At 40.6% G+C, this 121,896-nt stretch overlaps 11 protein-coding genes across 18 annotated transcripts in view; 7 read left to right on the forward strand and 4 right to left on the reverse strand.

Annotated features, from left to right (window-relative positions):
- The window catches only part of mon1bb (MON1 secretory trafficking family member Bb), a 6,940-nt gene extending 6,228 nt beyond the window's left edge, over nt 1-712 (reverse strand). For both annotated transcript variants that reach the window (XM_058054753.2, XM_058054752.2), the window contains exons 1-2: nt 596-712; nt 2-96 (exon numbers count right to left, since the gene is read on the reverse strand). In XM_058054753.2, the coding sequence (XP_057910736.2) occupies nt 2-80 (79 nt within the window). In that variant the 5' untranslated portion in view covers nt 81-96; nt 596-712. The remainder of the gene's footprint in view (nt 1; nt 97-595) is intronic.
- Nucleotides 713-958: 246 nt separating this feature from the next.
- On the forward strand, nt 959-1,710 carry tcta (T cell leukemia translocation altered). Its single transcript, XM_058055741.2, has 3 exons — nt 959-1,331; nt 1,420-1,471; nt 1,557-1,710. The coding sequence occupies exons 1-3, from the start codon at nt 1,121-1,123 to the stop codon at nt 1,597-1,599; spliced, it is 306 nt and encodes a 101-aa protein (XP_057911724.2). The 5' UTR covers nt 959-1,120; the 3' UTR covers nt 1,600-1,710.
- Nucleotides 1,693-10,362, reverse strand: glyctk (glycerate kinase). Its single transcript, XM_058055739.2, has 6 exons — nt 10,002-10,362; nt 7,810-7,888; nt 7,084-7,443; nt 5,720-5,871; nt 5,470-5,645; nt 1,693-3,811 (listed from the first exon to the last, which is right to left on the reverse strand). The coding sequence occupies exons 3-6, from the start codon at nt 7,422-7,424 to the stop codon at nt 2,939-2,941; spliced, it is 1,542 nt and encodes a 513-aa protein (XP_057911722.2). The 5' UTR covers nt 7,425-7,443; nt 7,810-7,888; nt 10,002-10,362; the 3' UTR covers nt 1,693-2,938.
- Nucleotides 10,363-10,741: 379 nt separating this feature from the next.
- LOC131105860 (PRELI domain containing protein 3B-like) lies at nt 10,742-15,717 on the reverse strand. Its single transcript, XM_058054281.2, has 6 exons — nt 15,544-15,717; nt 14,528-14,696; nt 12,775-12,864; nt 12,183-12,253; nt 11,970-12,072; nt 10,742-11,812 (listed from the first exon to the last, which is right to left on the reverse strand). The coding sequence occupies exons 1-6, from the start codon at nt 15,573-15,575 to the stop codon at nt 11,690-11,692; spliced, it is 588 nt and encodes a 195-aa protein (XP_057910264.1). The 5' UTR covers nt 15,576-15,717; the 3' UTR covers nt 10,742-11,689.
- Nucleotides 15,718-16,926: 1,209 nt separating this feature from the next.
- tubb1 (tubulin, beta 1 class VI) lies at nt 16,927-21,021 on the reverse strand. Of its 2 annotated transcripts, XM_058054277.2 has the most exons (4): nt 20,887-20,997; nt 20,005-20,113; nt 19,813-19,923; nt 16,927-18,961 (listed from the first exon to the last, which is right to left on the reverse strand). In XM_058054277.2, exons 1-4 carry the CDS (start codon nt 20,941-20,943, stop codon nt 17,820-17,822), a joined length of 1,419 nt encoding a protein of 472 aa, XP_057910260.1. In that variant the 5' UTR covers nt 20,944-20,997; the 3' UTR covers nt 16,927-17,819. The 2 variants fall into 2 exon arrangements, with proteins under 2 accessions (XP_057910260.1, XP_057910259.2); XM_058054276.2 differs by having other exon boundaries at nt 19,813-20,113; nt 20,887-21,021.
- Nucleotides 21,022-36,967: 15,946 nt separating this feature from the next.
- LOC131105858 (guanine nucleotide-binding protein G(s) subunit alpha-like) lies at nt 36,968-67,864 on the forward strand. Its single transcript, XM_058054278.2, has 12 exons — nt 36,968-38,108; nt 41,839-41,911; nt 43,883-43,937; nt 44,026-44,145; nt 50,437-50,534; nt 61,983-62,037; nt 63,111-63,184; nt 63,263-63,321; nt 63,397-63,517; nt 63,634-63,764; nt 64,782-64,849; nt 65,211-67,864. Exons 1-12 carry the CDS (start codon nt 37,970-37,972, stop codon nt 65,355-65,357), a joined length of 1,140 nt encoding a protein of 379 aa, XP_057910261.1. The 5' UTR covers nt 36,968-37,969; the 3' UTR covers nt 65,358-67,864.
- Nucleotides 67,865-68,317: 453 nt separating this feature from the next.
- On the forward strand, nt 68,318-78,816 carry ipo9 (importin 9). 2 transcript variants are annotated; one of them, XM_058054275.2, is made up of 24 exons: nt 68,325-68,642; nt 69,589-69,650; nt 69,722-69,808; nt 69,872-70,073; nt 70,612-70,700; nt 70,784-70,870; nt 71,384-71,503; nt 72,209-72,309; nt 72,459-72,517; nt 72,600-72,751; nt 72,822-72,920; nt 73,011-73,117; nt 73,847-73,986; nt 74,081-74,243; nt 74,327-74,553; nt 74,671-74,819; nt 75,042-75,170; nt 75,275-75,550; nt 75,632-75,798; nt 75,873-76,006; nt 76,654-76,773; nt 76,850-76,960; nt 77,040-77,113; nt 78,005-78,816. In XM_058054275.2, the coding sequence occupies exons 1-24, from the start codon at nt 68,492-68,494 to the stop codon at nt 78,113-78,115; spliced, it is 3,117 nt and encodes a 1,038-aa protein (XP_057910258.2). In that variant the 5' UTR covers nt 68,325-68,491; the 3' UTR covers nt 78,116-78,816. The 2 variants fall into 2 exon arrangements, 1 of the variants encoding a protein (XP_057910258.2); XR_013630299.1 differs by lacking the exons at nt 76,850-76,960; nt 77,040-77,113; nt 78,005-78,816 and having other exon boundaries at nt 68,318-68,642; nt 75,901-76,006.
- Nucleotides 78,817-79,644: 828 nt separating this feature from the next.
- On the forward strand, nt 79,645-85,686 carry shisa4 (shisa family member 4). Its single transcript, XM_058054280.2, has 5 exons — nt 79,645-79,947; nt 80,649-80,826; nt 81,969-82,105; nt 82,184-82,354; nt 83,544-85,686. The coding sequence occupies exons 1-5, from the start codon at nt 79,851-79,853 to the stop codon at nt 83,582-83,584; spliced, it is 624 nt and encodes a 207-aa protein (XP_057910263.2). The 5' UTR covers nt 79,645-79,850; the 3' UTR covers nt 83,585-85,686.
- A 2,063-nt stretch (nt 85,687-87,749) lies between these two features.
- Nucleotides 87,750-93,408, forward strand: lmod1b (leiomodin 1b (smooth muscle)). 2 transcript variants are annotated; one of them, XM_058054976.2, is made up of 4 exons: nt 87,750-87,866; nt 87,956-88,206; nt 91,006-92,601; nt 92,676-93,408. In XM_058054976.2, the coding sequence occupies exons 2-4, from the start codon at nt 87,976-87,978 to the stop codon at nt 92,700-92,702; spliced, it is 1,854 nt and encodes a 617-aa protein (XP_057910959.2). In that variant the 5' UTR covers nt 87,750-87,866; nt 87,956-87,975; the 3' UTR covers nt 92,703-93,408. The 2 variants fall into 2 exon arrangements, with proteins under 2 accessions (XP_057910959.2, XP_078654721.1); XM_078798595.1 differs by having other exon boundaries at nt 87,824-88,206.
- A 1,849-nt stretch (nt 93,409-95,257) lies between these two features.
- Nucleotides 95,258-98,847, forward strand: timm17a (translocase of inner mitochondrial membrane 17 homolog A (yeast)). The gene is made up of 6 exons (XM_058054949.2): nt 95,258-95,321; nt 96,148-96,247; nt 96,333-96,396; nt 96,481-96,609; nt 96,703-96,813; nt 97,320-98,847. The coding sequence occupies exons 1-6, from the start codon at nt 95,296-95,298 to the stop codon at nt 97,394-97,396; spliced, it is 507 nt and encodes a 168-aa protein (XP_057910932.2). The 5' UTR covers nt 95,258-95,295; the 3' UTR covers nt 97,397-98,847.
- A 996-nt stretch (nt 98,848-99,843) lies between these two features.
- On the forward strand, nt 99,844-118,983 carry LOC131106186 (ras-related protein Rap-1A-like). 4 transcript variants are annotated; one of them, XM_058055018.2, is made up of 8 exons: nt 99,844-99,975; nt 107,825-107,913; nt 108,698-108,766; nt 109,052-109,108; nt 109,927-110,067; nt 114,439-114,582; nt 115,352-115,484; nt 117,370-118,982. In XM_058055018.2, exons 2-7 carry the CDS (start codon nt 107,857-107,859, stop codon nt 115,439-115,441), a joined length of 558 nt encoding a protein of 185 aa, XP_057911001.1. In that variant the 5' UTR covers nt 99,844-99,975; nt 107,825-107,856; the 3' UTR covers nt 115,442-115,484; nt 117,370-118,982. The 4 variants fall into 4 exon arrangements, with proteins under 4 accessions (XP_057911001.1, XP_057911003.1, XP_057911004.1 ...); XM_058055020.2 differs by lacking the exon at nt 99,844-99,975 and adding an exon at nt 99,981-100,079 and having other exon boundaries at nt 117,370-118,983; XM_058055021.2 differs by lacking the exon at nt 99,844-99,975 and adding an exon at nt 100,167-100,189 and having other exon boundaries at nt 117,370-118,983.
- Nucleotides 118,984-121,896: the final 2,913 nt, after the last annotated feature.

Genomic DNA, 121,896 nt, shown 5'->3' on the forward strand with positions numbered 1-121,896 from the left:
CCTGGTGTGTCGCCTTCTAAGGGTGGATGACACATTTTAACCCCTTGGTCCTCTCCTTCTTGATGATTGTCATTCTCCATGATACCATAGCAGTCACTATAAAGTATAATAACAACTTAAACTGTAACAAATGTCCCGTGGTTGTAACATTGAAGCAGTTACAAAAGGCATCCCAAGACACAATGAATGAATAGCAGCAATTATACTAACTAGCCCGGTGTCACATGATAACAAGGAAAAGCTGGAGGAGAGGAATTACTACATGGAGCAGACTGGAATTTTTCTCACTCCAGGTATGCACTGTAGATAATAGCGCCACAAACACACACACACGTCATTCAAACAGTTAGCTATGGGGCTAGCGTGTATTTAATAATTAACATTGAAGAAGGTTTGTCTGTTACTCACACGCGTTAAAGTGTTTATTTTTAATTCTTAACATATATATTAATTCACTGGTTGTTGTTAACAGCGGCTAGCATAACCGGCTGCTGCAAGCGGCACACACAGTTGGATTTAATGGCCGCGGATTTAAACCGTGATCACAAATGAGATACTGCGTAATTAGAAAAGCAACATGAAGAGTAGCGCTTACGATTTTGCGTTCGGCTGAAAGGTTGGGGTGCTACATGAACTGTCGCTGGTGCTGGTAAGGGTCTTTTAAGAAAACAAGCATTCGCCCTTAGAGACATCCGCATTCAGTGACGTTGACGGTTGGTTGGCCAATCATGTGGCTTGTTACGATGGGCCCCTCCCCCCTCCCAAACAGTAGCAAAATATATGTGTATATATTTTTTTAAGACGTTTTCATGTTTCACATATTTTCAAAATGATGTCACACTGTTTCACAATAAACAAATTAAACAAACTGCACAAAAATGTTGATTAAATGCTACGTTATATTTGTCCCGTCACTGTAGTGAACCGACCCGTACAAAAATTACGTAAATTGCGTCACACTGTAGCCAACAGAATATGTTACGTAATAAACGTAAGAAGCAGAGAAAAATGGCGACCTAGGATTGGTGGTGCTACCAAGAGAGGGATGTTTTATGATATTTTAAACATACTCGGGTCTTTACCCGGCTATTCAACAAAAGCCTGACATTTACCGTACATTATGGAAGAACCTTGGGATTTTGAGTTTTTGTCCCGTATCGCTGACAGCTGCTTATCGTTTCTGTCGGAATTCGTGGAGGACTGGCTCGCCAACGACATGAGAGTGTCCATATTTAAAATCCTTCTCAGCTGGTTGATTTTTAGTCTTGTAGCAATTCACTTCGCTTGGAAGGTTTATGGGAACACTGTGAATGACATGTATTACAGACAAGGTGAGTATTTCCAGAACATTCAACGTCAAACTAGTTAGCTTGGCTAGCATGTTTCGCTGATTTGAGATGTTGTCATCGACGTTCAAAGGTAGTGGACAAAACGGAGGGACACCTGACACAACACCTGGCCTGGGACGATGGTACGTGTCCGAATACCACCAAAAGCCGCTGTTTTTGAAGAAAACTATACAACAATTATATAATGAACTTATGCCATTGTTGCAGGGGGAGCGCAGCGGGAGAACCATTCAAGACTCACAGAGATTAACAGGACAATTTTATGAACATAAGAAGGCCCAGGGACAGTGAATGCACCTTCAGAATTAAGGGTCATCAAGTCCACAATGACAAGCGCTTGTAAATACACAATTTATTTAAACTGTTGTGTCTCTGATCCTTTTACGGATGTGGCATTTAAGTCTGAACCATTATGTAGAACAGCGTAAACTCACTTTATTCACAATATTGTAATATCAGCATCTCTCGTCCGAAGTCAGCTGGGATAGGCTCCAGCCTATCCCGCGACCCTAGTGAGGATAAGCGGTATAGAAAATTAATCAAATTATATGGCACATTATCATTTTTTGGGAAAATTGAAGGCTTTTAAAGGGGAACTGCATTTTTTTATTCACAATCCTTATGTGAAACACAAACACATATTTCTTTCCCTTTACTGTGCATTATAATGCTATAAAACTGAGTTAATATGAGGTAGCTAGCAATGCACGTCATTGGGACTGCATAGCCGTCTAAAAAAAAAACCTCTTAACAAAATTTTATCATTTTATATACATGCTATGATCAAGCAAGAACACATACATTAATGATAACATGTCATACTTACTGTATCTTGCTATATTTTGATGATTTAAACATTACCGGAACGTCTTTCCAAGGCGCATTGATTTCAGACCCATTGATCGGAACTAGCGCCCCATTCCCACAGGCAGAGAATAATGTTGCTGTGTGCTAGGCAGGTCGGGACCAACAATACACGTGTGAGGCATGATTATAACCTAGCGTTAACGTTTCAAAACACAGTACTAGTACTATAAATTAACATTACTAGGGAGTAGTTTAGGCATTGTGAGTGACACTGAGACATTTAGGAACATTTAGAAATGATTGTTTCTTTAATGAAATGTATGAATGAAAATACCTAAAACACTATCAGCGCTAACCACTCGTTCACCGTGCAGCCTATATCAAAAACATGAAATTCTCAAAGTTTTTAAAATGTTCATTTTCCAAAATAACAGTGCAATTCTTAGTAATCACATAATTACTAATTATTCAGAAACTACTGAAGTAACATATACATTATTTCTATAGTATATATTCCTTCATATAGTCGTCATGTCATTGTCATATTTCAAGTTCAGCATGATAAAGTTGCTTCATAATAGAATGAATTAGTTGTGACTTCACAACAATGAATAAAAATATGAATGCGAAAAAGCAGATCTATCACGGGAGCTTATGGAAAACTTCACTTTCATTTTAAAGTGTCTGGTTTCAATACTGAAGATAAGTTAAACACTTTCATGGATGCAAATAAGGATGATCAAATCAAGTAGTTAATGTTTGTGTTGTGAAATTAATGAACGTCAATGTGTTTTACTTGGTGGAATAATCAGGACGTGCACATCCATGACGTTGGTGCAGGTTAATCCTGGTACAAGTAAGTTGTGCCCTCCAGAGAGGCTTTTAAAAAAAGTGAAGGAATCGTTGTTATGAAGGAAGCTGGAGATGTCCAGGCCTTGTCTTTGGGATTTTTCGTGCAGCCCTCCATCCGTGACAGCCCCCGCCGCCTCCGTGGGTCCATCCTGACCGTCCGTTCCGCCGCTCAGGAAGACAGGACCGTGAGGCGGGAGCTGCAAACCTCTCAGTTCCAGTCCCACTCTCATCACCAGCTCCTGGTTCCGACCTCCACGCCCTTTACCTGTCAGCTCCACGGTGGGCTCCCCTCCCGCCAACACGCATGTGATCCCTCCCTGCGAACGGGCCTGCTCCAAGCTCTGCATGGTGCGATGCAGGTCTGTGCTCTCCACGCCCACCTTGGGCCCGAGCTTCAGCACCTTTGCTGCAATCTCAGACAGAGGTTCCTCATTGGAACAGGCGAAACGTGCCAGGAGGCCGTAAAGATGGGACACCGACCGCACATCGCCACACACTCCTGGTGACAACACAACGGGATTGAAACCCAATTCCTGTGCACGGTGACCCGCACGCTGGAGGGCGATGCTGTTTGAGCCGATCACAGCGTTGAGCACATGCCCCGCCTTGTCTTCTTCAACTTCCTGTCGCGGACGCAGTCTCCCAAGCACATCCTTCACAGAAGCGGGTGCAGAGTCTAGCAGCTTGTAGCGCTCAAGAACAGCCAGCACATCCTCACGCCACACCTGGCCCCCCACTGTGGGGCCGCTCGCTATCAGGTCCAGTGGGTCACCAATCACATCAGACAGTATCAATGCAACCACCTGTGAAGAAGACACCACATATGTAAAGGTGACTTTAGGGGTGTTATTTATTGTCTACGGATCTCTAATCAAGTTAAAACCCATATTTAAAAAGTCATAAAGATGTTTTCTATGCTCTACTTAAATGTTTCAGAGCATCCAACAAATTTACGTATTAGTCAATGTCAACACAACTGAACACAAAATGCAGTTTTTAAATGAAACTTTTTATTTTTAAGGAAGAAAACAAATCCTAATCTACATGGCCCTGTGTGAAAAGGGATTACACCCCTGATTAAAACATAACTCAGATTAATTGAGATCTATCAGTCAGGAAGAGGTTATAAAGCGGTTTCAAGTGTGCTGGAAAATCACCTCAAGAGCACAACAAGGACTCATCCAAGAGGTCACAAAAGACCCCACAACATCGAAAGAACGTCAGGCCTCACTTGAGGTCTGTGTTCATGACTCCACCGTAAGAAAGACACCGATTAACCTAGCATGTTTTTGGAATGGGGCTGCCCGACGGACAAGTGGTTAGCGTGCAGACCTCACAGCTGGGATAGGCTCCAGCAACCCCCGCAACCTTCTTGAGGATAAGCGGTTGAAAATGAATGAATGAATGTTTTTGGAATGTGAGCGGAAACCGGATGCCCAAACGAAGATTCGAACCCTGGTCTTCCTGATCTCCTAACCATGCTAACCACCCATCCAATGATCGTCGTGAGTCAAACAATATCTAAAGACAGGTTATATGTAGTATTCAGGTCGCTAGGCTTCAGTAATGTTGCATTGATGATGTTACATGATGTTATATCACATGACCTTCACATTGCATGTAGGCAGCCATGTCTCTGATATGAGTGAAAAAACTTCTTCAAATCCATGTGGAAGTGGTAAGATTTGGCTTCTTTGTCCTTCTTCCCCACTCTGTTTAAAACAGTTTTTTAAGTGCGAAATTAAGTAAATTGAAGAGGTGAACTAAAACATGCTAGGTTAATTAGCGACTCCAAATTGTCCATTGGTATGAACGTGAGTGTGAATGGTTGTTTGTCTATATGTGCCCTGTGATTGGCTGGCGACCAGTCCAGGGTGTACCCCGCCTCTCGCCCGAAGACAGCTGGGATAGGCTCCAGCACCCCCCGCGACCCTCGTGAGGAAAAGCGGTAGAAAATGAATGAATGAATGAATGAATGAATTAAGTAAATTGAAGAGGTGAACTAAAACATGCTAGGTTAATTAGCAACTACAAATTGTCCATAGGTATGAATGTGAGTGTGAATGGTTGTTTGTCTATATGTGCCCTGTGATTGGCTGACGACCAGTCCAGGGTGTACCCTGCCTCTCGCCCAAAGACAGCTGGGATAGGCTCCAGCACCCGCGCGACCCTCGTGAGGATAAGCGGTAGAAAATGAATGAATGCTTGCTATACTAGAAGCGGCCATCTTGCAGTGATCCCTAGCTTGTGTAATGTGGCATTAACAAAGAATAATAGGAGTGTAAAGGTGACTTTAGGGGTGTTATTTAATGTCTACGGATCTCTAATCAAGTTAAATCCCATATTTAAAAAGTCTAAGATGTTTTGTACGCTCTAACTACAAAAATATTATTTTTATTAATATTGAATCCTACTTACTAATCGAGTAAACAATGAGAATACACAGAAAGGGATGACTTACCTGAGCAGGATGAGCACACTTTGCGAGTCCTCCACCTTTTAACACAGAGAGGCTACGCCGTACCGTGTTTAACTCCTGAATGGTAGCACCCGCCGCCGCCAGTTTCCGAGTGATGTTCAATTTCTCTGGCAGTGTTATTGGAGGGATGGGTGCGGGTAACAATGCAGAACCCCCACCTGGAGGGGTGAGTCCATTTTGAGTAGGGGATCATACATGTGATGTAGCTACAGGAGAAAACTAAGACGTTTACCTGAGATGAGCACAAGCAGCAGGTCTTTGTCTGTGAGGGTACTCGTCAACTGAGCGATGCACTCGGCCGCCTTCATGGAGTCACTGTCAGGCAGGTTGTGTTGAGCGCCCTCCATGACTCTGATGCGGCTTCTTTCTTTTAACAGCAGCTGCCTGCAATGACAGCAAGAGTCTTCATTGCCTCTACATTCACACTATAATAATTAAAGTAATAGTAGTACTAATATGGCCCTTTGTATTGAGTTGTGGACTCCTATAGAGCAGCTACACACAATGACCACCACGGAAAGCTTTCTAGATCTTCCATAATCTGCACCTATTCCAGCTGTATTTCTTTTGATTTTGTGCATTCTGCGAAAACGTTCTGTTTTAATTTATTCTACCCATGCCCCGCCTCCAGGCACGCCCACGTCGCTATGATTGGTCACAGGAGGTGCTCAGGAGGACTTCCAGGTGCTGAATCCAACTTTATAAGAGTTCATAAATGTTACAGGAGTTAATAATAAACATTATTAAAGGGGAACTGCAGTTTTTTGGGAAATTTTGCTCATGATTTATAATCTTTATGTCAAAACGAGTTAATTTCTGTTAAGTTTCCTCGTAATATTCCCAACTTTACTCTTGTAGGAATCCAGATTTCTTTCTTGGAGTATGACTTTATTATCAGGAAATTCTTATGTCTTTGCTGTTGTAAGCTGTTGCTGTTTCTTCTTTCAAAACAACTTCTATAAAAACAATATTGTCAGTTTTACCAGAAAATTGCAAATTATTTCACATAAAATTATGTATTTTGTTATCTTGTCACTTTATTCTTTTACAATTACATTCATTCATTCATTCATTTCTACCGCTTTTTCCTCACGTGGGTCGCGGGGGTGCTGGAGCCTATCCCAGCTGTCTTTGGGCGAGAGGCGGGGTACACCCTGGACTGGTCGCCAGCCAATCACAGGGCACATATAGACAAACAACCATTCACACTCACATTCATACCTATGGACAATTTGGAGTCGCCAATTAACCTAGCATGTTTTTGGAATGTGGGAGGAAACCGGAGTACCCGGAGAAAACCCACAAATGCACAAGGAGAACATGCAAACTCCACACAGAGATGGCCGAGGGTGGAATTGAACCCTGGTCTCCTAGCTGTGAGGTCTGCGCGCTAACCGCCCTGAATTATGAATTAATATAAAATACTATATAAAATCCTTTTTCTTGTAAATGTATGAATTTCCTCTCGTCAAATGATTTTTTTTTCTATTTTAGTAATGTGACAATGGTGTTTTTATAAAATGATGACTAATATTATTTTCTGGTCTGTGGTTATTGCCACTCGTAGTTGTAGTATGTGGTGTTGCTTTGGCTTACTCTTTGCCGTGCTGCCTTAAGGTCTCCTGGATGCCGTGCGGTACGCTGATGACTCCTCCCACCAGGTGATCTCCCACAATCCTCTCTGCCTCAGTAGCCATACCTAGCACGGCTTTGCCAAAGCCCACCACGCGTACGTTGTTTTGGAGTAGAAATTTCCGGCCTCCGATGATGACCGAGTTGTTTTTACGCTGCAAAGCCTGCCGGACCACCACGTCGGGCTGCACGGCCTCAACCGCCGCCATGAACACCTCGCGTGCTACATAGTCCAGTGACATGTTCCTCCTTCCGAGCACAGCCACAAACACTTGAGGCCGGAACAGAGAAAGAAGACGTGCCATCGAGGCTTAATGGAATTGCCTAAGAGGGGAAAAAGTGATAGTCAAGGTTTTAGTTTTCAGTGCAGAGAGGCAACCTGTTCCATCAGGCTAATGATAAAGGACACATAAACACAACCCTGGCAGAAAGTGAACACAGAAAACCTTCCAAAGCCCCAGTAAGAGAACAAATGTCATAGTCAATAAACTTGGTTTAGCTTAGTTTTACATATGTAATCAACCTTGCAACAGTGGAATAATAATACTTCCTGAAGCTACGTACCTGGATTCAACTACAATGGCAGCCTGTCGCGTGTGTACAATATTAGCAGCGTTTCAAAAGTCAGATCCAAGACAAAAAAAAAAAAAAAGTTGTGTACTCTACGTGTAATGATTGACTTGGACTTACCACATTGCTAGCGCCGCAGTGGCACTCCCTTTCTTTTCATTCTTCACACTGCATTGCTGCAAAGTTGTTAGCCTAAGCTCTGTGATGACAGTCAAACAGGATGTGAAAGCCACAACAGAGGGAGGCATGTTGGTAAAACAGAATAATAATCATATTATTATCAATCTGGTATATTTCAAATCCCAAATTTAAGGTGACAAAAGGTTTGAAATTCGATGAATACGTGCATATCTTATTTTATGAGCAGTGCATATTATGTAAAGAAATGAAAAAAAAATGGCTGTGTCTTCCAGCACAAGACGTGTACTCTAGTCCTTAGGTAAAAAATTCTGACGGCAAACAAGCATCTTGTTGAGTCTTTGTAGCAAAATCGAGAGTTCAGTATCCACTCTTCTGTCTGTGAATGATGCTGAGGTGAGCGGTTAGCGTGGAGTCGTGTTAGCTTGCTAATATCAATGCTCCAAAAAAAAATTGGGTAGTGTTTTAAATCATCAAAATAGGGCAAAATCATGCAACTATTACATGTTATCATCAGTGTACGTGTTAATGCATGATCACAGCATGGATATCAAACATGCAACATTGTTAGAGGTTTATTTTTTAGAAGGCTTCATAGTCAAAATAGGTGTAACACAACAACAGCATTGTAAGCTAGCTGAAATTAACTCTCTTTCTCGTGTTATAAAGCACAGAAAAGGAAAAGAAATATGTGCTCATGTTTCACATAAGGATTGTGAATAATGGGCAAAATTCCCCAAAAAGTACAGTTCCCCTTTATATTTATTAGCTATTGGTAAAATTACAGAAAAATTTAAATGACAAAAAAAAAGTGCAATTGTACATAAGGACATAAATACATGTATTATTGGACATTTGTTTCATGAAAAGTGCTGTATTTCTATATTTGAGATTAAGTCATGTGTTTTGGTACCCTGATCAAATTAGAATTCATAAATATTTAGCATAGTATTTGCAAGTAATTGACTTGCAAGCAAGTTCAACATTAATATTTGAACAAGTTAGTTTAAGGAGAATCTCCGCTTGCCATCTCTGTGTGGAGTTTACTGTGTGGAGTGTTCTCCTGGTACTCTGGTTCCCTCCCACATTGATTGTTTGTCTATATGTGCCCTGTGATTGGCTGACGACCAGTGTACCCCGCCTCTCACCGAAAGTCAGCTGGGATAGGCTCCAGCATACCCGCAACCGTAGTGAGGATAAGCAGCATAGAAAAATGATGGAAGTTTTATTTGAATTATTTTTTTAATACAAATTGTATTTTTCCATTTAATTGAGCTTATGTACCACCAATGGTAATTATGTTTTACGTCAGTGATTCTCAACTAATGGGAGCCACCAACAGTGGGGGTCCACGGGGTCTTTGATGTACCTGAACGCACCTGAACCGGCCGACACACAGCTAACTAGCTTACACACCGAGAGTCCGGCATAGCGCGAGAGCTCATGTTGTGATAATGGGAAAATTCCGCCCACAATGTAGACTACCAGGTACAGTATTACGGTAATATTTAATGACCAATTTCTTATCATCTGGCCCATGTGTAAATGCTCTGATTTAACCCCCCAAATATAACACGTACTGAAAAACTTTTCACACATTTGTGGATTAAAAAAAGTATTGCTGCTGTACTGATAATGAAACATGTTACATGTTTGTAATTTTGCACTACCTCAAATTTAGACTGCATTATAACGACTTTTAGAAACTAATTTAAACTCATTCTCATTGAAGGGTGATGATGCGTCATGCTACCAAAGCAGTTGAAAACTAGTTTTAAGGAATCCAAATAAAATTACATGTTTTCCTGGTTGTATCTCGAGTTCGTGAACTTACGTAAAACCAATGCAAACATTATCAATGTGTGTAACGTTCACTTGCACAGCTGTACACAAAGGGCTTTGCAAAATCACGTAATGCATGATGTTAACCTTCCTTCTTTCATTTGTCCGTTATTTGTAAAGTAAACAATGTATAAGCTGTCACAACACAGGTGAGACAAGAAAGATAACATCCAAATTGATAAGATTTTGGCGTGCATTTTTGGATTTGGCTGCTATAATGTGCAGTGTACTGTCACGATGTTTTTGGCTAATTGTGCTAAACGACCCATCATTAACTAAAACGTCACTCATCAGACCTAACGGTTGCATTCTATTTAACATGAGCGTCTTACATGACAAGGACGGCCAAGAGGTTGCACAGAAACGTAAACAACGCCGAGGGAAGGCCGAGATAAGGAGCTTCCAGCTGTAGCCGACGGCTATGTATGTACAGAACACTACGGCTGTTGCCAACTTTTCAGTAAGAAAAGTAGCTATTGGCTGTTCTATAAGTCCCTAGATGACATCATCGTCTACTTTGAATATCTCCCGCATATGCTACTGTAAATGCTGTAGGGAAAAACAAAAAATAAAATAAAATCAAAATAAAATTATTAATCTCAAAGTTCTCTTCGCACCTGTTGACAAATGAGTACAATTGAACATTATTCCGGAACGCTGCATGATTTTCCACTTCATACCCTCACCCTGTCTTCCCGTTCGTCTTGGGTTTGCAAAGCAGCATAATGACTCATTACTGTCATCTACCGGCACTAAGTGGAACTTCAACAAACGTGGGGAAGAGGGTTTGGGGTTTTCCACACAGAACTACATTACGTAGAAAACTCATGAGCCGTACGTTTTTGTCGCGACGAGTCCCTGTAAACTACCTATATATGCCTATACACTAATGCCAAGTTGTGCTACACAAGATGGCGGCGTGTGCACTGAGGTTTAATAAACCAACACTAGCTTGTTGCCTCACCTCTGCAGCAGAGTGGAACAAGGTCCAGGCTCTCAGAGTTTGGTTCCAGAAGGGAGATCCCATGAGGCTTTTTTGGGGCTTTCGCTTCAATGAGAAAAATAAAAGAGCTGACAACGGCATTCTACAAAAGAAGTCATCAAAAAGTTTTATTATATTACCACATTCTAGAGTTAGTTTGACCACTTCCTTTTACAGAGGCACAAGTTACAATTTCCAATATGTATTTTGAATAAATATCCATGTTGACATTCCAAAAAAAAAATACACCAAGAAAAAAAAATCTATCACAGTACGAAAACCTTCAAGTACTTCAAACATTCACTCTCCGACAGCTTCCTCTGAATGTGCACAACTGCGTTTGTTTGGAAGTGCACAGAGAAGAATACAGCAGCAGAGGAGCAGCAAGACTTGTTGAAGTACAATACGTAGCCATGTAACCATTCTACTCTCTAGGTATCAATTTGACACTTCATACACTTCAGCGTCAGCAACATAATGATCCCTTCTTACAAGTTAAAATAAAGCCCTATTTATTAAATAACTACAATAATTACATTTCAAGCTTATATACTGATACCCAGTACAGAATGTTCATAATGAGGTCTCAGAAACGTGTTGAAGAGGAGATTCCAACACCAAAAAAAATTTAAAATAACCCTAATAGTAAAATACATTGTGCTATTAATCGTTTTGTCCTCTGACATACAGAACCATTCCGATATGAAACCACTCCTGTGTCTATTGCTAATCTCCATACATGGAATTATGTCCATATATGGATGTATGACTGTGACTAAGACAATGCATCTCTGGGTGGTCCATCACTCTCCAATGAATTCCTGACAACAGTACTTTTTTGCTGGTTGTGGTGAGACTTTGGCACTGTATTTAGTGCATCCACAGATAGCACATGCTACATGTTCCCAGCATGATGTCCCCTGAGTGTGTGCCCCCCCCCCCCCCTTTTGGAACCCACCACTGACTGCTGCCACAATGGAGCTTTGAAGTAGCACCACATCAGCGCCTTTGGTGGATCAGTAGGAGGGAGCGGAGGTGTCATTGGTCAGAGATGGTGGCGGCGGCCATGGGGGTGCTGCGCATTGTCCCACGCGCTGTCGCTGCCAGCTCCTCGATTTCAGTGTTGAGTCGCCTGATCACCCACTCCATGGCTTCACGGCCCTAAAAGAAAGATTCAGGCTCTATGTTCACATTGCAGGGTATGAAATTACAAAAAAATTAAAAAAAAAAAATGCTACTGGTATTTGTGATGTAGTACAATATTTGATGCTAACACCTGTTAGCATAATAACAGCAATGACTGTCGTTATGTGCTCACCTTTCCTGCATTGGTGGAGATGGTGCTGGCTAAAACTCCCTCCAGGTAGCTGCTGAGACTTACTCCTTTCACAGAGATGATGGCTTCTTGTGTCAGTATTGTTCTGGCAAATTTAGATTCATGAATAAATTAATAAATTGCAATGTGGAGGGGGGGGGGTGACAACAATCAACAGTTCTGTGTGTTTTCATTCATCCACGCATACAAACTTACTTGTCAGCATCCTCTGGGTGAGGTTTATAAGTTAACTTCTCATCTACTGACACCATGTTGGTAAAAGTGATCTGTAGTGGGGAGAATAGAATATCATCAAAAGTTGCAGCAAAACAGCACAATAAGCACGTCCTCATTCCGCAACTAATAAGAATAGGGCCCCCACCCTCTGCAATTCTTTGCCCCCATTTACTCCGTGCTTGCCCTGACCTTCCCACCTTCAAAAAACAACTCAAAACCCACCTGTTTAAATCTGTATTTAATATCTACTGCTATCGACTGCTGTGCCCTGCTTTTAGCCTTGTTTTTAGCTCTGAATGAATGTATGGATGTTATATTTTAATGTTTAACTTTATTTTTCTTCACTGTAAAGCATCTGTGTATTCTGAAAAGCGCTACACAAATGTATTATTATTATTTATTATTAATAAGGAACAGATAAAGAAGGTGTTGGGAAGCCACCACTGAATAGTCATTATAATAGTCATAATAATAATTATTACTAATAATAAATACATTCTCTTAGACAGTGTTGGTGAAAACTGATCATCATCTTTGTTAAAAGCAGAAGTTTTCATACATAAGTACTCACATTTGTGGACTGAAGCTCCAAACTCTTTTGTCGAGGATCAACAACCGAGTGCTCCTCAATGTACGTGCACGTCCGCGTGTTGCCAATGAGCTGTTAAAAAAAATGAATAAATCATGCTTGTTGCATGGCTATTAGTAAAAAAAAAACAAAAATAGAAATACTGGTAAGGTCACAACAGGCTTTGCAGGTTTGAATTACAGTCGTCCATTGTTTATTGCGCTTAATTGGCTCGGCAAATTTCCACAAAGTATTATTCACTATTCATTCATTCATTCATTCATTCTCTACCGCTTATCCTCACAAGGGTCGCAGAGGGTGCTGGAGCCTATCCCAGCTGTCTTCGGGCAAGAGGCGGGGTACACCCTGGACTGGTCGCCAGCCAATCACAGGGCACATATAGACAAACAACCATTCACACTCACATTCATATCTATAGACAATTTGGAGTCGCCAATTAACCTAGCATGTTTTTGGAATGTGGGAGGAAACCAGAGTACCCGGAAAAAACCCACGCATGCACAGGATGATGGCCGAGGGTGGGATTGAACTGAGGTCTCCTCGCTGTGAGGTCTGTGCGCTAACCACTCGACCGCCGTGCAGTATTCAATATTAATAAATTGAACATTTTCTTGGTTAGAGCATAGAAACCTATTTATGACCTTATACAAACATTTTAATATTGTTAGAGTCCCGTAGATATTAAATAACACCCCTATAGTCACCTTGACATTCTCATTACCTAATATGGTGGACAATATGGTGGAAGCAATAATAAGACTCACCGTTAGCACCGTTAGCATTGGGAAAGTTCCTTGTTGTAATATCTCAAACATAATGCGAGTTGATTGTATGGCATTAAAAAAAGATCAATATCAGATTATTGTACATCCTCACTACGTTTATCACTTGGTTGATATACTGGACAGCTATTTTAACATTAATATGCCATACATAGACGTACACGCCGACAATAATGCAAGCTCTGTTTACACCACTCTTCTGCTCTTCTGCCCTCATAAACAGAGAAACAAAGCTTCTACATAAACAACAAACTTTTTTTGTAGACAAATCAATGTTTGACTTCACATCCTTGGACGAGTGAAATTAAAATTCCATATTGAAATATCAAAAAAAAATGGGTAAACTGAAAAATATCCACACCATTGAAAACATTGACTATAAACAAGTCGGATAAAGACATCTAAATGATGCACACACAGTCTCACAGTCTTGATTCCAGACAATCTGATTACATTATCACTGACTGAGGCAGGAATTAAAAAGACGGCTATTCATAGATGTTGTCAGAGACGACCAGCACATGCTAGGACGTTCACGCAGAGGTCAGCGTTTAAGAACAGCGGCTGATTGGATAACGTGCGTTCAGACTGATGCGTGAACAGGAGAAACAGCCTTAGCACGCTTGAACGGGTCATCTTTTCAGAAGTCACAAGGTTTGTGAAACAAGAGATGGGTGTGAACGAATTTGAAGGCCCCTACGTTCTCGTGACCTGTCGGAAAGTTACATCACATGGCGTCATGGGTTATAGTTTAGCGACGACAAAAATGGCACCCGCTACTATGTTACAGTCAGAGAGCAAGGACAGAAATAGCATTGTAAGGTCAGTCACACTGTGAGGACCACAATGGATACTTTTCATAAGCTAACTTTTTCTGTGGTCACAATTTGCTCCTTTTAATAAGCCGACAAAGGTTCATATTAGAGTTAGTAACAGTAGCTTTGAGCACTCACAGATTTAACGATAGACGGAAGACCCCACTCTGTGCTGAGCAGCCTTTTGCTGTGGAGGCGTCCGTGCTGGTCGATGCTGCGGTCCAAAACGTCAACACCGACAACGCTGGGATTCATGGGGTTGGGGTACTTCTGCATAGCAGCCTTGGTCACCGTCTCCCATGGGTGACTATGAAAACAGGACACATTTTGGGGGGATTAAATATAACTACAAACATGTTTCATATATAGCAATATCTCCTAAATTCTGAAGAAAAAAGGTTATAAATACAAATGAATTAAATCACTGTAATTAACAAAATATGATATTTCTTTGACAATTTAATTGTATAACTATAATTTGTGTTATGCTAATATTGTATTACAGACTCCTTCCTGCCAAAAAAAAACAAACAGTAGAAAGACCTGCAGGATATATTTTTATTGATTTCTTAATCACATATAATCCCTTGGATAACTAGTAAGTCACCAACAGAATGGTCAAAAAGAGAGTAAATATGGACAAAAAACGCATGGTATTATTCTTGCAACTAAAGTCTGAATTGATTGAGTGCTGGTTTCCATGGAAGCGCATGAACTTGCGACCATTGCTGGCTGGTGACGTCACAGACGCAGTGACGGGGAAAATGTAGGGGAAAGGTTGAACCGGCTGCTTACGCAATATCGACGCCGAATTCGTTATCATACACGTTTTGGTACGACTATTCGTAACATATTGTTACAAGTGTGAGATTGTAAGCATTTATAGACTGGCGACAAGTATATACTGGCAACACTAGCATGCTAGCAAAGGATGCTAACCGGCTAGCAAGATAGCTAAGGCAAGTAATTCTGTTTTTACGCTACACGGATTAGCATCGTGTATAATGCCATCCACAATATTGACACTTTATTATATTATCATATACTTTTTATTGTTTATTGCCGGAGGTTGGCTAGAATCAATGCACCCCGGCTATATACACATTACATAAGCAGCAATATGTGTTATGCAAGGTATGATAGTAATGGCTCACTTGAATATGTGTTCAGATGTCCAAATCTTCATGGCGCCCCGAGCTGACTGATGATATCTGAAGATAGATGGAGTGATTCGCCGGCGTGATCAGTCGCACTGAAGCCTTCGTGATGCCGGGTTCCAGTCAAGACAGAGGTAGGTAGTCTCCTCCCTCTCTTTTCCTGTATGTAGTTGTCACATGTCCAGTGTCATGACGTACTTCCGGTTTTTTACACCGCTTAAACATGGCGCATGACAACTGATACAGTAATGAAAATACACTTGCATAACAGCACAGGAAGGCGTATTTTTAGCTGAAGTGTTCATTTGTCAAATAATAGCAGTTTAGTTTAGGGTTGCTTTTTTTACTTTAAACGTTAAGCATAAACGTGGTAACCTTGAGTGTTACACAATTTTGCAAGTTGAAAGTTGACAGTTCTCTGCAACCTTGGAAGGACAGGAGTGGTTACTCATGACACAAAAATGAATGAAGATATATTTATTAATCCAGGGAGGGAAATTACGGTGCACTGTAGAGTTACGCAACACACGAGTATGAAATATAGTATAGAATACATAAGCAAAAAGAAAAGCAAGAATAAAAAAAAATCACAAGCAGCATTTAGGAAGTATTTTTAATATGTAAGACTTACAAAGTTAAATATTTGTATATAAATAGTATGGGCTCAAGTTTACACAATCAGTGCATATGATAGGTGTATTATTTCTAAAAGTACAATAAATAGTGATGTTTTCTTGCATTGAATTACATATTCAAGGCAATTACAAAATATATAAATATTTTGTAAATATTTAATATTTCCAGCTTTTCAATGTGACCAAATTTTAACTGATTATTCCGATGCTGGAATTATGTGTGGATTTCTATTGAGTGGGCCATTGTCCTTGTCACCAAGGACTTTGTGTCCTTGTTGTCCTCAGTAGAAAGTGGCAATCCTTATCATTAAGAGTCCTAATTCCAATGCAAAACCTTATTTTTCAGCTAAGCCTGCACTTTTTTCTTTTTTTTCTTTGTATTCACAATTTGTGTAGTCTTTTTGGATATAATTAACCACAACACAATAAAAAATATATAAGAATCTAGCCAACTTTATTGCAGAAACATTTGCACCAACTATTCAAACTATTCAAGCTTATCAACATGGCACAGACACTGAAGGCAATATGATGTTTAATCTCAAAGTCCCAGACCACTTCTCTCAGTGGGAGGAAACGGAGTGACATGACAGACAGCCAGAACACACTATCAGCTCCAATACAGTCCATCACTCTCGTTAGTCCTAGAGTCCTGTTACACTAAAAATATCTTTTAGTCATTGTAATTGAATTCTGTTGGGGATTCACTGGAAAAACAATACTGGAAGAATAAAAAATACAACACAGAATATCTTATATATTGTAGAATATAGAAAAATATTTTACAACTTTTTTTAAAGCAAAAATGCAACTTCATTGTAGTAACATTAAGACTTTTTCATTATATGATTATATATGTACTTACATAATGGACGCAGAGGTCTTCAGAAACATTTTAAACACAATCAAATTAAATGCAGATTAATTAAAACAAAGACAGTAATGCATATATATATATATATATATATATATATATATATATATATATATACAGCCAAAAATACCCCTCCATTGATTTGAATCCTATATGGCTATGAAGGTATCTTACAAGCATACAATCCATGCAACCAAAGTACAATTATATTCATATTCCACAGCACCATGTAGTAGCATTTTTTGATAGACATATATAATATATATTCCATCTATCTATTTTGTATGCCGCTTATGCTCATTAGGGTCACGGGTATGCTGGAGCCTATCCCAGCTGTCTTTTGCAAAGAGGCAGGGTACACCCTGGACTAATCGTATAATATATATTAGTTATTTTTCTAAAGCGGCATACATATATTATTTTATAATATAGGCAATTTTGGTCCTGATTCCTTTCCTACAAATCATCCAATGAAGAGAAGAGACCACAATGGAGTTGCCAGGTAAGCTTACAGCTAGCCTAATCGCTTCTTCAGTTTTAGTCTCTAGCAGTCTGGGTTCACTGAGGCACATTGCTGCCTCTCACAGGCCAGTGCTGGTACTACATCAGGTCACATTGGTTGGTATTGGGGACTAGCCTCTTAATAGTTGGTGGACAGATGGTTAAGTGTGTGGTGTTCTGTGTCAAAGTACATCACACAGTATAAGTACATTGTTAGAAAAAGATCTTTATACTTAACCAGACAACGTACCCACAGTCTTTCCTTAATCGTCAGTTTCTCTACTTGTTTCTGTCACTGTTTCCATTTGAACTTCCATCCGAGACTGAACCACTGTGGCCACGGCCTTCAAGGGCGCTTCTTCCTCTTCGTCTTCCAATTCTGACTCCAAATCAGCTGTGGCGTCTTGGTACTGCTGGTATTCTGACACCAGGTCGTTAAGGTTGCTCTCGGCCTCGGTGAACTCCAACTCGTCCATTCCCTCGCCAATGTACCAGTGGAGGAAGGCCTTGCGTTTGAACATCAGGGAGAACTGATCACCTATTCGACTGAATATCTCCTGGATGGCTGTGTTGTTGCCGATGAAAGTGGAGGCCAGTTTCAGGCCTCGGGGCGGCACGTCACATACGGCGACCTTGACGTTGTGAGGGATCCAGTCTACAAAGTAATTGCTGTTTTTCTGCTGGATGGACAGCATTTGTTCATCCACCTCCTTGGTGGACATCCGCCCACGAAAGACACCGGCAACAGTGAGATAGCGGCCTCTTCTGGGGTCGCAGGCCGTCATCATGTTGCGGGCGTCGAACATCTGCTGAGTGAGCTCAGGCACTGTGAGGGCTCGGTATTGCTGACTTCCGCGGGCCGTCAGCGGAGCAAAGCCCGGCATGAAGAAGTGAAGACGGGGGAACGGTACCATGTTGACCGCCAGCTTTCTCAGGTCTGCGTTGAGCTGCCCAGGGAACCTCAGTGAGGTGGTAACCCCGCTCATGGTCAAGGACACCAAGTGGTTGAGGTCCCCGTATGTGGGCGTGGTCAGTTTAAGCGTACGGAAGCATATATCGTACAATGCCTCATTGTCAATGCAGAAGGTCTCGTCTGTGCTCTCCAGGAGCTGATGGACCGACAGGGTGGCGTTGTAGGGCTCCACCACCGTGTCTGAGACCTTAGGGGAGGGCATGACACTGAAGCTGGCCATGATCCGGTCAGGGTACTCCTCTCGGATCTTGTTGATCATGAGGGTTCCCATACCGGAGCCGGTGCCGCCACCGAGGGAGTGGACCAGCTGGAAGCCTTGCAGGCAGTCACAGCTCTCGCTTTCGTTCCTCACTCGATCAATCACCTGTTCTATCAGCTCGGCTCCTTCTGTGTAGTGGCCCTTCGCCCAGTTATTGCCAGCACCGGAGTTGCCTGGATGGACAAAATAAACATGTTTCATTCACTTTATACAAGTTTAAGGTTACTGTAAAGACTCAAATGCTCCTCTGTGCACTCTAAAAAGTAATTCAGAGTATCACCACTTGATTTTATACATGAATGCAATGTAAAAAATGTAATTAATTGATTTAGGTAAACTTTCTAAGTTGCTAACTTTATTTTTTAAGTTATGTTCAAATAATAATGTTGGCTTACATGAACTTAATTTAGAATGTCATATACTCTCAAATTTTATTGTTGGTAAGCTTAAAAGCTCAAAATTCAGGTTGCCATGACTTAATAAAATTAGCTTGGTAACATAATATATACACACACACACATATATATAGTATATATATATTAAGTTACTGCTACTTAAAAAGTTGTGTGCATTGTTATTATAATTAAGTAGACAACAAATTAAACTACTTTGAATAAAATGATTAAGTCAGTTGACTTAAGATATTTCTTTGAGTTACGAACTTAAAAACTTGTCCCTATGACAACAATTATTCAGTAAGCATTACTTAAAATGGGCTTTGAGTGAAGAGGAAAAGCTAATTTGTGCAATGCAATATTGTTTGTTGGTTCAAAGCAATTTCAAATTAAGTTGTCATAACTAAGAAAGACTAATGGAAACTGTTGCGTTGATTTTTTTTTTGTTGAGGCTAAACATTTATTTTTTGAATGTGGTTGTAGGTAACCTCCTGATGTAGTTTAATTATCTTCACAAGATGGCAGTCGCTGCCTTTAAAATGTAATGAGTGCTCAGCATCCAGCAGCCTTGTGTTTAAAATGGCGGTTCATCAAAATCACCAAAATCCCTCCAATCAATTGCAGCTCACCATGGATGAAGTTGTCTGGCCTAAAAAGCGCACCGATGCGGCTTCCCCTGATGCTGTCCATGGTGCCAGGCTCTAGGTCCACCAGCAGTGACCTGGGTACATATTTACCACCTGGACACAAAATGGACATTTCTTTAGCATTTCTTAATATTGTTAATAACTTGGACTCTACTATAAACAAAAGTGGCTGACCATGTGCTTCATTGAAGTAGACATTGACCCTCTCCAGTTGGATGTTGTTATCTCCATCGTAGATGCCGGTTGGGCTGATGCCATGCTCGTCTGTGATCACTTCCCAGAACTATGAAGAACAACATTAAAGTAAGACTTTTAGAGTGATACGTATTTGTACATATGCATATATATGTATGTGACACACACACACACACACGCAGCATCTTGTGTACTATTCATACAAAACGATACCAACTGTGTCAAAACAAGCGGACATGTCAAATGTGTCGCTTTAGTCGTATTATCTTGTTTTTCCTCTTTCTTGTTTTACGCTGCCAATGATAAAAATGTCACACCCTCACCAGTGTCGCTCTTATCTTTGCCCAGAAAACAACGTCACTCACTGTTATTGGCACCACGATACCGCATTTTGTGTCAATTTGTGTCAATGTGCGTTAATACTACGCAATATTTTATATAAATCATAATATCATCATTATTATTATTATAGTTAATGTTATTCTTATTATGTTATGAATTTGTTATGTTAATTATGTTAATTCTTTTTATTACTTCTTAGTAATTCTTTATTCTGTCAACCATTTTTATACATATCAGGGTAATGTCATTATTATTATTAGGTATTTTGAATTATTATTATTTTTTAATACAAATTACTGTACAATTTGAAAATGAAGATAGGTTTTGCTAATGCACACACAGAATAAAAAATAAAATATTCAACACACATTTTTTCAAAACAATTATATTACTAAAAAAATAAATTCATAATGATATATAATGATCCGTGTGGTATTTCACTGTTATTTTCTGCATTGTACACAAATTTCCAATTTAAATTATATTATAACAATAATAATTTTGCATGAGGTTAATTACCTTTGAGCCGATTTGGTTGCCACATTGTCCAATTTGCAGATGTACAATTTCACGCATGATGACGAGATGCGTAAAGTACAATGAGGGAAGCAGGTGGAAGCCTCTGATATCTACGCTGCAAGGCTCCAACTGCTCTTATATTCAGCAGTGATGTCATCACAGATGTCAGCGGGGTGGGGGTCGGGGGGTCACTCCAGTCGCTCCTATGTCAGGGGACTACATTAGAAAGCTTGATATGCTGTAGCGTCATAAAATTATCTGCAGAACTTTTAGGATAAATTACTATATGCATTAACTAATAAGGTAGTAGTAAAGAAAGTTATAAATAATTTAAAAAGTTAATATATTAACTCCAATTTGTACTGTTTTTTAATTACTGTCCGACTATTAATGATGTGAAACATAAAATCTTTAACAAAATGGACTTAGATTGTATGATAAATTGAGTATTCATATAAAATAATAATTGTTTTTATTATCCAAACAAAAAAAGGAAGACAGGGAAGACCTTGAAAACCTTGAAAACCTTAAAAAAGACCTTGAAAACTCCTTACTTACAATCCACTCCTTTTTCCACAACAGAACTTAAAGGAAATGTTTATTGGAGAATGTATTATACTTTTTCCTCCCATTTCTTGCACTTTTTTGGTGCTTTGTTTTCTTTTTTATCATGGTCAAAATGAATAGATTAAAAATGCATGAACATATTTATGAACAAACAACAGAAAAATAAACACAAAAGAAAATGTGTATTACACTGTTATTATCATAACAATAGTAATTAAAGGATATTACTAAAGTTAAAAAAAATAATTCAAGACATTCAATGTGAAATCCAGACATTTGACATACGACATTTATTTGTAATAAGATTCTGCATGAGCTTTGTATAGCACCGAGTGGTTGACATAACCAGGCAAAACAATCGAGCAGCTGTTGGTGTGTTCATGCTTTTTCTGGCAAGCTAACATTATATACATATACATATGTCATGTTTATTGTTGTCATTAGCGAATGGGGCAGATTTGATTGTGCCCCAGCTAACATTATATACATATACATATGTCATGTTTATTGTTGTCATTAGCGAATGGGGCAGATTTGATTGTGCCCCATGAGCTTTGTATAGCACAGAGTGATTGACATAACCAGGCAAAACAATCGAGCAGCTGTTGGTGTGTTCATGCTTTTTCTGGCAAGCTAACATTATAAACATATACATATGTCATGTTTATTGTTGTCATTAGCGAATGGGGCACAATGGCAAAACAATCGCGCAGCTGTTGGTGTGTTCATGCTTTTTCTGGCAAGCAAACTTTATATACATATACATATGTCATGTTTATTGTCATTAGCGAATGGGGCAGATTTGATTGTGCCCCATGAGCATTGTATAGCACCGTTCATGCTTTTTCTGGCAAGCTAACATTATATACATATACATATGCCATGTTTATTGTTGTCATTAGCGAATGGGGCAGATATGATTGTGCCCCATGAGCATCGTATAGCACCATTCATGCTTTTTCTGGCGAGCTAACATTATATACATATGTCATGTTTATTGTTGTCATTAGCGAATGGGGCAGATTTGATTGTGCCCCATGAGCATTGTATAGCACCGTTCATGCTTTTTCTGGCAAGCTAACATTATATACATATACATATGTCATGTTTATTGTTGTCATTAGCGAATGGGGCAGATTTGATTGTGCCCCATGAGCTTTGTATAGCACCGTTCATGCTTTTTCTGGCAAGCTAACATTATATACATATACATATGTCATGTTTATTGTTGTCATTAGCGTCTGGCAAGCTAACATTATATACATATACATATGTCATGTTTATTGTTGTCATTAGCGAATGGGGCAGATTTGATTGTGCCCCATGAGCTTTGTATAGCACCGAGTGGTTGACATAACCAGGCAAAACAATCGAGCAGCTGTTGGTGTGTTCATGCTTTTTCTGGCAAGCTAACATTATATACATATACATACGTCATGTTTATTGTTGTCATTAGCGAATGGGGCAGATTTGATTGTGCCCCATGAGCATTGTATAGCAACGTTCATGCTTTTTCTGGCAAGCTAACATTATATACATATACATATGTCATGTTTATTGTTGTCATTAGCGAATGGGGCAGATTTGATTGTGCCCCATGAGCTTTGTATAGCACCGAGTGGTTGACATAACCAGGCAAAACAATCGAGCAGCTGTTGGTGTGTTCATGCTTTTTCTGGCAAGCTAACATTATATACATATACATACGTCATGTTTATTGTTGTCATTAGCGAATGGGGCAGATTTGATTGTGCCCCATGAGCATTGTATAGCACAGTTCATGCTTTTTCTGGCAAGCTAACATTATATACATATACATATGTCATGTTTATTGTTGTCATTAGCGAATGGGGCAGATTTGATTGTGCCCCATGAGCTTTGTATAGCACAGAGTGATTGACATAACCAGGCAAAACAATCGAGCAGCTGTTGGTGTGTTCATGCTTTTTCTGGCAAGCTAACATTATATACATATACATACGTCATGTTTATTGTTGTCATTAGCGAATGGGGCAGATTTGATTGTGCCCCATGAGCATTGTATAGCACCGTTCATGCTTTTTCTGGCAAGCTAACATTATATACATATACATATGTCATGTTTATTGTTGTCATTAGCGAATGGGGCAGATTTGATTGTGCCCCATGAGCATTGTATAGCACCGTTCATGCTTTTTCTGGCAAGCTAACATTATATACATATACATATGTCATGTTTATTGTTGTCATTAGCGAATGGGGCAGATTTGATTGTGCCCCATGAGCTTTGTATAGCACCGAGTGGTTGACATAACCAGGCAAAACAATCGAGCAGCTGTTGGTGTGTTCATGCTTTTTCTGGCAAGCTAACATTATATACATATACATACGTCATGTTTATTGTTGTCATTAGCGAATGGGGCAGATTTGATTGTGCCCCATGAGCATTGTATAGCACAGTTCATGCTTTTTCTGGCAAGCTAACATTATATACATATACATATGTCATGTTTATTGTTGTCATTAGCTCATGGGGCAGATTTGATTGTGCCCCATGAGCATTGTATAGCACCGTTCATGCTTTTTCTGGCAAGCTAACATTATATACATATACATATGTCATGTTTATTGTTGTCATTAGCGAATGGGGCAGATTTGATTGTGCCCCATGAGCTTTGTATAGCACCGAGTGGTTGACATAACCAGGCAAAACAATCGAGCAGCTGTTGGTGTGTTCATGCTTTTTCTGGCAAGCTAACATTATATACATATACATACGTCATGTTTATTGTTGTCATTAGCTCATGGGGCAGATTTGATTGTGCCCCATGAGCTAATGACAACAATAAACATGACATATGTATATGTATATAATGTTAGCTTGCCAGAAAAAGCATGAACGGTGCTATACAATGCTCATGGGGCACAATCAAATCTGCCCCATTCGCTAATGACAACAATAAACATGACGTATGTATATGTATATAATGTTAGCTTGCCAGAAAAAGCATGAACACACCAACAGCTGCTCGATTGTTTTGCCTGGTTATGTCAACCACTCGGTGCTATACAAAGCTCATGGGGCACAATCAAATCTGCCCCATTCGCTAATGACAACAATAAACATGACATATGTATATGTATATAATGTTAGCTTGCCAGAAAAAGCATGAACGGTGCTATACAATGCTCATGGGGCACAATCAAATCTGCCCCATGAGCTAATGACAACAATAAACATGACATATGTATATGTATATAATGTTAGCTTGCCAGAAAAAGCATGAACTGTGCTATACAATGCTCATGGGGCACAATCAAATCTGCCCCATTCGCTAATGACAACAATAAACATGACGTATGTATATGTATATAATGTTAGCTTGCCAGAAAAAGCATGAACACACCAACAGCTGCTCGATTGTTTTGCCTGGTTATGTCAACCACTCGGTGCTATACAAAGCTCATGGGGCACAATCAAATCTGCCCCATTCGCTAATGACAACAATAAACATGACATATGTATATGTATATAATGTTAGCTTGCCAGAAAAAGCATGAACTGTGCTATACAATGCTCATGGGGCACAATCAAATCTGCCCCATTCGCTAATGACAACAATAAACATGACGTATGTATATGTATATAATGTTAGCTTGCCAGAAAAAGCATGAACACACCAACAGCTGCTCGATTGTTTTGCCTGGTTATGTCAACCACTCGGTGCTATACAAAGCTCATGGGGCACAATCAAATCTGCCCCATTCGCTAATGACAACAATAAACATGACATATGTATATGTATATAATGTTAGCTTGCCAGAAAAAGCATGAACGGTGCTATACAATGCTCATGGGGCACAATCAAATCTGCCCCATTCGCTAATGACAACAATAAACATGACGTATGTATATGTATATAATGTTAGCTTGCCAGAAAAAGCATGAACACACCAACAGCTGCTCGATTGTTTTGCCTGGTTATGTCAACCACTCGGTGCTATACAAAGCTCATGGGGCACAATCAAATCTGCCCCATTCGCTAATGACAACAATAAACATGACATATGTATATGTATATAATGTTAGCTTGCCAGAAAAAGCATGAACGGTGCTATACAATGCTCATGGGGCACAATCAAATCTGCCCCATTCGCTAATGACAACAATAAACATGACGTATGTATATGTATATAATGTTAGCTTGCCAGAAAAAGCATGAACACACCAACAGCTGCTCGATTGTTTTGCCTGGTTATGTCAACCACTCGGTGCTATACAAAGCTCATGGGGCACAATCAAATCTGCCCCATTCGCTAATGACAACAATAAACATGACATATGTATATGTATATAATGTTAGCTTGCCAGAAAAAGCATGAACGGTGCTATACAATGCTCATGGGGCACAATCAAATCTGCCCCATTCGCTAATGACAACAATAAACATGACATATGTATATGTATATAATGTTAGCTTGCCAGAAAAAGCATGAACTGTGCTATACAATGCTCATGGGGCACAATCAAATCTGCCCCATTCGCTAATGACAACAATAAATATGACATATGTATATGTATATGTATATAATGTTAGCTTGCCAGAAAAAGCATGAACGGTGCTATACAATGCTCATGGGGCACAATCAAATCAGCCCCATTCGCTAATGACAACAATAAACATGACATATGTATATGTATATAATGTTAGCTTGCCAGAAAAAGCATGAACACACCAACAGCTGCTCGATTGTTTTGCCTGGTTATGTCAATCACTCTGTGCTATACAATGCTCATGGGGCACAATCAAATCTGCCCCATTCGCTAATGACAACAATAAACATGACATATGTATATGTATATAATGTTAGCTTGCCAGAAAAAGCATGAACGGTGCTATACAATGCTCATGGGGCACAATCAAATCTGCCCCATTCGCTAATGACAACAATAAACATGACATATGTATATGTATATAATGTTAGCTTGCCAGAAAAAGCATGAACGGTGCTATACAATGCTCATGGGGCACAATCAAATCTGCCCCATTCGCTAATGACAACAATAAACATGACGTATGTATATGTATATAATGTTAGCTTGCCAGAAAAAGCATGAACACACCAACAGCTGCTCGATTGTTTTGCCTGGTTATGTCAATCACTCTGTGCTATACAAAGCTCATGGGGCACAATCAAATCTGCCCCATTCGCTAATGACAACAATAAACATGACATATGTATATGTATATAATGTTAGCTTGCCAGAAAAAGCATGAACTGTGCTATACAATGCTCATGGGGCACAATCAAATCTGCCCCATTCGCTAATGATAACAATAAACATGACATATGTATATGTATATGTATATAATGTTAGCTTGCCAGAAAAAGCATGAACGGTGCTATACAATGCTCATGGGGCACAATCAAATCAGCCCCATTCGCTAATGACAACAATAAACATGACATATGTATATGTATATAATGTTAGCTTGCCAGAAAAAGCATGAACACACCAACAGCTGCTCGATTGTTTTGCCTGGTTATGTCAATCACTCTGTGCTATACAAAGCTCATGGGGCACAATCAAATCTGCCCCATTCGCTAATGACAAGAATAAACATGACATATGTATATGTATATAATGTTAGCTTGCCAGAAAAAGCATGAACGGTGCTATACAATGCTCATGGGGCACAATCAAATCTGCCCCATTTGCTAATGACAACAATAAACATGACATATGTATATGTATATAATGTTAGCTTGCCAGAAAAAGCATGAACGGTGCTATACAATGCTCATGGGGCACAATCAAATCTGCCCCATTCGCTAATGACAACAATAAACATGACATATGTATATGTATATAATGTTAGCCTGCCAGAAAAAGCATGAACGGTGCTATACAATGCTCATGGGGCTCAATCAAATCTGCCCCATGAGCTAATGACAACAATAAACATGACGTATGTATATGTATATAATGTTAGCTTGCCAGAAAAAGCATGAACACACCAACAGCTGCTCGATTGTTTTGCCTGGTTATGTCAACCACTCGGTGCTATACAAAGCTCATGGGGCACAATCAAATCTGCCCCATTCGCTAATGACAACAATAAACATGACATATGTATATGTATATAATGTTAGCTTGCCAGAAAAAGCATGAATGGTGCTATACAATGCTCATGGGGCACAATCAAATCTGCCCCATTCGCTAATGACAACAATAAACATGACATATGTATATGTATATAATGTTAGCTTGCCAGAAAAAGCATGAACACACCAACAGCTGCTCGATTGTTTTGCCTGGTTATGTCAACCACTCGGTGCTATACAAAGCTCATGGGGCACAATCAAATCTGCCCCATTCGCTAATGACAACAATAAACATGACATATGTATATGTACATAATGTTAGCTTGCCAGAAAAAGCATGAACGGTGCTATACAATGCTCATGGGGCACAATCAAATCTGCCCCATGAGCTAATGACAACAATAAACATGACATATGTATATGTATATAATGTTAGCTTGCCAGAAAAAGCATGAACGGTGCTATACAATGCTCATGGGGCACAATCAAATCTGCCCCATGAGCTAATGACAACAATAAACATGACATATGTATATGTATATAATGTTAGCTTGCCAGAAACAGCATGAACGGTGCTATACAATGCTCATGGGGCACAATCAAATCTGCCCCATTCGCTAATGACAACAATAAACATGACATATGTATATGTATATAATGTTAGCTTGCCAGAAACAGCATGAACGGTGCTATACAATGCTCATGGGGCACAATCAAATCTGCCCCATGAGCTAATGACAACAATAAACATGACATATGTATATGTATATAATGTAAGCTTGCCAGAAAAAGCATGAACGGTGCTATAAAATGCTCATGGGGCACAATCAAATCTGCCCCATGAGCTAATGACAACAATAAACATGACATATGTATATGTATATAATGTTAGCTTGCCAGAAAAAGCATGAACGGTGCTATACAATGCTCATGGGGCACAATCAAATCTGCCCCATTCGCTAATGACAACAATAAACATGACATATGTATATGTATATAATGTTAGCTTGCCAGAAAAAGCATGAACTGTGCTATACAATGCTCATGGGGCACAATCAAATCTGCCCCATTCGCTAATGACAACAATAAACATGACATATGTATATGTATATGTATATAATGTTAGCTTGCCAGAAAAAGCATGAACGGTGCTATACAATGCTCATGGGGCACAATCAAATCAGCCCCATTCGCTAATGACAACAATAAACATGACATATGTATATGTATATAATGTTAGCTTGCCAGAAAAAGCATGAACTGTGCTATACAATGCTCATGGGGCACAATCAAATCTGCCCCATTCGCTAATGACAACAATAAACATGACGTATGTATATGTATATAATGTTAGCTTGCCAGAAAAAGCATGAACACACCAACAGCTGCTCGATTGTTTTGCCTGGTTATGTCAACCACTCGGTGCTATACAAAGCTCATGGGGCACAATCAAATCTGCCCCATTCGCTAATGACAACAATAAACATGACATATGTATATGTATATAATGTTAGCTTGCCAGAAAAAGCATGAACGGTGCTATACAATGCTCATGGGGCACAATCAAATCTGCCCCATGAGCTAATGACAACAAGAAACATGACATATGTATATATGTATATAATGTTAGCTTGCCAGAAAAAGCATGAACGGTGCTATAAAATGCTCATGGGGCACAATCAAATCTGCCCCATGAGCTAATGACAACAATAAACATGACATATGTATATGTATATAATGTTAGCTTGCCAGAAACAGCATGAACGGTGCTATACAAAGCTCATGGGGCACAATCAAATCTGCCCCATTCGCTAATGACAACAATAAACATGACATATGTATATGTATATAATGTTAGCTTGCCAGAAAAAGCATGAACGGTGCTATAAAATGCTCATGGGGCACAATCAAATCTGCCCCATTCGCTAATGACAACAATAAACATGACATATGTATATGTATATAATGTTAGCTTGCCAGAAAAAGCATGAACTGTGCTATACAATGCTCATGGGGCACAATCAAATCTGCCCCATTCGCTAATGACAACAATAAACATGACATATGTATATGTATATAATGTTAGCTTGCCAGAAAAAGCATGAACTGTGCTATACAATGCTCATGGGGCACAATCAAATCTGCCCCATTCGCTAATGACAACAATAAACATGACGTATGTATATGTATATAATGTTAGCTTGCCAGAAAAAGCATGAACACACCAACAGCTGCTCGATTGTTTTGCCTGGTTATGTCAACCACTCGGTGCTATACAAAGCTCATGGGGCACAATCAAATCTGCCCCATTCGCTAATGACAACAATAAACATGACATATGTATATGTATATAATGTTAGCTTGCCAGAAAAAGCATGAACGGTGCTATAAAATGCTCATGGGGCACAATCAAATCTGCCCCAATCGCTAATGACAACAATAAACATGACATATGTATATGTATATAATTTTAGCTTGCCAGAAAAAGCATGAACGGTGCTATACAATGCTCATGGGGCACAATCAAATCTGCCCCAATCGCTAATGACAACAATAAACATGACATATGTATATGTATATAATGTTAGCTTGCCAGAAACAGCATGAACGGTGCTATACAATGCTCATGGGGCACAATCAAATCTGCCCCATGAGCTAATGACAACAATAAACATGACATATGTATATGTATATAATGTTAGCTTGCCAGAAAAAGCATGAACGGTGCTATACAATGCTCATGGGGCACAATCAAATCTGCCCCATTCGCTAATGACAACAATAAACATGACGTATGTATATGTATATAATGTTAGCTTGCCAGAAAAAGCATGAACACACCAACAGCTGCTCGATTGTTTTGCCTGGTTATGTCAACCACTCGGTGCTATACAAAGCTCATGGGGCACAATCAAATCTGCCCCATTCGCTAATGACAACAATAAACATGACATATGTATATGTATATAATGTTAGCTTGCCAGAAAAAGCATGAACTGTGCTATACAATGCTCATGGGGCACAATCAAATCTGCCCCATTCGCTAATGACAACAATAAACATGACATATGTATATGTATATGTATATAATGTTAGCTTGCCAGAAAAAGCATGAACGGTGCTATACAATGCTCATGGGGCACAATCAAATCAGCCCCATTCGCTAATGACAACAATAAACATGACATATGTATATGTATATAATGTTAGCTTGCCAGAAAAAGCATGAACACACCAACAGCTGCTCGATTGTTTTGCCTGGTTATGTCAATCACTCTGTGCTATACAATGCTCATGGGGCACAATCAAATCTGCCCCATTCGCTAATGACAACAATAAACATGACATATGTATATGTATATAATGTTAGCTTGCCAGAAAAAGCATGAACGGTGCTATACAATGCTCATGGGGCACAATCAAATCTGCCCCATTCGCTAATGACAACAATAAACATGACATATGTATATGTATATAATGTTAGCTTGCCAGAAAAAGCATGAACGGTGCTATACAATGCTCATGGGGCACAATCAAATCTGCCCCATTCGCTAATGACAACAATAAACATGACGTATGTATATGTATATAATGTTAGCTTGCCAGAAAAAGCATGAACACACCAACAGCTGCTCGATTGTTTTGCCTGGTTATGTCAATCACTCTGTGCTATACAAAGCTCATGGGGCACAATCAAATCTGCCCCATTCGCTAATGACAACAACAAACATGACATATGTATATGTATATAATGTTAGCTTGCCAGAAAAAGCATGAACGGTGCTATACAATGCTCATGGGGCACAATCAAATCTGCCCCATTTGCTAATGACAACAATAAACATGACATATGTATATGTATATAATGTTAGCTTGCCAGAAAAAGCATGAACGGTGCTATACAATGCTCATGGGGCACAATCAAATCTGCCCCATTCGCTAATGACAACAATAAACATGACGTATGTATATGTATATGTTAGCTTGCCAGAAAAAGCATGAACACACCAACAGCTGCTCGATTGTTTTGCCTGGTTATGTCAACCACTCGGTGCTATACAAAGCTCATGGGGCAGATTTGATTGTGCCCCATGAGCATTGTATAGCACCGTTCATGCTTTTTCTGGCAAGCTAACATTATATACATATACATATGCCATGTTTATTGTTGTCATTAGCGAATGGGGCAGATTTGATTGTGCCCCATTCGCTAATGACAACAATAAGGGTTTTCAAGGGTTTTCAAGGCCTTGAAAATGGGTTTTCAAGGCTTTGAAAATGGCCTTTTCAAGGCCCTGTCAAGGCCTTGAAAATGGCCTTTCAAGGCTTTGTTTTCAAGGCCTTGAAAAAGCCATTTTGACCCGGCCATTTACAAGGCCTTGACCAGGCCATTTTCAAGACCTTGACCAGGCCTGGGAAAAGCCATTTTCAAGGCCTTGAAAAAGCCATTTTCAAGGCCGTGACCAGGCCTTGAAAAAGCCATTTTCAATGCCTTGAAAAGGCCATTTTCAAGGCCGTGACCAGGCCTTGAAAAAGCCATTTTCAATGCCTTGAAAAGGCCATTTTCAAGGTCTTGACCAGGCCATTTTCAAGGTCTTGACCAGGCCTTGAAAAAGCCATTTTCAAGCCATTTTGAAAATGACCTTTTCAAGGCCCTGTCAAGGCCTTGAAAATGGCCTTTCAAGGCCTGGTTTTCAAGGCTTTGAAAAAGCCATTTTGCCATTTTCAAGGCCTTGACCAGGCCTGGGGAAAGCCATTTTCAAGGCCTTGAAAATGGGTTTTCAAGGGTTTTCAAGGCCTTGAAAATGGGGTTTCGAGGCCTTGAAAATGGGGTTTTAAGGGTTTTCAAGGCCTTGAAAATGGCTTTTCCCAGGCCTGGTCAAGGCCTTGAAAATGGCCGGGTCAAAATGGCTTTTTCAAGGCCTTGAAAACCAGGCCTTGAAAGGCCATTTTCAAGGCCTTGACAGGGCCTTGAAAAGGCCATTTTCAAAATGGCTCTTTCAAGCCTGGTCAAGACCTTGAAAATGGCCTGGTCAAGACCTTGAAAATGGCCATTTTCAAGGCATTGAAAATGGCTTTTTCAAGGCCTGGTCACGGCCTTGAAAATGGCTTTTTCAAGGCATTGAAAATGGCTTTTTCAAGGCCTTGAAAACGGCCTTCTCAGGGACTTGAAAATGGCCTTTTCAAGGCCTGGTCAAGGCCTTGAGGCCTTTATAAATCATTTAATTTATCAAGTCAATTTTTTGTCCAAATGTCTAAGTTTCCTAAATGTGAAATTGCTAACTTTGATGTTTGCTACCACCTAGAGGTGTACTAGAGATACTAGTGCTACCAGAGCAGTTACATAAGGTGTTACATAGTCAAATGAACTCTTTTTGCAACTTGTACTGTACTGTATTTATTTTCTTATTTAAGTACACCCCAGTCCCCTGTCCCAAGGGGGCAGCTTTACCACGCCTTTCAAACCGAGCGTTTTGAGCCATTCCAAACTTTTTTCAGGGCTCACTTCTAAATGCACAAACCTCATTATCTGAAACTTTGGCAATGCAAGAATACAACATTCCAACTATATTTATAGGTCAGAAAAGTGGAAGAAGCATAATAGCTCCCCTTTAAGGTTACTTTTACCTTAATAGAAGATGTGACTGTTCCCAAAGACACAATGTGGCAGCGAGAGCAACTACCACCACCTTCAACGAAAGAAAAAGTAACCTCTTTTCTGTATGTATGTGTTTTGTGTTGATTGAGTTTACATTATTTCTCATTGGAAAATGACGAGGCTGCACGGCGGTCAAGTGGTTATCGCGCAGACCTCACAGCTAGAAGAACCGAGTTCAATCCCACCCTCGGCCATCTCTGTGTGGAGTTTGCATGTTCTCCCCGTGCATGCATGGGTTTTCTCTGGGTACTCGGGTTTCCTCCCACTTTCCAAAAACATGCTAGGTTAATTGGCCACTCCAAATTGTCCATAGGTATGAATGTGAGTGTGAATGGTTGTTTGTCTATATGTGCCCTGTGATTGGCTGGCTGGGATATGCTCCAGCACCCTCGCGACACTCGTGAGGATTAGTGGTAGAAAATGAATGAATGAATGAAAAAGATGATGTGGTTAGTGTCCATTTTGGTTACAGTCGGAGCTTCGGGAACAAATTAATGACGCTAACCAAGGTTCCACTGTATATACAGTATATTTTCTTATATGACCGGTTGATATTATGTCCAAAATAAAGCAAACCCAACAGCATCAACCAATTTAGAATATAGTAACTAACTCTCATTCTTGTTCTTCTGATTAGAAAAAGCACCAAAAAGCCAGTCATAGTGTAGGAAACTGCATATTGTTGATAAAAAAATACCCTTTTTGTATTGGATCCTAATCCAAAAAATCTGTCTCGTGGGACCTCAACAACAAGAAGACGATGAAGGAAATAAATAGTTTCTGGGCCAAAGGCAACAGGTGAAGGTGTGTGTTGTTCCTCCATGCAGGCCTTTAGATAACATTTTGCCACCAACTTGCCTCAGAGCTTTTTACATCACGACTCCTTCCACTGTCTGCAGGGGTTCATTCGGCAGCCGCAGTAGCATTTAGTTTTCTGCGCTGACCTTTATGTGTTTTGCCACGAGCTCCTTCCTCTTGCCTCTTGACGCATTTGTGTGTGTGTGTGTGTGTGTGTGTGTGTCAGTCTGACTGTTTGTGTGTGCAATACTCATGTGTGATGCAAGCATTTTTATTAAGCGTACCCTATTATGAAAAAGTGACTTTTTAATGATGTTCTAACAGCAATAAGTGTTCATGAACACCAAACTAACCCAACAAATAACCTCCTTCCTCAAGGAATGTTATACCGCAGCTGGATGAGCCTGTTCCGTATATTGTACGTAAATAAGCAGGCTTCTCTGCACATATTAAAACAACAAAGGCTAACCAAGCATGATGTTGCTGTTAAAATGTAACAGTAATGGTTTTATTTCATTTGAACATGCATCAGATTACAATTGAATGCATCACATAATCAGTTCACAGTTCCACATGTCCAAAAGGAGTAGGAAGAAGCAAAGCTTATTAAATCCTACCCCTCCATCTGGTACTTTTACAATCAGTAACTGCAGGAATTTGTTCACTTCCTGCTTTCCATAATACAGTTGAAGTTTTTTTTTTTTTTATAATGTACCTCGTACCGAAGTACAAAGTGATATGACCATCCAATGACATAATGGGTACCATAGTAAGTGTCAATATAGTGATATGTATAGCACATCATGACTGGTTCAAGACTCTTCATCCTTGTATTTAGCAAACATCAACTGCTTGTATTGTTTCTTGAATTGGCTCATCGTTGTGCATTGTTTGAGGTCCTTACTCAATCCATTCCATAGTTTGATTCCACATACTGAAATGCTATGGCTTTTTAACGTAGTCCTAGCATATAAGTGTTTCAAATGTAGTTCTTCCCTGAGATCATATTTCTCCTCTCTTGTATTGGATGACATTTTTAGGTAATTGGTTGTTTTTAGCCTTATGCATTATTTTAGCTGTTTGAAGATGAACTATATCAGCAAGTTGAAGTATTTGTGATTTTAGAAATAAGGAGTTAGTATGTTCTCTGTAGGCGGCATTATGAATTATCCTTACTGACCTTTTTTTGCAGTACATTTAGCGAGTGAAGGTTGCTTTTATAGCTATTACCCCATATTTCCACACAATAAGTAAGATATGGTAGAACATAGTCCTAGCATATAAGTGTTTCAAATTTAGTTCTTCCCTGAGATATTTCTCCTCTCGTAAAATGTGAGTGTAATGTTAGCACTTTAGCTCACATTGTTATGCTAATTTAACATTTGTGTCCTGTGCGCACAGTAGTGCTTCTTGGGGACATTTAAAAAGAAACACTAATGCGCATGCTCTGATGCGGGCCAAGCTGCGGACTACAAACGGCCCCTGTACCACATTTTGGACACTACTGCCCTTGAAACCAACAGACAGCCAAAAGGTGTTTCTTATTTTCTGGTTTAGATCACTGAATTGGAAAGAATTCCCACTAAGTAACCCTGACATGAAGTAAACTAAGAGTTTGTCCTTAATTATTTCAGACTTTTTGTTAAGTAAATAATCCCATAAGTGTTCAGTCATATTTTTGATAATCTACAAAGTATTGACTAAGAAGGTGTGTCCAAACTATATATTTATAAAGATGCTTACAATAGAATGATACATATACAGTAGATTATCGAAGTAATGCACATGACTGCATTGTTCAGTCATGTGATGGAATGCACGCCAGCAGTCTACAATTGCTGAATGGACGGTCAATGATAAAGCAGTAGAAGGTTAGTGTTATTGATTGATACATTGTGCAATGGACAGGTTGACAAGGACTGGACTTCAAAGAGGGCGCTTCTTCCCCTTGTGGACCTCCACTCGATGACGCTGCAGGCAATCATGTGATCTCTCTGTCAAGTCAAAGTAAGACGAAAACAGGACATAATGTCACAGTCACTTCAAAGTAAAAACACATTTCTTTAAGGTAATGAAATACATGTATTGTGAGTGGATTTGTACATTTGTGTATTTTTGTTGTGCAGTTCCAACTATTGAAACATGTCTAAATTGTTGTTATAATATAATCTAAAATTGTTCAAATATTACAGAAAATTAAGAAGATATTAGTTGGATTAAAAATATATTTTGTTACATACCCAATTGTTCAGTTCAAAACTTGGGAGTGACAAACATAGCACTCCTACCATAATGATCCTCAAATAATCCTCAAAAACAGCACCACACTCTTACCATATATAGGATCTTTGACCAGCATTTTTGCTGTACATTTTTAAAAACAACAAAGTGTTGCTTCAAATAGAGAGTCTTTAACTAGCATTTATACAGTAGGTAAGTTGGTATGGAAAGTCTGTGTAGCATTTTTGCAATCCAAGTCTTAATAACAAACACAAAGCTCTTGTAATATAGGGCATCTTTCGCTGTTTTTTTGTTTTTTTTTTTGCAGTAGATCTCCAAAAACAGCCGAGCACTCCTGTCTTATAGAGGACCTTTGACCAGCATGTTTACAGTATGTTCTTAAAAACAACAGGGTGCTTTTGTCATACAGAGAGGATCTTGACTAGGGATTTTTTTCTAATAAAACAGTTCTATTATAGAGAATATGTTTTACTTTTTGCAGCTAAAGAGCAGAGTGCTCCTGTACTCCCTGTGTTGACTCGTCCTGTTAGAGAATATGCATTTGTACACGTCCAAGATCTTACCTTTAGATGAATTTTCGACACACATATTGAAATCCATTGCTGCGAATAATAAATATTAGATTAAGAAACATTTATGGACGAGTTTGATACGTTATTTACGCTACTCGTTTTATTTAGAAAGGTCATACCGGAAATCCGGCTCCACAATCCGGAAAACTTGACCGACTGTCCGTCGTTCCCAGGGTTCCGTGAGAGCCGTTTGCCCCACCCCACCTCTTCTTCAACGCTATCTATCTCAATGTGCAATTCTCTGAAAAAAAAGTATCATTCACAGCCTCCACACCGCCAAGGAAACATTGCGTGTCTACACTTCCCGGCAACAGGCGCGACCCTTCGGCTTGTTCAAAAAAATACAACTTCTGTGTCTACGCTGGATGAGGGCTTGAAAACACGGCGGTAGGTTCCATGTCTGCTGCCTCACATGTAAGCACCATCTATTAAGGACTACAAGGGGGATCATACAACAAGACGGCCTGGAGGATCTCCATCCACAAACACCTGGACGTCGAGCTGCGTTCAAGGACACCCAGCTGCCCGAAGAACTGACAAAAAAAAACACCACCGAGGATCTTTTCACATAAATGACGAGAGGAAAAAGCACTGGGGAGAAGGGGCCTTTTTAAGGGGGTGGGGGGGGGGTCTTGATCTTTCATTTTGTCAGCATAAGGGAAGAAAAGAAGGCACTACATCGACGATTTTCCAAGTGGAGCCGTCATTTTTGAGAGGAAATATACGTTTTTTTTATTCACCTACAAGCTTGAAATGGATCTAGCCAAGATGGGCTCCGGTGGATATTAAGGATAAGAGAAGGTTTTTTTTCCAGAGGAAGAGTGGCGTGTTCATCCATGTCCATTTCACATCCCCTGGTAGTAGATGACTTCATTGCGGATTTACAGCCTGTGCTTCTCTCCTGACTTTCTTGTTGCCAGTAAATAGCCACATCCATCCATCAGTCATCCAGCCATCCATACTGGGCCAGGAGCCTTCCACACCTCCGCCTCATGTGCATCCCTCACATTCTGAGCCGGGTCTTCCACTCTTGGGCCCGTCTAGGAATTTAGATCCACCCCCCCCCCTTCCCTCAATCCCCTTCTTCCCCTTTACCAAACCCAAGTCATTGCTCTTGAACCTACCATCTTGGGATTTTGTTTGTTTTTGGGGGAGGAAGATGGGCTGTCTCGGCAACGGTAAAACGGAAGATCAACGAAATGAGGAGAAGGCCCAGAGGGAAGCCAACAAGAAGATCGAGAAGCAGCTCCAAAAAGACAAACAGATATACCGGGCCACGCACCGGCTACTACTACTAGGTGAGTATAGTGTCATCACTGCGGTGGACACCTTCCTCGGTGTGCCAAGGCATCCGGCTTCATGATGGAAGCCCCATGATTACTGCTACAGGGTCCAGGATGCCGTCCCGCTAATCCACCGGGAGTACAAATGCAAATTACAGGGGTTACTTTGGGGATTAGTGGCCTAATAACTGTCCCGTTCAGACTTAATCTGAAACTGATCCCAGATTTGGACACCTAGCTAACTAACCTAAACAGCAGGACTTTTGGACGGTAGTTCCTTAAACGCATCAGAGTGTTCTTGTCTTATCAAGTATCTGTGGGCAACATTTTTGCAGCAGGTTCCTAAAAACAGCAGAGCGTTCCTGTCTTATAGAGGATCTTTGACTGATGTTTTTGCAGTAGATCCATAACAGCAGATCATTGCTGTTTATAAAGGCTCTTTAACATTTCTATAGTAAAGCAGAGCACTCCTGCTTACAAAAGATCTTTATAATAAAGTATCTGTCATATACAGGATCTTTGACTATCGTTTTTGCAGCTTGTCCTCAAAAACAGCAGAGCACTCGTGCCTTATAGAGGATCTTTGACTAGTGTTTATGCCGCCAGTTGTTAAAAAAACACTTGACTACAGTTTTTGCTGTCAGTACTTAAAAACAGCAGAGTGTTCCTGTCTTATAGAGGCTCTTTGACTGATGTTTTTGCAGTAGATCCGTAAGAACAGCACATAATTGCTACTTATAGAGGATCTTTAACCAACATTTCTATAGTAAAGCAGAGCACTCCTGCTTACAAAAGATCTTTAATAAAGTATCTGTCATATACAGGATCTTTGACTAGCAATTTTGCAGTTTGTTCTTAAAAACAGCAGAGCTCTCATGCCTTTATAGAGGATCTTTGACGAGTGTTTATGCCGCTAGTTGTTAAAAAAAACATTTGACTACAGTTTTTGCTGTCGGTACTTAAAAACAGCAGAGTGTTCCTGTCTTATAGAGGCTCTTTGACTGATGTTTTTGCAGTAGATTCATAAGAACAGCAGATCATTGCTGCTTATAGAGGATCTTTAGCTAACATTTCTATTGTAAAGCAGAGCACTCCTACTTTAAAAAGATGTTTAATAAAGTCTCTTGTCATATACAGGATCTTGGACTAGCATTTTTGCAGCTTGTCCTTAAAAACAGAAGAGCACTCATGCCTTATAGAGAATCTTTGCAGAGTGTTTATGCCGCCAGTTGTTAAAAAAAACACTTGACTACAGTTTTTGCTGTCGGTACTTAAAAACAGCAGAGCGGTCCTGTCTTATAGAGGCTCTTTGATTGATGTTTTTGCAGTAGATCCATCAGAACAGCAGATCATTGCTGCTTATAGAGGATCTTGAACTAACATTTCTATAGTAAAGCAGAGCACTCCTGCTTACAAAAGATCTTTAATAAAGTCTCTTGTCATATACAGGATCTTTGACTAGCGTTTGTGCAGCTTGTCCTTAAAAAGAGCAGAGCACTCATGCCTTATAGAGGATCTTTGACGAGTAGTTATGCCGCTAGTTGTTAAAAAAAACACTTGCCTACAGTTTTTGCTGTTGGTACGTAAAAATAGCAGAGTGCTCCTGTTGTATAAAGGATCTTTGGCTAATGATTTTTGCAGTAGATCCATAAGAACAGCACATCATTGCTGCTTATAGAGGATCTTTGACTAATGATTTTTGTAGTAGACCCTACAAAACAACCGTTCCTATCATGTAGAGAATTTTTGACAGTTTTTCAGATTGTCACATAGAGGATCTTTGACTAGTTTTTCCCCCCAAAACAACAGAGCACCCCTGTCAGATAGAGGATCTTTTTCTTTTGCAGGGATCCCGGGGCTGTAGTTGGCTTCCAAAGTATTTTATTTAAACTTTTAAGATGCGAGCTGCCAACACGACTTGCAAATAGTCAGTCAGTCAGTCAGTCAGTCAGTCAATCGGAGACAACCTTTTCATGGTTTAAGTAGCTTTTCACAAGCAGCCATCCAGACAAGTACCTCACCCATGGTGCCAAACAAACACAAGTCAACAAATTAAGAATACCCACTGCTCTGTCTGGGACATAAGAATGGAGGGACCTTCACATACTCTTTAATAGTCAATGTTTTATCCTTCATTATTTAGTAAAACAAAATCAGTACAATTCAGTTTCATGATTTAATGTTGTGTGATGTTAAAAGAGCTTACGTAAAACGGACACAAGCTCAAATGGCAGATTGTATGACACTTTTACAGATAAAATAAGACAAATAATTCCAGATGGACTAAGGTTAAAGTAGTGTTTATCTCATCTATAGTCTGCCCACCCCTGCCCGTCAAGACGTTGAACATGTGAATCACCTGTTTGCTTTTAAACATGTCCTTGTAGTGTTTACATTGATGCTTCATTAGTCATTTAGTTCAGAAAGGATGCACAGACACTAGCGTCCATTAAAAAAAGTTATAATCTGCAGATATTTGTGCAGTTCTTTTACTAAATGAGAATCATTCTGGAGGTTGGAGAACCCTGGCCTAATTCCTGTTATGTTTTTGTGAGCACCAATATTTGCTCCTATTTCCTCCTCCATGCACAAAGTGTTTGTTTTTATGCCAGTATGAGTACAAATGTAGCTAACCAGTGTGCATGAAATGTGATGAAGTAGACACCCTTAAAGCCTGGAATTTTGCTAAGGAAGCAGGGTTTAAAAGTAATAATAATTTGGTATTTCTTAATTTTTTTAATGCATTGTCATTAGATTATGTGGCAGCCGCATGGTGGTTAGAATGTTGACCTGACCAGGGTTCGAATCTTCACATCTGTGTGTGGCATATTCATGTTTTCCTTGTACATGCATGGGTTTATTTGGGTACTCTGGCTTCATTCTACATTCCAAAATTATTTATGTTAGGTTAATTAGAGAAATTAAATTGTCCTCCCACATTCCAAAAACATGCTAGGTTAATTTGCAACTCCAAATTGTCCATAGGTATGAATGTGAGTGTGAATGGTTGTTTGTCTATATGTGCCCTGTGATTGGCTGGCGACCAGTCCAGGGTGTACCCCGCCTCTTGCCCGAAGACAGCTGGGATAGGCTCCAGCAGCCCGCGACCCTTGTGAATTTTGCTAAGGAAGCAGGGTTTAAAAGTAATAATAATTTGGTATTTCTTAATTTTTTTAATGCATTGTCATTAGAATATGTGGCAGCCGCATGGTGGTTAGAATGTTGACCTGACCAGGGTTCGAATCTCCACATCTGTGTGTGGCGTATTCATGTTTTTGTGAGGAAAAGCGGTAGAAAATGAATGAATGAATGAAATTGTCCATAGGTGTGAATGTGAGGGTGCATGTTTGTTTATATGTGCTTTGTGATTGGCTGGTGACCACACCGTGACCACATACTCTGGCTCTTGCCCAAAGCCAGCTGGGATAGGCTCCAGTTTAACCTTAAGCCTAATGAGGACAATTGCTATAGAAAATGTAGCTCCCTCTTCAGCTGTTAGTTATGATTTATCACTGCCACCTACAGGACTGGAGTAGAACTCCAACTAGTATTAACAACAACTGGGTGCTTTTACTACACATGTTGTACTCTTGTCATATACTGTAAATGAGCAATCACTACAACACAGCATACATTTCTCTTCTGAACTGTATTACATACATAAATATATGTATCTATGTAAGCATCTGAATGACAACTGCATCTTTCTGGTCTCCCATCTTGACTGTCTTTACTCTGTTTTCAGGGGCTGGCGAATCTGGGAAAAGCACGATAGTCAAGCAGATGCGAATATTGCACGTCAATGGCTTTAACTCAGAGTGAGTTGCATTCCTTTTTTTTTTTTTTTGATGTCCTCTACCAGCCCCTACAGCTGATTTTCCCAGAACTGTGCTACAGTGCTTTTAGTACTTAATGCACCGAATACAACAACTCCTAGATTTATCAGCAAAGGGACACTTAACAGCACCTCATGACTGAAGCACTGTGACATTTATAAGCAACCATTTTGAGATACCATTATGACTCTCATTCATTTTTTTTTTTAAATCCGATTCCTCTTTAAATCGTGATTAAAGAGCACAAACTGACGGAATTTGGTGTTAAATGTTGCTAAATTTATTATTAGAAGAGGCAATGCTTCTTAAGATTAAATTTATTCTTAGTTTGTTCCAGGCTTCCACATAATAACATAAAAGTTTTATTAACTGTCGTGTTTTTTAAGATATTATTAACTTCAAAGAAGTTTAAAGACATGTAGGGCTGCAACTAAGGATTATTTTAATTACAGATTAATCGGTTGATAATTTTTTTTTGATTAATCAGATAAAAAACACAGAAACACACATTTATAATTTCTGCCTCTTAGCGGCAATCCCTTTAAGAATGCATGAATGGAATTTTTCCCTCCTCAAAATCATATAAAAAATCATAGCAAAGAGGGCGAGGAAGAGGAAATTCTCCCTCCAAAATTAGAGAAGTAAAAACTGACAAACTACAAGTCGCTGGCACATACTGATGCATGATGACTGTGCATCATCAATAAATAAATAAGAAATAACAAATAAACAATGTTGGGCACATTACTTTAAAAAAAGTAATTAGTTATAGTTACTAGTAACTTCTCAAAAAAAGTAACTGAGTTACTCCACTCCAAAAGTAACTAGTAACTATTGTAGTGTGTGACTAACTTGTTTTACCTGAAACACAAAAATAATAGATCTGCTTTCATGGATGACTAAGGAAATTAAAAAATAGTCACTTTTGAGAGGCAGAAATCAGATACAGTACATTTTTAAATGAAACGATTAATTGATTACCAAAATAGGTGTCATTTAATTGAATAATTGATTAATCACAGATTAATCATTGCAGTTCTAAAGAGAAATTAACCACATTTAATAATACAAACGTTTATTTTGCTCGTATTACACTGACCCTTTTGTACTGTTGTTTTCCCTTCTGTGGTTATCATCACACTTTTCCTCTTTGCCATCACAAAAAAACACTAAAAGCAAAACATTTGTTTTTTGGGAAGCTGAAGTCACATTAGGGTTGACATTTTGCTTGAAAACTGCACAATAAATACCATATAATAATGTTTAATGTCTTGAAAAAGCCAGTACAGTCTTATGTAAGATGCATTCTCATCATGTCAGCATTTAAGTCAAATGTTTTGGAGTAAATACGACAAGATTTTGCGTGACCCAAGAAGAAAGTGTTATTTCTTTCAGCTTTCCCACAAACATGGCTGCAGGTCAAATCACCCCACCCCTCTCTTGTCTTGTGAGTTTCCTAAAACTTGAAACCAAGTAGATGCGAATGAAACAAAAGTCACATTTATCTGTTCTTGAGTTGTCACTTTTCCTTGAAAGGATGAGCCTCATCATGTGTCCGTCCTCACAGTGCCTTCAAGCAATGTGGCCTAGCGACGTATCACGTCCCTACGTGTGTTTGCCGTCTGTAATGCATTGTAATTGCAAGTTGGAAGGAAAGAATGAATGAATGAATGAGAGTCATGGTGCAGTGTTACCCACAGGACAGCAATCTGTCTGTGGCATTGGGTTGTGGTTTATTACTGGTTTCTTGTAATATTTCGACTTTATTCCCATAATATCACTTTTTTTTCCTGTAATCTAATTTTCCAAAAACCACTTTCTTTTGTTGTTTCATGATATTACAAAATAAAATTACAACTCTTTCTCCTTGGAGAAAGAACTTTTTCTCTTAATATTTTATCATGTGTATTGCAACATGTTGACTCTCGTCTGACTTTTGTTTGTTGTTCACAGGGAAAAAAAGCAGAAAATTCACGACATTAAAAACAACATTAAAGAAGCTATAGAGGTAAGAGATCTTACTATTCAATTTTTTCCTTTTATGTCAAAATGTACTACATTTTTATTATGAAACAACCTCTACTCTCTCCATTCAGACCATCGTGTCCGCCATGAGTACGCTCACACCACCGTGCCAGCTAGCCTGCCCTGCTAACCAGCCCCGCATCGACTATGTCCAAAATCAAATCAACCAGAAGGATTTCGAGTTTCCGTCGGTAAGCCATAACAACACCTTGAAACATTTGGCACATTTGCATACAAAACATCACTAAGAGGATAGTAATATGCTGTAATCAATAGCAATGTCTGCAGCTAGGCATTGGTCAGTTACCGGTTTCAAAGTCTACCATTGTATGAGGATTTGATAAAGGCAAACGTGTTGTCATTCATTGTCAATGTTGTTGGTCGGCCCGTTCCTCACATTGTGGGTCGCCAAATGTGGAGATGGGATTCAGAATTCCAGCGGCAGTTGAGGATAACTGGTATAAACCGTCAAACCGTTAACTCTCCGCTGTACAACAAGCAACAACCACTTAGCAACAGTTGCTAACAACAGAAACAACAATCAGAAACGGAAATAAAACTTGATTATGCAAGCAAATGAAATACATAATCCAACCATTGTAAAAAGATTGTGGACAATTTATGACCTGCCCACTCGCCATGCTATGAAATATTTCAAAATACCTTGAAAATGCGATCATACCGTCAGAATCTCATACTGGCCCACCCCTATCTGTAACAAGACTCGAACCTGTGGTCATCCAGTCCGAAGCCAAAAAGACTAACTGCTGTAAGCACTGCTTATTCGTTCAATATGTGGTATAAAGTAGACAAGTTTCTTTCCTACTCATCAACAAGCAGTCATAAGAGGCTTGTGATTGGAGCGCTGCGGCTCCACAAAGCCGATGTGTGTGCACCACTTTGGAAGCTGGCAGCCAGCTTCTTTGTCTGATAGTGCCCCGAAAACAGCATGGACACACCCATTTGTTAACACTGCTTTATCTATGTGAAATATGTAAACCAGGGATGTCTAAAATGCAGCTCGCCATTTGTGGGCCACATTTTTTATGGGCTAGTGAACGACACATTGTAGAAACAAAATATAAAATAAAACGAAGAAGCATACATTAGCAAGAAAAGATAGGAATTGTAGACGCATAGGAGTCTGAAAAAAATTGACATTTTGCCCAAATCTGTTACCAGCAAGTATTCCAGGCTATGTATGATTCATCCATGCCATACATAGTCATACATAGTCCTAGGGAGATGTAGACCTTATGATGGCCCTGTGTTTACATGTCCTGGAGGTACCAGGCCAGGTGTGCTGCTGCTGCTACTACAGGTGAGTCTCTCTGTCAAGTGAGGCTCTAATTAGCAGCCCGTTTCAGGAGCCTGTCGATTGAATGAGCTTCTCACCTGAGAGGTCCTCGCCCGCCTATTAGCGTGGATTGTCTGTAATGACCCCCTAAATGGGTCTCATGGGACACATCCTTTTGCTTGCTTGCCACCTCTGAGGGATTCCCCATCACTTCAGTGATGATGTTATACTTATTTCCTGCCGTCATGTGGATGTAAAGAGATGTTCCACATGAGTTTATCAGTGAGTCTCTAAATTCTGCTTGGTTGTGATGTTAATCCACTGCTCCCACTCTATATTACTAAGTAGATAAAGATGTAAAAGAATGGGAAACTACATTTGAATGAGCACAAACAAGCAACAACAGGCGGTCTGGAAACGATGTCGACTGCTAAAGCCAATATTCAAATGTTAAGCAGCATAATAAAATGTCAGCAGAGCGCACTGTGAAGATGACATAGTGTTGCCTTTATGCGGTGTCATGGCAAAACAACGCGTAAACCATGGGCATCCAAAGTACGACCTGGAGGACATTTTCAACCATACTGTAAAAATAAAATTTAAGTAATCCACGACATTATTATTTATTATTTATTATTTATTATTTATTATTTATTATTTATTATTTATTATTTATTATTTATTATTTACTATTTACTATTTACTATTTACTATTTACTATTTACTATTTACTATTTACTATTTATTATTTATTATTTATTTTCTACCGCTTTTTCCTCATTATTATTTATTATTCTAATACATTAATATGTAGATTTTCTTATGGTAGCTTAGCATATATTTACCTACTTTTGAGAGTTTTTAGCATCTTCAAAGTACAAAATGTTTTATTTGAGAATTATATTTATTGTGGAATTACCTACCGGGCCATAGCTTCACGTTTTTTGGACTTTTGCCCATTACCCATAATCCTTGTGTGAATTTTTATTTTGGACTGCTTTTACAAGGTGTTTCAAGTTCAATATTAGTTTACAATGTTGAATTTGTGTTTTTTTTAGAACAAAATACAAATACATCAATCTGCTTCCCTTTTCTGTAAACAACCTTTTTGTTCCATCCAACCATTTTTTACCGCTTATCCTCACTGGGGTTGCGAATATGCTGGAGCCTATCCCAGATGTCTTCGGGCTGGAGGCGGGGTACAACCTAGAATGGTTGTTTATTGTTTTTTTTTTTTTACATAAAAATTGCAAACTGCTTGTAGATTATTCAATTAAATCCAACAAACTACATTTTCATTAAAATATAATTGACAAAAAAATAAATCATATATAATAGGCACAAGGGTTCTTTTTTGAAAGTGCAAATTCCTTTTTGCACCTTTTTAAAAGTTTTTAGCCCGGTTTCTCAAGGACAGCACACTGTTTTCATCTTATCCACTCATCTTTGTCTGCTTACGTATTTCCAACCAGGAAACTTTAACCACAGAAGAGGGTTTTTAAAGCTCTGGTTTCAACTTGTCGCTATCCCTATCCATGACTCCGCAACCCTAAGGATGGGCTGTATTGTATGTGTTTACCGAGTAGACGCGTGACTATATTGTGGGGTACTTATACTTCCTGTTCCTCACTAAATGTTTACCTTACAGAAAAATGTGACACCAAAAACACTCTTATTCAAAGCACTTATAAGTTGTTGAATTTGAATTTGTGTGTCATAAGAAACAAGGGACAATATATCTTTCAACCGTATTAAGTTATCGACTTACGGGTGTTGTTTTCATTTCATGCCGCGGTAGATGTGCCTGCACGCACGCTCATACCAGGCAAGAGCCTTGCTATCTTAAAACATTCATGTTGTTTCCTGTGCTCCATGTTAAGTGTGGGCTGATTTTAAAGATAATATACAGCCATTGAAAATCTAATATCTCACTGTGTTGTTGAACAGATGCGGTACAATGAACAACCAAGTCATCTGTGAGTCATAAAGCTTCTGATGGGGGCAAAATGGGTGTGACAGCCCGTGAACATGTTTTTATGTGGACATTTTTGTAGAACTCTTAACACGAGAAAGTTGGGAAAATATACAAAATATCTATGTTCATGTAGATATGGCCTACAGATGAATCAGATTTGTTGTCATTTTTTCCTCTGCAAAGTTTCTGTTTAAGCCATTGCATGTTTTTGTGCAAGCAGAGCAAAGTCTTGTCCTGATACCGTCTCGAGAATGTCATTGCATTGTATTGCATATCACATTGACCGATCTGAGACCTGTCCCTCCTGATGGGTCTCACTGGAGGAGATACTAAACCAGGGGTCAGCAACCTTTAGCATGAAAAGAGCCATTTTGCCTCCTCTTCCGGTAAAGGAAAGGGGGCTGGAGCTGCGGGACACGACACAGCTTAGAAACTTTTAAAAGTTTGTTTGCATTCTTTTGGTTGTGTTCTGGGCTGCACGGCGACCGACTGGTTAGCACGCAGGCCTCACAGCTCGGAGACCCGAGTTCAATTCCACCTTCGGCCATCTCTTTGTGGAGTTTGCATGTTCTCCCCGTGCATGCGTGGGGGTTCTCCGATTTCCTTCCACATTCCAAAAACATGCTAGGTTAATTGGCGACTCCAAATTGTCCATATGTATGAATGTGAGTGTGAATGGTTGTTTGTCTATATGTGCCCTGCGATTGGCTGGCGACCAGTCCAGGGTGTACCCCGCCTCTCGCCCGAAGACAGCTGGGATAGGCTCCAGTACCCTCCGCGACCCTCATGAGGACAAGCAGTAGAAAATGGATGAATGAATGGTCCTGTTCTTCAGTGTCTTTGCAGGGAGGAGCGTTTCTTTCATTTTCTATAATTAATGATAGTAATTTCTTGTTTATTTTTTTTTAATTCGGAGAATGATTTATGAATGATTCTTTAATTTATTCTCCATCATTGAATGGCTTCCTCCTCCTTACAATCTCCAGTGCAATCACAACGATAGCAGCTGGAGTTGAGTTTGGAGCTGTCAGCCACTTCTTGAAAGTATGTTTGATGTGTTCAACATTCTGTATATGTAAGTTTAGTAAGTAAGTAAGTAAGTAAGTTTTATTTATATAGCACCTTTCTCAGACAAAAGTCACAAAGTGCTTCACAAAAGGCAAAACACAGGGTTAAAATACACATAAAAAATACAATAAAACAATAAAACAATGTACAATAAAAATAGACATAAAACAGTACATAAAAACAGTATACAATAAAATAGACTAAATAAATATATGATGGTCATAATACCCTAAATCTACTGAGCTGGGTATGCCTGCAAAAACAAGTGAGTTTTAAGGTTACTCTTAAATGCATCGACAGAGTCAAGCGAACGTAGGGAGGGTGGAAGGTCATTCCAGAGCCTCGGCGCAACAACCTGAAAAGATAGGTCTCCTCGGGTCCTAAAACGACTACGAGGGACCATGAGTAAATTTTGATCTGACGATCTCAGCCTCCGAGAGGGGGTATAGGGACGCAACAAGTCTCGTATGTAGACAGGGGCCTGGCCGTGCAAGGCTCTAAAAGTGAGCACCAGGATTTTAAAATTCACACGGAATGAGACTGGGAGCCAATGGAGAGCTTTCAGAATCGGTCTGATGTGAGCCCTTCTGTTGCATCGGGTCAATAACCGCGCAGCAGTTACTTCCTCAATCGCTCCCTGACGGGAGTTGGATACTTTTCAGATCAAAAGCTGATTACTTGTTTAGGAAATGTCTTTCAGTTTTGCATTTTCTGTTGTTTGCTGATTTCTCGCCGCATATGAAGCACACGGGTAGCTAAGTCAGCGTCATTGGCAGTGAAGGCAAAAGAATATATCCATTCAGAATTAAACTCTTTATTTTTTCCCAGTATTTTTCTTTTTCGGGAAGTTTTCATGGTTATGGATAGCTTACCGCGAAGGTAGCATACTCTCAAGATGTTTTTTTTTTTTTTTGTCCCGACAATGCATCTTAGCCTTTTGGGTCGAGGTGTCACAAGGCAATTAGTCCATGAGACCAGATGATACCCAAGATTGGGTTTACGAGATGAGATTTTATTATCCATCCATCCATTTTCTATACCGCTTAGCCTCACGAGGGTCGCGGGGGTGCTGGAGCCTATCCCAGCTGTCTTCAGGAGAGAGGCTGTGTACACCCTGGACTGGTCGCCAGCCAATCACAGGGCACATATAGACAAACAACCATTCACACTCACATTCATACCTATGGACAATTTGGAGTCGCCAATTAGCCTAGCATGTTTTTGGAATGTGGGAGGAAACCGGAGTACCCGGAGAAAACCCACGCATGCACGGGAGAACATGCAAACTCCACACAGAGATGACCGAGGGTGGAATTGAACTAGCGTCTTCTAGCAGTGTGGCCTGGGCGCTAGCCGCTTGTCCACCGTGCAGCGAGATTTTATTATATTAGTTTATATTTTTAGGAAAAGTACAATGAAAAAGTAGTTCCAGTAATAATATAGTAATTAGGGTACCTTTATTTATTTTATACGTATTGTTTTTTTTCATTGTCCATTACAGTATAGTATGTGACACCTTATTTGTTGCCATTATCATTCCCCAAATGACTTTATTCAGGCTTCTGTTTTTAAAATGACCTTTAGTACGTGTGCACATAGCCTCCAAATACCTGTATTTAAAGTCCTTGATCGTGTCTAACATGAGCCCCATCCAGGACGGTACAGCTGATTTTGAAAGGTTCTTACTCCTGTCTGTGGCAGCCGTCCCGTTTCCACACTTCTGCAACTGCCAGTTAACTATGTTACTGCTGAGACAGTTGGGGAGGGGGCGCACAGTGCAGCCCTTGCCCTGAAAATGGCTTAATTGTGCTCTCACAGCATTGTATGCGAGTATCTAAAGATCATAGCGAGGAGATAGCAGGCCCTCGTGCAGTGACAGCCAAGCTTTGTGTTAGCACAAAGCTCTTCATTTCCTCTAAAGTTATGAACTCTGTGAACTCTTCTATTTCCTGCCTCTGAGTCCTGCTCCTCTTCGTTTTTCTCCCATTTAACATCGTTGCCCCCCCCTGACTCCCATGTCCTAACCCCTCCGGGCCGAGATGAGGTCTTAAAACTTGGGGACGCAGCCCCTACTTCAAAGAACACACATACTATTAGTCATGCTTTCATTTTTCACTTATCTTTTCTTGTGTCTTTCTCCAGGAGTTTTATGACCATGCAAAGACCCTTTGGCAGGACGAGGGTGTGCGGGCCTGCTGGGAAAGATCCAACGAATATCAGCTCATCGACTGTGCACAGTAGTAAGTGGCATCGCTCCGTGTCACCTGGTTTACATGAGCACATGATGTTTCACATGATTAGGCCAGTTTTCCGGTTTTTACATACCGGTGAGGTCTATTGTCTGGAAATTACGGTGATTTTTGTGTGCTTTAATGCAAATGAGCTGCGTGTGTTCACAAGTTTGTGTCTCCAAGAATCGCTGTTGTGTACTTAATCCACTTTTACATATACACCGTAACGGTAATATACACTTCACTTGTCCAGTGTATCCTTTTTCTATACCGCTTATCCTCTCTAGGGTCGTGGGCATGCTGGAGCCTATCCCAGCTGTCTTCGTGCAAGAGGCACGGTACACCCCAGACTGGTCGCCAGCCAATCACAGGGCACATATAGACAAACAACCATTCACACTCACATTCATACCTATGGACAATTTGGAGTCGTCAATTAACCTAACATGCATTGACTCCATCGGAAACCGGACTACCTGAAGAAGGGAGGCTTTACAGCAGGGGTCTCAAACTCAATTTACTTGGGGGCCACTGGAGCTAGGGTCTAGGTGAGACTGGGCCGCATCAGGTTTTCCAAAAAAACAAAAACGCATTTATTAAAAACAGAAAAATATACAAACTTTTTCAGTGCTTTTGTTCCGATTTTCTACAATAAAAGCTCTGATAAAACATTCCACTGTTCTCAAATATCTTACTTTTTAGTTTTCTGCACAAAATAAGATGAAAAATAAATAAACAAATCAAAAAAAAAGAAAATCAATCAATCAGTAATAAATAAATTTAATAATAATTATAATAAAACGGCAAATAATAAAAGCCACATAGTTGGTGGGTAGACAATTTTTTTTTTTTCAGATTAAAATGAACAAAGCATTATTAGAGCCCTGTAGACATGACAAAACACGACTATAGTCGCATTTATACTCTTTTTATTTACAACATATTGCGCAACTGCAGGGTCTTGAAACACATGCTAACTCGCAAACTAGAGAGCTAGCGACCTAAACGGTAGCCTCCAAGTTATTTCCTTTAAACCTAAAAAGCCAAAAACTTACCACTTCCACACGGATAGGGAGGATAACTCTTAACAGTTATTTAACCTTTAACATGAACGTTAATCAAACGTAATATTTTTTTCTGGGTACATGATACCATACAGCATCCATATCAAACTTGCGCGGGCCGCACTAACACTAAACTTTCGTATCAAGGCGGGGGCCTCAAACTAGTGTCCTGCGGGCCACATTTGACCCGCGGGCCGTGTGTTTGAGACAGTGTAAAAACCATAAGATGTGTACCAGGTGAATTGAGGCTCTGCATGTGAGACTCTCATGGAAAAGAACACCTCTAGAAAAAGCAAAAAACAATTATTATTAAAAGGATTCCCATAGCAGCTGCACCAGACGTAAGTCAGGTTAGTAGTGCTTTTGGTGGGGCACTATTTTCAGCTGAGGGTTTTGAGGGAAGTTATTTCCAGCAGCAGAAGCAATGTGTTTGCAGCTTGACTAAGAATCAGCACCAGAGCTGGTGTTAATTTTAATGCGGCTACTTGTCATCAAGACAGACTGCTGGTGGATCTGTTACATCGCCATGGTTACCAGATGATGCATCCTTCTGACTTTGATATCACACAAGTCAGGGTTGGCTCTTGTGTCTTGTATATCTGCACCATTGGGTGAAGTACCAGCTTTCACATCTTTTGAGCTTTGGTGTATTCTGTTGACGAGCTAATGCTAACAACAAGGGGTGCTCTATGCTGCTGATTCCAAAACTTATCATTCACCGGTGATATCCGCCAATACTGATACCGATGCTGCATCTCAAGTTTTTTCTTATGTTGAAAAATGTATCTTATTAATCATGAATAAATTTCATTTTCGAAGCTGGGGACCAATAATGACCCATGGGCCACACCTTGGACACCCCTGCATGTAGCTGAGTTATTCCTATTGATGATAGATTCTATTGACGTTTCTTAACTCAATGTTTCCGTGTCCGTGTCCTCCCCCACACTTGAAGGCATTCGCTGGTCACATGAGGGTATTGAGGGCGGAGGCTTGCTGCTACAGGCGTGTGCAGCATGCATGTGCTGGTGTGCTCATGCACGTGCAAATGGTTGACATTCTTCCCTTCTCTCCTTTGTGTTTTCTGTGTCCTTTTGCCCTCATTGGATGTCACGGTTGTGACTTTTGGTGAGAAGATTGTAACAGTGTCGCCTTTGCAAAATGTGGAATTGAATAAATTACGAACAAATTATGTTTTCATCAAAGTGGGTTAGTGCATGGGAGCACTAGAATAGTATCACAAGACACCCAACTCATGACACGAGATGATGCACAAGATTGGGTCCACAACAACAAGATGAGATTTTAACATTCATTTTAAGAAAAGTACAATAAACTTGGGCGAGTAGTTAGCGCGCAGGCCACACAGCTAGGAGACCCGAGTTCGATTCCACCCTCGGCTATCTCTTTGTGGAGTTTGCATGTTCTCCCCATGCGTGCGTGGGTTTCCTCCCACATTCCAAAAACATGCTAGGTTAATTGGCAACTCCAAATTGTCCATAGGTATGAATGTGAGTGTGAATGGTTGTTTGTCTATATGTGCCCTGTGATTGGCTGGCGACCAGTGCAGGGTGTACCCCACCTCTTGCCCGAATATTGCTGGGATAGGCTCCAGCACCCCAACTAAATGAATGAATGCAACAAACTTTTTTTTTTTTTTACTGAACCGAGTCACCTTTCAAGTATTGCCATAGTTTGATATACCCGTATCACCATTTTGTTAAACTAGCATCCAGCATCTATTACATTGGACAAGTGCACACTTACGGGCGGCACTGTGGTCGAGTGGTTAACGCGCAGACCTCACAGCTAGGAGACCAGGGTTCAATTCCACCCTCGGCCATCTCTGTGTGGAGTTTGCAGACCTCACAGCTAGGAGACCAGGGTTCAATTCCACCCTCGGCCATCTCTGTGTGGAGTTTGCATGTTCTCCCCGTGCATGCGTGGGTTTTCTCCGGGTACTCCGGTTTCCTCCCACATTCCAAAAACATGCTAGGTTAATTGGCGACTCCAAATTGTCCATAGGTATGAATGTGAGTGTGAATGGTTGTTTGTCTATATGTGCCCTGTGATTGGCTGGCAACCAGTCCAGGGTGTACCCCGCCTCTCGCCCCAAGACAGCTGGGATAGGCTCCAGCACCCCCCCACACTCAAACACAGGTCATTAGCATTAAAGCTACAGACACACAAAAAGGTACTATATCCCTGGTAGGGCTTAGTAAAACCACTTAAACCTTCTAAATTCCAGCAACAAGGCTAGATCTTGCACACACTTCCAATACACTATTGTGGGACATCTGACACTCACTTTGATCATTACTGATGCCTTTGTCTTTCGATATTTTTTGACTAATAATACAACATAGTCAACCACGAAACAGCAATCATTTATTCATTATTTTTTTAGGGCTGTCAAAGTTTCCTTTAACGATAAATAACATGCACTCCTCCTCTTTGACCCTGGGCCCACACCGAAATTTGACTGAAGAACGGTAACTCTGTAGCCACAAGCTGGAACAACTTGGGAGTTGCATGACTTTAGGCCCCAAGCAGCCAAATTCTGGATCAGACATTAATTTCCTTTTTAGCTCTTAACTCTTTTTTTTATTATCACCAAGTGTGCCCCTTCACGTCTACTTATGCCTCCGATGTCTTCTCCAACATTGTTTTCTCCATTATGGATCCGATCCTCGGCTGGGTGGCCAGACCGGAAGTCCTCCACTCCCCCTTCCCGCCTCTCCTCTCTCTGTGTACTTATGTAAACGGAGAAGAAGCAGAGAACTAGAGAGAGGGGAGAGTTCTATTTTTAGCTCAGGCGGGTTGCAGAAAGAGAAAGAATGAACGAGTGTGTGTCGAGAGAGAGAGGGACAAACTCGAGAATTATCGATGAAAGTTGTTGCCGTTAAATGAGATTGTTGAACTTTGGTCAACAGCAACACAACCACATATACAGTACACAAGCTTTTTAAAATTACGCTTTAGACATTTTAGACTTCCAAAGGGAAAAGAGGAAGACGTGGAAGTTGCAAGAAGGCTCGTTTCCACGTAAAAGTAGAGTTGGGTACTAATTAACTTAGCGTCTTTGTCGAACTAGGTACCTAAGGGCTGGAGCTAGACCCCTCCTTCATCGGTTAACACAAAGTGCACCTCTAGAAAATTGTTGACGCGGACCACAGAGCTGTGATTGGTCTGCTTTTTTGAAATACATAATTCTTCTTCTTCCCTTCTGCTTAAGCACCACTTTTAATTTGAACGCATATTTCTACAGTATGTAGAAAATTGACTCATGCTTCATGTCAATTAGTTCGCTTCAGTTGCCATCGTTTAATTCTACTACACAGGAAGTAGCTAGTCAACCAAAGTTTTGGTTTGTTCACAGTCAGTAATACACTGCCCCTAGTGTTTTGGCAGAGAATTGCAAGTCACAAGCTCAGACCCTGCAGAAGGGCTGGCGTAGTGACTATATGTGCTCTGCTTTTAACCATGTTTTAGCTGTTTATAAACGAATTAATGTTGTATTTTAATGTATCTTTTACTCTATTTATTTGATTTTATTCAACTCCATTTTTTCTGTAAAGCGTATTTGAGTATTTTGAAAAGTGCTATACAAATAAAATTTATTATTATTATTATACTGTAGCATAATGGTGCCTTAAAAACGGTTAATTAGTAGGGGGTGTAACAGTATGCCATAGGGGTGGAGGAATTATAGGTTATCACATGGTTTGTCTGGTATCAGACCAGGTATCATGCCCCCAAGTGTCAGTCTCGGGCTGATACTGGCATGATACTGGGCCTGATACCAGACAAACCGTGTAATGATCTTATTATCACATACTATTCAATCATGAGCTTATTATCACGTACTATTTAATCAAAAGACCATTTTGTTTCCAGACAATTTTCAGTTTATTACATGTATTATATCTAAACGGTGTAAACACAACAATTGCAAAAATATTTCAACAATAATATTTTATCAACAGTCTTATCTTATCAATGTCTGACAATTAAAGTTCCATTAATCAAGTTTGGGTTTTTTGGTGACTGGAGAAGCACTAGGCACTAAGCACTCGTGTGCTGTTCTCTGATTGGTTGTTTAACGGGCACGATACCAGAGCAGCGCGCTCTGAGTGGACAGCTACGGGGGCTGATACTGGACATGGTTAAACTCTATATTTTATCAGTATCACTGCCCTGGGCTTTGACACAGTATCATTTAGGCCTTTTCCCGTATCATTCATGGGCGGTTTCTAGGGTACAGGACCAATTAATACTGTAGTATGTGAAAATTTCAGTATCAATCTGATACCAAGCCAATACAAGGCCAGTATTGCATGTAACCACATTTGCAGTTACACATAATCACGTCTTGTCAACGCATCTTCCTGCTGGAAAATGTTAAGCGAATTGACTAGTGAGACAGTGACCTCTGCTGGATTCAAAGCTCCAGCACTTGACTGTACCTCGTGAAACATCTGATTAGGAATATATTAGTACTATAGTGATGGAACATGTGACAAGGACACAAAGTGATGAGACTGGACTGTTGCCTTAATTTGTGTCCTCCAAAACTTAAACTAGGACTCCTTCTCAACTCATGAATGTGTGCAGATGGTGGTCAGATCTGTTTGGAAGTGGCCAAAATATTTGCTGGTGTCAGTTGTCCTGTTTTTTTGTTTTTTTTTGTATCCTTGCTGAAATGACAGTCTCCCTTTCATTTTGTCTTTATGGCTGCCTCACTTCTTCCTTCCTTCCTTCTGTCATTCCTTCTCTCCTTCTCTCTGCCTCCATGTCTGTCTCTCCCGTCTCGCTGGCCTTGCTCCCGCCGCACAAGATTTGGAGCCGATTGTCTATTTATAGCACATGTGGTTCTGTCACCATGACAACCAAGCTGGAGGCTAGGGCGCCGGGGAGCTATTTTTGGAGCAGCGCTGTAATGTCAGATACAGCCTCCTCTCTATTTTCTCTCCTGCTCTTTTCTCTCACTGGACGCTTGTGTGTGTTTGATTAAGGATCGGCCGCCGGCGCTTCTGTTGTCTGACAACATGGAAGCGTTAAGATGTATAAACAATTCACAGTGCAATTCATTGTGCGCTCCAAAAATAGCCTCGTGATGCCTTCGGTTTTCTTGTTTTGCCTTCAAGATTTGCTTTGAATTTTGTTGTTTCAGGCCATTTGCCATGCATTCCTTGGATCGGACAAATTTTCCACTTTTCCGTTCACTCATGCACGTTTTGTAGTCGGTATTGGCATTGGAACCTCACTTTTCTTACACCCCGTTTTTTTTTAATTATTGTCAGAAATATGTCTTATATCCATACACTGGACACAAACACACTAGCATCAACAAACTAAACACAAACAAAGTGTGTCCAGGTCACTACAGACAGATTCCAGTCAGGAAAGTCTTAAATCATCTTGTGTGTGGATAGTTTATTTGTTTGTTAAAGGCACACAAAACAATGAACAACACGGTTTCTTTCTTTTTTTCTTCCTCCACAAACGCACAGCATATCTCTGAACGTTAGACGAATCTGGGGCTTTTTTTTTTTTCTATTCAGGACCGCTGGGTAATAAGTCACAAGAATTCAAGAAAGAACTCACAGCAAAGTGAACGACTCTTACAATGTGTGAACCTTTTAACACACGTTGCAGGGGGAATGGTTTAACAGAGACACATTACAGATAGTGAGCTGGGCCAGTGTGTGTAATGGTGATTGTACTGTAGCTGCTGCTGAAGTTCATAAAGTTCAAGTGAGCAAGCATGCATACATGTCGAACCATCAACTCTTGAAAATTAAGTTTGTTAACGGACTAGAGTGAAAGAGCATCCCTGTGGCAGGTCTTCAGTAAAGTTAAAAGTGATGTCATCATTTATTGTGTTTGTAAAAAAAATGATTTTTTTTTTTTTAAATGTGTGTTAATTGTTAATATTATTGGATTTGCATGTCTGATGGGAAAAATTAATTGGGTTTTTTTTACTTTTTGGTTTTCATCTGAATTTCTTTATTGGAATAATGACAAAAAAATGAGGTTCCATTGTGTAAGTTAGTAACTAACAGGTTCTTCACCCCATCTTTTTGGGGGGAATTTGAATATTTTTAAATTCATGTTATGCATTTTATTGTCCATCCGTTTTCTATACAGCTTATTCTCACTAGGGTCGCAGGTATCCCAGCTGTGTTCAGGCGGGGTACACCCTGAACTAGTCGCCAGCCAATCACAGGGCACATATAGATAAAAACAATCAATCACTATGGACAATTTAGAGTTGCCAATTAATGTTAATGTTTTTAGTTATCACTGGGAGAACATGCAAACTCCACACAGAGATGCCCGAGCGGGGAATCGAATCTGGGTCTCCTACTAGCTGTGTGGCCTGCGTGCTAACCACTCTTTCACCGTGCAGCTCATTTCATATTATTATTTTATTTATATAAATCATATTTCTTTACTGTGCATATCATTTTTTTATTAAATAATCAGAACCCACAGATACTAACTGTTTTGTATATATTCAGATATTACAAAAATGAGATTTGTTTTCCCTTTTTTGTGTTGTTTTGAATACATTTTATAGTTTATACATTGGATTGATCTAGTGTGTTTCTGATACATATTTATTGTTTTCTATCCGTAAAAAAAAAATATTTTTTGATTAATTATTTTACAGAAAATTTTAGGAATTAAATGTATTTGTTAATATAATCGATGAACTGTTTTTTGATTATATCAATTAATTATTATTCATGATTATTATTATTGTGATGATGTAAAATTCCAACTATAATGCTGACAGTTTAACTTTGTTTTAATTTTCATAATCTAGATTAAAGTAGGTAAGTAAAGTGTATCTTGGACAGATTTTGTGTGTGTGGTTTAGAGATATGATATATCAATAAGTTGGTGAGGCTTTAGTTTTAAACCAGCTCACTTATTACTCCAAACCTTACTCCAAACTTATTACTCCATACATATAAAATGTATTTGCTTGATTTATAGGTTAGCAGCATAAGCCAATAACCGAGCACCTTAGTTTGCTCTGGTTGTCAGAATGTTCTGTAAAGACTGTCGTAATAGTTTACAAGCCATGACAAAGATAATGTTGAAATATGTAACAGAGAGCTAAAAATACACTCTGCTTTATCTTGTCATGTAAATAATATTTGAGTCTTTTTGAAGTGCTCTCAAGCCAGAATAAAGCTGACGAGTTGCATGTCTGTTACTGTGGCTGCCACCATTAAAGTCCAGGTTATTATTCAACCATGTCTGCTATTAGTAGGTTTATTTATAGTTGACTTTATTTCAAACATGTTAACCAAACTTACACCGAAGTACATCCCTTCCTAGTTCAACATGTCCATAAAAAGGGTAGAAAGAAGCAGCTCTTATTTAGTCAGTTGCTTAACGAATGAATGAATTCAGGATAAATGATATTGACGCAGTGGTATTGATTAAATGATAATAAATGATTAATTCAAGGTAAATGATATCAGACACTGTGTTATTGATAGTGTTGATGTTCTGAGGTTGTTGTGGGTTGGCTGTCGGACTCGGTTTGTTATCCAGCACTTTGCAACTTTTAGTTTTTTCGGACAAATCATTAAGCCGAACCATTAATGTACTCAGACACAAAGTGTCTCTCAAAAAACGAAAAATTAAACATCCGTGATGTTTACAGGTGATTACACAGAAAACATGCCGAGGCGTTCCTTGTAGGATCTGTTACTGGAATGACATCCCAGCTTATGTGTACTATTTCCTAACTTTATTCATGTTGAAGAATTTGGGATGACTTACTCGTATTGAGTTCTTTACACATCCATTTTGTGATTATACTCCACATACTGATATGCATGTAAATCCATTTTTCCTAACATTCATCTACCCGACATAATTTATTATGTTCCTTGGAAGTCTATGTGGTTGAATGGAACCTCTCGGTTGCGGAGGGGCTTCTGATAGTGGCCAGCTCCTTGAAAGTCACTGTGGTGGTCCCCCCCCACCCCCTCAGCCATTTGAATCTAACATGGAAAATCCCATTTAGCACCTCTCATCACATCATTAGTTGTTGCAAGAGTTTGGGGCCCATGCATCTAAAATTCTGGATCCAACATGAACCTTCTTTTTTTAGCTCATAAGACCCTTTATCGGCAAGTGTGCCTTTTCATGCCTACCTCTTTTGCCTTCTATGTCTTCTCCGTTACGGATCCGACGCTGGGCTGGGTGGCCAGACCGGAAGTGTGCCCCCCCCCCCCCCCCCCACACGTCTCTCCTCTCTCTGTGTACTTATGTAAACGGAGAAGAAGCAGAGAACTAGAGAGAGGGGAGAGTTCTATTTTTAGCTCGGGCAGGCTGCAGAAAGAGAAAAAATGAACAAGTGTGTGTTGAGAGAGACAGAGAGAGAGGGACAACTTGGGCATTATCGATGAAGGTTGTTGCCATTAAATGAAATCATCGAGCTTTGGTCAAAACATGTGGAAACATCACAGCAATCCCACCACATACACAGTGGACAACATTTTTAAAATGTCGGAGCATCCCTACTGTAAATCCCTGCTGGGGGTTACCGTCCCAGACCACCCGTCTACTTCCAAAACATTCATTTTCACAACATCACATCTTGTTAAAACATTCTCCTGCTGAAAATGTTGAGGGGATTGACTTGCGATAAAGCGCCCTCTACTGGCTTCTACTGTCATCTTCACAGCATCTTTCCTTGGAAGTTAGCCTGGGGGGGGGGCCAAACCCCCCAAACCCCCTACCCTACCTCCTGCCAATGTGCTACCTGCAGCCTTCTTGTCACATTTCACCGCTGCCTGCCACATTCCTACTTACCTCAGCGGGGGTTGCATACCTGCCCACCCCCCATCTCTTTTTTTTCTGCTTTCTTCCTAATCTTCCACGGTTGTATTGACTGGGCCGCTGCCATCGAAATCCCATCTGGTCTTTTCCTGTCTGCTCACTAATGGCTCTATTATGATAGAGATGAAGATGCCAATACAGTATGAATGCAGTATTGTGTTTGTGAGTAGCAGTCATTTACATGTACTTCCTATATTCATTCATTCATTCATTTTCTACCGCTTATCCTCATGAGGGTCGCGGGGGTGCTGGAGCCTATCCCAGCTGTCTTTGTGCGAGAGGCGGGGTACACACTGGACTGGTCGCTAGCCATTCATTCATTAATTCATTTTTTACCGCTTTTTCCTCACGAGGGTTGCGGGGGGTGCTGGAGCCTATCCCAGGCCAGCCAATCACAGGGCACATATAGACAAACAACCATTCACACTCACATTCATACCTTTTTCATACAATTTGGAGTCACCAATTAACCTAGCATGTTTTTGGAATGTGGGAGGAAACCGGAGTACCCGGAGAAAACCTACGCATGCACGCGGAGAACATGCAAACTCCACACAGTGGAATTGAACTACGGTCTCCTAGCTGTGTGGCCTGTGCGCTAATCGCTTGTCCGCCGTGCAGCGAGATTAGATTATACTGGTTTATATTTTCAAGAAAAGTACAATGAAAAAGTAGTTCCAGTAATAGTATAGTAATTAGGGTACCTAAGGGTGGAATTGAACCCTGGTCTCCTAGCTGTGAGGTCTGCGCGCTAACCACTCGACCGTCGTGCAGCCCCATTTCTATTCATATGTATTTTAAATTAAATTAACATTGTTTTTATTATTTATTTCCACATATTTCCACATATCTGACATTTTCATATTCTGAATTACTATCAGAGGTTTTTGTGCGATTAATGTTAAATGTTTTTTTAAAAATGTATTCATTACTTAATTGGAATTTGCAGTGGGTGGTGCAAATCTGGATAAACGTTTGGAACCAAGATAAGAAGACTACATATCTTTTTTTTTTGTCATAAATACTGCATGATTGGTAATGACAAAATCAGACATACAGTATGCAAGAGTTGAATCCTGATTAATATTGTTGTTGTCATTGTGTGACTCTTTAACCTCCAAAGACATGTGCAGCAAGCGGGTTACAATCATGGTGAAAATGGCGTCTCTACTTTGAAAATTAACAGACATTCGGTGTTGCCTTCCTGTGTAGCCGCCATTCTAAAAGTCATTGGCGGTGTTCATACCTACCACGCACACACACACACACACACACACAGTACTACAGCAGCTCCATTGACTCTCCTCTTTGGTCAGACAGAGACTAATAATGCTGCTGGTGACTCAGAGCCGCTGCATCAGATCTCACTGTAAATTACTGCATACGCCCCCAGGTGGCCATGTCGGGGAACAACTTGCTCTTGATTTTATTTATTTTTTAAAGCACGTACTGTACATTACCACAGCACGGTGTCTATTTATATGATATAATTTTAAAATTCTGTTTTTGCTTCTGTCTTTTGCAGCTTCTTAGACCGGGTGGATGTGGTTCGACAACACGACTATACACCGACTGACCAGGTGACAACACCACTATTCTACTTCATCTTTGACCTCAACAAATGGCTGATACGGTCATGAATGAAGCCTTGAGTTAAAATCGGGGAAATACGTGTAAAAATGCTAGTCAAAGATCCTCTATAAGACAGAAGCGTTCTGCAAAAATTAATTAATTCATTCATTTTCTATCGCTTATCCTCCGATGGTCGCGGGGGTTGCTGGAGCCTATCCCAGCTGTCTTCGGGCGAGAGGCGGGGTACACCCTGGACTGGTCACCAGTCAATCACAGGGCACATATAGACAAACAACCATTCACACTCACATTCATACCTATGGACAATTTGGAGTCACCAATTAACCTAGCATGTTTTTGGAATGTGGGAGGAAACCGGAGTACCCGGAGAAAACCCACGCCTGCACGGGGAGAACATGCAAACAAAAGGGTGGAATCGAATCCTGGACCTTTGCCAAAATTTTCTATAATTTTCCACATTTTCAAAATTTACACCCTAATGCTTTTATACCTACATTTTCTGTTTGTTATTTTTGCACTTAACACTTTAAAATCATTTTTCTTTGCATTCTAAACTTTACATTTTAAAGGTTTTTAATGTTGTCTTTTTTATCCCAATTTTTATTATGATTTTTTTTACATTTTTAAAATAATTTCAAAGGTATTTTATAAATGTTTTTACTTTACTAATTATCACTCTTGATTGATTGATTTTGAATACATTGTGGAATGACAGTAATGTAAAGAGACACAATGGTGGTTTAGTCAATGCCAACATAGCAAACACTTTTATTGGATAAAAGTGGATAAACGGTAGAAAATGAATGAATGAATGAATGAATGCATATCAGGAACTTTCTTCAGTTTTTATGGACCTCCTGGTCAAAGATCCACAGCAAGACAGGAGTGTTCTGCTGTTTTTAAAGACACAACACAAAAAATGAATAAATAACAAACAAACAAACAAAGACCAAGAAAAAGACTTGTGTCAAATACAGATGGTGGTGTATCTTGTTGTAAAGGATGCACCCTGCATGCTTTTGTTACTGTTCCCGTGTCCTTGAACACATGTATGTTGCAGGACCTGCTGAGATGCAGGGTGCTGACATCCGGCATCTTTGAGACAAGATTTCAAATCGACAAAGTCAATTTTCAGTGAGTCATCTTACTTTATTAGCTTGGTTTGCAGTGATTTAAAGGAAGTTACAGAAGTTATTTTTTCTTCCTACACAGCATGTTTGACGTCGGCGGGCAGAGGGATGAACGTCGAAAATGGATCCAGTGTTTTAACGGTAAGATGGCTCGTCACATCACATGATGGCCTGATAGAGAGCCGTTTGACCACTGGTCTTTCTCATGTTTTCCAGACGTTACTGCTATTATTTTTGTGGTGGCGAGTAGCAGCTACAACATGGTGATCAGGGAGGACAATCAGACCAACAGACTACAGGAGGCCCTCAATCTCTTCAAGAACATTTGGAACAACAGGTCAGATGCAGTACTTGGTATTATGGGATAGCACCATCCTGCTGGACCTTTTAGAATTGATGTTTGGTGGCTCCACAAAGAGATCCTGACACTTAACTTCTCATTTGTCTTGGCAGGTGGTTACGTACCATTTCCGTAATCCTCTTCCTTAACAAACAGGATCTCCTTGCTGAGAAGGTTTTGGCAGGGAAGTCCAAAATCGAGGATTATTTTCCTGAGTTTGCACGCTACACAACACCTGATGACGGTAAGTGGGACATTTTTAAGTTATTTTTACCAATAATTCAAAACAGGAATAATCTGTGATTTTTAAAGTAGATGTCCAAGTAGAAGGCTGCATGGCGGATAAGTGGTTAGTGTGCAGGCCACACAGCTAGGAGACACCAGTTCAATTCCACTCTTGGTCATCTCTGTGTGGAGTTTGCATGTTCTCCCCTTGGGTTTTTTCCGGGTACTCCGGTTTCCTCCCACATTCCAAAAACATGCTAGGTCAATTAGCGACTCCAAATTGTCCATAGGTATGAATGTGAGTGTGAATGGTTGTTTGTCTATATGTGCCCTGTGATTGGCTGGCGACCAGTCCAGGGTGTACCATGCCTCTCGCCCGAAGAAAACTGGGATAGGCTCCAGCACCCCCGCGACCCTTGTGAGGATAAGCGGTAGAAAATGAATGAATGAATGAAAGAATGAATGAATGAAATTGTCCATAGGTATGAATGTGAGTGTGAATGGTTGTTTGTCTATATGTGCCCTGTGATTGGCTGGCGACCAGTCCAGGGTGTACCATGCCTCTCGCCCGAAGAAAACTGGGATAGGCTCCAGCACCCCTGCGTGACCCTTGTGAGGATAAGCAGTAGAAAATGAATGAAAGTAGATGTTCCATGGCTCCCACTTCCTGTGGTTTACTTACAATACATAACAAAGTTACCGTTGAAAGTTTGTCTGTGTGCGTGGCTGGTCCCTTAATACTTTACACCACTAAAATTTGGTGACGCGGAGTTGCTATGGAAACATTTGGATGTTCCTTTCCCTGTTAAAAATGAGCGTAGCATCAACATGATTTTGTAATAGCAGGGTCATATTATTATTATATATTGTAGCGTTCATATTATTTAAGCTCCGACAGAAATGAATAGATTGCCAGTCACTGATGAGTATTTATACAGTAGCACCTTAGACACCTAAGGTAATGTGCTCAGTGTACTAGTTTGTGCTTCCAGTGTTTAGTCAACACACAAATGATTGTGCTTTGTTGTCCAAACAGCAATACCAGAACCAGGTGAAGATCCACGTGTCACCAGGGCAAAGTACTTCATACGGGATGAGTTTCTGGTATGTTCACGCTTCAGGTTTTACCAGTTCAGTCGCTCCATTTTGTGCATTTTTTTTTCTCCTACGTGTCATCTGCTAAGTGGTCATAAGTATAACACTACCGTTTTGTTTTGTGTCATCAAGTAGGGATGCACAAAAACGTCATACCGATAAAAATTATAACTGATAATTAAAAAAAAAACTATGCCGTCCTGTGGTGTGTGTTACTGGGCTAAGGTCAACTCACTTGTAAACAATCATGGCGTCGATCGTATGGGATTGCTACGACGGTGTTACAACAGCCAACGTCCAGAGTTGATACTTTTGCATAGAAAGCAGTTGTTTGATTTCTTTATGTGATCATTTCTCCCCCCTTTCACAGAGGATCAGCACAGCCAGCGGGGACGGTCGCCATTACTGCTACCCCCACTTCACCTGCGCTGTGGACACGGAAAACATCCGGCGGGTCTTCAGCGACTGCCGCGACATCATCCAGAGGATGCACCTACGGCAGTACGAGCTCTTGTGATGCGGGGGCTTCCTCCAACACCCTCCCATATTTCTACCCCCCCACCACCATTCAGCCAGTCAACATCCATATACATTCATCAAGAAGAAGATCAAGACATAGGAACACACACATACACACACACTACAGTCACATGACCCCTCCTGCTGTTTATTCACCGCGTGCTGAAGACCAATCAGGAGAAGAGGATGTGAAAAAGACGGCTGATTAAAGCAGAAGAGGTTTTCTTTTTTGTTGTTGTTGCACGAGGACGGACAGATGGGAACCCTGCACGGTGCGGAAAGTGGAAATATATACATACGGTATATGCAGTGGTGTGCAAAAAATGATTGCCCCTTCCTGATTTCTTATTTTTTGCATGTTTGTCACATTTAAATGTTTCAGCTCATTAAAGTAATTATTTAATTATTAGCCACTGACAACACAGCTGAACACAATGAAAATCTTTATTATTAAGAGAAAAAAAATTCAAATCTATGTGGCCTTATGTGAAAAAGGGATTGCCCCAACATAACTGAGATTAATCAAAATACATCTGTCTGGAAAAGGTTATAACACTATTTCTGAATCTTTGGGACTCCAGCAAACCACAGTAAGAGCCATTATGCACAAGTGCTGAAAACATGGAACAGTAGTGAACATTCCCAGAAGTGGCCGGCCAAACATAATTATCCCAAGAGCGCAGCAACAACTTATCCAAGAGGTCACAAAAGACCCCACAACAACATCTAAAGAACTGCAGGTCTCACTTGCCTCACTTAAGATCAGAGTTCATGACTCCATCATAAGGCAAAACGGCCTGCGTTCCAGAGTTCCATATTCAGTAGTGGTTGATCAATAAACAAAAACCACTACTGAGAAAAAGAACATTAAGGCTTGTCTCAGTTTTGCAAGAAAACATCTTCATGATCCCCATAACCTTTGGGAAAAATACATTTTGGAAGGTGTGTGTCCCATTACATCTGGTACAAAACTAATGCCGCATTTCAGAAAAAGAACATCATACCAACAGTAAAATACAATGGTGGTAGTGTGATGGTCTATGTCTGTTTTGCTGCTTCAGAAACTGGAAGACTTGCTGTGATAAATGGAACCATAAATGTTGCTGTTTACCAAAAACTGAAACCAACTTGGGTTCTGCGGCAGGACAATGACCCTAAACACATCAGCAAGTCCACCTTTGAATGGCTGAAGAACAACAAAATGAAGACTTTGGAGTGGCCTAGTCCTGACCTGAATCCTATTGAGAGGCGGTTCATGCTAGAAAAGCCTCCAATGTTGTGGAATGACAATTCTGCAAAGACGAGTGGGGCAAAATTCCTCCACAGATTTATTGCTAAAATATTAATTGCCGTTGTTTCTGCTAAGGGTGTCCCAACCAGTTCTTAGGTTTAGGGGGCAAACACAGGGCCATGTAGGTTTGGATTTTTTTCTTCTAAAACACTGAATGTTGTGGTCAGTTACATTGTAGGTGACTAATATTTAAATTAGTCTGATCTGAAACATTAATGTATATATGCAAATTAAGCAATCAGGAAGGGGGCAAACACTTCACACCATTGTGTGTGTATGTATGTATGTTGTTGTGTGTGAGGGTGTGCACTGCTTTATGGAGAATGGATGCAACACAGACAGTGAAAACACACACCTCCTCCTCCTCCGGCCTTCCTCCACACATTCCCCCTCACCTCACCTCCTCACATGGCTTCTCGACTTTACTGCTGGACTATTATTCTTGTACAGACTGTAAAATGTATGATTTTGTACAACTTTATTGAAGAAACAAGAAAAAAGACTCATAGAAGATCCCTGTGCCTTGATCACGACTGTACGTGTACAAAAAAAAAACAAAAATATGAGCTAATGTAAGTTATGTTTTCACTGCGCTGTACAGCTGGACGGGAGGCCTTTTTGTCTGTCGCTTAATTTCCTTTCATTCGCCTCCCTCGCCACTCTACTTTTGTTTTGCTTTCGGGTTTCTGTACGATGAGGACAAAAAGATGAGCAGCCACCTTAATGCTGTGTAGTGACAAAAACCGAACCTTAACACATCCTAATATATATAAAATATATGTCAGATTTTATATTTTATATATATATATATATATATGTACACCTATATCTCCCTTGTGAGCTCTCTTCCCCCCCTCCTCCAGTTTGCTTTCTGTCAGAATCATCAAGGGCAGACATTGTGGGGATGGGTTTGGGTCTTTTTTTTTATTTTTACTTTAGCTTTAACTCTCTTTGAAAAGGGGAGGGAAATATCAAATTGCAAAGCATTGCTTGTTTCTACATAAACCAAATTCTTTTTTTGCTTAAACAATAAGAAATGGCTTCCAGTGTTTGCTTCATTCAATTGTGATCCCGTATCATTCTTGCATCACAACCCAAACAGAGGGCCCTTTTTGGTTAAAGGTCCCCTTTATGCAAAAAAAAAGGCAGGCTTCACTGCACATCTTAAAGTACATCTCTACCGACTAACCATTATCACTGAAGGCACTTTCAATCTGTCTAATTTTCAATATCATTGAGAATACACTATTATGGGACTTGTTAACATTGTAGGACCTATAACTTTGATATTGCTTGCTCTAAAAGGGTACAACACAAAAAATAGAATCTTAAATTAAACGCCTTTTTTTAATTCAAGGAGCAATTTCAAAAGACAACTGGGATTTAAAGCTCAAACATCACCTTTTCACCTCCAACATTTTGCTGCTCACAGTCAAATGTTACACTTCATAAGTTCATTTCTCTATTTCAGTGGAGAATTGTTTAAGATAATTATTCCCTATTTTTAAACAATAAAGACGCATTAATCGTCATATATTTAAATGTCCAAAAAGATTTGGTAACGTCATTTAAAAAAGGAAACATGGCGTCAAAATGATCAAACGGTACATTTGCCATTGAACTAATGACTTGAAATTTAAATGGCTGTTCACATTGGGAATCGATAGGTGGCAGTATTTCACAGCAACAGCCAAGAAAACCACAGAAGAAGTCCCAACCTCCGGTGTTTCCATGCATTGGCGGGCTTAGCATTTTCAGTGGCCGTGTCTTCGCTGCCTCTCCTCGGCTGACGCTGTTGGACTGACTCCGAGGGAGACCACGACAACAACAACAGGGCAGACATGAGCGCGGTTCGGTCGGGTTCGGTGGCCGGCCCGGTCCAGCAGGGACTTAAAGAGGCGCTAATGGAGACCCTCACGGCCATCCTGTCTCCGGTTCAAGAAGTACGCGCTGCCGCTGAGGAACAGATTAAAGTGCTGGAAGTGACAGAAGGTGAGTGGCGGCTGGTTGGAGAGGTTGTTAAGGGAGGGTGGGTAACTACCTACCGGGCTGTCGCTTGGTTCTAAGTTGGGGACGCTGACCATGCGGGCAGCTGGCTGCTGCTAACTTGGGAGTTAGCTAGCTGTCTCCTGTAGCTAGCATGGCTGTGTGACTAGCATGGAGCCACAAGTTCACCATGACGAAGCTAAGCTAGCCCCCCATACACCCGCCTAGCCTTGTCTTTTAATTAGACATTATTTTGCGAGTTGTCGTTTCTTTATTTTACCCACAGTGTCCACAAATTAGCAACAGGTTCTGTCAACTAACTTATGGGGCGCATTCTTTTTGCAATAATAGCACCGTCGCCATGGGAACCACTCCCTGTCAAGATGACACATTTTCCCGCGAAAGTGTCTCCCCTGCAGGTGGCGGGTTAGTAAATCCGCAGGACCCCCCCCCACCACTATCTGTATACTCGATTGGTGCGTTTAAAGACGTATGTGGTTGTATCGCGTGTCAAATTTCATGAAAACCGTTGAGTTATTGACATAACGTCATTAATTAACGTTCATTAATCATTTTGCTTGTCATTTCTGACCAAACTACAATTCAGTGGGTGCTTACAGTAACTGAGGCGTTGCAGCATGTGTCCATTGTCTTGACTGTCATGTAGGAGTACAGCAGGCTCAACCCCATGTGCCGGGCCCCCCTGTTGTCAGCACAATCATTGTCTTCTACAGCCTGAAAGGGCTGTATTTCAATTCTTTGTCCCTGTCGTACTGTACAATATGTGCAGCAGATGTACACAAGTTCCACATATTATAGGGTTTTTTTTTATTTTAAGGTGTGTAATAAAGCCTGATTTTAGTAGAAGTTACAATACTGTCTACCCTGAATGGAGAGGCGCTATATCCAGTGACATACTAATTATTTTTTTCATGTGTTTTTCCCCCCCTAGAGTTTGGTGTCCACCTGGCAGAACTCACAGTAGACCCTCAAGGGGTGCTCGCAATCCGTCAGGTGAGTGAGGGTGACAGCCTGGTTGGTGTTTTGCTCACGTTACTAAACACAGATTGTCACACTGTCTGTAGTTGGCATCGGTCATCCTGAAGCAGTATGTTGAAACTCATTGGTGCTCCCACTCAGAGAAATTCCGCTCTCCCGAAACCTCTGACCAGGTACCAATCGTTTACTAAATGTCATGAAATTTAATCCTAACTGCAAACTCTTGCCTTATCCAGGCCAAAGCTGCTATCAGGACGCTGCTGCCCAACGGCCTGCGCGAGTCCATTAGCAAGGTGCGCTCCAGTGTGGCTTATGCGGTGTCCGCCATCGCCCACTGGGATTGGCCCGAGGCCTGGCCGCAGCTCTTCACCCTGCTCATGGAGATGCTGGTCAGCGGCGACATCAGCGCCGTGCACGGGGCCATGAGGGTCCTCACGGGTGTGGATTCAAACAACCTTTTTGTACCACCTATACACTGTGTAGTCCAGTGTTTTAATATCAACATTAGTCATGTAGTCATGGTTAGTGTAGCACTTCATGAGGCTGGAAACCATATATGGTTCATTAATGCATATGATCTTTCTCAGCCAATCAGTAAAATCTTTTAAAAAAATAAATGTACAATTTTATTTTTATTTAAATGTAATGATATGATGTATGATAATGCCATATAAATACTTAAATCAAAACCTGGACACATTGAAGCTCTCTAAATACATAAATAATTTGGCTTTTTTATTTTACACATTATATTGGTATTTTGTAACTGCAAAAATGTCAGTTGTTCCATAAGATCTTAATTACATGCCACAACAGCCGCTATCTCCCTAAATTGTAAGGCCATATTAGATTTGAATGTGTGATTTTTACAGTACCTGATGTAAAGCAAGCTGAGGAATTAGTAATATATTCCATAAAACAAAGACAGGACAACACACAAGGTTATAAATAATGTATTGTTGTTGCTGCTCTTCAGAGTTCACTCGGGAAGTGACAGACACACAAATGCCACTGGTGGCTCCTGTCATTCTACCTGAGATGTACAAGATTTTCACCATGGCTGAGGTAACCATTCTTTTCTTTCCCTCCTTGGACAAGTTCTTATAAAAACCTGTTTTGAATTTACTGTTTGTTTTCTTCTTTGGCAGGTGTACAGTATCCGTACCCGTTCCAGAGCTGTGGAGATATTCACCACCTGTGCCAACCTCATCTATGCTATTGAAGAGCTTGAAAAGGTGAGCAGAAACACTGAACAAAGATCATTTCTATTGTTGTGTATGATTTGCTAATGGTGGGGAATAGCTGGGAATTATATGAACATCTTTCCAACGAATTACAAGCTGAGATGTTTTCCTCTGGTGTTGGAAATTCAAATGCATTTGCATATTAATAATGAGTTTCTGAAAATCTGTTCACTTTTTTAAATAGGGATTAGAGACCGACCGTTATTAATTAATTTTGGTGAAAATATACCCGATATTATCTGATGTATAGGTTTTTTTTTTTAACTCTCTCCCAGTGTCTGTCTGTTCTGCCCACTCCCTCACAGTTCTCACTCTGGTTGTTTTAAAAACAAAATTGATCTGAGCGTCAATAAATAAAAGTTTCTACCAAAACCATTTTTTTTTATTTCTACCCACCCTGCTATTGAAAACACAGTTTAGCTGTTCAGTGGTGTACCAGTCACAAGGTACAGTTCGTCTATAAATATTGTACATTTAAATTGTGTTTGTGTATTTGGTTTCTAGGGTGCAGCCAAAGCCTTGATCTTCCCTGTCGTGCAGCAGTTTACAGAAGCATTTGTGCAGGCTCTGCAGATGCCTGATGGACCCTCGTCTGACAGCGGCCTGAAGATGGAAGTCCTCAAGGTAAAAAATAATAAATACCATAGATCTGTGAATGGCAAAAAAACACAAATTAAGGAATGCACTCACAGAAAGCCTTAAAAATTATTTTCATTTTCATTAATTATTTTGGAAGATCTAGAAAGCTTTCTGTGCTGGTTATTGTGTGTAGCTGCTCTGTTGGAGTCCACAATTCAATACAAAGGGACGAAAAATGAGCATAATAAGTCCCCTTTAAAACATAAAGCTGATCTTAAAATTAGCCAGGTAGACGCATTCTTAGCTATATTTACTAATAATATGAAGTTTTGTATCTCATAACAATCCTGTTCAAAGTAGTATTTTTTTCCTACCTTCATTGTCACCCTCTTCATTTTAAAAATATTTAACACATTTAGACTTCCAGTTGTGACACTGTTCTAGATTTAGGTCCACCACAATCAAGTATGTGGTGGTCATAAATTGCCATTTTGAGACAAAATGCCTTGAACCGAGCGTCCTGACTAGTATTAGGAAGCTGTAAGTATTGTACTTGTCAGTAATATCACTGCCAAAAACAGGTTTGGAGCAACCCCCGCAGAATTTTAAAACAAACCCTGGATAGCTGCATGTGAAAAGCCACTTAAACCATCAAGAGTATGTCCATCAAAAGCCCAACCACAAATAGGTGGGATCTATTGTAATAACAAACTGCTTAGTTCAAATCAAGATGGTTTCTCCTCCTTTTAGGCAATAACGGCACTGGTACAGAATTTCCCCAAACCGATGGTGTCTTCCATGCAGCAGATTTTGCCCATCGTTTGGAACACCCTGACGGAAAGTGCAGCATTATATCCTTCACAGTAACCGAGAGATAGCCGACATTTTTAGGTTGTCGGAAAAATTAGATCAAGTGCTTCAGTATGACACTGGGAAAGTTGTATGGCTACGATATGATAAAAGCGTCAATTGGTTAAACCCCCTTAACCACCGTGTCCACTTATGTAAGAACAGAGGTCAACTACACAGAGGAAGTGGATGACCCAGTCGACTCAGATGGTAAGAACCTGATCTGCAACATTGCTACACATGGATAGTGTGTAAACGCACCTTCTTATGTGATGTTTTGTAACTGATGCAGGTGAAGTTCTGGGTTTCGAGAATCTGGTTTTCAGCATCTTTGAGTTTGTCCACACACTGATGGAGAAAAACAAGTTCAAGAGCACCGTGAAAAAGGCGTTGCCAGAGCTCATCTACTACATCATCCTCTACATGCAGATGACAGAGGACCAGGTCAGACACAACTACAGATTCCGGTTGTCATGCATCTGACTGACTGACTAACTGACACGTGTTCCCTCAGATCAAAGTGTGGTCGTCTAACCCTCAGCAGTTTGTGGAAGATGAGGACGACGACACCCTCTCCTATACAGTCAGGATCTCCGCCCAGGACCTACTGCTGGTCAGACTATGCCTGCTTGCTCCCACTCAGTGTATTAAGGATATTTTTTTGGTGTGTTTAATGAGACTAAACTTTGACCCCTGTCTGCAGGCGGTTGCTGCCGAGTTCCAAAATGAGAGTGCAGCAGCATTGGCAGCAGCGGCCACAAGGCACCTCCAGGAGGCGGAGCAGGCCAGGAACAGCGGCAATGAGCACTGGTGATTACACACGACAGACAACACCATAGAAATCAAATCTAGATATACTTTAGAGTGGTCTGTGTGCAGCTTGTATAGCAGTGTTGTGTTATCATCAACACATCAACATCAACGTACAGCCATTATTCTAAATATCAGGCGGGTGACCTCACCTAACAGTAGACATGAGCACTGCCTTCACCCTCTTGGGCATGGAATTGATCAGAGCTGTTACATGTTACTGGAATTCTCTTCCACTCCTCCATGACATCACTGGTGGAGCCGATGGATGTTAGTGACCATGCCCTCCTCCACCTTCCTTCCCTCTGTTTGAGGATGCCCCACAAGTGCTCAGTTGGGTTCAGGTATGGAGGAAACATTCCGTCACCTTCAGCTTCCACAGCTGGGCACTTTATCCATCTTGGAGATGTGCTTGGACTTCTTATCATATTGGAAAACCAGTTTCGATCATGCTGTGCTTCTGTGTCGCAGAACATGTTGGAATGAATCTTTTCCCTACCACCTCCCTACCATAGCTTGGTACTCACTTGTTGTCAGTTATTTAGACAAATAATGGCTATGTGACTCATTTCCAGTTGATAGTAAAGCTTTACTGCTGCACTTATATCCTAGTTTACTTTCCATAGTATTGTCTTTTGAGGAGATAAATTAAATTGCTTGCTGAAACGTGAGTGGTGTACTCACTTCTGTGAGGTACTGTACCTCCTCAAGCCCTTGTGTTTGTTTCAGGTGGAAGGTTCACGAGGCCTGCATGTTGGCGCTCGGCTCTGTCAAAAACATCATCACTGAGAATGTGAAGAGCGGTCGCATCCAGTTTGACATGCACGGATTCTTGGCCGGTGTCGTCTTGGCTGATCTTAACCTCGCAGGTGACTGTTGTTTTATGTTTGAAAAAAAAATAAAACATGCATGCTCATTTACCTTGCTATTTACCAACTCTTTGTCTGCTTTCGTGTTGACCAGCGGTGTCTCCGTTCCTCCTGGGTCGGGCTCTGTGGGCGGCCAGTCGCTTCACTACTGCCATGTCCCCAGAGCTCATCCAACAGTTCCTGCAGGCCACTGTGAGCGGCCTCCATGACAGCCAGCCGCCATCCGTACGCGTATCTGCTGTCAGAGCCATCTGGGGGTGAGAATGTAGTCCATCATTTCTCCTACTGGAAGTGAATTAAGACCATTGGGTTGATTTATTGTTAATACTCCCATCTTCAGGTACTGTGACCAGCTGAAGTTGTCAGAGAACACGCACATCCTGCAGCCCTACCTGCCCAGCGTTCTGGAGGGGCTGGTCCAGCTGGCAGCTCAGTTCACATCAGAAGTCCTAGCCCTCGTCATGGAAACGCTGTGCATCGTGTGCACCTTTGACCCGGCCTTCACCACTAGTGCCGAGAACAAAATCTGCCCCCTCACCATTGCAGTCTTCCTCAAGTACAGCAATGGTGCGACTCCCTAATGCTCTCCTGTCTTCCTGTCTCCTGACATTTCTTCATCTTGTAGATTTTTAATGTTTAAAATCTCCTCTTTTTTTGTTTCAAATAATGTCATCTTCTTTTCAGACCCAGTGGTGGCGTCACTGGCCCAGGGCATCTTTAAGGAACTGTCCCAGATTGAAGGCTGCCAGGGCCCCATGCAGATGCGCCTTATCCCCACACTGGTCAGCATCATGCAGGCTCCTGCTGACAAGATCCCTACTGGACTCTGTGCTGTAAGTTGGCAAGAAAGTGAGCTGGCACATAGAAGTCTTGTTTGTTGTTTGCCAAACAAGTTTGGCCTAAGTTACTTGCACCCTCTGCTGGTTGATCCCAATGGTTGAAATCCATTCTGGTCTAAATTGTTGCGACTACGTAATACAAATACAAAGCAGATTGTATGGTATAGTATAAATCTTAATCTCCCACCCTCTGTATCGCTGTCCATGCGCCCACAGACAGCCATTGACACCCTGACCACGGTTGTACGCAACACCAAGCCGCCTCTGTCAGAGATGCTGGTGTGCCAGGCGTTCCCTGTAGTCGCACAGTGCACCTTACACACAGACGACAACACTGTCATGCAGGTAAACACTTGCTTTCTTAAGCTAAGATGTTTAATGTTTGGAAGAATCCACCCAAGCAAAAGGAAAACATTCAAATGCCACAGTTAGTCTTTTTCCTCTTGTAGAATGGCGGCGAGTGTTTGCGGGCGTACGTCTCAGTCGCCCTGGAGCAGATCGCCCAGTGGCGGGATGACCAGGGCAACAGCGGCCTTTGGTATGTCATGCAGGTGGTTAACCTGCTGTTGGACCCCAGAACCTCTGCGTTCACAGCCATCTTCGTGGGCAGACTAGTGTCCACTCTCATCTCCCGGGCCGGCACACAGCTTGGGGAGCAGCTAGACCAGATCCTGCGGGCCATCCTGAGCAAAATGCAGCAAGCCGAGACATTGAGTGTCATGCAGGTATGCATGACTGAATTAGGAAAGTTGAAGATAGAGCTTGACTTTCAACTCCTCTGTCTTTTTCTACCCCCTTCTCTGCAGTCTCTGATTATGGTGTTTGCCCACCTGGTTCACTCCCAGCTGGAGCCTCTTTTAGACTTCTTATGCAGTCTGCCCGGCCCAACGGGCAAGCCTGCTTTGGAGTTTGTCATGACTGAGTGGATGAGCAGGCAACACCTCTTCTATGGACAATACGAGGGTAAAGTCAGGTCAGGACACATTGTGCACTATTGATTAACAGTTAAAAAATATGTATTTAATGGTTCCGCCATGTTGCCTTTAGCACGGTGGCTTTGTGTAAATTGCTGCAGCACAGCCTCAACACCGACGACAAGCGTCTCCAAGACATCATGGTGAAGGGAGAAGAGATCTACAACCCAGCAGACGGCATCCGCACGCGTTCCAAGTCTGCCAAAAGTAAGGGACCAAATACACAGAGATACCGTGAACACTCTGATTCACGCATATATTTAAATAATCAATGAGTTCCCTACAGTGGTTGGGTGTGTCATCTTTCAATCAAGCAATGCTGACACGGAAAACATCGGCATCTGTGACGATACACAACACATTTTTCCCATTAACTCCATGAGCACGGTAGCTGCATTCAAAGTATCGTGAGACACTTTTTATTAAAATTGCTGTACCATTTACAATGTAACTATGCAGTGGCTGAGCAGTTTTCCCCCGTTTCTGTGTTGCGCAATGTACGTGTTAATGAAGTACCAAATGGTCAAAGAGAGCTATGTTTTACTTTCCACTTTCTCATGCTCTCCAAATCATTACTAAAGTTCATTTTCAGTGTACGACAGTATTTCTTTCAGAATAAATATCAATCTGGCTGAGGAGTTGGCTTGTTAGCTGTTTGTCCAATATACTGTACAGGGGTTGGTTTTATTTAACAAATATAAAATATCAAAATGGGCACCAAAATTTGTTTTTGTCCTTGTACACAGTGGACAATGTTTGTATGCCGTGCGTGCGTGCGTGCGTGCGTGCGGTGCATAAACCCTATTTTGAGATGCAAGATGTTTGAAGCACCTTGCATCATGTCTCATCTGTAGATCCTGAGCGCTGGACCAACATTCCCTTGCTGGTGAAAATCTTTAAGCTGATCATCAACGAGCTGTCCACCGTTGTGGAGGCCAACGCCAGCCGGGCGAACCCAGCTGACTGGAGCCAAGGTTCAATATTGAGACGTGTTGTGTTTCGCTGGTGCTCTTCAGACATTTTAGTCACCGCGTTTGTCTTTTGCCTCAGATTCCAGCAGCATGTGTGAAGAGGATGAAGAAGAAGGTGAAGAGGATGATGACGAGGATGAAGGACTGGCAGGGCAGCTGCTGTCTGATCTCATTTCCTCCAACAAATATGGTAACCTAATTCCTAAAGGCTGCAGCCATTGTTCAGTAAAGTGTCCTGACCTTCCGCCATTGTGTTCTCTGAATTCTAGATGATGACTATTATGATGATGAGGAAGATGATCCAGATGCCTTAAATGACCCCTTGGATCAGATTGACCTGCAGGTACGTTGCAGCATTTAGCCCCCAGACTCAAGTTCAAATCAGTGACTGACTGTACTGAAAAATATATCATCTTAAGATGTGATATTTGTTTTGAAAGTAATCAGAGTAGCCATTTATATAGTATTTTGACAATCAAAAAGTCCAGGGGAAATGTCCTAATTTTGCAGGCTTCACTACACACACACACACACACACACACACCACACTACAATTTGCATGTACACAGTAATTCAGTGGCAAAATTAACCAATTCTTAGCATACAGCAGTATTTCTTTCAGAACAAATATCATTAACCAATTTTGCACCATCAGGTTTTAACAAAAAGAAATCTCCCAGGTAGATATTAAAGTGAATTTCTAGCCTACGTACCTTTGTATCTTGTCCTGAAGCTCTGTTTTATGAGTTTGAAAGACTTAAAGTTGCCGTTAAATTTCCAAGCACTCGTATGACTCAGTTTGATTCAACACTATATAAATATCAAGTGTAAATCCAGTATGTAGCGTGGCAATGACATCACAGGCAGACTATTTTGGATGTAGCATCCAAGGTGTAGGATACATGTTAAACTCGGGCCCAGGGACAAGTCCAACCCATGGAACTCTTTGGTAAATATTGAGTTGGCCCATCTTATGGACCTTACTAAACAAAGTGCTTGCAGCGATCTGAGTAATTATGCAACTTCTCCGGTATAAATGACTCCTCTGGCATTGGATAAAATGGTCACCATTAAATAGGTGAAGCGAGAATGGATGCTCCAGTTACAAAGCAACTGGCAGGTGAAACTTCTAATCGTTACGGGTGATGCACATCACTTGAACTTCAGGCTGACTTCTGTGACTTTTCAGTGTCATACTGAACCACTGGATCTATTGTGTCTTGTCTCCTCTCAGGCATATCTGACAGACTTCCTGACCCAGTTTGCCCAGCAGCCATGCTACAGCATGTTCTCAGGCCACCTCAACAACAACGAGAGACAAACGCTGCAATCCATTGGCCTCTAGCCCCTCCCCTCTTTGCTGCTGCTGCTGCTGCTGCTATGATGCCACCCCCGGCACCCTCCCCGCCTCTGTCGCCTCATCACTTACAGCATCAATTTAGCGCAAAGGACGAAAAACACCTGAGCCTGTGCTGATAGCAGAGGAAGGGGATGGAACACAATGCCCTGCTTCTCCAGGCCTGTAAAGGAGATGACTTGTTTGAAGGTGAAGAGGCAGTCCATCCTGGTCTTTCCTTCCTTCACAACTTGTGGTCGGTCTTTTTAAGACGAATCTCAGACTGAACAGGGCAATCAAATGGAGGTCAAGGCTTCACGGTGGGCCGGGTGAACCGTGACATATGAACTGTTTTGCCATGTCCTCTTTAAAACCATTTTTGGGTGTTTGTTCATTGTAAGTCACGTCCATCTGTTATTAAGGAAGAAAATAACCTCCTCTTTGGAGAAGGTGGCCTTAAGCTCCACAAACTTTTTTTTTTATCAACATACAACGAAAAGCTCTTAGTCCACTTGTGTACGTTGGTTTTTGCAGTTGTTTTTTTTGTCACTGTTGCCATGGTGATTTCTTTAGCCTTGTCCGTTTCCTCGTGCACACTATGCGGATCAAAAAAGATCCGCTGTGGCGACTCAGTAAACAGGAAAGAGCCGAAAGAAACAAACACTGAAAAGCTGGGACTAAAACATTTCTAAATAAAAGTTTGAACAGGGGAGATTGCATTATCATTAATAACTGGCAGGAGTAATCACACTGACGGTAAAATACATCTACAGATTGTGCTCATGCAAGCATCTTTGTTCGGTGCTTGACGAAATCCTCACTATTATGAGGAGGAGTTGTTGACCTGCTGGTGGTGCATTTACTGACACTTGAACAATAGTGTATTCATTCACTCACTCATAATGTTGAGCAGTTGCTACATGGTGAAAGCACGTAATTTGAAAGCGAAAGTAAACAGGCAATAAAACGTGACACCGCCTTCTTATTGATGAAAAAAATAGTTTCATCAAAGTCGAAGCAGCGGCCGTTTGTTTGCGTGTGGCGGAGCCAACACTGCCATCAAGTGGTCGTCTGATACAAAGCCACGCAAAATGAAATTCCTACACATGATTAGCTTCAGTGATGTTAATATTCACATTTTTGAGGTGGACAAAAAGTACTTTTGAAGGGACACATTCGTTGTGTACGTTGTTTGTATTGCATCTGCCAAAGGCCTCACCTGGGTTGAAATATTTACACATTTGTAATGTTTACATGATCTTAGAGTTATTCTTTATACTTTTTCAATCGAAGTTATAAGAATGATATATTAGAGTTTTGTCAGTAAAATAAAACATCTAAATGTTCCCTATACTCGAATTTTATGTGATTTTAGACCAGCTATGTGATGAATACACTACTGTATAACAAATCGGAAAAATAACAATAGTCACATCGTGACTAGTCACATAAAACACTCAAATCATGCGCACAAGTGCGTAAGATCGATTTCTAAGGGTTAAGGGTGAAAGTGTCGAATGACTACAATTTCGACATTTTCGACGAGCAAGTGAAGGCATCACTATCCTAGCCCGGGGTTGAACGGCGTCACGTCACAGTTGGATAAACTGGTACCCGCTAGCCGACCGTCTCCACCTCCTCCAGGGCCTGGATCATGTGTGACAATAACCCTTAACGCGACGATTTCAGCGAAAAATAAATTTTGCCTCGCTTTTGTTGTCGTTTTGAAATCGGAGGAAGGAAAATGGCGCTGCACGCGGGTGCCACCAACACAATGTCCACTTCTGCAGCGGCGTCGACTGTTTTGGTAATGTTAGCCGTCGTCCTCTGCTTTTCTCCGGGTAAGATTTGTTTTATTTTAATCTCCTTCTGGTTTTCCAGGCCGCATGCTAACAATTTTGCTACATTATGTGTTAATAATATGAACCGTTGTTTGTGTGTTATGATGGGCCTCTTAGCTTTCTTATAGTGCTATTATGTTAGCATTCTAGCTAGTTATGTTTCGTTTTAATTGTTTGAAGAATGTTATATTTGGACTCTGGCATAATTATAATGCATTTATAACACTGAGACATGTTGATTTTAAGTTGGCATTACAATGAAATACCTAAAGTTTGACCGTTAGCTCGTTGTATATTTGCGAACTAATTAATGATGCTGGTTAACCAGCTTAACTCTTGAGTTCTTTTGTTTGGCGTCGTTTTGTATTCTGGTTTCGAATAGCAACGACTGATAATACGTTCTACATTTAAATAAGACAATATAATGAATAAGACAATGAATAAGTCGTGATTCAACAGTTCGACATAACTAAATTTCAAGGGTGCAGAGGGATGGCTCGATAGGTAATTGACTTGTACTGTCTGTTTTGCTGGAATCACTATATGTTTCAACTACCTTGTGATGACCACAGCCATAAGAACTGTTCATCTTAGTTTTTGGTTGTAGTAGTAGTTAGCCACAATGAGTGTCAAGATACTAAAAGCAGCTCCAACTATGATGCTAAGTACAATAATAAACACATATGTGTGTCATATCGCAGCGGGCGCCAACGAGGACTGCCTGTGGTACGTCGACAAGAACGGTACATGGCACAATGGCTTTGACTGCCCCCTCATCACCTTCTGCTGTGGCAACTGCCAGCGGCGTCACTGCTGCCTGGATGCCTTCAAGATGATCACGGAACGCGAACAGAAGCGCTGCATGCTCTTCCAGTTCAGGTTAGTGTAACAGCATGAGCTTGTGCTCAATGACTGTACCTTGCACTTTGACCGTATAGATCAGGGGTGGGCTCAACAAACAGCCAAACACAAAAACAGCATGGTGCAGCCTAAAGTCCAGGGGAGAGAGAGAGAGAATGAGCCACTGGTGGTCCCATGGAAACCTCAAGGAGACAACACGCTAATACGACAGGTCCCATGGAACCCCAACAGGGCTATCACATTTGAAATTTGTATGCAGAGAGTTGACCTTTTTGATTGAGATGGGGTTTTGTATTTTATAATATGCAGTTAGGAATGAGAAATACGCATTCTGCAATGGAGTACGTGATGCGAACGCCACAGTCAATCAAAGGTGCCTTCAAACACTCGCTTACTTCTTTTTCCTCTGCGTGGGTGACGTATGCTTGTTGGTGACTTAGGAAAAAATCTTTTTGTAATCAAATTATTTGTATGACCATTGCAGCTCTACATACAGTACTAATTTAATGTATTTTTTCTGGCTGTTCATTGAGGTTTGAAATAAATGGATTTTATATCATGTATTTTTACATTTTACACAATGCACACAATAATACACTTCTCACCTGAGAATGTTTACATTGGCCTTTTGTATTTACCGCATTTCTTCTCGCCTTTTCATTTCTATCAGGCAGGGAGGGCGTGCTTGCATGTGCGTGTTTTATCATTTCATATTATGAGAGTTTAAAATTGTAGACAGAACTAACTCGTGCATGTAGACACATCTAGTAAGTGAATGACCGCATGCTGTCTGTGCAATGGGAGGATTTGCTTGCTTTTTCATCTTCATTATATAATTTTGAATTTAATCTCTTGGGATTTGCACTGATGGCTACAAAACAAGCAGTCACTATTTTATTTGGCAACGGAAATAAATAACAACATTACAGTATGTGTAAGAATCGTTTTGTTTATCACACAGTGGATACACTTGATTTATGTGTTCATATCTCAGTAACATAATAATATTGGGTATGAACCGCAACATAGCAGTTTGTCCCCACAGCAGCACAAGTCATCCATCTTCACAGACAACATCATCTTATTAAGCCCAGTGGGAGATGACGTCAAGCTTGCTTTGTTCAAGTAAAGAAACATGTTTGTTGTTTATCCTCTTGCAGCCCCACCACGTTAGCTGGCATTGCGTCGTCCATCCTGCTCTTTGTGGCCATCATTGCCACGATGGTGTGCTGCTTCATGTGCTCCTGCTGTTACCTCTACCAGCGAAGGCTGCAGCGGGGGAGGACCCCTTATGACCGTAAGACATTTTTATTTTTATCTTGTCCATGGAAGCCATGAAAGCTTTGGATGGAATCTGAACCTTTTTGACCCACAGCCCAGCACATCCCGATGGCCAGCTACCCTGTGGAGCCACTCTATGACGCTTATGGAAAACCACTGGGACCATCTGAGTACGCACATGCAGGCTATCCGATGGCGCCCCAGTACCCCATGATGCAGCCTGGACTGTATCCACCGCCGCCTATGGATCCTGTATACAGCCAGGGTAATGACTGCATTAGTTACTGTATTTATTCATATCGTTACTCAGCTGCAGAGAGTACCAGGCATCTAGCAAGGGGACGGGGGTAGTCGTATATGTTAATAAAAGATGTCCTGAGCCGATATTGATCACATATTGGTCTGATAGCAGCCGAAATAACGGTATTGGATATTGGCATTCTGACACACGCGGTCCATACCAGACACAATAACAGTGTGTCTTCGAGCAAGAGGCGGGGTACACCCTGGACTGGTCGCCAGCCAATCACAGGGCACATATAGACAAACAACCATTCACACTCACATTCATACCTATGGACAATTTGGAGTCGCCAATTAACTTAGCATGTTTTTGGAATGTGGGAGGAAATTGTAGTACCCGGAGAAAACCCGAACAGAGATGTCCTAGCGGAGAATCGAACTAGGTCTTCATGACTATGGCCTACATGTTAACCACTCGTGCCAGCCATGTGTTTTTTTTTGTCTGAAAAAGAATTTGTAGCTGAGTGCAAGACTTCATTCATTCATTTTCTACCACTTATCCTCACGAGGGTTGCGGGGGTGCTGGAGCCTATCCCAGCTGTCTTCGGGCGAGAGGCGGGGTACTCCCTGGACTGGTCGCCAGCCAATCACAGGGCACATATAGACAAACAACCATTCACACTCACATTCATACCTATGGACAATTTGGAGTCGCCAATTAACCTAGCATGTTTTTGGAATGTGGGAGGAAACCGGAGTACCCAGAAAAAACCCACACATGCACGGGGAGAACATGCAAACTCCACACAGAGATGGCCGAGGGTGGGATTGAACCCTGGTGTCCTAGCTGTGAGGTCTGCGCGCTAACACAGCCCGAGTGCCCAAGGAGGCGCAGAACCAGGGAAGTTCTAACTAGAGTAAAGTTGGAATATTAAACATTAATGTTAATGTTAAAATATTAAAATATATTTTAAAAAATTATATAAAATATAATACTTTTACAAGACTAAAATAATAAAAAAGTAGAAATTATTATTATTATTTATTATTTGTATTTTTTGTCATTGATAGCATGTTTAAAGCTCTCTGGGTTTGAAAAGCCTGGTACTTGTTGGAGTTGAGTAAATAAACACCTTATTCACTGTTTAAGGAAATACTGTATACTGTATGTTGATGACCTTCTTTTATTTATTTTTTTGTGTATTTTTCAGCCCCTCCTCCGTACTCTCCACCCCAGTATCCTGGTCATTGATTGGCTTGTCTGAAAACACACGTACACAACGCGCACCTTTTACATCCATACATGCACAGTGGTAACAACAGAGAGAAAGGACTGTTTTAATACACACCTCATCAAATAAATGCTTCAGAGTGATTAACCAGCAAAGATTTTTAAAAAAAGGATTATTCGCGGGTTATTTTTTTAATGTCTTAACATCTTTTCCACTCAATGTCCTCCATTTGTCAAATGAAATAGTATTTGGGCAGGTTTTGCACAACGTGTGGCACCACTCCCAAATTGTGGTGGGGGGGGGGGGGGGATGGTGTGCGTCTCGACACTGTGACTCACATGAAGTGATCAGAAGCCTTTCTCAAGGCAGGCATGGTCAGCCATTTTGAAAAAGTGAAAAGCTGAATGTGAAACAGAAGGATGACTTCTCTATGCGGTCCTCCCTCGCTACAGCGCCGTTCCAGCATTGCTCCCTTGCTCTATTGCCTTTTTGTTTCGTGGTTGACTTTTGACTATTGTTAGTCAAAAAAACATTGAAAGACATGTTATGTCGTATTCTGGTCTCTAGGCGTCAGTAATGTTACGCTGATAAAACACAGATTACATGACCCTAACACTCCATGGAGTCAGCCTATACATGTCCGCCATGACATAGTGAGACTAAGTTCTCCTGCTTCTTAACCTTCCTCTTGTGTTAGCTTTCTGGTATCATCTCTTGTGTTAATGGGTCGGTTTTGACCCATATATTAAATCAGCTATAAAATACACTAAAAACAATAAGTTATCATCAAATTTGCTTCTCATGTCTTGGTTACCTTCTTAGGCTTCCTCATCCATGAAAATGTTGGTTTTAATACTTTTGGTGTGGGCATGTAGGCATTTTTTGTCACTATACACCTCCATTTCAATTTCCAAAAATGGTAAAAATGAACCTCAAAATAATCATATTCATAAATTTAAGGTTCTTTTGTTACCTGGCTATTACTAAGGAATATAGAACATATCTCTTAAATCAATTAGATTTATTTATTTTCTCATTTTAGTATTAATCACTAAAGAAACATCTATGGTGTTCGAGTCAATTTTGACCCATATATATTAATGTCAAGAAAAGGTAGAAAAAGTTATTGTTTTCAGCAACAGAACTTCAGTATAAACTGAAATAAAAAAGCAGAACAGGTATTTTAAAATGTCATAAAAATATTTTTTTTGGTTTTATTTTGTTGAAGTAGAGTTTCCTGACAAAGTCAAAAAGCCTTGATGAAATAAACAAATATTTTTATGCATTAAAATGTAAAATGGGTTGGTGCCAACCCTAACACAAGAGGAGGGTTAATCGTCCTACTTCCCTACTCAGTTTGAAACGAGTGTAGATCAAATAAATTGGCTTGTTATGAGTGGCAACTGTGTCATATGCCCTTGCAGTGATCCCTTAGGCTGCTCATTAGCAATGTAGTATAAACAAAGAATAATAAAAGTGTAATGGAGACTATAGGGGTGTTATTTCATGTCTACAGGGCTCTAATAATGGTTAAAAAAATTGAACGTCACAAATTGTTTTTTATGCTCTACGAAAATATTCCATTTATTAATATTGAATCCTACTTCGTGGAAATCCACTTATCCACTTAACCTCAATTAACGAGGGGATGACTGTACCTCCGTCACACTGCATGAGAAATGTTTGGATGACACGAGTCAACCCAATAATGAACATCACATGTTCCAAACACAGGCTAAATATTTGGATCACTACTGAGTACAGGGTATGTATGTTGTCGTATTCCATGTTATTTACTATTACATTTCCGCTCATCCAAAATATGTATGTTATTTATTTCTGCTATTATTTCACAGTAAATGTGTCTGTTTTGAGAAAGTGCTGACTTATAGTGAACCCTCCTGGTGGATGATGATATAACGTGTGACCTTTTAAGGTCAGGATGTGATAAGTTGACTCATTTGGACATCACCGCTGCTTTTTTTTTTTGTTTTTGTGGAAGGAAAATGTGTAGATTATGTTGGATTGAAAGGTACCTCGGAGTAGTACTAGGGCCACACTGAAAAGAAAACATAATAAAGCCACAACAAAGTGGTAGTACAAGTGTCATTTGTACTAGATAGCGGCGATAGATAAACCAAATTGCGGTTTACAAAAATAAATAAATAAAATAAAAAAATTGCAATGATAAAGCCATAATATTTAGGGAATTTTTTTTCATTAGAAATAATTATTATGTTGAAAATTATTTAAAAAATTATTAAAATATGAAGTAACAATATGAAATTTAAAATGTGTGAATTTCACTTTAGCAAAATTTAGGAAAATGGTACTACAAGAAAAATGAAACTTAAGTTGAGAAAAATGTTGTTTCACAAAAATCTATCTGTGTTATGATGACAATATTTTTTTTTCCAGTGTGGGCCTACTACTCCATTGACACTCCATTGTTGTTGATGCTGCTTGTAATAACGCTCCATGAATTGTGGTACTTTTCCAATTCTCGTGTTAGTCAAAACAAAGTATTACTTTGCATCATTTTGTTGATTGAAGGTTAGTCGTTGTTAGCTTCACCACCGTCAGCATGCCACCTAGTCACTTTTATATTGTTTGAAAATGAAGTGGAACTACATTTGATTCAATAATGTGAACGTTAGCGTGAAGTTGATTTTATTTTATTTTTTTTGTGGAACATATCAGGTGAGGAAAGTTGCCACTCATGCTGCTTGATTTAAATGTGCATCCCGACTTACCCTAACCATCAAAACAGATTAACTAGGTAAATACTCATTGTCTGGTTTGTGGTGTTTTAACAGTTTATTTGACATGAAGCTACAGCTAGCGCTGCCTAGCCTAGACGAGCACATTGACTGGACTTTTTAATTTGGAAGTTAACAGCAAATAATTACGGCAATATCCGTGTGTGGAGTTACTGAGCCATTCCAAAGCACATTGGAAACACTGGATTTTAAAAAATGCTTTCATGTGTACGTGACTTGACATTTCTTTTTATGTTCATCATGTGTGTGTGTGTTATAAAACTTATGTACACTGGAAAAACTAAAACAGCTTTATTGTCTATTACACCGAAGAAGGTAAGATTGACATTGTAATATAACATGAGTGAAGAGTTTTTATTTATGATGACATAAAAATTTAACTTTGGAATGTAAAAAGGTCGTCTTGTCTTTCTTGATGCCATGGTTATTGCGCTGCACTTTAGTGTAGCATTTACTGGACAGCAATGCTCTTTAGCGGCCTCAAGCGGTCAAAGTGTAAATTGCAGTTAAAGCAAGTGGTCTATTTTACCGCTTTTTTTTTCAAGAATGAACTATAGAGCATAATTTCTTCTGTTCATTGTACTTATTGTTCCTTTTATAGCAACATATATATATAATTTATATATTTTAGTGACAATATATTCATAAATTCTAATAAAGGAACATTCACATTTAAATTTGTTATATATAAATATATTTTTAAATATATTTTTCTATATATTGTAGGTATTGGATAAATTATTATAATTATATATTTTTTATATATATAATAATTATGATAATTATAAATCTGTGGTTTTAATGTGTTTTGTAATCACATTTTTTTATTATATTCAAAACTGATAATGATAGTAATTTTACAAGTAAAGGGAAGACAAAGACAAAATTGTAATACAAAAAATACACATTTTATTATAAATATAATTGGAATTTTTCTTGAAGTCATCGCTACACAAAGACAAGTAACATACCCAAAAAGCTTTACAAGACAATAGCAATTTTATCTTGTCTTTGTCTTCTCAATTCTTATTTAATTGTATTTTTTTAGAATTTGCTGATTGCCAATTAAAAAACAAAGCCACGTGCTGCACATTGGAAAAACATTTTAGCAGAGAAATAGTGATACTGTACAGTACAGCAGTAAACGAACAACAAAAGTTTTCCTTTAAAAAGTGAATTTCTAATGATGTCATGGTCATAAAATGATGAGGATAAATGTGTTTAGCTAACAGCTGTTGAGGATGTGGATAATCACGCTGATACGTAAATATTGATGTTGTGTTTTAAACTTACAAGAAAACGTGTCAAGTGTTAAAATGTTAGTGGTTAGCAAATAAAAATGGGAATTGTGTAATAAGAGGAATTGTAAACTGGAGCCCTTCCCATTCCCTTTAAAGGAGCGTGCCTTGAACTAAACATGGACGTGCACTTTCCCAGGATTGCAAAGAATGTCCCAGCCTCTTGCTGCCATGATGTGGACCGCTTCTTGCACTCCGCCACTGGCACCCCTCCTTGCAAGAATGTGAGTCCGGCTCGGGACTCGCATTGCGCTATAATTCCTATTTTTTGTGGAAATTATCGGAATATCTCGCCTGTGATTTTTTTTTTCAGCAAAACCTTGCAAGTGTATCATGTCCAGGCGAAAGGTGAGAGGCCTGACTAGGATGGGGCGCCAGGTCAGCGAGGACCCGGACCTGGATAGCTTGCTGTCCACCTTGTCTCCTGAAGAGATGGAGGAGCTGGAGAAGGACATGATGAAGGTCCCTGACCTCAACCCGGAGGACGGGAAGGTTATCGTTCAGGGGGAACTTGCCAGCAGCCATAAAGTGGACACAAAGCCACGTCAAGAGGAGACACTGGAGGTAGGACACATCCATGCTTCCATCATTTTACAGGCTTTAAAATATGGGTTCCCAACATGTGGCTCAGGGCCCAAGATGGGTCATGAATCATAACTCTTAGTTTTTTAGTAGTTTTTTTACTAGCAATGCATGGCAATCAAAATGTTATTATATACGTAATATCTGTGGAACTAATGACAGATAGATTGAAGCAAGAAGCCAGCTGGAGCCATCAGCTCCTAAAGATCTCCCCTCCTTTGGGTGGCCTGTGCCAGGAAAAACCTTGTTTAGCCCTCTGAGGCGGCCTTCCATCCATTTGTACATTCTTCAACCCGCCCCTTTTAAAAGCCGTCATGTTCCTGCTGTATTCTAATTTTTTTTACACCGCGTTTATTTCTTGAAGTTTCTGTGCTCCTTAATCCCCGGAATTCCTCGCTTGATCGCTGCTACGCTGGCTTGCCTTTTAAGGTTACATCTGCAGCCTCGCACCACAGCCTCACAAATCAAACACTTAGTCCCCCTGAGCCGTAAAAAAAAAAAAAAAAAAAAGATGGCTTCTTTTCCTGCCGTCACTAACTATAAACACACACGCCGTGTTGTGTCTCTTTGGGAATGTATGTGTGTCTACACTTGGCAGATGGATGGGGAGCCCCGCTTCACTCAGCCACTTTCACACAGAGATTCTGTAAAATAGCCGCATCACAGCCGTAACAGTAGATGCAATGACACGGCATCCCATAATCACATAACTGAAATGATGATGTCAGGCATATGGAAGTTGTCGGAAAGTGTTTACAACAAAACATGGCGACAGAAGTGAGTGTCTGTGCCAAATGTCTTTCCTATACAAAAAACAAGCAGTCCAGCCTCTGTTACTGCTCTCATACTACTTCCAAAGGCCTTTCAAAATGGTGGAAAAAAGTCTGCTTTGAGACGAAGTAGTCTCTTTTTGCACAGAAATCCTGTAAAATTGATGCCACAGAACCATAACAGTCAATCTGACATTTATCTGTCTGGGGCTTTTGCACAGAACCCTGCAAAGCAATATTTTCATAGCCTCTGCTACAGTTCTGATACTACCTCCAAAGGTGGAAAAAATCCCTTAAAAGATGCACAAAGCCTACTTTTAGGCACTGTGGTCTCTTTTACACAGAAAAGAAACAGTAGACTCTGAATTTTTATTCCTGTACCTTTTATACAGAACCCAGCAAAATGGTTTATTTACACAGCCTCTGTAACTGCTGATATTTCTTGCAAACATAAATGGTGGAAAAAAGTCTGCTTTGAGACAAAGTAGTCTCTTTTGCACAGAAATCCTGTAAAATTGATGCCACAGAACCATAACAGTCGATCTGACTTTTATCTGTCTGGGGCTTTTGCACAGAACCCTGCAAAGCAATATTTTCATAACCTCTGCTACGGTTCTAATACTACCTCCAAAGGTGGAAAAAATCCCTTAAAAGATGCACAAAGCCTACTTTTAGGCACTGTTGTCAGACTCTGAATTTATATTCCTGTACCTTTTATACAGAACCCAGCAAAATGGTTTATTTACACAGCCTCTGTAACTGCTGATACTTCTTGCAAACATAAATGGTGGGAAAAAGCCAGCTTTTCGACACAGTAGTCCCTTTTTTACGCAACCCCCTGCAAAGTTAGTATAATGGAACCGTAACAGCAAACCTGGCATATACATATCTTTTGGGTGCCTTTTACACAGAACCCAGCAAAAAGGGATATTGACGCAGCCTCTCTTACAGCTCTGATATTACTTTCAAAGCTGGGAAATTTCCAGCTTCTCACAAAATGGTGGAAAAAAGCCAGATTTGCGGCCCTGCCATTCATATAGAACAGCAGCTTTTAGACACAGTAGTCTCTTTCATACAGACATGCCAGGGAAGAGCTAGCATTCTCATTTTGCACAGAATCGAAGTGGAACGACACGGCATCATACAATTAATACATGACAGACCACTACCATTGCTTACAACACAACAGGGCAGGACAAGTATGAGTCCGGTGTTTATTTTCCCACATCTCCCGGCATTGTAGGATACCTTTACACACAAGTATTATCCCGTTATGGTTCTGGTACTGGGCTGCACAGCGGTCATGTGGTTAGCACGCAGATCTCGCAGCTAGGAGACCCGGGTTCAATTCCACCTTCGGCCATCTCTGTGTGGAGTTTGCATGTTCTCCCTGTGCATGCGTGGGTTTTCTCCGGGTACTCCGGTTTCCTCCCACATTCCAAAAACATGCTAGGTTAATTGGCGATTCCAAATTGACCATTGGTACAAAATGAAGATTTTTGAGGTAGAAAATGAATGAATGGTTCTGGTACTACATCCAAAGCTAGAATTTTTTTTTTCTATGTTGCTACAAAAATGCTATCTTTTCCGCAGTACAAGACATTCATTCATTCATTCACTACCGCTTTTCCTCACGAGGGTCGCGGGGGTGCTGGAGCCTATCCCAGCTGTCTTTGGGCGAGAGGCGGGGTACACCCTGGACTGGTGGCCAGCCAATCACAGGACACATATAGACAAACAACCATTCACACTCACATTCATACCTATGGACAATTTGGAGTCGCCAATTAACCTAGCATGTTTTTGGAATGTGGGAGGAAACCGGAGTACCCGGAGAAAACCCACACATGCACGGGGAGAACATGCAAACTCCACACAGAGATGGCCGAAAGTGGAATCGAACCCTGGTCCTCCTAGCTGTGAGGTCTGCGCGCTAACCACTCGACCGCCGTGCCGCCCAGTACAAGACATGCTCATCATTAAAATGCTCATATTTGTCACCCTTTCAAAGCTTGAATCAAAGAAGGAAAACCGGAAGCAAGAACACCTGAAGAAGATGGGCCCAAGCCAGGATGAGAAGCAAGACATAAAAGTCCAAAGACAAGGAGACACCGACACCAAAGACAGGAACACTAAAGGTCCGGAAGTCTTAAAACATGAACGAGGTCGTCTTTCGAATCGATTCATGAAACAAGAAAGTGCAGAGAGCGACCTGAAGGACAGATGTGAGGACAATCGGACAAGAGACAGGAAGTCAAACCATGAGAACACTACCAGCAAAACAATGGACGTGGTCTCCAAGATACAGGAAAAGAAGGAAGACAGCAGCAGGGAGAAGGACTGCAGGAGGAGGGACGACAGCAAAACGAAGGACATCATCTCCAAGCTGCGAGAGAAGAGCGAGAAGGAAGTCGGGAAGGACAGGGAGCGGAGGTCCGAGAGCATCAGGACGCAGGGACTGGTTTCTAGGATGTTGGAGAAGCAGAGCAAAGCCCAGGAGAACCAGGTTCTCGATGAGAAGAAACCTGAAGAAAAGAAGATTACTCGTAAGGTGGAGCGACAGGCATCCCAGAGGGAGGAGAAAGCTGGAACAGACGGAGAAGAACTGCTGAACCACAGCGACCACGCCAAAGAGAAGAAGATTGAGAATGTCGCAGTCAAAACCGAGGAGAAACTCAGCAATTGTGTCGCCGAAAACGCCAAAACAAACGATCACGAGGAGGACGACGAAGACTCCAGCATGTTTGATGAGCTGATGGAGCAGGTCCGACGCAACGAACCGTCACTCGTTGAACTTAACGTCAACAATTCTGAGGTCATCAAAACCAAGACGCTCATGGACTTCGCCGAAGCGTTGCGTTCCAACACCCACATCAAGAAGGTAGCAATGGCCAACTGCCGCGCTGATGACCACGTGGCGTATGCCATCTCCGGCACGCTTCGCCACAACACCACCATCACCAGCATCAACCTGGACTCCAACCATCTCACCGGCAAGGGCATCCTGGCGCTCATCCAGGCGCTGCAACACAACGCCACCCTCACTGAGCTGCGCTTTCAGAACCAGCGTCACATCTGCGGCGGAAAAACCGAAATGGAGATGATCAAGATCCTGAAGGAGAACACCACCTTACTCAAACTGGGGTACCACTTTGAGCTAGCCGGTCCAAGGATGACCACCACCAACATCCTCAGCCGTAATATGGACCGGCAGCGGCAGAAGCGCCTTCAGGAGCAGAAGCTGGCACAGGCCAACAACGGTGACAAGAAGGAGACGCTGGAGGTACCCAAAGTGGGCGGCGGAGGATCCCTGAGGTGCTCCCCTAAGGCGTCCCCTAAACCATCACCTATGGCATCGCCGATGCCTTCGCCCAAGCTGAGCCCCAAAAGAGGCGCTGGGGCTCCTCCGCCACCGCCACCCCCACCACCCCCAGGGTTAGGACCTCCACCCCCTCCGCCTCTAATGCTGGAAGTAGACTCCTTGAGGAATTCCCTGACTCCTGTGTCTCGGAGGAACCTGAACGGGAAGGGCCGAGGTGCTTGCAGGAACTCGAGGGACCAACTGCTTGCCTCCATCAGAGGGAGCACCATCAATCAGCTCAAGAAGGTATGTAGGTCCACCAACCTTGTTTTGGACTCAAACTCTCAATCCGTTCACATTCCTACCTTTCCTGCATACAGGTACCAGTCCCCAAGTGGCTCCAGTAGGGTGCCATGGCCGGATTCATTCGGAAAAGGAAGCAAAAAGATGAACCATCCCACCTGGATGCGGACCGAGACCCAAGGATGGAGGATGCCCATTTTTTTTACAGACACTGGACCAAAAAGGACTTTTGTGGAGAACGTGTTCCACTAGAGGGGGGTGGGCTCCCCACGTGTAGCCTGCAGAGAGCTTGTTTATGGTCTTGGATGCTTTGCTGGTTCTTTGCACTACTTGGTGAACATGTTGGCTTGTCAATGTGGGAGTTAATGATGCAACACTCCGTAACTTTTTATACAACTTTAACACACACATAAAAGTCATTTTACTATTTTATTTATTCATTTATCTGCTATTTCAGTGTCAGGGAATAAAAAAAACACAATATGTCCCCCACTTCTAAAACAACATCATTTAGATTTAGATTATGCGTGTCATATCCAAATATCAACAAATCTCAGGCAAAGTTGATATGGAAAGCACCACCGCTTTATTACACGGTTCATATTTTATTATCAGTATTATCAGGAACTACAAAAAGTATCCCATGCTATTTTTTTGTACAGTATAATTGTAGCTGGCGTGATACTTTCATGTAATCTCTGTCTCTGCCTCTTAAGATTTAGCCACCTGTCTCCAAAGATGACAATTTAAGTTTTTCTAAGCTTTTTCTCTCATTTGTGACTTTTCTTACAGAGCCTGTACAATAAAAGTGTTTGCTATGTTGGCATCGACTAAACCACCATTGTGTCTCTTTATATTACTGTCATTCCACAATGTATTCAAAAATCAATCACAAGAGTGATGATTAGTAAAGTAAAAAAAAATACAATACAATAAAAATACCTTTGAAAATATATTTTTTTTTATTTAAAATTGGGATAAAAAGATTAATAAAAACATAAAAAACCTTCAAAATGTAAAGTTTAGAATTAAAAAAAATGCTTTTAAAGTGTTAGGTGCAAAAATAACAAACAGAAAATGTAGGCATAAAAGCATTAGGGTGTCAATCATCAAGAGTGATGATTAGTAAAGTAAACACATTTTGGGGTTTAAAAACATTAATAAACATACCTTTGAAAATATTTAAAAAATGTAAAAAATATATATAAAAGTTGGGATAAAAAATATTTAACAAAAACAACTTTAAAAACCTTTAAAATGTAAAGTTTAGAATGTAAAGAAAATGATTTTAAAGTGTTAGGTGCAAAATAACAGAAAATGTAGGTATAAAAGCATTAGGGTGTCAATCAATCAATCACGAGTGATATTAGTAAAGTAAAAACATTTTGGGGTTTAAAAACATTAATAAAAATACATTTGAAAATATTTTAAAAATGTAAAAAAAATAAAAAATTGGATAAAAAAGATTTAAAAAACAGCATTAAAAACCTTTAAAATGTAAACTTTAGAATGTAAAGAAAATGCTTTTAAAGTGTTAGGTGCAAATATAACAAACAGAAAATATAGGTATAAAAACATTAGGGTGTAAATTTTGAAAACGTGGAAAATTATAGAAAATTTTGGCAAAACAAATTGGTGATAAATTCATGTTAGGTTATAATAACAACCACAAAATTAAACCTTTTGGAACTCTGATTTAATTATGTGATGCATTCCATTGTAACCCTGATGCATGTTCAAATAAAATGGATATATTTGGATAAAGTGTCCATCCATCCATCCCAGTCGACTTGACTGGACTTGACTGCCAGCCAATCACAGGGCGGATAAAGTGTGTTTACAGGAATGTATTTTGACTAGTGTCTTGTGTGGAGCAGCCATCATGGCGTGGAGAGTATGGAGACAAGCAGAATGGCAGCACAAGTAGTTTACGTCTGACTTGAGCGGCCTTAGCCCTCCACGGCCATGAAATGTCTATATTTGGTCATTTCTCCAGGAAGGCTTGCTTAGCAATTCATTCCTTTCTTGTTCCTAATAATGGGCTGCAGGCCAGAGAGGTCTGTCACTACACTGTGGCTACAGCAGCATATCATAGGAAAAGAATGAAAATCATGGACATTTTGGATTATTTGCATGGACTGTGTTTATTGTGTTATGACATTCCATGAAAACGCCAAACAGTGAAGTCATTAAGTAAATACTTAATATATATATATATATATATATATATATATATATAAATAATATAAATATCTCCTCTTACTACTTAGTATTTCCCATATTAGTCTTGAGCAAATTCGCCATAGTTAATAAAAATAAAAAAAATATATATAATTTATTTTTTAATAAATAAAATTTTAATTTATTTTAACTTATTTTTTTAATATATATATATATATTTTAATTAACTATGGCGAATTTGCTCAAGACTAATATGGGATATACTAAGTAGTAAGAGGAGATATTTTTTTAAATTACTTATCATATCAAAAGAAGGAGGAGTCTTTACTAATTTTCCGTCTTTATTTTCAAAAACAGTATTTATTGTTCGACTCTTCCAAAACTATCTTCACTTTCCCCACGACTGTTGATGTAACTGAAAGCCTCCTTTAAACTTCACGTACTTGGACGTCGTTACGTCACTTTACGTCATCCCCACTTGCGTCACTGGGGGGGGAGGAACCGCCGAAGAACAAAATGGAGGAATATGCTAGAGAGCCGTGGTGAGTCCTTATGGCCAAAACAAAACTATCATACACGTTATATTGTTTACTGGATGACGTCCTCACACTTGTAGGACTCTGTTGGAGTGGACTACTGTGGGCTGTAAAATTGTCTGTTTGCCACACAGCGGTGTTAGCTGAAACTTTTCCAACCCGGCTAGTTAGCACGAATGCTAAATTTACATGAGATTGCGCTAGCCATGACATCAATGCTAAAGAGCGTTGCAGTGACCTTGTGGGGTGCCCCCTCACTCACAGATAAATACCTCATGTCATTACGTATTTTTGAAAAACTTCGCCATGTTACCACACGCTGACAAACTTGTCGTGACATGTGTGAAGGCATACATTAAAGGAAAGACTCTTGGGGATGAGTAAAGGACATGGTAGCTAGCTAACTCGCTCGCTAGCTAGCTAGGATACATGTGTGCGTGCTGCTTGTGGACTATTGCACAACGTGATAATAGTGTATATGTTTGATTTTCATCGCTATTCAACTTGAACCACCTCGCATTCGGTCACTTTGTTTTTAAGTTTTTAAAGTATACAGTCCATAGTTTACTTACTGTAAGGTACTGCATCTACTCTACTTACTGTATCCATGCCTACATCGTATGTAGTACTGTAATTCAACTTTATATAATCAAGTTACTCAATAATATAAGTACCATCAACACAGTGGTAAACATATACAATAAATAGCATTATTGTTATTATTTCCTGAACTTTATGATCCACTTGTATTGATCTTATTAGATTGTGTGAGTCTACTTGTTTCTAACGTGTTTGATAAGATGTAGTTATTAATTGCTGCTGTTGTTCGTAGTCCCTGGAGGATTGTGGACGACTGTGGGGGTGCGTTTACCATGGGGGCCATTGGAGGGGGAATATTCCAAGCTGTAAAAGGCTTCAGAAATGCACCTTCGGTAAGACAACACACTTCAAAAGGCTTCTAGAATTATTATCAGTTGTCGGTTGTTATTAGTGTATTTGTGTTGTTTTATCCTAAAGGGAATGAGTCACAGAATGAAAGGGAGCATGACGGCTATCAAAACCAGAGCGCCACAGTTGGGAGGTAAACATTTAACTTTGATTTGTTGTATTTTTCATGTGTGCAGCTGATACAGAAACTCTATATATTATTGCTTGTGTGTGGCAGGGAGCTTCGCAGTGTGGGGAGGCCTTTTCTCCATGATTGACTGCGGCTTGGTGAAGGTGCGAGGGAAGGAGGATCCATGGAATTCAATCACCAGTGGCGCCATGACAGGAGCCATCCTTGCCGCCAGGAGTAAGACTGTGCATTTTCATAAACATAAGCCATGATGGACTTTGTATCCATGCATGTTGTCATGTGATTAATCATGCTTCCTCTTTTATGCAGATGGCCCAGTGGCCATGGTGGGCTCTGCTGCCATGGGGGGCATCCTACTAGCCTTGATAGAGGGCGCTGGTATCATGCTCTCAAGGTTTGCCTCATCACAGTTCCCAACAGGTGAGTTTGGACTCCTGCTGACCTTCTTTTGTTTTTTTTTTCTCCCCCAGTGGGGCAAATAGTATTGTTGATGTAGATGCCCTTACATGCAAAACAGTTTTGCTCTACCAGGGAAAGGTGTAAGATAGTCTTCCCCTATTATATAGTTTTTATTTCACTTTATTTGATATGTATTGTATGCAAATTTGGGGTGTCCAGAACAGAGCAGGAGGGGATAGAAAACAAGAGAAGAGGAGACACAGGGAGTGCTAAGGGCAGATGAGAGGTGGTATCATGTCCATGAGGAAGGTGTTTTTTTTTCTTTGTGATTGCATGAAAAGCTGCAACTTTAAAAGTGAGCGCCTCTATTCTCAAAACTGGAACAAAGAATTTAGGGAGGCCCGGTGCTCATAAACGCGTATTACTGACAGAACATCATTACAAAATCGCTTTTGCATGGTAGGGGACCTTAAATGTTTATTTACATGAACGTGAGCTTATAGTTCTTATCCCTTTGTGTCTTTTAGGACCTCAGTTTGCAGAGGAGCCAGCCCCCGCCTCCATGCCCGCCGCCCCCTTTGGAGACTACAGACAATATCAGTGAAGTGGACTGGTCTCCTCCTCCTCCTCACCCTGCTAGACCTTCTTTTTTTAAAGAAAATTCTTTCAGGAGTTACAAAGATGGAAATGAATGACAATGGGAGACACACACACACACACACACACATAACCATAGCAACCTCCTCCCCACCTGATGAACTGAGACTGCCAAGTGACATGTTCGTGTTTCCTTTCTCTGCCATTGTTCAGTCTAAATATAAGCATCTATAATAATTTTTATCACTATAATACTGTTCTGTAAATAATATCAGGGATGCTCCGATCAAGGTTTTATGCCGCCGTTGCCGATCATCCATGAGTAAGATCGTCTGACACCGATCACTTGGATTAATGTATATTTTTCAGTTTATTTATGATGAGTGCTATGGGCCAGGGTCACCATTACACCATTCCAAAGGTCCCTGGCATATAGGTTTATTAAACAACACCATGTGAATAGTATTTGGAGGATAGGACAAATACTATAATGATAAGAACAGACTCTTGAAAAGGTTAGTACATACCCGATGAATGTAATATCTCATCCCTGTGGGACAAAAACAAGCTCCAAACTAATCACATTGCTTGATTGAAAAACTTAAATGTCACATTTGCAGTCTGAATACGAGAAGCTAGGCGGATAATTCTAGCTAGATAGCTAGTTAGCTGTGGCTGTGACCAGCTAGGCAAAGTGCAAAAAAAAAATAGAGAAGTCAAACACCAGTCGGTTTGCCAAGGGAGTAACCAAACTGGCATCGGTTGACATAGCCTGTGTTATGCTGTCAAACGGAAACCATTGTGGTTTTACTAGTGGTTTTACTTTGCGGCAGTACGGGCCAAAGTGTGTTCCCTGTTGTTACATGACACTGTACACATGACCATTCATGTCATGTTTGTGTTGGCATGCATTGTCATGCATCCGGTGCACAGCAATGGGTTTTTGTGATTGGCTTTTTAAAAGGCATTTGTCAGCAGACTCTTGATTCCATTTTTTTTTTTTTACGGAAATTGGCCGATCCATCGGAGCATCCCTAAAAGCTTTGCCTCTTGTATCTTCATTTGCCTTAAGTATGCTTGAGATGTCCCCCCACAAACATTATCACCTAAAGTACAACTATTCCAGAGCTATTTGTTTTTAAGTGATTTATTTATTTGTTGGAATGTAAAGAGTTTATTTACTTTTGAAAAGGCTGGTCCAGCATGACCAATATTCGCAAAACGCGAAAACGGGGGAACTCGCACACGAGGTTGTCACATCGGGTGTACAATCTGTATGACAGGTTGTACTGTAAGACCAGAAACACACGGTTTTAAGTGCTTCGGCAGGACTGCTCATTGGCCGATAGAGGGCAGCCGTCTCAAAAGCATGACTTGGTCCCTGATCGTATGAAAGGGACTCTACTGTCATATTGGCTAAATAAATTGTATAAAAATGAAATAAACACCTATAAGATATTTATGTGAGTGATCCAAACGTCCTTCACCCACTTCCTTTTTTAATATTCTGCATGCCAGGGACTGATGACTGATTTAAAGATATGGCAAATGGTGAAATGTGTCATGGCTTTGGTCAAACTTGCTTTTATTAGAGCAATATTTTGCTTGTTTATAATTATAAATTTTAGTAAAAGATAGATATTGAAGTAACAAGGGTTAATTATAACAATTTGGAATACATTCAAATACCGTATAACAACCACTTTCAAAATAATACGAAAATAGAAAAATATAAACAGAAATAATATACAGCTACGCACAAAATGTGGCAATTAATGCTAATAGCAACAATATAATAAAAATTTAAATTAAAAAAATGAATTGTAAAATTATACAAATCACAAGAAGCATGAAAATAGTATAATAAAAATTGAAATATATATATATATAAAACTGCTGCACATAATTTCAAAATATAAATAAAAAGTAAAAAAATACATATACAATACATTGTTAAAATAATTTTTAAAAATGTAATTAAAAGTAATTTTAATTTTTGAAACTACAATTCAAATATAACAAAACTTCTACTGTGACGCATTTCAATAAATATTAATACAGTAATACAGTCTGAATGGCAATCATGATAACATCAAAATGATAAAATGATAAAATACTATATATGATATAATTGATATACATAAGAAATATAAGAAACGGTAAGGTATGTAAATAAATCATTTTAATAAATGAATACTACTATCGACATAAAAAATAATATAAAATATATAATATAAATAAATACATTAAACGTAAGCTTACTGGTTTGCTACATATTGTTGTACTTTGCTACAACAGCAACATTTACTCCATTTTTAGCTAGGAGGCGGCTTCTCTAAAATCTGTATTTATTTCGTTGGACTTGTGAAGGGTTGGACTTTGTTTATTTTTAAGGGGAGAATGTCCTCTCTTTAATGGCGATTGTTTCTATGTTAAAATGTGCTGTGTTCATGAAAATTGTTGCTTTTCCTGATAAGAAAAAGCAGAAGTGCATGAGTAACGTGAGTGACGTGGGCTGCGCAGCACTCACGCACGCAAGCAAGCTGACACTTTGCGGAGCGCCCAGAAGACAGCGAGCGACAAACGGTGAGCGCAAACTTTTACTTCGCACCAAAAAATAACAAACGAGACATCAAGTCTTTGTCCACACCGTCTCCTCGGGCTTTCTTCCGTGGCCTGTGAACACCGTGGTGAGTTCGCATTGCGGCCCGTTTTGGCGGATAAAACGACATTAAAGGTCCGCCGCAAGTAGCTCGGAAGTGTGCACTCCCATTTTAGGGAAGGCCAGGCGGAAGGGCAGGTAACGCTATCTTAGCGCTGCTAGCTTAGCTATGCTAGCTTGTCTTTCAGCAAATACACCTAATCGCGGATTCATTATTTTATAAGACCGTCAAAGCGCTAATAGAAAATGGGATATTTGGTGCTTTGTTGTTGCGATTTCCACCACACTATGTTGCTTTTGAGGTAAGGAATGTGCTCGTTAGCTTGCTAGCTGGCTAACATGCTAACTAGCCTCTTAGCTTGTAGTGGCCCGTTAAAGCTAGCTAGTTAGCTAACGAGCTTTGTAACGGGACTTAGCGGTGTTGTCGCCCCTGTTGAAGCCACGCCGTCCACGCTGCTTATCTCATTTACCCGGATTAAAGATTTATTCTACCGCATCTGGTGGCGGGTTTGTTTATCATTTGGCCATGAATTACCTTAATGTTATTGCAATTGGCACGTCGACGTGCGACTGCTTTGCTCACTTGTGCTACAGCCGCGCCTACAGATTTGCAGGGGTTTAGCATGACCCGCGGTAACAAACAATATGTTCCAATGGTGAGCAAATTAGACACTTTCACACGCTATAAGAGCTGATAGGCTTTCATTCGGCGGATTCTGGGGGTGGGGGGTATGGTCAGGCATGGTGCAACCTAAAAGGAAGAAGTAGCGTCTACTTTAGTGTCGTTATTTCTATGATGTGCAGAGTTGAAACAAGCATTTCCCCTACAAAGTCTTCTACTGGAACACAGACTGGACTTTTTAGAGGCTATTTTAAGAGGTCAGCATGAAGCACCGGTGTCGCTGTGGAAAGGGGATGTGATTACAGGTCAAGGCGCCTATTGCTGACATGATATAATGCATTCTGCTGATGTATTTAAGTAATCGTAAAGTTTAGAACTTTAGCTTTTAAGGCATGGTAGACTTCCTATTTGACACGTGAAACACGCTTTACTATGTATTACAGTGAAATCTGGCCCTGGATGTTCCTTTTAGGAAATAAAAGGAACATAACAATAACATAACATATAACTCATAACAATAACTCCATTCTTCTGTAAAGTGTCTGAGTATTTTGAAAAGCGCTATACAAATAAAATGTATTATTATTATAATGAAAATGGTGGTAGCATTCGTAACTGCCATATAAGTGTTAGAGTTAAGTTAGAGAGTAAAGTTAAACACATACAGGCAGTAGTCGTCATACATTCAAACTAATACCGCAGACACATAAAAGCGCCTAAAAAGCTAAAGAAATAGTAAAATGCACAATCAAAAAGGTCATGTGCGGTATGCTTGATCAGCAATGTGTATAAATTAAGTTGCAGTTGCAAAAATTCCTCACTTTTCAACATAGTGAAATCCGTAAAAAAAGTTAACCACTGTGAATATAAAACATAGAAAGCACTTTCTCCCAAAAGTGAGTAAACCCTCCCACATTTTGACAAGCATTGCTTCTCGCCTTCCTTTAATACACTTTACAGAAGTCAGTGTACAGCTTGTATAGCTGATTCACTATCCCCTGACAATGTGTCATCATTTTGTCAATAGCTGGGCAACATGAGTGAGAACACCTCACAGTGAATATTTAGTCCTTCCTTCCTCAATTGGGCTCAGGTCTGGAGGAGACAGCCTTGGCCACTCCATCACCTTATCATCTTCCACAGAAGGGCACTTGTCATCTTGGAGGTGTGTTTGGGCTACTTTCCCAAGGGAGGAGATCATGCTGTGTTTCACTGTGTGATATTACATTTTGGAATTCATGTTTGCCCTACATGAATTGCAGCAGGCCCATTGCTGACAGCACTCATACAGCTCCAAACCACCATAATCTTTGTACTCACTTGTGTTACCTTCTGTTTAGACAATAATTGTTGTGTGACAGTGAAGTACATCTATACACAAAAGTGTATACAAATTAACTTTTTATTACATTGCCTCAGGGTATACTATAATATTGTTGAAACAAGAAGTTGAGACAAAATTTGTTGGATGCATGCGTATAAATATTGCATACTCTGTTGGGATGCAATTAATGAGCTTTCGGGGGTCAAGTTCCCCTCTGCAAATGTAACCAAGACTATAATTAAGTTAATTCATTCATTTTCTAACGCTTATCCTCACAAGGGTCGCAGGTGTGCTGGAGCCTACCCCAGCTGTCTTCAGGCGAGACGCAGGGTACACGCTATGGAGTCATTTCTATTAAATATGACTTTATATGTGGCTTCCTGCACAGTTTGTGTTGTCTTGTGTGTGGTGTGGTGATATTAAGTAAGTAGCATCTTATCAATGATTCACCAGTACAATTTATCTCCCTGAAGTGGATGTGGTTGTCAGTAAATGTCATGTGCGAGTAATAAGATGACACAAGAGCTGCTTAACTAACGGATGTGTATCCCCCCCCCCACCCCCCACCCAGAAGAAGCGGGGGCAGCAGCTGTCAATCATAATCCTGTCCTGCTGAGTCAGCCGCTATGACAGTTTCACTTATGTCAGATTAGCCTCGCCAGACCGGGAAATCCTGAATGTGGCACTTGCGTACTTCAGTGGTGTGGTATGTTTGTGAAAATGTGTTGCTCGTCACACTTGCAGCTCTTGGCCCTACATGGATACATACCTTTTGGCGCTGCAGGGTGAGTGATGTCACCATGGAACGTGTGTTTGCTGCCATGCCTTCCTCTCACTCCTTATTTGCGGTCCTTTTTTTTTTTTTACTACCAGAGAGCAGCCTTCGTTTTGTTGGGAATGACGGTGTGTCAGCGTGTTGTTCATAGGGGAGTGGAAACGGGAGAGCTCTTGTCGGTTCAGGAAGATATCCTTAAATGGCCTTTATATTGTGTGTGTTAAATGTGAATAGCGTCAATATTGGGGCGTACGCGCACTACGTCAATCATACAGTGCCTGGGTCCACTTTACACCTAAAGTCCAGTTCGTTTGGCCAAGTGTGAGCGCACTGATCCACACCCAGGTGCAGTACGCTTCCGCTCTGTTGCCATTATTGGAAGAGGTAGTAGCAACGTAGCAGAGTCTTAGAATAACTGTGATGTGATCGCTCCTTACAGGTCATTAATGAATGTAGTGTTTTCCTTAAAGGGGACCTATTAATCTTCTTCCACTTTCTGACCTATAAATGCTGTTTGAATATTGTATTCTCACGTTAAACGATGCCAAAGTTTCTGATAATGAGGTTTGCTCATTTGGAAGTGAGCCCTGAAAGAAGTTTGGGATGGCTCTGAACGCTCGGTTTCAGAGTTCAGAAAGAACACCGGCTCCCTGTGATGTCACTTTGAGGCAGGGTTCCTTACATAGGCATGCGCTGTAGGTCTGTTACGCTCAAGGACTGCCCTCCCCACAGCTCTGCTTCACTCTGTTTACAGCTGATACCCATGGAGTTCAGGAAATCTTTCTTCCAGACAAGCTCTGGCAGAAGTGGTTAGAGTTGGTGATTCCCAGCAAGATAAAAATATTTTCATCTGTCAACGGCCTATCAAATGGGACTGTTTTTGTGAACATGAACGTGAAATATGTGCAAAACTGTTGCTGAAGCCAGAAGCAGTGCGCACTCGCTACGAAAGGTGCATTAATGTCGGACACTCTATGCTTCTGTGTGTCCATGGAGGTCGGGGAGAACCTTCGGTTCTTCATTCATATTCGCGTTTACTTCCTAGCTGCTAGCACTCCTGTAGCCCTGCTACTGGCACAGAGAGGCTTAATAGCTGAGAAGATGCTCACTCTCCCAGCCCAGGGTGTACCCCGCATCTCACCTGATGTCAGCTGGCATAGGCTCCAGCATACCCCCGCGACGCTAATTGGGGATAAGGTAATGGAAAATGGATGGATGGATGCTCACTCTTCTGTGTTCATTTCATATAGAGCCAATGCACACAGACACATGCAGAGTGAATCCTTGTCATACAGCCGTCATACAAGAGATGGCGCAGACGTGCATACATTTGTCAATTTATCGAGGGCTGTTTCATAAATCGATAAATCCATTATTGTGACAGGCCTACTATTACTAGATGTCATTAGTGCAGGTATCCCTAATTATGTGACTTGTAAGTGTTGCTCACAAGAGGCCTTTGTGTTGGCGGCTGGTATTTGCGTCTTGGCAGCATGGTTTGCCACCTTGACAACATGAGCACACCAGAGCTGCTCCCACGCTTTAGATTGTCAAGTTGTTTTGGAGATTTTAGTTTGTGTTTTGTAACATGTTCAAAAAGTGTGCAGACATTTTTTTTTTCGAGGATCAGACCTGCCTTATCTGCACAGGGCGTCAAGACACAAGACATACGGCAGGCACTTATCAGTTTTCTCTACTTAACAATCACTTCGCTGTGTTTATCGCAAGGGCAACTTTCCTTGCGCTGGTGGAGATTCGTGAATATGAATTATTCACACCGTGACCACATGGTCACCGCTCGCCATTGAAGTCGGCTGCTATGGTCTTTGTGCACCACTCTGAGTATTTAGATGAAGTGTGCTGTAGAAAAAAAAAACAGTGTAGGAGGAGTCATCTGCTTCACACAGTAGCTCACATTTGCTTTTGATGCTTTGCAACATGGTTGATTATGAAGCGAGGCTTTTGTTTTCATTGCACAGACTTCATGGTGAGATGCTGCACCCTCGTCATCAATTAGACATGTATGTCTAGTAGGATGAATGGAAGATAAAAGTGTTTGCTGGGGGAAAATATGAATATGAGTGCCTGGTTTAAGAGGAATTTTTTTAAATGTCAGCAACTCAAAAATACTTTATTTTTAACTAGTATTTTTTAAGGCAAACATTTTTAGCATGTCTTTATTTTGTGCCAGGGACCAGTGCCAGTGCCAGTTGTGCCGGTCAACTGCATCAAGCTTTGCTGTTTGGCTGTTTTAATTAGTGCACTACCGTATATTATATTTCCCACAGAACTGACTTAAAATTGACTCCAATCAGAGTGCAGAGCTCGAGACTAACTTTTTTTTTGCTAGGAGCACAATATCCCCTACTTTGAAAGCAGAAAGTTTTGGGGCAGGGTTTCCGCTGCATGTAAGTGATAAAACAACGTCTTTAAATAAAATCCACACCTTACAAATGAAAATGCACATTCCTTATTGATGCACTGTCTCTTATTACCATGACAATGAAAAATCGTCTATAAAATGTTCCGCCAATTGATGACAGCTTGTCACTGGCTAAGACTATTGATGGCAGCGTGTGTGAGGTCTTTCCTCTCAAGTCTAATTTTCATTCCACTTTTGTAGCATCTTGATCTGTTTAGATTCTTATGGCTTCTCTGATGGCAGCTTTCTAGCTAGCTACAGTTATCCACCTAACATCCGGTCCATGGACTCCAAATGTAACCCCCTGATGTCATGTCATGTCATGACATGACATGAATGTGCATGTGTTGCGTGACGTAGTGTAGCAAACACCTCCATTGAGCTGACACAGAATGCAATCTATCCCGTATTGCAGCGAGGATCAACACACGCTTTCTGCCTGACAGCTTGACATAGGCTACGCCAATCGATGCTAGTGTTTTTGATCACTTTCTTGGCAAACCTATTGGTTTTCAACTTTTCTTGCCACATTCTTGATGGTAGTTTGCTTAGCTGTTAGTTAGCTAGCTAGCAAGAATTATCCACCTAGCTTCTCTTGTTTGGACTCCAAATGTGACGTTTTACCATAGTGACATTTTGTATTATGGTTTGCAATACGGTTAGTTTTGAGCTTGTTTTTCTCCCACTAGGAAGTGGCTACTATGTCCATTGGGTACATTCTAACTTTTTCAAGTGTCTATTGATTGTTATTGTAGTGACGTTGGCCAATATAAATAAATTGAAAAATGTACAGTAAAATAATTCATGTGATCGGTATCGGCAGCATAAAACCTGATCGGAATTCATTGTTATTTTGAAATATAATACATTGTACAATTCATGTCCAACGTATTTTTATTACTCCAAAAGAAGCATCAAATTTAGTTCAGGTTTGTGTGAGATAGTACAGCAATTTGTACTTTTGTATAAATAGTCAAATATTACTATTTGATAGGACCTTGGACCATTGCATACATTAGAATATTTTTGAGATGCATCACGATATGATATCAAATTTAAAAATGTAAATTTGTCTTGTATAAAAAGCTACAAACCTTAAGCCATATACTGAAATACTTGTCTTAAATTATAAAGCGCATTTGTTTATTGGTAACAAACTGGCAAACTTTTAATGGCATGTCAGCCACTGCATACACTGCAACTGTAATGCCTTTGTTTGTGATGAAGGAAGATGTAGTCACTCATGCAATCCCAACTACATATGGAAGAATTATGACACTCTTGTTTTGTTTTGAGATGGAGCTTTGCTAACTTTTCTAACGTTTCATTGCTACAAAATTTTCAGAAAATAATTGCCGTGCTTTGGTTAAAGATGACGTAGCTTTGTAAGCTTTTTTGTACACCCTTAGACTGAATGCGTGCCTGAAGTCTGTTGTGTATTGAATATATATTTTTACTATTACTAAGTTAGCTAGCTAGATGGTTGTCTCTTGCTGCAGTGGCTGTATATATTTCACACACAACTTGGCAACAATGTCGGTGGGCATCCTAAAATACTCTTACATTTTCCAAAACACAACTCATACAGCCTGAGTGGCACACACTTCTGCACTAGCGGCTACGTTTTTGTTGGCCAATTCCGTGTTTCTGTATGCAATTCCATTAACGCAGAAATCGGTCCCTAAGGTAGTATCTGTGGTGGTCCAAATATATTCATGGCAGTCCACCACATATTAATGAATGTATGGGAATCACTGCTTATGCACACTGCATACTTAGATCCTGAGGGTGCAATATTTTTCTGTGTCCTCCTCTTCTCTCCTTTTTAATTGTGAATTGCAGCCACTCATGTTAGTTCCTTTCCCTGCTGTTATGGAGACAAGATGAGGCCATGATTGAGCGTGGTTAGGCTTAATCGCTGCACACTTACCATTCGGGGTGTTTCTTTTTACATATAATAATTAAATACATTACAAAGTCAACACAGAATTAAAAAATCCCACTTCACCCACTTTTGGTCTCTGCAGCCCAATTCGAATGACCCACTTGGCTAACCCAACTGACTTAGCACCACATTATGCGCCAGGGATTGCAAGCCCTTAAAGCCATAGTCCATTGATTACACAATTTCTTCCTCATTACAGTTCACATTTGCCCTACCAGCAGCTGTTTTTTATCATTTGTTAAGAAAATAGACAACACAGATCTAAAAAGAGGCAATTGACCCAAAATGTCTGCAGGGTGTGCCCTGGTGCATGAAAGCCAGCTGATTGTGTCATTCCGAGGAATATAAGGAGGATCCATGAATCATCCCCCCCCTCTCCCACCACCAGCGCACACGCCTGCACACCACAGCTGGCTTGTGTTAGACAGAGGTCATGTATTCTTCGCCTCCTCCTCGCTAAAGGAGCTCCACTTATGGGTGTTCCCTCCATTGTTGTGTTGCCTTGGGTCCATAACCTCCAGGAATGACTAGAATTCATCCTTTCTGGAGTGGAAAATCTCAGGAAGTGCGCTGGAAAATTCTTTAATTCCTTACTTACTGGGGGTGTGTTTGTTTTTTTTTTATTTATAAAATGCATTTGTGTATCTTCATTCCAATGTTTTCTCTTCCCATGTGTGCATTGCAGACTGTTTGGCTGTCTGCTGAAGTGATCCCGCCATGCGTGAATACAAGCTAGTGGTGTTAGGCTCTGGTGGTGTGGGCAAGTCCGCTCTGGTAAGTTTTTCTCGCTAAATCGCCCCTTTGCTTGTCTCAAACTATACATATTTTATTATTTATGGTTATTTTTGAATCCCACTACCAAATATATCCTGATTTATTATTATTTTTTGCTTTAATGGGTCTAAATGAAGAACAGACTGCAAAGTGTTTCTTTTGTCACCACAAGGTCTTTTCATTTCAGGAGACCTAGCCGCAGACATTTTCTTAGTGTTCTGTGCGGCTAACTTCAACCAGGTGTTCTCTCATCCCTTAAAGCAGTGGTCCATGGGTTGGTGTAGTGGGTGTTTTTTAGCAGGTGTTGGGGGCGTGACACCGTGAAACAAGTGATGGAAAGGGCCAGTTGGCAGCGTGCAGTGATATGATGGGAGAGAACGCTGAGCCATTGGGAAGGTTGACTTTGTGTTAAATGGTTTGCGATACAAATATATTACGCAATCCACCCATCTATTTTTTATGCCACTTATTCTTAGTAGGGCAAATGGTATGCTGGAACCTATCTCAGCTGAGTTTGGGCGAGAGGCGGGGTACACCCTGGACTGGTCGCCATAGACAATCATTGGAGTCGCCAATTAGCCTAACATGTTTTTGGAATGTGGGAGGAAACCGGAGTACCTGGTGGAAAATAATCGAGAAGCACTGCTTTAAGTGAGACGCGGTGTCTGTTTTGAGTAGGGGAAACTATTTGAGATAATACGGTAATCATTAAATTGTTAAGGCCATAACTACAATTATGACGGAATCATGCGTAATTCTTTCTGCTCTGTGTTTTCTCTTACAGACAGTTCAGTTTGTACAGGGAATCTTTGTGGAAAAATATGACCCAACAATAGAAGACTCGTACAGAAAGGTGAGTGTGAGGGGAAGGGAGCGGCGTTCTGATTGCTAGCAGCTGCTCTGTAGGTTCACATCATGTTGTTTTGCTCTCATCGTCTCCAGTGCGCTGTCACGCCCTTCATCCTCCAGCTTCTTGTCTTTTCTTTCCCTCTATTCCAATGCTACAATTGCAGGAACTTTTAACCTCTGACGGAGCCTCTCTTTTATTATATGCAGATTGTAAACTATAATGAATCCTGCATTTACTGGCTGTGCATATGCATGTTTGATAAGCCATCTGTCCTTTTTCCCCTTACAGCAAGTGGAGGTAGACGGGCAGCAATGTATGCTTGAAATTCTTGACACAGCCGGCACAGTAAGTAGACTCCACGCCATTTATATTTCTGCTAATAACACAGGATTGTAGTAAACAATCAATCTGAAAATGAGTGAATCTGAAGAACTTGTTTACATAGCCTATATAAACAGTTTGTTTCTAAGGCTGCAGGCTAAAACTTGTTGAAGAGACTTCTCTAAATGTTTAATGAGCAGGGATGTATTCATGACTTGACACAATTTCCCACATATCGATCCTAGCCAGCCATTCACTTTCACTGTGATTGTTTTATTAGCTTTGGTAAACATCCAGTGATTCCAGCTATGCTTTCTGCTGAAAACAGTTTCGCATTTTCAAGTATTGAAGTATTCAAGTATTCTTTTTTTTTTTTTCTAAATCCCAGACGAGAAATAATCACAGCTTGGCCTTCTCCTTTTTAAGTCTGTCCATCCTCCGTGGTAGTCAAATGCTGGTGTGCTAACTGGTTAGCATTTTATCTCCAAGCACCACTTGTACTTAAGTAAAATCTCACAGCCGGAAGATTGTGAGCCGTCCAGCTCTCCTTCATAATCTGACGAGGTTTGGAACAAATCAAGAGCCGCTGGACGCTGCTGGAATCTTGCGTTTTCATACATGCTTACCAAACGAACCGATGAGTGTTGATAATCCACCCACGCTGCATATAGCAATGAGTTCCCACAGGAGAAACATGACGCTCATCAATTCCTCTGCACAGCATGTTTGACTGTATCAGCTGCATGGACCCAGTGACATCCTGTGACTACTTGACAAGCAATGTTCCACAGTGGAAATATGACTGGACTCATGGCGTGTTCTTCCTCATGTTTTCCGTATAGGAGCAGTTCACGGCGATGAGGGACTTGTACATGAAGAATGGCCAAGGCTTTGCCCTGGTTTACTCCATCACAGCACAGTCCACCTTTAACGACCTCCAGGACCTGAGAGAACAAATTCTACGAGTAAAGGACACCGAGGATGTAAGAGCACACTCGCCGCATGTGATCATTTTTTTTGTTGTGATTCCACATCACGGTTGAAAGGCTCTGAGAGTAGAAAGCACATAGATTATAGTCACCCCCCCCACCACCTCCTGCTTCCGTGTTCTCAGCCGCCTACATTGTTCAGTTTCTATGGAGACCATTCAACGCTCAAATCCCGGCATCTTATGCAGGGCAATTACAAATTCGTATTAGCTCAACACAATGGCGGCCGTGTCCCGGTCCACTTGTGTGTATAAAAAAAAAACAATGAGAGTGCACACAGTGCAATTTGTACACTGTGCATATCATTGTGCAGTGCATGTCTCTGGGTTTGTATTGTGTCATTTGTGGAGCGCCCCCCCCCCCCCTCAGAGCTAATTGGTTTGATCCTTGTTAAAACACTGAATGTCTTTTATTAAGCTCTGATGGGTAATTGTTAACCCAAGACAATCAGCAGCTGATCTCATTATTGTTGGTATCCCCACTGTTGGGTATGTCTGCAACGCAATGAGGCCCTTTTAGAGTAAATCTGGTTTTCTGGCGCTGCAAATATCATGTCAGCAGGATCAAGGATGCCCTTTTTTGGAGATCCTTGCAGGGGAACCAATGTCACTCGCCCCCCCCTCGTTTCCTTCCTCTACCTCCATGAAACCATACTTTGTGGTAGCAAAGTTCCTCTCTGTTCAACTCTTTTTTCTTGCAGTTTCTGTTTCTCTGTTTCCCCTTTCCCTGCTACACTCAATGGCCTAGGCCTTGTGGCCTCACTGTGGTCTGGCACTCATGTATGAATGATTGGACCGTTGAGCATGATGTGCAATGGATGCCTGAATTCATTAAAGCCACACTAAGGTATGAGGTTGTGGTATATTTTTTTATAAATATTTTTTTTTATTAGTAGTCTGTGGTTAGGGAGCCATGGTTGGCCTCTGGCTAGCACTGATTACAAGATTTAAGGTGAGGAAACGCTTGATCGGCTCTCGATGAACCCGACCCCACCACCTCTATCCTGGAAAATCTTCTAAATGGAGTGGAACATCAAAAGTCACAGTTTGGAGTTTAACTGTACAAAATCACGGTTTGACCCATTGAGAGGAAACATGATGATGATGATGATGACCATAGAACTGGAAACTTTTATCTTTAAGGGCAGGCAGTGCGTTTGGCATTGGCTTGTCTGTTATGGGGGGGGAGGGGCGGTGTGTTCTTTGATGGTCAAGCTATGAAGCACGTAGCAAGATGATATGGCCTGCACTGGGCAGGCACAGCCATACTATTTGTAGTTTCACTGTTGTACAACTAGGTGTTGTGTGTAGATGTGTGTTTTACTTTGCACAAGTAGAAAATGTCCCATACTTTGCGTGGGAATGTTCTTACTCCCGCTCTAGGCATCTCTGCAGTGGTTCGCTTTTAAAGGTATCAGAAAGCGGCAAAAATGTCGATTGTAGTGTGTGACTGTTGTTGTGCCTCAAGCAAAGACGATTATAGGTCTGCTTTCATGGATGACTAACAAAAAAAAATCACATTTGACAGTTCATTTTTAATTGAAATGAATAATTGATTACCAAAATGTTGATTAATTGGATAAGTGATTAATCATCAATTCAGCATTGCAGCTCTATATGAATGGCCACTTTGTCATGGCCAGTATCTGCCTGATTTAAGCCTCTTAATCTATGACAGTTTTGACATCTGTTTCTCTTTGTCCCACCAAGAAATATTCTTGCACTGTTATCTTTTTCACCCGCATTTGTAGAATGCTTTTAAAGGTCCTTGCAGAGCCGGTGCTCACGTTGCCGGTTGCTGTTGCTGCTGCAGCTGTTTTTGCTTTCCACGTGCCATTTAAGGGCCAAGTTGGCAAGCTGGTAGATGCTCATAATATGGCTAAGCTCAATTTCAAGTCTTCAATGGGCTTCTTAGCAAAGAGGTTTAGTGGAGCCGTACATGAGGGTTGCATTGATGCGTGGAGTGTTTGTAGCATATTGTCTCACTGGTAGAACACATGCGTGCTCGATTCCTACAGCGCTCCAATTACTAGTCTTTTAATGACTCCGCTTTGCACACAGCGTGGCCACATTCCGCCAACAAGAAGTTGTTAGACGCAACCAATAAAGTGAGCGAGCAGTCAGCAGTGCATCACCAGCTGACTTCCCGAGCTTCCTTCCACATTATGTAAAGTGAGGTCTTGTCACTTTTCTGTAACCCCCGTCTCTGTCAGTGCTGGTGCGTCTGGGATGGCAAATTAGTGTGACTCACTGATATTGTTTGTCCATTCATTCGGGTCACTCTGAACTGTTCCCCTGCAATCCAGTCTCCCAAAGAATGCAACAATGGGCGGGATAGGACCTGTCTGTAGCATGTTGGCACACCATGGTCTCTTGCAATGGCCTGCTGACAATGAACATTTTTCCATCCGCGCACACGCTCCATCCTTTTACCCCTCTCGCTATCATGTTTATCGCAGCTTGGTTCAACGTTTGTGTTAGCTGGGCATACCACCACTCTCCCAGGAAACCCCTGGGAGAAATGTCGTTGGGCAGTTCAGTCCAAGCGACTTGTTTTGATATGAAACATCAAGCGGCTAACTCTGTGGTGGGGTTAACACAAACATCCCAGCTTCCTGTCGTCTGCCCTGCAGTCAGAAGGGAAAATGGATAATGGACCCTGGTGAATTTTGTCCTCCACCTCCTTTACCTTTTCTTGCAAAATCCCTCCGCAGAGGAGGGGCTGTGAAGCAAGCTAGCACATGTTGGGATGCTCCCACGTGTCCTGTAAATATCCAGTTTTTCCAGAATGCACTGAGTAAAGGCAGGGATTCATTTGTCAAAAGCCCACCACACAAATGTATTATTGACACTTGTTAGGGAATGTTTAAACATTAACACACACACAGTCCAACACTGCTATGTATGGTACAGGGCGTCCATATCATAAGAATCCAGCTGCAATTTTTGCAAACATTCAGGAAGGAAAGCGATGTTATCCCGGGGCGGGGCCCACCATGACTTCCTGCGGGCAGGCGAGCTCTCCAGATAGCCGCTCAGGAAACAGCAGGCAGGATGAGACGCATCCCGACACCCCGACAGAGCTCGCGTTGTAAGCGCTTCCTTTTTTTAGTGTTCTGTTTTTTCCAGAACGTCACAACAGTGGGTACAAATGGAGAAGTGGTGGGCGTTTTCCTGTAACCACTTTTTCACTGAATGACAATTCTGTAAGAACCAAAACAAGCGGTCATCATTAATGTATGCTATCATTATGTAACCCAAATGAGTTGTTTGCCTTCCCAGAGGGGACACATTGATCCATTTGATTGTCCTTGTGGCTGTCACATTGAAGCTTTACCAGTACTCTGTTGCCGGCCATCTCAATTGCTTGACACGAGCCACATTTTCACATTAGCTTGTGTGCCTAATAAAGTGACTCAGTATATCTACCAAAATTGCAATGCTTTGGAGTGCACAAGAAAGTGGAAAGGAAAATGGCGCTCTTTGTACTATGTACATCACACAATGCGGCATGTTGTAGGTGACTGACTTGGTATAGTCCAGTAAAGGTTACTACATATCTTCAAAGACCTCTGTCCTCCCCTGAGTAACACATGTCACTTTTTCCAGTGTGACATAGTGTGTCATTTCTTATCCATAGATGTTTTAATGGTACATCCATTTTATTCCAAATAGGGCACGCAGTGTGTCTCCTGGCCTGCAGAAGACTAAAGGCAATCAAGGTTGATTTATTTAAACAAAGCACACAATTTTTTTCTTGTTGATGGACATTCTTTTTTTTGGACACGATCTGTTCCCCTCTTTTCCAATATGTCTGCAGTTTAGGACATTCCCAAACACAATTCTGTTGTTTTTGATGTTTAATACAGGCGTCTGGGATATAAGCAGACCAGCTGTTCAACTTTTTGCTAAATAGGTGTTATATACTGTAAGTCCTCGTCAACCACTTGTGTTGTTGTAACCTCATTTTAGCATGGATTATTTGTTTCTGGGCTTTGAGACGCTCTGTTTCAGTCTTCTGCTGATGTATCTCCACATGGGCTTTATAATAGTAATAAATTTATTTGTATTATTTATTTTTTATTAATTTATGATAAGTATATTGCGCAACACAATCATTGTAGTAATAGCATTAATAGTTTTTTTTTTGAAGTATCAAAGATACCATCTGAATATGCATGCCAGTGGGCCACCCGCTGCTTTAACTATTAACAGTAATATTTAACTTTGTAAATATACAAAGGTATGTGAAGGTCAAAAGTAGCAACATCTTTCACCGTCTCCTTGTCAGTTGGGTTTTTTTTCCCTCCACAAAGTTCACTTAAGTTTTTTTGTGTGTATGTATTAAATGTTGGTGTTTCCTCAGGTCCCAATGATCCTGGTGGGCAACAAGTGCGACTTAGAGGATGAGCGCGTGGTGGGAAAGGAGCAGGGCCAGAACCTGGCCAGACAGTGGAACCACTGTGCCTTTTTAGAGTCCTCTGCTAAGTCAAAGATCAACGTCCTCGATGTGAGTAAACACACAACACTATTTTATTTTTTCACATGTATGTCACAAAAGGGGGTACATCGGCCCCGCACTACAGCGCGGTTTGAACATCCCGCTCACAATCAATTGAGGTTTTCCACAAACTAATCAACATTATTGTTGTTTTGTGGTTGCAAATGCAAATTTAACTTATTCTTGGCCTAAATTGAGCTTTTTCCAGCAAAGAAATAGACTAAATGAAGTGAAGTACAAAAGGAGAAAAAGCATTCTATTTGTACTAATAATATTTATAGTAATCTACATTGGCCACTAGGTAAACACGTTTTCTTTGCTGCTATGATAATATTCTGTGGCTGCAGCTGTCAAATATTTTAGTATTTAGAATTCTATGGAAAAGTGTTTTAAATAAATTTGAGTAATAGGAAAGAGTTTTTTTAAATGTATATATTTTAAATAATACATTCACAAGAAAATTTACATTGTGCATAGTGTAACCGGTGGTTATTTTTAGGGCTTTTTAGCCACCTTTTGGGGACCAACAAGTTTGGCCAAGATTGTGTTGAAAAGCATGGCCGCCATCAAGCGTCTTTGCAGGGGCATGGGTGGAATTTCGCTACTAATTGTCATTGCACATTGTCATTGTAGTGATTATAAAACGTTGAGGATATCTGTATTACCTGGTAATAGTAAATGGTCTTTCACTTGTATAGTGTTCAAAAGAATGTTATTGAGTGGTGATATAAGTATAAGTTGCTGCGTTGTAAATTGTCTGTGTATGTTTCTTCTGCAGATCTTCTATGACCTGGTCAGACAGATAAATAGGAAAACGCCAGTGGAAAAGAAAAAGGCAAAAAAGAAATCCAACTGTGTGCTACTTTAAAGATGCCCCCTTTCCTCCAGCCCTTGCAGCAGCTCTGAGCCAGGTGTGTGTCCTTTTATTTGTCTTTATCTTATCCCATCAGTCTGGTTGATTAAGGATGTATAATAATGTTGATTTTTACAGCTTGAAACATTCACATGCTTCTTGGCATTATTTGGTTGGAGGAGCAATGGTTTTGGGTAGGATAGACTCAGAGAATGGGCTCCCCCTCCAGGCAGCCATTGGGTACTGCTAATCTCCATGTTCAGTAGAAACCGAAGTAAAAAACACAGGTTAAATTGCGATCCGCCCTTTTTTTTCCTTTTTTTAAAGTAGTTGTGATTTCTTGGTGTTGTAATAGTTAACAAATGGGTCTGGACCAGCTCATCTCCCTGACTCAGCCTACAAAACGTCAAATGCTGGCATGCTTTTTGGCACCTGTATGACTGAATGAGTCACTGCACTAAAACCCTGGATTCCAATGGGGAGTACAGCCGAGTCCCGCTGTTGACTACTATGAGGAAATCCTCATTTGTCATCATTTCCCTGGAAATTCCACGTTTTGTCCCTGTCAGTGGGCGAAGCATGGAACCCAAATTTTTGATATTAACCCTGGATTAGTGAGACAGACAGTAGCATTGTGCCTGGCTCAGACAGCAGGGCACCCCCGAACCACCCCGCTCTGTTTCCCCCCCTGGACCGAATCCCCCCCCCCCCCGTGTGTATGAGAGAGTTCACATGCTGACAAACTCAGATGACCCGACACTAATGGGATTACGTCCCAACTGTGCCAGCGCTCGCAGCACACACTGACACCTTCACCTCTTGAGGGGGGGGGCTTACAGTGGAGTGGCTGGACAGGAGAGTTACATGTTAGCGGTCATATGGGCAGGAGTCAGCAGTGTATCCTTGCCTCCACACGCATTGCATCATCAGTGTCACATATGTCCTAATTCCCAGGGCACCATGACCTCTAGTTTGACTGCTCACATTAAACATGAACAAGCTATTTTTAAAATGTTCTCATGCAAACCGTTTCTACGCAGTTTTAAATGCCCATACATCATTTATTCACTCCCACCAGCGTCAATTGCATCACTTACACAAGTACACACACACACACACACGCACACTGCAAATTCACCCATAACTGACCTTTCAAAATGGTTGTTACGGTTTCATGCTTTTTTTGATACAAAAAATAATTTTTGCCTTTTTTTAAAATTGGAGTTTTATTGAAATTTCCAACATTTTGCTCAACTTAAAGGTACAGTTCAGCTGCACACACTTATAAAAGCACCATGTGATAAAATTAAATGTGTCTGATGGAGATCCATGTGGTGCAATCTTAGCAGCAGTAACTAGTAAAGCAGTAAATATTACCAATAACTTAGTTACTGATATAAAACAATTCATGCTACATGTTGTAATAGCATTATCAATATGAATGTATTCAATATGAGTCACTTTGACCAAGATCATAAATTCACATTCCAGCTTGTAGGTGGAGTTACAACCCTGACGTACGAGCTGGTTTCATGCAGAAATGAACCGTGGTTCTCCCCTACCTTCGTGTGTACACATAGCGGTATACCATATCCCATATTATTACGCTTTGCCTCGCCACAGCGGGCAGCTGTGGTTCTCTCCACCTCCGTGGACATACTGTGGCATAGCATAGCATATCCAACATGAATGCACCTTGCCCGGCCATGGCGGGTCACCTCTCCCACTTTACACTCTGGTTCTCCCAGTCGCAATAGCCCTACAGGCCATAAGAAGCCAGTTTGACCCCATCTGTAACTAATAGCTCCTCTGGGATTTTGTGGGTGTAGTGTTGTTTAGCAGCCAGCAGAGCGCGCCGTTCTCTTTGGAACAGGCTGTAAATACCTCGAGTTAACTAATGGAAAATAAAATGTGTGGACTCAACCAGCTATGCTGTTTTGCAGAAATGCTGTAATGAAGAACTGTTGCCCTGATTGGAACGTGCCAGCATTCCAACAGCTACCCCTGCCCCCCCCTCCATCCCTCCTTCATCCATCAGCCATAAACGGTGAATCAGCTGACCGAACTGCTCCTATCAAAGACGTGGGGTGATGTACGACAGAGACAGACAAATAAAACGCTTGTGTGTGAGAGAAAGAGAGACAGTCAGGCAAGAGAAGACCTCAGCTCTGGCCTCTGAGGACACTTCCTGTTTGTGAGTGAGTGCGTGCGCGATTGTGTGTGTGCGTGTGTCATGAAGGACACTCCATTTCTGTACCAAACTAAAACATGATGATAAAAACGCAGGAAAAGGCCTCTGACAGTATATAAAATAAAAGAAAAAATGTCTATGAGCTGTTTAAACACGGCTAAATGACAGCAGTGCCCCCAACCCGGCCCCGCCCTTTCTTTTTTTTTGACACTTTTAACAAAAAAAAGAACATTTAAGTGAAACATTAGAACTGGTGATTCAGTATTTTTCCATCTTTTTTTTTTCAATATATCGTATTTGAAAGAAGTCATGGACCTATTTAGTTGTGTGTTATATAAATGTTCTTCAAAAACGAGCATGAAAAGAATTTGCATCAGTTGATAATTGTAGATGTGTGACAACCAAGTGGAAAAGTAAGATCATTTTTTTTTGGGTTCTGTTATTTTTGGATGGCCATAAACATTTTCTCCATGCCTGTCATGTCAGTGATGATAGATCAAGGTCTATAATCTGTATTATTTGTATTCTTTTCTCTATTTTCCAACCTCTTATTGTTCATGGACTTCTCTTCTGCTGATATCTCTCTCTCTGATGTGACTTAATTTTATACGTAGTCACTGGGATTTCATAGCTCCCACATAATATATTCTAATGCCATTTTTTTTGCATAATAATAATGCTTCTTCGGACGAAAAAAATGGGTCTTTTATAGAAGAATGGGGGAAACAAATAAGGAATGATTTCTATGTCTCTTGAAGCTGAAATATATTATACTAAACCAACTCGAATAATGCTTCTTGTGTTTTTCTGTCAACGATGTTCCAGCGTTTATGGATTATTAAAGTACATTTTAGTACATTTTCATGATATTGGTCAATGTATTTTTGTGAATTAAACTTTTAACCAAAGTGCCTTGGATGTATTTATGCTTGTGGTGCCGGAATAGTAGTGACCACCAGGGGGTGCTATATGACAACATCACATCCATCCATTACATAACATGGTCACCCTTGTATTTTGATGAACTCTTAACCAGGTGAAAGAGGATACCTTTGCTATAAACCACGGGTCTCAAACTCAATTTACCTGGGGGCCACTGGAGCTAGGGTCTGGGCAAGGCTGGGCCGCATCAGGTTTTCCAAAAAAAAAACCAAAACGCATTTATTAAAAACAGAAAAATTTGGTGCTCAGTGCTTTGGTTCCGATTTTCTACAATAAAAGCTCTGATAAAACATTCCACTGTTCTCAAATATCTTAATTTTTATTTTTCTGCACAAAATAAGATGAAAAATAATAAACCAAGAATAAAGAAAATCAATCAGTAATAAATAAATATAATAATAATAAAACGGCAAATAATAAAAACTTAAGAAACCACATAGAGTTGGTGGGTAGACAAATTATTTTTTTCAGATTAAAATGAACAAAGCATTATTAGAGCCCTGTAGACATGACAAAACACGACTATAGTCACATTTATACTCTTTATTTACAACATATTGCGCAACTGCAGGGTCTTGAGACACATGCTAACTCGCAAACTAGAGAGCTGGCGACCTAAACGGTAGCCTTCAAGTTATTTCCTTTAAACTTAAATAGCCAAAAACTTACCACTTCCACACGGTTAGGGAGGATAACTATTAACTGTTATTTAACCTTTAACATGAACATTAATCAAACATAATTTTTTCTGGGTACATGATACCATACAGCATCCATATCAAACTTACGCGGCCCGCAGGCCAAATGTGGCCCACAGGACACTAGTTTGAGACCCCTGCTATAAACAATCTTTTTTCTGGGTTGCTGTTCTGTGTGAACACTGACTGGTCAAAATGAGGTCGATCCACTATACGTTTACTGTACGGCAATATTTAGCTTACCCTACTTTCTGTGGAAAAAGCACATGTGAAGAGCTCTGACAAAAGGTCATATAATTACTGCTATATTCAGCTTCTCAGGTTTCTGTGCACAGGTGAATATTTTGAAGATCTTTGTGTAAAGGAGACTATTAATGTTGGGATTTAGCAGTGGTGCACTACCTCATACTAAACAGTTTTCACCAAATTCCCAGTGGGTGCATGTTACACAAGCCTCCCTCATTAGACGCCACGTGAAAAAGCTCTGTTTTTGGTGTCCCTGCGAGGAGAAAAGAACTAGTGCATCATCATTTAAGCTTCTTATGGGATGCAAAACTTCCAGCATGATTTTTTTTTTTTTAAAGTGTGACTCAGTGCCTGGCTCTTGTTTTTCCACTCTTATCACCTTCACTGCAGCCTTGTTGGTGCTTTAATCCTGTTAGTGCTGTGAAATCATGTGCTGTCATCCTACAGCCTCCTTTTTCTGTTCCCTGTGGAGATGGAGGACAACTCTTGAGGTAGCAGGACACACGTCAAAGCACCCACCTACTTCATTTTGCAAAGTGCCATACTCAAGTTTGCATGACTCCGTCAACAGTCTTCACCAATTAGGAAGCGAAGACCACCTTAAGTCTAAGATCAGGGTCATTCAACATGAATTGATTGGATGTCAGCACATGACTAAAGTAATGTTCATTCATTCATTCATTTTCTACCACTTTTCCTCACAAAGGTTGCGGGGGGTGCTGGAGCCTATCCCAGCTGTCTTTGGGCGAGAGGCGGGGTACACCCTGGACTGGTCGCCAGCCAATCACAGGGCACATATAGACAAACAACCATTCACACTCACATTCATACCTATGGACAATTTGGAGTCGCCAATTAACCTAGCATGTTTTTGGAATGTGGGAGGAAACCGGAGTACCCGGAGAAAACCCACGCATGCACGGGGAGAACATGCAAACTCCACACAGAGAGTGGAATTGAACCCTGGTCTAAACCATAAGTTAAAATAATAAACTAATACAAATAAATAAAATAAAAGCAACAGTAACAATAAGTAATTTTTTTTAGATGTATTTCCTTATTTGCTACTACTTTGTACGTCCCCACAGTGACTGTTGTTGGAGCATTTTGCTAATTTCTTAAAACGACACAGTAACACTTTGAAGAAAACCTCCACAGAGCTTTCATCCACCCAAGGTCCCTCAATGCATTATAAAACATGGTATAGTTCTTCAATAATGGCATCACTTACACACACACTCCCCTTTCCACTGACAGATCAATTAACAGATTAGTGCTTGTGTGGAAGAGAGCAGGAGGATATCAAATGTGTGTAATGTGTGTGTGTGTGTGTGTGCAGAAGGCTACACCGTTGAGGGAATATCGACTGGACTCGCAGAGGGCAACGCCAAGTTTGACCTCCACGGGTTTCGTTGCTTGCCATTTCCTGCCTCTAATTTATTTATTGCCGGGGCGCTAGCCTCACAATTGTGATGTATATTGAGGCTGTTGGATGGCTTATTTTACCTACAAGGCACACCCTTTTATACGGCTTGATTCATATTGTATTTATCATCCTATAGGAAATATATTGTTATTGCAAAACACTTGATAAACACTAAAAGCATAACAAAATAAATACATTGCATATACTACACCATGTATGGAGAATTCATCATTTATAATTGAATAAGATTTTATCTATCATGTATTATATAAGGCGGCACGGCGGATGAGTGGTTAGCGCACAGACCTCACAGCTAGGAGGCCGGGGTTCGATCCCACATGTTCTCCCCATGCAGGCGTGGGTTTTCTCCGGGTACTCTGGTTTCCTCCCACATTCCAAAAACATGCTAGGTTAATTGGCGACTCCAAATTGTCCATAGGTATGAATGTGAGTGTGAATGGTTGTTTGTCTATATGTGCCCTGTGATTGGCTGGCGACCAGTCCAGGGTGTACCCCACCTCATGTCCGAAGACAGCTGGGATATGCTCCAGCACCCCCCCGCGACACTCGTGAGGAAAAGCGGTAGAAAATGAATGAATGAATGAATGTATTATGTATCTGTTCGTGACATAATAATGTACTTAATATGTTTTGTCAGCTTTACTATGAATATAAAACATATATCATTTCCCTTCTGGTTGTGATTATAATAGCATGACTTAAGATATACCTGTATATTCCTGGAACCACTAGACTTTCCCTCTTAATCTTAATCTTAATCTTAAAGACGTTTTGGCCTACTTGTAAGATGTCAGTGTCAGAATACTGCATATTCATTTTTGCACTAATATGTCATTAGTGGTAAGTAAAATGAACTAGCTGCATAGACAGATCATTTCACTAGTTTCAAGTAGTTATTTCCGCCAAATATATCCTTTATTTGGACAGCCCTGTTTTTGCAGTGCAG

This window comes from Doryrhamphus excisus, linkage group LG18 (assembly GCF_037039965.1).
Source record: "Doryrhamphus excisus strain RoL-2023G ecotype Guam linkage group LG18, RoL_Dexc_Guam_v1.1, whole genome shotgun sequence".
Classification (NCBI taxonomy): Eukaryota; Metazoa; Chordata; class Actinopteri; order Syngnathiformes; family Syngnathidae; genus Doryrhamphus; species Doryrhamphus excisus.

Excerpts from the sequence above, each read along its gene's own strand:
- lmod1b (XM_058054976.2), top strand. The coding sequence starts at position 87,976 with ATGTCCAGGCGAAAGGTGAGAGGCCTGACTAGGATGGGGCGCCAGGTC. Across the intron at positions 88,207-91,005 it reads GTCAAGAGGAGACACTGGAG|CTTGAATCAAAGAAGGAAAA; the intron begins GTAGGACACATC and ends ACCCTTTCAAAG. Across the intron at positions 92,602-92,675 it reads CCATCAATCAGCTCAAGAAG|GTACCAGTCCCCAAGTGGCT; the intron begins GTATGTAGGTCC and ends TCCTGCATACAG.
- tubb1 (XM_058054276.2), bottom strand. The coding sequence starts at position 20,943 with ATGCGTGAAATTGTACATCTGCAAATTGGACAATGTGGCAACCAAATC. Across the intron at positions 20,114-20,886 it reads GCAACCAAATCGGCTCAAAG|TTCTGGGAAGTGATCACAGA; the intron begins GTAATTAACCTC and ends TGTTCTTCATAG. Across the intron at positions 18,962-19,812 it reads GCCAGACAACTTCATCCATG|GCAACTCCGGTGCTGGCAAT; the intron begins GTGAGCTGCAAT and ends TTGTCCATCCAG.
- timm17a (XM_058054949.2), top strand. The coding sequence starts at position 95,296 with ATGGAGGAATATGCTAGAGAGCCGTG. Across the intron at positions 96,610-96,702 it reads AGCCATCCTTGCCGCCAGGA|ATGGCCCAGTGGCCATGGTG; the intron begins GTAAGACTGTGC and ends TCTTTTATGCAG. Across the intron at positions 96,814-97,319 it reads CTCATCACAGTTCCCAACAG|GACCTCAGTTTGCAGAGGAG; the intron begins GTGAGTTTGGAC and ends TGTGTCTTTTAG.
- tcta (XM_058055741.2), top strand. The coding sequence starts at position 1,121 with ATGGAAGAACCTTGGGATTTTGAGTTTTTGTCCCGTATCGCTGACAGC. Across the intron at positions 1,332-1,419 it reads TGACATGTATTACAGACAAG|GTAGTGGACAAAACGGAGGG; the intron begins GTGAGTATTTCC and ends CGACGTTCAAAG. Across the intron at positions 1,472-1,556 it reads ACACCTGGCCTGGGACGATG|GGGGAGCGCAGCGGGAGAAC; the intron begins GTACGTGTCCGA and ends CCATTGTTGCAG.
- LOC131106186 (XM_058055018.2), top strand. The coding sequence starts at position 107,857 with ATGCGTGAATACAAGCTAGTGGTGTTAGGCTCTGGTGGTGTGGGCAAG. Across the intron at positions 108,767-109,051 it reads TAGAAGACTCGTACAGAAAG|CAAGTGGAGGTAGACGGGCA; the intron begins GTGAGTGTGAGG and ends TTCCCCTTACAG. Across the intron at positions 114,583-115,351 it reads CAAAGATCAACGTCCTCGAT|ATCTTCTATGACCTGGTCAG; the intron begins GTGAGTAAACAC and ends TTTCTTCTGCAG.
- LOC131105860 (XM_058054281.2), bottom strand. The coding sequence starts at position 15,575 with ATGAAGATTTGGACATCTGAACACATATTCAA. Across the intron at positions 12,865-14,527 it reads TTCCGTCTATCGTTAAATCT|CTCATTGGCAACACGCGGAC; the intron begins GTGAGTGCTCAA and ends TTTTTTTAACAG. Across the intron at positions 12,254-12,774 it reads TGGAGCTTCAGTCCACAAAT|ATCACTTTTACCAACATGGT; the intron begins GTGAGTACTTAT and ends TCCCCACTACAG.
- shisa4 (XM_058054280.2), top strand. The coding sequence starts at position 79,851 with ATGGCGCTGCACGCGGGTGCCACCAACACAATGTCCACTTCTGCAGCG. Across the intron at positions 79,948-80,648 it reads CGTCCTCTGCTTTTCTCCGG|CGGGCGCCAACGAGGACTGC; the intron begins GTAAGATTTGTT and ends GTCATATCGCAG. Across the intron at positions 82,355-83,543 it reads GGATCCTGTATACAGCCAGG|CCCCTCCTCCGTACTCTCCA; the intron begins GTAATGACTGCA and ends TGTATTTTTCAG.
- ipo9 (XM_058054275.2), top strand. The coding sequence starts at position 68,492 with ATGAGCGCGGTTCGGTCGGGTTCGGTGGCCGGCCCGGTCCAGCAGGGA. Across the intron at positions 70,701-70,783 it reads AGATTTTCACCATGGCTGAG|GTGTACAGTATCCGTACCCG; the intron begins GTAACCATTCTT and ends CTTCTTTGGCAG. Across the intron at positions 72,921-73,010 it reads CCGCCCAGGACCTACTGCTG|GCGGTTGCTGCCGAGTTCCA; the intron begins GTCAGACTATGC and ends CCCTGTCTGCAG.
- glyctk (XM_058055739.2), bottom strand. The coding sequence starts at position 7,424 with ATGGCACGTCTTCTTTCTCTGTTCCGGCCTCAAGTGTTTGTGGCTGTG. Across the intron at positions 5,646-5,719 it reads GCTGCTTGTGCTCATCTCAG|GTGGGGGTTCTGCATTGTTA; the intron begins GTAAACGTCTTA and ends TCACCCCTCCAG. Across the intron at positions 3,812-5,469 it reads AGTGTGCTCATCCTGCTCAG|GTGGTTGCATTGATACTGTC; the intron begins GTAAGTCATCCC and ends TCTTCTTCACAG.
- LOC131105858 (XM_058054278.2), top strand. The coding sequence starts at position 37,970 with ATGGGCTGTCTCGGCAACGGTAAAACGGAAGATCAACGAAATGAGGAG. Across the intron at positions 41,912-43,882 it reads GTCAATGGCTTTAACTCAGA|GGAAAAAAAGCAGAAAATTC; the intron begins GTGAGTTGCATT and ends TGTTGTTCACAG. Across the intron at positions 62,038-63,110 it reads ACTATACACCGACTGACCAG|GACCTGCTGAGATGCAGGGT; the intron begins GTGACAACACCA and ends TGTATGTTGCAG.